This window comes from Mustela putorius, unplaced genomic scaffold, assembly GCF_011764305.1.
Source record: "Mustela putorius furo isolate JIRA1106 unplaced genomic scaffold, ASM1176430v1.1 tig00000487_pilon_pilon_pilon, whole genome shotgun sequence".
NCBI classification, from domain to species: domain Eukaryota; kingdom Metazoa; phylum Chordata; class Mammalia; order Carnivora; family Mustelidae; genus Mustela; species Mustela putorius.
This window is the reverse complement of record NW_025421399.1, coordinates 1992445-2134483: the sequence shown is the minus strand read 5'-3', so window position 1 is coordinate 2134483 and position 142039 is coordinate 1992445. Positions and strand designations below refer to the sequence as shown.

The window sequence follows — 142039 nt, the reverse complement described above, 5'->3', positions numbered from 1 at the left end:
TTACCCAGAGATATGGGGGGCGGGGGGTGTATGTGGATTTCAAGTGCTCGGTCTTCCCGGGGACTTGATGGGAGGCCCATTCTCTAGTCCTTGCTGTGCCCATGGCAGTCTGGGGCCCTGGGATCTCTCATCTCTGTGTCCATGGGCTTCCCAGTCTACCTACAACAGCCAGCCTTCTGCCTGGGGCTCAACCTTTTGCACCTGCCACACTGTCAAGAAGTTGTTGTTTTAAAAAACGGGCATTAGAGGGGCACCTAAGTGGCACAGTCGGGATCCAAGTCTTGATTTTGACTCAGGTCACGATCCCTGGGTCGTGGAATAGAGCCCTGTTTCGGGCTCCATGCTCAGTAGGGAGTCTGCCTCTCCTTCTACTCCTCCTCTCTGCTCGTGATCTCTCTTATGCTCTCTCTCAAATAAATAAATAAGTAAAATCTTTAAATAAAAATAAAAAGTGAGGGCGCCTGGGTGGCTCAGTGGGTTAAGCCGCTGCCTTCGGCTCAGGTCATGATCTCAGGGTCCTGGGATCGAGTCCCGCATCAGGCTCTCTGCTCAGCAGGGAGCCTGCTTCCCCCTCTCTCTCTCTGCCTGCTTCTCTATCTACTTGTGATTTCTCTCTGTCAAATAAATAAATAAAATCTTTTAAAAAAATTAAAAAAATAAGAAGTGGAATAAAAAATAAAAAAACACTTAATAATATAAAAACTATTCTTGGGGCACCTGGGTGGCTCAGTGGGTTAAAGCCTCTGCCTTCGGCTCAGGTCATGATCCCAGAGTCCTGGGATCGAGCCCCGCATCGGGCTCTCTGCTCAGTGCAGAGCCTGCTTCTCTCTCTCTCTCTGCCTGCCTCTCTGCCTACTTGTGATCTCTGTCTGTCAAATAAATAAATAAATAAAATATTAAAAAAATAAATAAATAAAAAATAAAAACTATTCTTAATAGACACAGAAAGTAGACTAGTAACGGTTTAAGACTGGGGGACTAGGGAAGTAGGGAGATGTCTGATAAAAGGTACAGAGTTTCTTTTTAGAGTGATGAAAATATCCTAAAATTGATTGTGGTGATGGTTGCACATATCTGTGTAAATATTAACAACCATTGAAATGTACACTTTAATTATATGGTGTGTGAATGGTATCTCAATAAAGCTGTTTAAAAATTTTTTTAAATTTTTTTAAAGATTTTATTTATTTACTTGACAGAGAGCACAAGTAAGCAGAGAGGCAGGCAGAAAGAGAGGAGGACGCGGCTCCCTGCGGAGCAGAGAGCCCTATGTGGGGCTCAATCCCAGGACCCTGAGATCATGACCTGAGCTGAAGGCAGAGACTTTACCCCACTGAGCCACCCAGGTGCCCCAATAAAACTGTTTTAGAAGAAAATATTCTGGGGTGCCTAGGTGGCTTAGTGGGTTAAGCACCTGCCTTTGGCTTAGGTCATGATTCCAGGGTCCTGGGATCACTCTGCATCAGGCTCCCTGCTCTGCGGAGAGACTGCTTCTCCCTCTGTCCCTCCCCACTCAGTCATTTTCTCTCTCTGTCTCAAATAAATAAATAAACTCTTTTAAAAAAAAAGAAACTATTCTTAGCCCATCGAACAGACGTAGCTTACTGACCCCCGGCCTAGAGAGGAAACATTTTGCCTAACCAGATTTAAATGCTTCCCATAATAAAGAAATGATGTGGGGTGGAGGAGGGGTAGATGGAGAAAAGATGCGAAGAAAGGCCAGAAGACGACAATTGGATGACAGCCCAGCTTGAGAGCTAGTGAGGGAGGCAGGGAATGGCTGATGAATGTCTCAGCCAGAGCTCGCAACCCATGGTCCACAGGCCAAACCCACCTGCCACCTGTTTTCGTAAGGCCTGTGTTAAAAATGGGTCTTACAGGGGCGCCTGGGTGGCTCAGTGGGTTAAGCTGCTGCCTTCGGCTCAGGTCATGATCTCGGGGTCCTGGGATCGAGTCCCGCATCGGGCTCTATGCTCAGCAGGGAACCTGCTTCCCTCTCTCTCTCTCTCTGCCTGCCTCTCCGACTACTTGTGATCTCAATTTAAAATTAAAAAAAAAAAAAAATGGGTTTTACAGGTGATCATTTGCAATTAGTTTGATAGGAAACACTGAATTTGAGCACTGATTAAACAAAATGTTTTACTACCCCCCCAAAGAAGATTCCATTCCTCTCATTAGTAGACCTGTATTACAAAGAAATCACTATGCTTTGCATTTCATTAATTAAAATTTTGTGGAAAATACGCTCTCTCTATTGGTATATAAGGGCACACCTAATATGCTTGCTTTTGCCTCTTGGTCCGCAAAGCCGGACATGTTCACTATTTGGGCCTTTATAGAAAAAGTGTGCTGACCCTGGTGTAGCAATGGGTGATTTTCAATCTTGAGTGGCTTTCTGTCTGAAAACCTCATATTAGCTCAAGCCTTGAGTGAAAGATTGTAAGAGCCTCCAGCTCTGTTAATGGAGCTCAGGAGAACCAGCAGCTGGGGGAGGAGGCCCCAGACTAAACTGGGCAGGTTCTGAGAGGGAGAGCCAGGGAGGAGGGAAGGCACACAGAGGGCTATGATCTGGGAACCCACAGAGGCAACATGCCTCTGAATATTCTAGAAGGTGGTTCTCGGGAGGGGAAGGGAAAAGGCTGGATCTTTCTGTTATCTGGATGGGTCCCTATGGGAGCACAGAATGACTTCCCCACCAGGAAGTCAGCCCCCTGAGGGTGGAAACAATGTCTTTTTCATCATTGTTTCCACAGCGTGCCCAACCTGGCATTTAATAAACTTGATGAAGGAAGGAAGGAAGGTAGGAAGGGGAAAAAGAAGGAATGAATTACTGGACATAGCTGACCTGAGTCTTGAGGTTTCTCAAATGGTGACTTGGACTAACCTCTGACAGGTGTCCCCACCCCTTCCCAGCCATGGGCTAATTTTTACAACATTGCCCGAGCTGTGTCCCTCAAGACATTAAAAGGTGGAAAACAAAATATTTCAAGGATCAGAATGTTTATAATATGCTACCTAGTGAATCACCTTTCAGGACAGTCTCAACATACACTGCATGGCAACTTATTAAAGGCCCTGAGAAGTCCTGCGCCACCAGTTGTTCAGAGTGTGGCAGGAATCTGACACTGTTTCTCAGATGGCCAACCAATCTCCTTTAGTTGAGCACACACTCATATTCCGCAGAGCTTCCGGGGGGTTCTCAGTGTCACGGTTCCCCGCGCTAAAATCCAGGCAGTGAAAATCAGATTGGTTCTCAGCTTTCCCTGTGGCTGATGTAAGACTGAGTTTTCTTCTGCTGTGGCTTGTTTCCTCTCCTCATCTCTTGGTCTCTTTGTTCTTGTGGGCTCATGCCTTTTAAAAAATTGTTGTTGTTGTTTTAGTGTGATTTTGGTTTGGGAGGGAGCAAAAGTTGATGGGTACACATTCATCTGCCTTCTTTTATTATTTTTTTTTTTTATGTAATCTCTATACCCAACATAAGGTTCGAACTTAAAACCACCCAATCAAGAGTTGCATGCTCCACCAACTGAACCAGCCAGGACCCCCTCATCTGCCCTCTTTCAAAGGGAGAAAAGAAGGGCTTTAGGGTGGTGTTGTGTCAGGCGGCAGGAGAGACTGGTTGGAGGTAAATGAGAGGCAGCGGACGGTTAGGGAGCTGGTCACTTGCCTGGTTTCCCTGAAACACGAGTGGGGGTGGCGGGGGGTGCAGGCTGATTGACCAAAAGCTCTGCTAAGGGCTGGGAAAGCCAAATATGTACAAACCTGGAGAAGATCCTCCCCTCAAGGTGCTTAGTGGGTGAGAGATAAGTGCATGAGTTTTTGTTAAGTGGTTAGTGTACATGATAGAGACAAGCACAGGGTTACAGGAGCCCCTGTAAATGGGTTGGTGCAGCCAGAGTGAGTGAGTGAGTTGTGTGTGTCTATGCATGCATGCATGCATGTGTGTGTGTGTGTGTGTGTGGGCATCCTGGAGGAGGAAAAGCAGCAGGAGCCACATTTCAGAGGGGAAGGACAGCACCATAAGGGTTGCAGGGTTGCTGACTAGCCCAGAGCCAAGAGGATGCTGGGATAGCTGCGGCTGGGGAGCAGGCGAGAGGAGAGGACAGGAGGACCGGGAGCGCCACACAGGGAGCTTGGACTTTATCCCACGGTTGAGCGGTGGCCTGGTGGCTCATTTGGGCAGCTGGGTAGAGGAGGGGCCCAAGGCAGACAACACTGGAGTCTGGGAGACCACTTAGGCAGCTGTTGCAAAATCCGGTGAGAAATGATGACGCCTGCACTCAGGCAGCAAGCGTATTCGTTTTTTTTTTTTTTTTTTTTTTTTAATTTTTTTTTTTTAAGGATTTTATTTATTTATTTGTCAGAGAGCAAGCGAGAGCGAGCAAGAGCGAGCACAGGCAGACAGAATGGCAGGCAGAGTCAGAGGGAGAAGCAGGCTCCCTGCGGAGCAAGGAGCCCGATGTGGGACTCGATCCCAGGACGCTGGGATCTTGACCTGAGCTGAAGGCAGCTGCTTAACCAACTGAGCCACCCAGGCGTCCCAGCGTATTCGTGATGGATCATTGGGGACAGAGTCAAGGAGGTGAAATCAGCGGTGTGTGAATTGGGGCAGAGGGACGGGGAGGGTGGCCCAAGGAAGCCTCCTAGGTTTCCAGCTCCCATTTGGCTGTTGGGGGCGAGGTAGATTATCCCTCCTGCTTCCCAACCCCCCACCCCGCAGGTCTGGGAGAACACCCCCAGACCATGAAAAGAGTGCTGGCTACCCTCCCTGCCCCACCTTCCCTCCCCTGACTGTTTGCCGGGACTCCCCTGGGAAGACAGAGAAGGAGATGAAATCATGGAACAGAGAGGATTAGAGCCGCATTTCTTCCCTTCTCTACAATGGAAAACTCTAAGTTGGGAGAGGGGGGCCTTGAGGGCGGCCGATCGGGGGGGAAATCTGATGAGGTTATGGTTTTGAAATAGTTGCTGTCAGGAACTGCCAATCTGAAGGACGACGAGGCTCCGTTTTTCTGTCTTCGAAGTAGGCGCTCTTCTTGGCTGACCCCAGGTTAGAGCCTCCCCTGCCGCGGGGGCGTCTGTCCTGTGAGATGGCCATGCAGCCTGCGGGTGCCCCCTTCCGCCCGGCTGACCACGGGGCCTGCGCACCCACAGAAGAGCGTGGCTCCGGTCCCCATGCGGGAAGGGGGTCCAGGGAGGAAGAAGAGCCAGATGTAGAGCTGGAGGGGCCGCTGCCCAGCCTTGGGGGTGCTCTCAAATGTCCCAGACCTCCGTGCTTCCAGAGTCTTCACTCGGAAGTGAAGATGATCAGACCCAGCTCACGGGTTTGCTGTGGTGACGAAACAGGTGGGAAGAGGCACGAGAGGGGCTCTGGAAACCAGGGCCACCCCAGCACTGCAGGGCCTGGAGCCAGAGTACAGAGGGAGGCTCACTTGCATGGGTCTGAATCCTGGGGAGCTCAACACTAATGGCCTCTTAGATGAAATACCTCATAGTCTCCAACTTTGATAAATATTCTGTCGTAAGGGACACCTGGGTGGCTCAGTGGGTTAAGCCTCTGCCTTCAGGTCATGGTCTCAGGGTCCCAGGATAGAGCCCCCGTATCTGGTTCTCTGCTCAGCAGGGAGCAGGCTTCCTCCCCTCTCTCTGCCTGCCTCTCTGCCTACTTGTGATCTCTCTCTTGGTCAAATAAATAAATAAAATTTTAAAAATATATATTCTGTCGTAAGAACCTGGAAGGCCCGGTCTGGCTTTGGGGCTCCTAGACTCTTTGGAGCTCCACAGGAAACACCATGGCATGGGAAAGGCGGCCTCCTGCCCCTCTTGGCCCACCGCCCAGAGCCCCCTCCTCTTCCACCGCCGTGTAAAGGGCTTCATGCAGACCCATGAACATAGCCCAGCTGTCAGATCTAACCCATGCACATGCAAGCATGCACACTCACGTGCACACGCACACACACCCAAATGACTGTAGAGCTAGATGTATACACACGAGGGCATATCTGCAACAATGGATTCTGGGAAGAACCTCATGCAGCTCCTGGAAGAGGCTCCCAGGCCCCAGGGACATCCAGTGTGGTGGAGGAAAGGGCTGTTGGCTCGAGGCGGACACCTTCGCTTGACCCTGCACACTGCTCACCCCATGGATCCAGGTGTGGTTGGAGGAATCTGTGTTCACGTCGAGGGCCCCTTTCCCCAATGAAGGCAGAAGGTACTGCTCCAAAGTGATAGTAAGGAGGATGGATCCCTCTTCTCTTCCCAAGATTTTGAGATTTCTCACCTCACTTTCTCGCTCTCATTCTCTGCTCCTTTCTCTTCTATTTTCCTCGGGACTAATTTGAGGATAATTCACACACGACCCAGTCAGAGAAGTGGGAGATCAGACGTCCTTGGGGATGTATGAACCAGAAGGCCAGGAAGTCTTGGGTGAGGTCTAAGGCCTCCTCAGTCCTCAGAGCTGCTAACATCTCCCTTCCCACATCTCTGAAAGGCTTTAAGGCTTCTAATGGATTGTCTGAAAACAGAGAATCTTTAGAGCCTTAGATAAGAGCAGAGCAAAACCTGGAGGGAGAGAGTTACTCCAAGCACTCTCAGAGCACAGTGGAAAATGCAGTGCTGGACAAGGACACTTGGGGACATGGTGACACATGTCCTCCCCCACCCCAGAGAGGAGATCCAGGCCCAAGGCTGGGCATGAAGCCTTCCTGTCCCACGCCCCTCCATTAGGTGAGATAAGAAGAGGTCACAGGGGCAATGCAGAGAGGACCACAGTCTGCATCAAGACTCAAGAACCATGTGCCTGGATCTGGCTGAAGGGCTGGTGAGCCTTCTGGGGAAGAGGAACACGGACTCTGGGTGCCTGGGTGGCTCCATCAGTTAGGCAGCAGGCCTTTGATTTCGGCTCAGGTCATGGTCTCAGGGTTGTGAAATTGAACCCCATGTTGGGCTCTGTGCTCAGGGGGAGTCTGCTCAAGGATTCTTTCTCTCTCCCTCTCTGCCCCTTCCCCTGCTTGCACGCCCTCTCTCTCTCTCTCTCAACTAAATTTAAAAAAAAAAAAATTTTTAAAGAAGAAGAGGAAGAACATGGACTCTGAGGCCCCAGACCTACACCCAGCTCTCCTAATCCCAGCTACCAGCTGTTCAAACTCAGGCAAAGTCCTATCCCTCTCTGAGCCTCAATTTCTTCATCTATAAAATGAGATAGTGATGAATTCCGCACAGAATGCTGGTGTGCCTGCAATGGAGCAAAGGATCAATAAAGGTTAACCACGTGCTTGTTACCATGATCACCAGGCCTGGGAAATGTCCGTCACATGGTGGTTGACCTTGTATGACTTTCAGCAGGTCATGTCCCGTTGATACGCCTTGGTTTCCTCACCTGAATTTATTTTATTCTCTAAAAGCAGGGATGGCTGGGTGGCTCAGTTGGCTGAGCGTCTACCTTTGGCTCAAGTCATGATCCCAAGGTCTTGGGATGGAGGCTCGCGATGGACTCCCTGCTCAGTGGGGAGCCTGCTTATCCCTTTCCCTCTGCCTGCCGTGCTGCCTACTTGTGACCTCAATCCATCTCTCTGTCAGATAAATAAATAATACCTTTTAAAAGGGGCGGGGCGCGCCTGGGTGGCTCAGTGGGTTGAAGCCTCTGCCTTCGGCTCCGGTCATGATCTCAGGGTCCTGGGTTGGAGCCCCGCATCGGGCTCTCTGCTCAGCGCTTCCTCCTGTCTTTCTCTCTGCCTGTCTCTCTGCCTACTTGTGATCTCTGTCCAGTAAATAAATAAAATCTTAAAAAATAAAAAAAAAGATACGTCTCACTATTAATGTCCAGAATTCCCCTGACACAAGTCATCGCTAATGTTTGCAGAGCACCTGCTGGAGGCCCAGCGCCCTCTGAAACACTTCAGCCACCACTCCACGTCCCATCCTCTCCTTCGGGGGCCTTTGAGGGCCCTTTGATTATTCTTCATTCGGCAGATGAGGAACCCGGGACCTAGGAGGGTTAGGGACTTTGCCCTGTGCCACCCAGCAAGACCCAGGCAGCCTGGCTCCGCAGTCCATCCTTCCAATGTCTCATCTACTGTCTTTCCCTGTCCAGATGTGGGCCAGGCCCCCGCCGGAGCCACGGGGCAGCACGATCTGACAGAACCTCTGGTCAATCCAGCCGGCTCATTGGTTTGGCTCTTCTTCCCCACGCCGAGCTAGTCACAGAGCCAAATTAGTCATTTTGGCCCCTGAGTCAAAGATCCTGCCTCGATGTGTTTAGACTTCCTGACAATGACACATCCCTCCACCTCTGGGTTTGAAAGAATCAGTGGTAGGAAATACTGCTTTTGAATTAAAATGGGAAAATGGAGGCACCTGGGTGGCTCAGTGGGTTAAGCCTCTGCCTTCGGCTCAGGTCATGATCCTGGGGTCCTGGGATCGAGCGCCACATCGGGATCTCTGCTCAGCAGGGAGCCTGCTTCCCTTCCTCCCTCTCTGCCTACTTGTGATCTCTCTCTCTCTCTGTCAAATAAATAAGTAAAAATCTTTATTTAAAAAAAAATAATAAAATGGGAAAATGGCCAGGATCATTTACCTCTTGACTCAGGACTTTGACCCACTTTTTCTCAGGAGGCACTCACCATTGCTAAGTGAGGTACACAGGTGGGGGACTGTTCTCCCATTTCACAGGGGGAAGTGGAGGGGGACAGTCCCCTGCCTGGGATCTCGCAGCCGGCTGGCGGTGGGGACAGAGATGACATTTGAACCCAGGTCTCCCGATGCACCTGCTCCTTACCGGCCGCTCGGCCCATCCTGCTGGTAACAGGCTTTCAGGGGCTCAGAGCCCCCCAGCCACTGGGGTATCCCTGCAAAGGATAGGAAGGGTTGTAGACCATTTGGCTGGGCCCCTCCCATTTGCTCTGCCTTTTGGCGGTGGTGCCCCAGGCTACATTAAGCAGTTCTTTTCTGAGTTGTTTGTGGGCAGAAGCAGCCTGGAAATTGCAAGGAATGGAGGCACCTGGATCCCTGGGGACAATTTCGAGTCCATCTCCTCACCTTGTTTATTAGTAAAATGTGAACGCAGACACAACTGGTCTATGTTTTACATTAAGCCGACTAGGAGCTTGTGGCGTTTCTGTCTGCACTTGAGACATGTTTATACTGCCGGGCCCATTATGAATCTGTTTAATATCCTCCAAATTCTGCGAGTCCTTCCATCCCTGAAGCCAGGAAGTGGATAATGTGCACATAGGGAAGAAATTTCCAGGCGTTCAGACCTTTAGGTAAATGAGGACTTTTTTTTTTTTTTTTAAGAGGAAAAAAAGCCTGTTGCAGAAAAATTAAATTCTTCCTGTTCAAAATGGTTTTTCCAATGATCCTTTCCTTGTAGGAAATTGCTTAGATCCTAAAGAGATGCCGAAGAAACCACCAGCTACTGGAGCCTGAGGCCCACGCTCGTGAGAGCCATGTCCCTTGGCCCTGGAGAACCTGGCCCAGGGTCACAGAGGTGAGTGATCCTCCAGGGCTAAGGAAGGTGGCAGGGATGTGTCACCAGGAGCTCAGGAGGCCCGAGGGCTGCCTCGCCTGCTGAGGGCCCCTGGGAAGCCAGCAGCGGCCGCAGGACTGGGAATGGGCTTCCCACAGGACTGCTGGCAGGAGCGGCTCCCAGCTTGCTGGCAGAACAGAGAAGTATTATTTTAGGGAGAAAAATGAGATTCCTGTTATTGCGTTATCCCTCCTTGCAGAAATGTTGGTGTGTCCGCGCCGGGGCCAGGAAGAGAGGCGGGTCGGTGCCAGCAGCAGGGTGAGCTCATCGCATGTGGAGAGGAGGAGTTTCCAGCAAGGCAAGCGTGGATAAAGCCTTCATGCTTTGAATCCTAAGTCCCTTGTCAAAGCAGAACCCTTTGACCCTCCCGTCACCTCGCTCCCCCATTTGTCTGTCACCTTCCTTCTCCGTCATCTCGGTCCTCCATTATCTGGCTCCCCAGGTCCCATTTGATCCCTCTAGCTTCTTGCATCTCTGGCCAAACACTCCCCCTCCGCACCCCTGAGGGTCTGGGCACATTCTTGTTTGGGGATTGCACAGAGGAAGAGCCCACACTCTGGAGTCTGAGAGACCTCAGTTCAAATCCCAGCCCTTCCAGTTACTGGTTGGGTGGTGTTGGCCAAGCGCCTTCAACTCTCTGGGCCTCTGCGGTCTCCATATTATCTGGCAGTTAGAGGAGAAAGCAAATCAGGAAATGCCTAGGGCAGAGTAGATGCTCATTCGGTATTTCCTTTCTCCCTTCCTTCTTGTGGAAGCAAAGGCTATTGTATGCTGAAGGAATTGTGAGATCCTGGGATTTCCAAATGTCAAATTTGCACAGGACTCTGGGTCACAGCTTACCCCCTGTCTTCGTCATCAAAGTCTTGACATGGCCCAGGGCTGACAAAAGTCACTGTGAACTGAAGCCAGAATTTAGAAGAGGGGTTCAGCGGGGCGTCTGGGTGGCTCAGTGGGTTAAGCCTCTGCCTTCAGCTCAGGTCATGATCTCAGGGTCCTGGGATGGAGTCCCGTATCAGGCTCTCTGCTCAGCAGGGAGCCTGCTTCCCCCCCTCTCTCTGCTTGCCTCTCTGCCTACTTGTGATCTCTACCTCTCTGTCAAATAAATAAATAAAATCTTTAAAAAATTAGAAGAAGAAGAAGAAGAAGGGTTCAGGGGGCTAGAAGGAACCTCCCCCGTCTTGGCCAAGAAAGAAAGAGCAGTGTGGCCAGGACCCCAGGCCTGAGAGGGCAGGAAGCAAGATGGTGCTGCTTGGCTAGAAGCAGGCTGACAACGGGGAGCAAGAAATTCCACAAAGTGGCCACTGAGCTGTACCAGTTGGAAAGTCTGAAAGGTGAGGGTGAAAAGATGCGGGGCGCATGGGGTGAGTCACCTATGGTAGGACAGAGCTCCAACTGGCTCTGCCACGGGCAAAGGCTTGGAATACTCGCCAGCTGATGTTGATTTTCCATCTGTGATTCACCAAGGCATGGGGGAGAAAAGAGGGGAGGACAGGCAGCCTCCTCACACCAGTGGCGACAGAAGGTGCCTGCAGCTTCTCCGCTCACCCATTGGCCACACCTTTACGTGGCCACATTTAGCTGCAAAGAAGGCTGGGAAGCATGGCCTCCAGTGGGCACCGTGTGCTCAACTACATAAAATCTGGGTGTTCTATCACTAAAAACATGAAAGGGGCGATGGATGATGAGGACAATTGTCACTTTCTGCCATTAATCTGAAGAGAAATGGGGCGGGTAGGGGGCGCATTACATGGAACTCAAGTGGAACTCTAGTATTAGCGGGCACGCTTCTAGATTCTCGTTGAAGGCATAAAGAAGGTTCTGGGTTTGGTTTGAAGGGAGGGTGCAGTAGACTGTTCTCAGCTCTGCTCTCACCCTCCTTGTGACCTGCAGGCAGAATATATTTCTCCGGGGCGCCTGGGTGGCTCAGTGGGTTAAGCCTCTGCCTTCGGCTCAGGTCATGATCCCAGGGTCCTGGGATGGAGCCCTGCGTCTGGCTCTCTGCTCAGTGGGGAGTCTGCTTCCTTTCCTCTCTCTCTGTCTGCTTCTCTGCCTACTTGTGATTTCTGTCTGTCAAATAAATAAATAAAGTCTTTAAAAATATATGTATATATATTTCTCCACCGTGGTAATGTTGGGTTTGGACGTACGACCAGTCTGGGCCAGTGGAATATGAGCAGAAGTGACAAGGGGCCAGTGCCAAGCAACTGCCTCCAGGCGCAACTTCTCCTCCTGCTGTTCGCTACAAAAAGGGCATGTCCCAAATAGCAGCTTGCCCAAGAAGATGACCCTCAGCCTGGATTGAGTACCGCTGTGAGCCGGGAAATATGCGAACGCTGGCTGTGTGGGGTTGGCTTATTCTGGGTGTTATTGCAGCAAAACCAACGAGCCCAGAGGCTCTGGTTCCCTCTCATCCATGATCCTGTCCCCATCCTTCCTCTTACCCACACTTCCTCCGATTAACTCATTTATTTAATCAATAGTCATTTACTAGCCACCTGTCATGTGCCAGGCGCTGCTCCAAGTGCTGGGCTCCAGAAACCTCAAGGCACTTCCAGTCTAAGGAGGGGGACAGATACATAAATAAATGACGACACTATGACATGGTATGATACTGTGATTTCTAAGAAGAAACATACAGGGTCTCTGTCCCCTTCCTGACTCAGAGCTCCTAAAACCTTGAGAATTCCTTAAGCTCCCAGGGTGATCAGCGTGTTTTTTGTGATGTTAATGAGCTGCTTTGAGGAAACACTTGGGCCACCTGAGGACTGGGGACAGTCACCATTCACCAGAGGAACCAACCACGGGATTAGAGGGGAAGTTTCGGTCCCTCCTCTCTTGACATCTGGGGAGGATTTGAGAGAAGGGCAGGAGATTTAATTTAGTCACCAAAAGTCAATGATTGAAGCATTCAGGGAAACTGGCTCACTCAGAAGGCAGGGAAGGTCTACAGTCCCTCCCCCATACTGAGCCCTATGCACCTCTCCCAGCTGGCTGTTCCTACATGATATATCCTTTTATAATAAACCAGTAATCTAGTAAGTACAATGTTTCCCTGAGTTCCGGGAGCCGCTCTAGCAGATTAATTGAACCCAAGGAGGGAGTGACTGGAACCTCTGATCTATTAAGTCAGAAGCGCAGGAGGACTTGCTGTTGGGGTCTGACATGGGGGTGGGCGTGGGAGCCACTGTCTCACGGGACTGGGCCCTTACCCTTTGGGATCTGATGCTATCTCCAGATGCACAGTGTCAGAACTGAGGCTTATCCGTGGGACGCCCGCTCTGTGCCCGTGGAGAACTGAGTTATTGAGAGGTGTGGCAATGTAACGGAATGGTAAGTGTTGGGTCCGTAATCAAAGGAGCGAGACTGATACAAAGCGAAGGTCAACCAAAGCTTTATTTCACACCAAGCATCAAGAATCAAACCAACCGGCCGGGGCTGCTCCTTACAAAAAGGGAACCTCTCCCTGCCTTACAGACTAACTTTTATAGAGCAAAGGCCACGTGGATGGGCCTGGCCACACACAGGTGGCCAATGAGGTTGTAACACACAGAGAAAGCTGCACAGTCATCTAGGTCACACATAAGTGACCAATTGAATTACAAACTAGCCTATCACCTTGGTCAGAGGTGGCACCCAAAAGGCGCCCAAAGGGCGGGGCCCATACTCCTTGGTAACTAGGGAGACAGTATGCACCCCCCTGATTGGATACCTCCACCTGGCCTGACCCGCCCTAGTATTTGGGTTACCTGGGACTGGTTTTCGGGACTTCTTTTTAAGTAAGTCCCCTGGGGGGGAGGGGCGTAGGGACAGTTTAAGTTTTACTGTATAAACACCAAAATCACTGCTTAACCAGATGGAATCGCTAATTTAGCCCTTACTGTAGGGCTAAATTGGCCCCTACAGTAAGCATTACATCGTAGTCAGTCTATGCCGGCGGCTGTAGCTGGGCGAGGGGCAGCTCAGCACAGGGCTCTGCAGACCAGGAGAACCAGATCAGCTCTCCCATTTCCTTGTGCTTTCAGCCTCTACCCACAGCCCTCCAAGACAACCAGAAACTTGAGGCCTGGCTCAGAGTGAGTGCTAGATTCCGGAAAGTGCCTCAGAGACAGCTGTGCTGCTGGGCAAATGACTTACCCACTCTGAGCCTGTTTCATCATCTTTAAAATAGCATCCACCCCACAAGGTCTGGAGAAGATGTGATGGGAGCACATAATGCAGTGTGTCTGGTACAGTGTCTAGCACCAAGTAAAACACGATCTATCGAAGGCATTCCTGGAATGCTTGGGTGGCTCAGTCGGTTAAGTGTCTGCCTTTGACTCAGGTCATGATCCCAGGGTCCTGGAATGGAGCCCTGCCTCAGACTCCTTGCTCAGCGGGGAGCCTGCTTCTCCCTCTTGTACAGCCTCTCTCTCTCTTTCTGAGAAATAAATAAATAAAATCTTTTAAAAATTTAAAAAAAAAAAACTTTTTAAAATCGAAGACATTCTTAGCTCACCTGAACTGTGCAAGGCAAGTGGTAAAACCAGACAGAGGGAATCTAATTGGAGCAGGTGATGTAGGAAAGATGGGGAGGTTCAGAGCCGACGACCAAGGAAGAATTCTTGAGAGGTCTTTGGTGGGAAAAGGTGGGTTTATGAAAGTTTGGGGACAGAACCTGTGGGCAGAAAGAGCTGGAAAGGCCCATTATTGGGAGGGGGTTAGGGAGAGCATAAGTCTCTAAGGAAATTTGGGATCAAGGTTTCCAGGACCTTGAGGGGGCTAACTATTGTTAGGAAAAGGTCATTTATTAGTGTCCAATAAAACCATAGTCATGAGACCCTTCTGATGTGTATCGGTGGGTCATATGCTTGGAGGATGATTGCCAACATGTATCTTATGGGAGGTAGAGATAAAGGGAGTTTCCAAAGGAATTTTTACATGTTAAAGTAGACTTACAGGATCCTGGGGGATGGGCTAAGATTGCCTTTTGCCCTGAGTTCCCAAGGGAAGACCAGTCTGTCTGTCTCAAGGACCTGTTGATGGGCTGTGAATAGTACAGAAATTTAATTTTTCTTTTGTCTTTGATTCCCACATCACAGGTAGCTGAAAGAGCTCAGGCTTAAAGTCTAGCTCTGCTTCTCACTCACTGTAGAAGCCTGGGCCGAGAGCCTAACTAGCACGTGATGTAACTGGGAGGGCAGGTGGAGAAACGTGACTGGCAGGGCAAAATTCTGCTCCCCTCGTTACTGGACCTTCAGCACGCCACTCGTCAATGTAACTACCATACCAGTGAACCCCTTCTTGCCTGTGTCTTTTGAATTATTTCCTTGTGACAAACGCAAAGTCTTGTCTCTAATCCTTTGGGACCAGTTGTCTGGTCCCAAAGAAAACAGGTAGCAGTAAACCCGGAGGTCCCAGACCACGTTGTGGCAGCTCTCCTGCCTGGTGCTGCCTGTCACAGGTCACCCATATCTGCTCATTCCAGCTGGCGCCTTGGGGGTCCCGAGAAGACATCATTGGGAAGGACAGGTTCACAGATGTGGGGGCGGGAGGAATGGGATAGCGGGATGTTTTTAATCTCCTGGGACTAGTACCTCATCCTGAGCCCCAGGAAATCTGGTACAAATGCAGCAGGTGGGCTTGCTGAGAACCGCCCAGAAAATTCTCGTGGGAGTATCGGTATCACAACTCAGTGCGGAGTTAGAGGCAACCAAGTGAGGTTGGGGCTATAGACTCGGATCTGTTGCCCGAGAAAAAGCGCATGGATGGGGCACCTGCGTAGCTCAGCGGGTCGAGCATCCAACTCCTGGTTTCCGCTCAGGTCATGCTCTGTCTGAGTCTGGCCCAGATGTCAGCGGGGGTGTCTGCTTGAAGCTTCTCTCCCCCTGCCCTTCCTTCCACTGGTGCTTGGAGGAACATGCTCCCTCTTATTGATCAAATAGATAAATAAATCTTTTTTTTTTTTTAAGTGAGTGAATGAGCATGAAGAAAAAAGATAACAGCCAGAAGGAAGCAGGGTCCAAGATGGGGGCTCACCACTGGATGGGTTTCAAGGCATCCCGAGTCCCCAGGACTGTAGGCAGTATTTAGTGTGTGTGATCCCGGTGTCTCCAGCTAAGACCCCCAGTCCCCTGAGTTTGACTAAAGTCAGGATCTGCTCCTCCCACATGCACTCCTCCCAGCCCCACCAGGAACACTGGGATGTTGCCTATGACTTTCCCAAGGATCTTCCCTCTTCCAAATTATTTCGGTTTCTGGATCATCTCATCACCCTGCTGGAACTGGACTCACCCAGAGGTTGAAATCAGCTTCCTTCCATGACTTCAGTACACATACAGAATCATTCATACACAGCGTGGTTGGGATTTTTAAGATTTTATTTATTAGGGAGAGAGAGAGCCCAAGCAGCAGGAAGTGGCAGGAGAGGGAGAGGCAGGCTCCCTGCTGAACAAGGAGCCCAATTCGGGACTCGATCCCAGGACCCTGGGATCATGACGTGAGCCGAAGGCAGATGGTTAACCAACTGAGCCACCCAGGTGCCCCCATACAAAGAATGTTATATGGGTAAAGTTTCAAGGACCAGAAAGGTAGATGAGACATTTGTTTTGTTTTGATGTTGTTGTATGTGTGTATGTGTATATTTGTGTGTGTGAGTGTGTGTGTGTGTGTGTGTGTCTGTTTTATCTGCCCAGTGTCCCTTCCACCACCCAGTAAAAACAAGAAACTCCTGGGACGCCTGGCTGGCCCAGCCAGTAGAGCATGCAACTCTTAATCTCAGAGTTGTGGGTTCAAGCCCCACGTGGGGTGCAGAGATTACATACAAAAATAGAATCCTGGGGCGCCTGGGTGGCTCAGTGGGTTAAAGCCTCTGCCTTCAGCTCAGGTCATGATCTCAGGCTCCTGGGATGGAGCCCCACATCGGGCTCTCTGCTCAGCAGGGAGCCTGCTTCCTCCTCTCTCTCTCTCTGCCTGCCTCTCTGCCTACTTGTGATCTCTATCTGTCAAATACATAAATAAAATCTAAAAAAAAATCCAAAACAAACAAACAAACAAACAAAAAACCCCCAGAGAACTACTTTTCCCTAATTCCATGTTTCTGTAAATGTCGCTTAGTATAGTGTCCCAGCCATCAGCCAGGGGTAAGCCCCTGACCCAGGCCCAGCCCAATCCAATTAAGGCATCCATCCCCAGATACTGAGGCGCCTTAGCTGGCGTGAGGTAGGCCTGGGAATACCGGGACCATCTTCCTGACTGTATGGAAGAGGCATTTTTCCAGAGAATGAAGCCAATGAAGCCAATGAAGCCAATTCCAAGAGAAGCCAAGCCAAGAGAGACCAGGAGATGAGAAGCTATGTGTCCTGGATCCCCTTGAGCCAACGTGAGAACAGCCACGGGGTTAATGGTGTTCCCTGGAGTTTTGTAACTCAGTGGGACATGGGTTCCACTGCCAACTTCCCAGTCAAGTGAGCCAATATATTTCATTTCTCCTGGGCTTGGGGGTTTTTTCCCTAAAGAAATTTGAGTTGATGTTTCATCACTTGCTACCAAAAGGCTGAGTACAGAAAGGGTTTCCGTCTACTCTACTTTGCTGGTCCTCAAACTTTTAGCCAAGTCTGCAACACATTTTTTGGTATTGAGGTCATGGGGAAGGGCTGATTCCATGTCTAGGCCAACCAGAGCAGAAAGAGGGAGGTACCTGCCGGATGGTGAGAGGTTCACAGACTGAGTCATTCTCTCATGCAAGATAGTTGATTCTTTACTCTGCTCCCACCTTTCATACCCTGACCTGGGGCCTACAACCCCATCAGCTAATCTTGAATGAAGGTGTTTTCTCTCTCTAAAGGAACCTGAAGATGCCTGCGTGGCTCAGTTCATCGGGCATCTGCTCCCAGCTCAGGTCTGAAATCCCAGGGTCCTGGGATCAAGACCCACATCGGGTTCCTTGCTCAGCAGGGAGCCTGCTTCTCCCTCTGCCTGACGCCCCCCTGCTTGTGCTCTTTCTCTCTCTCTGACAAAGAAATAAATAAAATCTTAAAGAAAAAAAGGAGCCTCAGGGCGCCTGGGTGGCTCAGTGGATTAAAGCCTCTGCCTTCAGCTCAGATCATGGTCCCAGGGTCCTAGGATCGAGCCCGCATCAGACTTTCTGCTCGGCAGGGAGCCTGCTTCCTCCTCTCTCCTCTCTCTCTGCCTGCCTCTCTGCCTACTTGTGGTCTCTGTCTGTCAAATAAATGAATAAAATCTTTAAAAAGAAAAAGAAAATTAAAAAAAGAAAAAAAAGGAGTCTGGATGTAAAATAGTTATATTTTCATAGCACATATATATTTTTTCTATGTGTATTTTTCTGGGGGGGAGCATTGGTAGTTTCCATTCAATTCTCAAAGAATCCCATAACTCAGAAAACAAGATGTTGGGAGAAAAAAGGAGATGGGAGTGGGAAGCGGGGGATCGGGGGCCCTCACGCACAGGCACAGGAGGGAGGAGCACACTGCCAGGCAAAGAAAGCTGGGCCCAGGCCCTAATGGGCACATCACAGGCAGTTCTAATCAGAAGAGCCCTAAGACAGACATGTTTCAACATTTTCAGGCTCAGCACTCTTTGTTCAAACTAAATCTGAACAAGAAAACCTAATCCATGGGGCACTGGGTGGCTCAGTCAGTTAAGCTTCCAAGTCTCAGTTTCAGCTCAGGTTATGATCTCAGAGTCGTGAGATCGAGCCCCGTGTGGGCTCTGCACTCTGCAGGGCGTCTGCTTGAGATTCTCTCTCTCCCTCTGCCCCCCTTCTCACACATGTGCCTTCTCTCCTTCTAAAATAAATAAATGGAAATCTTAGAAAGAGAGATGCCTAGGTGGCTCAGTAGGTTAAGTGTCTGTCTTCAGGTCAGGTCATGATCCCAGGGTCCTGGGATCAAGTCCCACATTGGGCTCCCTGCTCAGTGGGGAGCCTGCTTCCGCCTCTGCCAGCTGCTCTGCCTTCTTGTGCTCTCCATCTCTCTGTCATAAATAAATAAAACCTTTAAAAGATATTAATAAAAAAGAAAAGAAGGGAGGGAGGGAGAGAGAAAGAGAGAAATAAAAACCCAGTTTGTGAAACAGACAAAAGTGGGCAGGGAAGCCATCGAGGGAAATCCTCCAAGACCCCAGAGAGGTTTTGTGAAATCCTGAAGACTTCTCAGCCTGCACTTTGGAAAATCCCTGGTCTAGCCTAATCAATTCATTTTACAGATGGGGAAACTGAGGCCCACAAAGAAGTGAGTTGCTCAAGTGGTCCACCGAGTTAGGACATCACTGGGACTAGATTGTATGACACCTGGGCTCCAGGGGCTGGATCTGTGCTCTTCTGTCTGCCTGGGAAAATATGAAAAACATACATTCTGCCCCAAAAGGTCAGGGTGGTCAGTCCCTCCCACAGCCCACACACAGCGGACTGCTTCAGTCCCGAAAAATGGCCCCCACTGCAGCGCCCACCTCCCACCCACCCACCCCCCAGTCTCTCTGGCCAGTGAGATCTCCTTCACCTGGGAGACAGTGGGGGAGGAGGGACCAGAAGCTCCTCCAGTTCCTCTGGCTGTGGGAGGCCAGGCTGCTGGCCTCTTGGTCTCTCAGCCTCTCCTCCTCGCAGGGGTCGAGGAGGAGCCAGTGTGAACCTGGGGCCCGGGGAGCAAGATCTGCTGGGGCAGAGTCCCAAGACATCTCACTTTACAAGGATGGAATTTCACGACTTGTGTATTTTAATTAAATTTTTATTTTTATGCAATTTTCGCTAAAGTTCCCCTCCTCCTACAGCTCACCCATTGTTATTAAAAACCATAACAAGATGAGAAAAAAAAAAAAAAAAGAAAAAGAAAAATGCTGTCCGAGCAACAAAAATGAGTCCGCTTTTTAGAAGAGGTCTGACCGCGCACGTTGCACGCTTGAAACCCACTCCCAGCCTTCGGATGCTGATTCCGCCCCCGTGACTTCACAGATCAGATTTTAAGTCTGTGGCTTATTGCTTTCTGAGCCTCCTGGGGCTTATAGGATTATTTGGGATTTAATCCTTTAATAATTTTTCCTCCCTCCTGTCTGAGGGCTGGTTTTCCAGCTGAAATCAGCTGGGTGAAACTGCTTGCTCCCAGCCCTTCTCAGACTGCTGTCCTCTATTACCACATGAAAATGAAGGAAGGGGTCTGAGGAAAGCTGCCCCCTTCTGGGACGTACCAAGAGAAAGCTTAGGGACCCTATCCTCAAGAAGGGGAAAGGCACCCATGCCAAGGCCTATGCCTGAAACCTGGCGTACGTTATCCTCTTTATTCCTTGCCACAGCCTTGGAAGTGAGGGTCGTTGTCCCCATTTTACAGAAGGAGAAACTGAGGCTCAACGACAAGCAACATGTTCAAGTTGACAGAGGTGGTAAGAAGCAGAACCAAGCTTCCAACCCTCTCCCATTGGACTCGGCACGCCTGCTCTCTGAGCCACACCAGCTGCGGGACCCTAGCTCCCCCTCCATCCCAACCTGCTATCCCTTTCAGCTGAGCACGTGTCTAGACAGGGATGCTCGTGGAATGGAATGGAGACGCCTTGGTCGGCCAAGCGGCCCTGGCAGTGAAAGCGTGAGTGATGCCCCAAGCTGATCCCCTGCACCCCCACATCTTCTCCAAGATGAGCAGATGCGATCTGTGCCCTGAGCACCCGCTGGAACCCCAGGCAGGAGGACAGAGGCAGAGACACCGGCAAGACTCCCCACGTGGGGCTGGAACCAAACCCATCTGAACTAGCACAAGAGGCAGCAGGTTGCTGCCGTGTGCAAGCCCAGGGGAGACAGTGAGCTTCTGACCTGCACACAGGTGGCCACGTTTGGATTTAGCCTTGACTGCATTGGATGTCCCCTAGCAAAGAAGAAACAAAGGGAGCACTGAGCGGGGTGACAGCATGAGCAAAGGTGTAGGCATCGGAAAGAAAGGGTACATTCAAGGTACACCTGGGTGGCTGTCGGTTAAGTGTCTGACTTCGGCTCAGGTCCTGATCCAGGGGTCCTGGGATCGAGTCCCGTATTGGGCTCTCCGGGCTCTGCTCAGCCGGAAGTCTGCTTCTCCCTCCTCCCTCTGACCCTTCCTCCTGCCCATGCTCTCGCTGGCTCTCTCTCTCTCTCTCTCTCAAATGGATAAATAAATAAGTGGATAAATAAATAGTGCGTTAAAGAAATTGCACAAAACACAGTTCTAAGGGCAGAAGGCGAAGGGATAGCTACAGAAATGACTGAGACATAGGATGTGTCCTCAGAGTCTCGGGCAAAGGGTGAGATCTCGGCCCACTGTGTGGCTGGAACATAAAGTAACAGGAAAGACTGCTGGGATTCTGACCCAGCTCAAGGGAAGGGACATAGTCCCCGGCATCCTTCTGCATTCGGGCATGCCCAGAGGGAGAAAGTGAAATCGATCGTCCTGACTCCCCGTCCCTCCTTCTGGCATCTCTGGCTCGAAGCTAAATCAGTGGCTCGCCTGTTTCCCGCTCTCTGGGTGAAGGGGGTTGCACTTGTTCATCTTGACTGGTGATTCCCACTCATGAGCCCGAGAGCCCCAGTAACCGGCCCTCTTGCCCAGCAATGTCCCACTGGAAGACAGGAACCGAGTCCTTGAAAGGGAAGGCTCTGTCTGCTGCCTTCCTTCCATCCGCTGAGCTCTGCAGCCCAGCAAGTCGTTCTTACACACAAACATCTGCACGGTTCATTCAATCAACAAACCTCTGGTGGGCAACTTCACTGTGGCACAGGGGCTGTGCTGAGCATCGGGATGGAGAGGCGAAAAAGACAGCTCTAGCCCTCCTTGGGGAAGGAAAGGACAAACAGGTCATTGCAACCCAGCGGTTCTGGGTTCTATCGGTAGAGGTGGTCACGGTGGGGAGGGGGGCTGGACAGCAGCGTGGCTATCTCCAGGGATCTCTTTGGAAATGCCAATTTGCAGGTCCCGCTCCAAATCTATTGATTCAGAAACTGGGGGTGAGCCTAGCAATCTGTGGTTTAACAAGCCCTCTGGGTGATTCCGATGTGGGCTACAGTGTTCGAGAATCAAGGAGCTAAGGGAATACAGAAGAGAGAGTGGTACTTTGCCCTGAATGGGGTGATGGGGAGGCTTCCTGAAAGAAGAAATTCCTTCAGTGGAACCTTCCAGAACAGGGTGCCAGGTGAAGGGGTTAAAAAGCTATCCCAGGGGTGCCTGGGTAGCTCAATGGGTTAAGCCTCTGCCTTCGGTTCAAGTCATGATCTCAGGGTCCTGGGATCGAGCCCCACATCCTGCTCTCTGATCAGCAGGGAGCCTGCTTCCTCCTCTCTCTCTGCCTACTTGTGATCTCTGTCTGTCAAATAAATAAATTTAAAAAAAATAAAAATTTAAAATAAAAAAAAAAAGCTGTCCCAGGTAGAAGAAGCTGTGCATGCATAATTCACAGAAGGGTAGGGGCTCTGGGGGTCTTTGAAGAATTTACGGGAGTTTTGGGTGAACAGCCAAGCGACTGCTGATGAAACTGGAAGAACTGAGAATAAAGAAAGAGTAAAAGATTTCAGGACTTCTGATGGAAGGAAGGTGAGAAAGAGAACTGAGATGGGCAGGTGGACCCCCTTCAGTAAACACTCCAGCCTGAGCCATGCAGGACACATACCCTCTGGGACCATGGATGCTTCCCCCACCTGTCTCCCCAAAACTTAACGAATACGGCATGACCTCATGTGTTATGGCTGCAAAGGCGTAGGGGAAGCCAAGTCCGGTGTTTGTATTGAAATTAATTGGGGGCTCCACGGATGATGAAGGCTTTGAGGAATGCACAGCCCCCCTTGTGATCCCACGAACAATGGTGTCGCTTAAGACCACCGAGGCCCCCGGAGGTTCCCATCCGCACGTCCACAGCCCTTCTCGAGGAAACAGTAATCACAGGCAGACACGAACATTTCCAATCCAAAGCAGATACCTACAGGACCTTGGGATGAAGAGGGCTTTGGGCAAGCACCCCAGAGCTATTTTTAGCCTAGGTAAGGGAGCCCCCATTTTACCCCGGGGCAGCCGCTTGTCAATCAGGAAAATCCCTCTGCTCACCCCTAGCCCTGATTTATGGTGATTCAGAGGGGAGATGCTGCCAGGAACAGGGCTGGGGCCAGGAAAATTTCATCTGTCTGGAATCCGACAGGAAAAAAGAGGCCTGGAAATTTCAGAGGAAGCTGGGATCTGCGCCCGTTCCAGCGCCTCTGTTTGCGCTCGCTCAGCTGGCTCCTGTTAGCGAGTTAAGGGTCCGCTGAGGAAAAGCGTCAGGCCAGGTTTTTCCATCACTCCAGAACCTTGAGCTTGATCCCCAGGCAGCGGCTGCTCCTGCAACCTCCGACCCCAAACAACAGGAGCCTTCACCAGGTTCCCCTGGCCCCCAGCCCTGGGCCATATCTTAAATCAACATCTTTGTTGTTATTGGGTTTTGTTTTTTTTTTTTCCTTTTCTCTTACCAAAAAAAAAAAAAAGATAGCAAAGTTAGCAAAGTGATTCTATCTTTTTTGTTGTTTGTTTAATCAGATGTAGCACACTCAAGAAGTAGGGTTCAATACGAACACTAATTAATTCAATTTAGTTTTAATTTCCTCCCCTGAAATGGCCCAGCTGCCCAAAGCAGGATCTTCATTGGTCCTCCCTGGTGCTGGGGCCCCAAATCTGGTGCTATGAGCCCTAGAAGAAAGGCAGGGATTAGGGCTCTGCTCGAAGTCTTGCTGTGTGGCAAGTCTTAAAGGGCCGAACAAAATTACATCCTTTGCTCACGTGCATTCCTTCATTCCCTGAGAGTCTATCTTCTGCCAGGCCCTGGGCATGAGGTGTGGTATGGGGTAGGGGAGATGCAAAATGGGCATGACCTGCCCTGGAGGCGTTCACAGTTGAGGGGAGGGGCATAGCCCGATAGAAAAAGCCGATGGGAGCACGCAGGTAAACAGGAGAGTCACAAAGCACAGAGGAGAAGCCCCTCGGGTTGGCTCTGAAAGTAGATGCAAGGGGACAAGATGAAGGGGACAAGTAGATCGAAGGGGAAGGAACCACGTGTGCAAAGACAGAGACGCAGGAAAGAAAAGGGACAGACCCACGCCCACATCCCGAGGAGTCTGGTGTGCCTGGGACAGAGATAGGATCTGAGAGCCGGGCTGGCTCAGGAAGGGGGTTTGTTCAGGCTGCTGGGACTTACGCCAAAGGGGCTGGAGAGTTTAGCTGGGGAACACTGAGGTCAGATGGGCGCTTTGTCCAGGTGACCTTGGGGGCACTGTGGAAGCTGGGGCGTAAAGGGGCCAGGCTGGAGGTAGAGGGCCTGGGGGCTGATAAGACAGCAAAGATGGGGGAAGGGCTGGGTTTAGAGGACATTTGCAATCCCGTTTAGAATATTCACAGTGTCTGGCAGGGGAGACCTAACTTCCTAGAGGATCCAGAGCAAAACTTCAGGCCATAGCATCCAAAAGACAGAAAGCATCTAGGCCTGAGCCTGCTTCGTACAGGCAGCCAGGGACCCAGGGGAGGTGAATCTCAGTGACCTGACCCTGACCTGTCTTGGAACCCAGGGTTTCCAGTAAGACACTCGTCTGGGGCAGGACATTTGTAAGGCTCAAAACTCAGAAATCAAGACAGACAATATTTGAATGCAGTACTTTTAAAACCAAAATTAATGCAGAAATTTATGATTAAAAAATATGAAAATTTTGGGGGCGCCTGGGTGGCTCAGTGGGTTAAGCCTCTGCCTTCGGCTCGGGTCATGGTCTCAGGGTCCTGGGATCGAGCCCCTCATCAGGCTCTCTGCTCAGTGGGGAGCCTGCTTCCCCCTCTCTCTGCCTGCCTCTGTTCCTACTTGTGATCTCTATCTGTCAAATGAATAAGTAAAATCTTTAAAAAAAAAAAAAGAAAAATTTAAATAAAGATCCGACCTCTTATCCAGTCTTCTGCCTCTTCCACCTCACCCTAATTCCAACTCTGGTTCCCCAAAAACCTAAATTTTAAGAAACAGGCAGCCAGAGGTGCCTGGCTGGCTCAGTCAATAGAGCTTCCGATGCTCGATCTTGGGGTTTGAGCCCCGGGGTGTAGAGCTTACTTTAAAAAAATAAATCAGTAAATGTTTTTTAAAAGTAAAAAATAGGGGAGCCTGGGTGGCTCAGTGGGTTAAAGCCTCTGCCTTCGGCTCAGGTCATGATCTCAGGGTCCTGGGATCCAGCCCCACATCGGGCTCTCTGCTCAGCGGGGAGCCTGCTTCCTTCCTTTCTCTCTGCCTGCCTCTCTGCCTGCGATCTCTGTCTGTCAAATAAATAAATATGAGCCTTGCTCCCCTCACCCTAGCCCTGGGGTGGCCAAAGAGAGCCCCTACTGGGAATACAAGCCCCAGTGAGGGGACCCTCCAGCCCACAGAGAACGACTTTCCCACTTGAATTCTGCTTGAGAGCCGTCTGAGTTCATGTGCGCCAAGGGCTCTGAGCTGACCCGCAACTCCAAGAAGCAACTCCCACCAAAAGGTCTATCAGTTCCGGGCACGCTGTCTTTTGGGAAATCCCATGCTACGGTGCACCTGGGAAGAAGGCTTGTGCAAACTTTCTTTTCTTTTCTTTTAAGATTTTATTTTATTTATTTGGGAGAGAGCATGAGGTGGGGGGAAGGGCAGAGGGAGAGGAAGAAGCAGACCCCTCCCACTGAGCAGGAAGCCTGACTACAGGACTACACCAGGGCTTGATCCCAGGACCCTGAAATCATGACCTGAGCTGAAGGCAGACGCCTAACTAACTGAGCCACCCAGGCGCCCGCCACTGTAGTTTATATGCAGATTTGAAAGAGCTAGACCCAAACCGAGACCCAAATCATTCATGCATGTGTCCATTCATTCATTCATTCATTCAATAATAGGCAGGCACTGCAGAGTTGTTTATGCCAGCTGCTGTCAGGCATTGTTTGCTTCGGACAGGATCCCTGGCCTCCAGATCCTTACAACCTAATGGTCCAGCAGACAGAAAAAGAACGGCAATACAGAATGAGGCGTGCTCTTTAGAAACAAAGGAATACGGGAATTTCCACGGTTGGGGGTGGGGGGGGTGCGTTGCAGAGCAGGACCTTGAATTCTGTTCAAGTAGAATCGTGCCAGACGGACTAGCACTTTTCAGACAAGGATCTTGTCTTAGTCCATTCTGTCTGTTAGAACCAAAAGACCGGAGACAGAGGGACCAGAGATGCCCAGGGAGAAACAGAGCAAGCACAAGACAGGGGCCAAACAGTGCCACCTTCTCAAGGCTTTGCCATTTGCCTTCTGGTTCTAGAGCCCCCCTCCCCCACTATATGCTCATACTTGCCATAAGCTCCCCTTTCCTTGGTGTGACTGAAGCAGGCTATGTGCCTCACAAATTCATGATCTGGATCAGAGCAGATCCATCCTGCCCACTCCTAGAAGACCAGTTTCTTCCTTCCAACATCCTTAAAATGGAGAGATAGTCCAGATATGCCAGAGCTCTGAGCTGGAGCGAGGAACATCCTTCCGATGCATAACTGGTCCTGTGCTTCTGGGGGATTACAGGTGAAACAGCTCTGGGGGTCTGGTCGGGGAAACTCAGCGTTACACGGGGCAATGAGTGTTGACCAAAACAGCCCGTTTAATGAGGAGTTGGGGCCTGAGCTTAGTGCCCTGGGCAGCCCAGTTGAGGTCTCACTCCGCCCTCCACTGCCTCTCTCCTCTGGATCTGAAAGCCTTACTCTAGTCTCTCTCGTCTTGAGACACACTTTCTCACAGTCTCTGGGGGGGACCCTACCACTCCTGCATGCAGTCTGCTTCCCCAGAACTTCTCGAAGGAGCCAGCCACACTCACCTCCTCCTCTTCCGCACCTCCCATGGAATTCTCAACCCTTTTCCCGCCATTCCATGGAAACAGATGCGCTAGTCCATGGGTTTAATGGAAATGAGGCATTTGGCTGATTTTGACATTTCTCTAGCTACAGTCACCAGTGACCGCTTTGTCTTTAAACTATGGCTCCTGTCTTCATGCCTTTAGCACTCAGCTGTGTGGAACCCTTTCTCCTTTAGTGACTCTACCCTCCTGGTCCCCCAGATATCACTCTTTCCAACCACCCCCTGGTCTCCCTGGTTCGTGTCTCTCCCGGCCTCTCATTTTCAGCTCTCTTCTCCCTCTATACCCTCTCTTGGTCCACATCCTCTGAGCCCAAACGCCCCTGGCTCGCACAGCAACATCTCCAGCCCAAACTCTTCTCTAAGCCTTGAGCCCATCCTGTCTCATCTGGTCATTTCATCTGAATATCTTTCATATGCTCGGTTTCATATGCTCGGATTCAACAAGTCCCAAATGAGACTATCCTCTGTTCCCTAACCTGCCCCTCCTCCCCTATCTCCTTGTTATGCTTGTCTGTGACCATGATGCACAATAGCCCAGCTCAAAAACCTGGAAATCAATTCCAACTCCTCCTTCTTCTCCGTCTTCTGTTATCTACTACTGAGTTGCCCGGTCGTGTAGCCTCTTGTCAGAAATCTCTTTAACCCCAAGCCCCGATCTCCATCCCTCGACCTCTGTCTTGGTTCAGGCCTTTAACATTTTCCCCTTGGATTAGAGCAGAATATCCCCACTGACTTTTCTACTTCCAGTCATTCCTATCTTCCATCCCTCCTCTCCATGGCCACTAGCATTCTCCTTCTAAACACAGATCAAAAGGTGCCATTTTCTGCCTACAAGCTCCCCATGGCTCCCCAACGTCAATAGAATAAAATCCAGATTTTTATTTTAGCACACAGGGTCTTTCATGATCTCTGCTGAGCTGGCCTTACCCCCCACCCCCCCACACACACCACCATTCCTCCTGCCGGCTTTGATGATTGCGTGGTTCCCCCAGTCTCGAATCTCGATTCACACTGCTTCTTTCCCACTCTGCCATGGTACCTGCAGATCTGCTATCTTTCTGTCCCCCTCAGAATTCAGGTTAAAATCCTAATTTCCAGGGCTGCTTAGCTGGCTCAGTTGGTGGAGCCTGTGACTCTTGATTTCAGGGTTTTAAGTTCAAGCCCCAGATTGGGTGTAGAGATGACTTAAAAATCAAATCTTAGGGGAAAAAAAAAATAGGGGCACCTGGGTGGCTTAATCGGTCAAGAGATCCCAGGGTTCCAGAATCAAGCCTTGCATCAGGCTGGGCTTCCGGCTTAGCGAGGAGTCTGCTTCTCCCTCTCCCTCTGCCCCTTCCCCTGGCTCATGCTGTCTCTCTCTTTGTCTCTCTCTGTCAAATATTTAAACGTAGAGGTGGGGCCTTTGGGAGATGATTAGGTCATGAGGGCAGAGCTCTCATGAATGAGATCAGTGTCCTCATAAAATGAGACCCAGAGAGCTCCCTCCCCGCTCTGCCGTGTAAGGACCTGGTAAAAAAGACGGACGTTTATGAACCAGGAAGTCGCCTCTCACCAGACACCAACACTATTGGCTCCTTGATCTTGAACGTCCCACCACCCAGAACAGTGAAATTAATTCTTGTTATTTATAAGCCACCCAGCCCGTGGTATTTTTGTTCTAGTAGCCTGAATAGACTAAGACAAGGTCCTTGTCCCAAAAGGGCCCCTTGTTCCCCCACCACGCATTGTGGCTCCCTCCACCTAGAGAGGAGAGGAGTTGCCCCTTTAATGCACTCGTGTCTGTGGGCTCTGGGGATCCCTGTGCCCAGCCCTCTCCTGCCTGCTGCCTTGGCACTGCCCTTCTGGAGGCCGCTTCCTTCCAATAAGGGTAAGGCCCTGGGAGAGCTGGGGTGGAGGCCTGAGGGTGTGTCCTGGGCCGCTGGCCTTCAGCCCGCCCCGCAGGGTGCCCTGTCCCCGGCAGGGTGGCAAGGTCACTGAAGTTTCTCTCCATCCTCAGCCTCCTCCTCCCTCCCCATCTCCCACCCCATCCAGCCCCTGACCAAACACACAGCCTGCAGGGGTCTCTCCACGGAGTCACTGGCTAGCCCTTCGAAAGGAGGAACAATCCCCAAAGCCAACTGCAAAGGCTTTACCTCCCCATCCTCCCACAGCCCCACCAGCCTGTCCCTGTTGGAGCAAAGACAGAAACCAGCAAGCACAGAAAATGACATCAGCGGATGTTGGTTAGAGACCTGCACACCGGAAGGGGAGCTGGTCTGCGGAGGGGGCCGAAGAGCAGGGACCTTAACTGACCCAGGGCCCTGCGTGCATTCCGGCTTTTTTCTCCTCAGCCCTTTGGGCCTCCAGAGCCTTAGCTGGACAGGAAGATCCTGTCTTCGTTCAAGCAGGTGGAATGTTCGCCTCTGCTATTAACAGAACATCCGGTAACATTTTAATTGAAAACTTAACTCTAATTATTCCACCTGCTGACCAGGAATGCAAGCAAAGCCAAGGCCAACTGCAAGGCAGCAAATAGATCCACATGTGAAAAGACAGGAGCGAGAGAGAGGCAAAGGCTGCGGATAGAGGAACCAGGGGAACCCTGGATATTTCTCCTACTCGAAGCCCAGGCACTTTGTCTCTGCCTCCCAGAAGCCTCCACACTGAGACCCGGAGAGCCTACCTCCCTCCAGGCCTTCCCCAAACACACATACATCCTTTCCCTGCCACCCCATAGTTCTCCCCAGTCCGACAGGGGCCCGAGGGTCCCTGTTTCTTGCTCAATGCAGACTCGCAGTCAGCAGATTTGAACAGTGTGATCCCAGAAGATGACGGAGACTGTCCTCTCTGCATGGCGCTCTGCTCTCCACAGGCATGCGGCAGGGTGTGGAATAGCCTGGGAAGCCGCAAGACACAAATGTGGCGACAGTCATTTACAGGAATACGTGACAGGGAGAACCTTTGTTCTCACATACTATCAACCCAGACAGAGGATGAGGAAGCAAGCAAGATTTGCATGAAGGTTTAAGTAAAACACCGTCCTCGAATTCATGTGGGCTAAATGTGGGATCCACAACTCGATCCAGAAAAAGGACAGGAGTGGAAACACTAGAGAAATACAAATAAACACTGGGGTTTCACTGCTGGTAAGGCACCACGGTTAACTCCCCAGTTCTGACGAAAGCATCAAGGTCCTGTAGGGTGTTAACACGGGAACACTGTCCTATCATTGCAACTTTTCTATAAATCTAAAAGTATTCCAAAACAGAAAGTTTCTTTTTTTTTAAGATGTTATTTATTTATTTATTTATTTATTTATTTTCACAGAGAGAGACATAGCAAGAGAGGGAACACAAGCAAGGGGAGTGGGAGAGGGAGAAGAAGGCTTCCTGCTGAGCAGGGAGCCAGATGTGGGACTCCATCCCAGGAACCTGGGATCATGACCTGAGCCGAAGGCAGACGCTTAATGACTGAGCCACCCAGGCGCCCCAAAAAAGTTCAGTTTAAGAAAAAAAAAAAAGAGCTGTTTCTGGCTCACCTCACCCCCGTCGCCCCAGCAGCAGAGGTTCACTATTAGCTCAGAGAGCCTTGGGTAACAACCGCGAGGAGCCCCACAAGGATAAGCTGGGACCAGAGGCAGGATGTGTGGTCATGGGCAGGTCTGAGCCAGCTTGAGCACAGGGGAATCAATCTGCAAAATCACAGACAGACCCAAGCCCTGGAATTCCAGATCGTTCCAGATCTTCAGGTCATTTGTTCACTTAGTAAGTATTTATCCTAGCACGTGCCAAGGGCCGTACTCGGCTGCTCTGAGAAGGAGAACGTGGTGGGGAAGGGGCCCACGAGGACAAAGATGAGTAAGATCCAGAGAAATACAGTCTCCTCCCTTGAGGAAGCAGTGAGGGAAGCAGATGGTCTCCCCACACAGCGACAATACCCGGCAGGGACCGGAGTGTGGGGATGTGCCTGCTGGGGCAATCAAGGAAGGCTTCACAGAGGAGGCGGTATAAGCTCTAGCAACTATGCAGCCCGGTTGCTCCCCGTGTCCCAAAGATAACCACAGCCCTTCCTCTGGCTCAAGCCCACAGGAAGGAGCTGAGAAACAGGAGGGCCTCTCTCTTTGCAAACACCAAGTGCTGTGGGCACCATAAACTCATCATTGTTTTCACCATCAGAATCTGCTGGCCCAGTGGGAGGCCCAGGGCCGCAAAGGGAGCCCCTGGTGGGGGGACAACAGGCGCAGAGGAGACCACAGCCCTAGGTCCTGGCTGTTTCCCATACCTGCAGCTGGCGGGGGCCTGTTGACACAGCTGGGGAAGAGAGGCTCCCTCTGCCTCATTAATCACTGGCGCAGGAGCCCGAGGGAGGGGCACCCCAGGGGGCAGGGGCTAGCTCTAACCCTGGGGGCGGGGGAGCTGGCCTCTTGCCCAGAGCCCAGGGAAGGCCTGAAGAGGCCAGGATGGCACGTACGGAAGCTGCCAGGCCTCAAGGACGCCCCAGGCCAGGGGATTTCCCAGCCAGGATGTTTGTCCCAAGAACAGCAGCCTTCCTGCCCGGAGCTTAGAAACCGCTTCCAGTCTGCGGCTGGTAACCCCCTGAAACATGCAGGTCCCAGGAGAAGCATATATATTTTTTTTCTTTCTCATTTGGCCGAGCCCGTGTCAGCTGCCTGCCATGCAGTTCCTGACCCTCCCTAAACCCTGTCCAGTGTGTGTGTGTATGTGTGTGCGTGTGTGGGCATGCACGCGTGTATTATCTGAAACCATCAAGAGTCACCAGCCTTTGCTGAGGACGGAGCGGAGATCCATTCGAACCAGAAGATTCTTTGGAATTTGAGCCGGGAGAGGATGGGGGAGCAACAGCGCAGTTTCTGTTCATGGTTCATTCCACAAACCCTTAGCGAGCATCTAACACTCGGGAGTTGGGGAGACAGCAGAGGGAGAGCGGACAAGCCTCTGTTTTCCTGCAGCGCATCTTCTAGAGAGAGTGGCCGAGAATAGGAAAACAGGCTGTTCACCGGAATGGTCAGGAAGGCCAGCGTCCTGAGCCCAGAACCAGTTTCCAGAACGGCATCTCCTCCAGGCATCCTCTTCCTCTGTCCCTCAGAAAGCCCCCCCCACCCACCCAAATCTGAACCCGGAGACCTGAGACCGGCCTAGCAGCTGGAGGGCATGAAGGCTGGGTCAGCTGGACTCTGCTGTGGCCACGATCTGCTCAGAAGGGTGAAGGAAGGGCAGGCTTCTCCCTCCAGTTTAATCTAGGGTCTGGACTAGCAGGGGGCCATGGGTCCAGGGCCTCTGCCCTCTCGCCCCCATCTGGGAGCAAAGGGTTTGTGCCCTCTGCCTCTCCACACTCCTTTCTCTTTCCCTCCTGTTCTTCCCTTCTTTCTCCACCTTTCTTCCTTCTCCCCGATCCCGGGAGCTCTCTCTCCTCCCTCCTCCCCTTCTTCCTGTCTCACATTTTCCTGCCCAGGAATCAGACCCCAGACAGTACCTAGGAAGTCTGCGGCCTTGCCTAATAGAACAGTAATAGTCCTCGGGGAGGCGCGATAATGACATCCTCCTTAAATAAAAGGACTTAATGGAGATTTCCCAAATTTGAAAACCACATTTCCACTAGCAACCGATTCAGCAAGTGACTGCTCTGGAAAGGAGCTCCTGGGGAAGCAGCAGTGGGGAAGGGGCAAAGTGGGAGGAGGGAAGGAGTCTGCGCAAAGAACATTCTGCTCAGGGACTTGCCAGGGCAGGACCAAGCACCCAGCCCCAGGGACACAAATCATGAAGGTGGGCCATCTCGGTCCTCCCTTGCCCTCCTGAGCCAGCCCAGAAAGAGCCGGGGCTCAGAATCTGGAAATCCTGTGTTACCTGGGTGAGTCACTATCCCTTTCTGAGCCCCTGGGCCTCGGCTTCCCCAGCTGTGAGTTGCCTTGTCATCGTCATCTCTCAGGATCACCGGAGGAAGGCCAGACATTAGCACTGACCTAGCTCCTAACAGAGCAGAAGCCCAATGATCTGTAGGCCAAGCCTTAACACAGACAGCTAGACCGGCGTTCTTCTCATCCCATAAAAGAACAGGTAAACCAGGGCCGGGCCACCCATTCACTCTGGATTTCAGAAAATAGCAGACTATTGCACGGGGAGAAGGAGAAAAAATAGTTTTCTCACTGCTTCTCACTGAGATACTTATTATCAATAAGTGAGCTGCAGAATACGGAATTAAGATCTCGAGGACGCTGGGTACCTCTGAGCACAGGAAGCTAAGACTGAAACCAAGGGCTCTCAAGCCACATAAATCCCCCTGCCCCCCAGTCCTGTGATGGGAAAGTGCAGAGAGAAAAGGGCTTTTCACTGAATGAATCAAGTCAGAAACCCTAGATCAGTGGGGAACCCAGCTCTGCCACTGACTTGCTCTGTGGTCTTGGGGAAATGTCTTCGCCTCTGTGAGCATCTCTGAGCCTCCATTTCCCAAGACTCATGGGATTAGGTGCGCTCTAAGAGCATTCTCATTCTATTACCTTTTTTTTTTTTTTTTCCTAAAAATAATTTAAATTGGAGGTAAAATTTGGATTTGGGCCTCATCAGTGTGCATGGGATGTGGTGTGTTTGCCAACACTGCCACCTTGTGGCAGGAACACACAACTCTCTCTTGAAGCCTCCACTCCTCACCCAGGTCAATATTACCAAGGCGGGTGGGGTCCTCGCACCCCAGCACGCCTCCCCATCCCAGAGCAGATACTCATCTTTTTTTTTTTAAGATTTATTTTATTTTATTTGACAGAGAGAGAGAGACAGCGGGAGAGAACACAGGCAGGGGGAGTGGGAGAGGGAGAAGCAGGCTTTCTGCCGAGCATCTCTGGGATCATGACCTGAGCAGAACGAAGGCAGAAGCTTAAAAATTGAGCCACCCAGGTGCCCCGCAGATACTCATTCTTATCAAGTAGCTCTGTTTGCGGGCACCCGGCTGGCTCAGTCAGTAGATCATGAGACTTGACAATGGGCACAGAGTTCACTAAAAAAAAAATGAAACAAAACAGTAGGTGTTTTGAAAAATCTGTCTCTTGGAGTTTGTAACATAGGATACTCATTGTCGTAAGTTTGTTCCTGTCTTAGAAGAGGAAAAGTTCCTACTATGTGCCAGTTACAATGGTGAATACGTTATACACATATTCTCTTGTTCGATCCTGAAAACAAAGCTGGGAGGAAGATACTTTCGGCCTTCGTCGTACAGATGAGACTAGGGCTCAGAGAGGTAAAGTGACTTATCCAAAGTCACACAGCTAGAAAAAAGATGACCCTGAAACTCAGAGAGAAAGATCACCAGATTCCAAAGCTCAGGCCACCTCCCTAGGAATGCTCGCTGTTTTTTCCTCAGGTCCCTCAGAATCCACCTCCACAGACCTTTTAAGCTGGAGAGTTGAGGGGGACAAAGGAGCAAGGTCTCCAAGGAACACCCCTGCCCTGCTCTTGGAATGGAAATTCATGGAAACCCAAGGCTCTCAGCTCACCAGGCTGACTTGCAGCACATCGGAAGCTTTCAGAACATTTCCCGGCAATGCCAGAAAGAAACCTCCGCATCCTAAAGACATGAACCCATGACTCAGAGGCACCAGAAACTCAGCTTCTGTGTCCGTGGCTTGTTCATGAGTTTATTCTGTCACCACTCTTGGAAACCCCCCCCCCCCATATCCCAAAGGCCTCGACCAAACTGAGGTGGAGAATGAAGACAGAGTCATGGGGTCCTCATAGTCTCAGGAAAAGCGATTCTCTTCCTGACCCATTTTCTGCAAACAAGACCAGTCCAACTCCAACATTCATATTTTCACAGTTGCTGATCGGTTACCTCCTCAAACATCTCAGAACGGCTTGCACAATCGCCACCAACGTCCCCCCCAACCCCCACGCGCCTAACAGGTGACACCCCCCAAACAATGTGAATGCAGTGAGTGCTGCAGCGATGATGACCTTTACCCCCCGGGCTTTAGATGTTTGTCTGTACTATCTCATCCCCTAATCTCCTCTCATTCTTCTGGGCGTTAGCACCCTCCCACGGGTCCTGGAAATGTCCCGAATGGACCGAAACGCCGCCAGTCTCCACCACTAGGGCTCACCAACACCAGGATGCCATAAACGCTATGACTGCAGGACTCTACCCCTTCCAAAGGAGGCTCTAAGACTCAAAGATTAAACAATAGCAGTAAGAATAATGAGAACAGAAAGGATGCAGGTCGTCACTGGATGCAGAGCCAACCAGGAAAAGGCTCTGTCTGAAGACAGATGGGGAATGGAGTACAACCAAGGTGTCCCTCCCTGCGACCCTCTGGCCCTAAGCCGTCCCGGTCTAGTTCACCCCAGTTCCGCATAAACATTCCCCCCTCCTTTAAAGTTACTCTATCACTTTCACGTGTGTCCACAATACATCAGCATATCCGAATGTCCTTTATCTGAGATGTTGTCTTTGTCTGTTGAGCATGATACAACAATAACATTCCTTGACAGCAGCTATCACTCCACGAGACATGCCCAGCGGCTGCACATGACACGGTCTATGCAGCTTAGCGCTAGCGGTGTGGACACATCGGGGACATGGGTAGGCTGTACAGCCTCCCCGGAACCAGCACGTGCCGTTCTGAGAGCTTCCCCTCCTGCCTGTGTGCTCCCACCTCTTTCTGGGTTCAACACAGTTTAGCCCCAAAACCCAGCCATCCCAAGGCCGGCCGTGTCCCTCCTCTCCTGCCCTCCTTGATCACCGGCAGCTTGAAGAGCCACCGAGGACTGTGCACCAGCCAGGGGAAGGCTTGACCTGATCACCGATCGCTTTCTTGGGGACAGCTTTCTTTGCCTTGTAAACTCAAAGGAGCAAAGCCCCGCTGGTTGGTGGGGTGGCCTCAGCTGGCCCGAAGCTTTGATTAACAGGCAAGGGGGTGATGGTGTCGGGGTGAAGGGCTGCCCTCTGGCTTCCCATGCCCCGGTTGGAGCAGCTGTCATAATTCAGGACGCAGAGAACCCCAGCTCCTTCCCCTGTAGGCCAGCAAGGTGTCATCTCGAAAAGCAGCCTGCCAGGCAGAGCCTTGGACCGTCCCTCCCGTTGACCACCTAGCAGGGAACACAGGCCCCCAAAGGGCCAGCAGCACAAGGAACTCAGTGCCGTATGGGCTCCTCAACACCATTTGGGGAGACCCAGGGCCGGGCTGAGCCGCCCAAGCCCCAGGTTCTGCAGCTGCCTGAGCTGGGGCAGAGGCCACTCCAGCCTCCAGAGGGTTAAAAACTCACTCTCCTCCATGGCTCTGTTCCAAAGGGTCTCCGTTAACACCAGAGGTCTCCTGATATCTCACTCACTTTAATAGATTTTTCCCATTGACGGCTCACTTTATTGACTATCACTTCCTTTTCTGCAGGGGAGCTATCTTCTGGGTCACTGATCCAACCAACTTAAAAGGGGTTGCATTGATTAGGTTTTATTGGTGGTGACTTGCACAGAGATGAGCCCGCTTGCTCCTACCTGCTAACAGCTCCTTTGTTTCCCCCTCCCAGCCCCCACTTTTTCTGTTGACTTACGGGGAGGGACAAAGTTGGAGCACCTGGGTGCTGGGCTTTAGGCAGGGGCAGGGAAGTTCTGACAGCACTGTCTCAAGCTCTCAATGGCATGAGGGTAAAGCCCATTCGCGTGTGCAGGCGCGCGCGCGCACACACACACACACACACACACACACACAGGTCGCAAAACTTTTTTGGATTTATTATCTTACCTCCTATTCACAGATCTGAGCCATAAGTAGGATGATTACTATCCCTACTTCAGGCCAAAGAAACCTGCCCTAAATCACTCAATTTGCTCGTGGCCAAGTCAGAACTAAGCCTTTGTTGTCTGACTCCAGAGTCTCCCTTCTTCTGTGCTAAGAGCCCTGGGGGGTACCAAGGGGTATGAGGCAAAGTTAATATTTAATGTTTATTTATGTGTGTGCAGGCGTGCATCATTAATAGACAAAGTAGTGGCTGAGGCAGAAAGGAGGAGGACTGGAAAGGCTCCAGAAGGCATCCTGTTCAGCCTCTTCAACTTACGGGTGAAGAAAAATAAGTCCCAAGGATAGAAGATCATGCCCAATTCATACAATGAAGACTTCCATTTATTTGTTCTTTCATTCATTCATTCATTCATTCATTCATTTTCCGTGCCAGGTGCTGGGATGTGTTCTCGCGAGAGCTTCTACGGTGAGCAAGTACTTGAGAGCGGAGAAGAGCCACTCGCCTGTGGGCACGTTCATTCATGTCTTGAGATGGCATCTGCCCAGGCAGCCTTTGATCCATCTCCTTTCTGGGTCACTGGCCTAACCTCTTTCCCTCCGTAGGTTTTTCATCCCAGCCTGTGACCACTTTCAGAGCAGCCCATCTCCGGCCAGGACCCCAAAGCACTGAGTCCCCTGACTTGGTCTCGGTTCCCATTAAAATGCCCCTCTAGTGCCATCTTTCACTCTTACCTTGTTCTGTTCTAGAATCAAATAGACCTTGCCTGGAAAGACAGTCGCTGCTACCCAGAACCTTTCTGAAAACAAAGGGCCAAGATGTGCAGAGCAAGAATCAATGGGACTCAATTCCACAGCCATGAGTTAGGTGGGGGGAGGTGGCCTGAGCCCTTGAGGGGCACAAGGGTGAGGGACTGTGAACGTGTCTGTGTGTCTGCGTCTGAGGCTTCTGGAGTTACTCCTGTGCGTTCCCCTACTTGCATCCTCATTCAATCATTCAGGAAGCTTCTATTCACCCAGCATCTTTTCTGTGGCGAGCCTTGCACTGGGATCTGTGATTCAGAGATGAACAAGCATGGTCTCTACCCAGGAAAAACGCATGGCAGAATGTGGGAGAAAAACACATGTACAAAGAATTACAGCTGCACATGGGGAGCCCGACGGTCAAGATAGTTGCAAGGGAGAGGAGACAGGAAAGCATCTGGTCAAACACAATGATGTCGGAGCAGATCTCAGGACAAATCAGCATTTGCAGAGTGGGCAGAGGGAAGGAGCAGGTTCCAGGTGGTAGAGAGAAACATGCAGGGGCATGGTGTGCTCTTAGAACTAGAACAGTCAAGTTCAAGGGAGGGAGAGAAGTAGGCAGGGGTGGATGGCGGCGGGCGGGGACTGCAATTGAGGCTGGGGCCAGGGAAGCCGGTTAGCAGGGGGACCAGGGGCGGGACATTGGACAGAAGGACAGGAATGTTCTTCCTCAAATCTGGCCAACAAGATGAGCTCTTTTTCACAGAAAGACCCCGAAGACAGGCCCTTATCCTTTCGTCCATGTGTGAAACTCCTTCCAATGGAGAGAAGTTCTCCTCCAGCTTTAGCTGGAATTACCGTGTTCCATCTTCTTTGTCCCACTCTCTCCCTCTCTCTCTCCTTCAGTCCCCTGTGATGCAGAATCTGTGTTTTGCTCTCTGTGAATGAAAGGATTAAGTCAACTGAATTTCATAAATTAAATGAATTTCAGCTCCTGGGCAGGAAGCTTGGCACATCTCAGAAAGAATTCCAGCAAACCCTCCAGAAACAAATAGAGAGCCTGAGATCCGCCCAAATGAGCAGCAGCTGAAACCTGCTGCTGTTTTTGTCCTCACAGATCTGCAACAATCGAGGGACGTGCATCCCAAACCCATGTGAGGGCCGTTCACCAGAGCAGCAGCTGCGGGTGTCTCCGGGGCTCCCGCCAGAGAGATGCGTTCCGGCACCTCCACGAATGACGCCGGGGACATGCGTGTGTCCCCACGGGCCCCTGCTACGTCCCACACCCGCACTCCAGAGAGGAAAACTTCCGGACCCTGTTTCCCGGTGGTGTTCACACATTCCCATACAGACATCTCACACACGGACACTTGAAATCATACTCACTTGCACATGTACACGCTTCTTGCACATCTATCATCCACGCATACCCCCAATTACACCCGTGCACGGGTACACACACTCACACACATCCCTCACACAAATGACACATACTCACACATACATACTTGCTCATACACAATCACATTTGTACATACACACATCTCACACCGTATGTGCGCTCACACACACAAATGTCTCACACACTCACACCTCCCACTTGTGCACTCAAAAACACAATGCCTTGCACATACACACACATCTCATACCACACAGACCCTCATATACATGCTCACAAGCACCATCACACCCACTCACACGTACACACAGCCACACACACTCACACATATGCACTCGCACACATACACTCACACATTGTCTGTGCTCAGGGAAGCAAGACTAGCGTGTCACATGTCAGGAGGAAAGGTGTATGTATGAGCTGGTGAACTTGCAGTCTCCCCAGTCGTGTCCTTTGCTGTCCCGCAGAACAATAGGGCTTGGGTGACATCAGCATTGCTTCCCTGTTCCCACAGCTAGACTCACCAAAAGCTCCACTGTTTGTCCCAAGATGCCTTTGGAGCTATTTTACCTACAGTACATTGGAGTAGAACAGCTACACAGAAATGTGCCCAGACCGTTAAGTGTAGGTTCAGTGTCTTTCCCCAAAGACCATTCTTGGATTAAGAGGCAGAACAGGGGTGCCTGGTGGCTCAGTCTCTTAAGTGTCTGCCTTCAGCTCAGGTCATGATCCCGGGGTTCTGGGATCAAGCCCTGTGTCAGGCTCGGTGTCGAGCTCCCTGCTCCGCGGGAGTCTGCTTCTCCCTCTACCTCTACCCCTCCCCACTTTGTGTGCACCCTCTCTCTCTCTCTCTCTCAAATAAATAAATAAAACACTTTAAAAGAAAAAGAGAGACAGAACATTTCTTGATCCCAGAGGCCCCCATATGCCTCCTTCCCGACCCAACCCCTCTTCCAAATCCTAACAGCTTAGATTAACTTTGTCAGGTTTTAAACTTTTTCTTTCTGGTTTTGAACTTTATACAAATGCAATCAGTTCACTTTGATACCTCATAATGACATCCACATCAAGAGACTCAGGGGGCCCCAGGTCAGTGGGAAGCCTGCTTCTCCCTCTCCCTCTGCTGCTTCCCTGCTTGTGTCCCCTCTCTCGCTGTGTCTCCCTCTGTCAAATAGAACAATAAAATCTTAAAAAAAAAAAAAAAAAAGAAAGAAAATTTAAAAATTAAAAAAAAAAAATTCTTGGGGCGCCTGGGTGGCTCAGCGGGTTTAAGCTTCTGCTTTTGGCTCAGGTCATGATCCCAGGGTCCTGGGATTGAGCCCCGCATCCAGCTCTCTGCTCAGCAAGAAGCCTGCTTCCCCCTCTCTCTCTGCCTGCCTCTCTGCCTACTTGTGATCTCTCTCTGTCAAATGAATGAATAAATAAATAAATAAAATCTTAAAAAAAAAAAAAAAAGAAAGAAATTCATAACACCGACACCGTAGGACAAAAGAAGACCAGGAAACAGGTGTACAGAGCAGCATTTGTCAAGCCATTTAGACAAAGAATAAGGAAAGGCTTTGAAGAGTAAAAAGGCAGTCCACTGATGCAAGGTGTTCTCTGATCCATCAGGCGAAACTAGCTGCCCAGAGTAAAGTCAGACTTGCTGTAAGGCACAGGCCCTAGAACAAAGGAAGTGAGGTACAACCAGACCTATCCCTCCTTCAACATTTTTCAAAGTGGGTTGAAACCCCCACACTGAATTCGGACCCAGAAGATCTGAGTCAGAGTCCCAGCTCTGCCGCTGACTCTCTGCTGACCTGGGTTACTTCGTCTCTCTGCACCTCTGCTTTCTCACCTGTACAGTAGGGGGTGAGAATAATCATAATTACACTTCCATCCATGAGCACTTGCCGTGTGCCAAGCACGGCTCCAACTTACTTCATTTTCTAGATCAGCAAACTGTGGCCTGTGGGCCAAATCTGGTCCCCCACCTATCACACGCTAAGAACCATCCTCACACTTTTAAGTGCTTTGAAAAAAATCAGAAGGATATTTCGTGACACATGAAAACTATGATATTCAAATTTCAGTGTCCATAAATAAAGTTTTATTGAAACAGCCTTGCACATGTCTTTAACATCTGTGACTGTTTCCAAGCAGCAGCAACAAAGACTTTATGGCCCACAGAGTTGAAAATATTTACAATCTGACTCTCTACACTCCACGTTTGCTGACCCCTACTCCAAACCCCCTCACCTTGGGCACTCTTTTTAATCATCCCTATGGAACAGATTAAAAAGCTGAGATCCAGAGAGGTTAAGACAACCGGGGGGTGGTGGGCAGCTGATAGTGGGAGGTCTGAGCTAAGTGGGGACACCTGGCTCCAATCCACCCACTCCAGGGAGCTGCCCGCCATATGTGAGGTCCTCTAAGGCAGTGGGCATGACGGCAGTGCTTGGCAAACAGCAGAGAAGTATAGAAACACGGGATAGATGCCTCCCTGACCTCGTGGTAGTCATCAGTGACTGATTCTAAACACAGCTCTCAGAAGGAAATGTCCCAACACCCTACATACACCGCATCCAGCCCAAAGACCTTCTGATTTATGTTAACCATACTCTGTTCATGGCCCGTTATCATAACTAGTCTTTGCAGGGCCATGCTCTTGGCTCCATCCATTCTTTCATTCATTCTCTTTCATCCGCGTAGCCCAAGTCCCTATGATAGTGTCTATCATTCTGTTTGCTGAGTTCTTACAGAATGGGTAGTGTTATTTTATATGCATGTGTTTTTTTTTACTTATTTAAATGGAATTGTGTCATTTCTTCTTGTGTCCTCTTTTTCCCTTAGCAACATTTTTGCTCTCTACTCTCCTACCGAGGTGCAACAAATATACAGTAAAATGTGTTATATGCACTGGTCTTAAGTATAAAACTCGATTTTTAAAAAATCTGTGAATATACCTGTCTCATAACCATCTACATCAAAAGAAGACATATTTCCAGCACCCTAAAAGGTTCCCTGGGACCCCCTCCCGGTCCATAAACTATTCCCTTCCCCCATCTGCTGCCAGAGATAACCGCTCCTCCCAACTTCTGTCCCCACCCATTAGTTTAGCTTGTTTTTGAACTTCCTCCTTTTTAATAAATGATTTTTTAAATTTATTTATCAAAGAGAGAGAGAGAGAGACCACACAAGCAGGGGTAACAGCAGAGGCAGAGAGAGAAGCAGACTCCCCACTGAGCAAGGAGCCCACTGCTGGGCTTGATCCCAGGACCCTCGGACCATGACCTGAGCTGAAGGCAGGTGCTGAACAGACTGAGCCACCAAGGCGCCCCTTCTTGAACTTCACCTACACGAATCCTGCCATGGGTCCTCTTCCATGTCCTCACCTTGTCTGGGAGATTCCCCTGTGCGGTGTGGGTAGCCGTAGATCACTGTTGGTTTTGTTTTTGTTTTTGTTTTTTTAAGATTTTATTTATTTATATATTTGACAGACAGAGATCAGAAATCACAAGTAGTCAGAGAGGCAGGCAGAAGTGGGGAGGGAAGCAGGCTCCCCTCTGAGCAGAGAGCCCAGTGTGGGGCTCGATCCCAGGACCCTGAGATCACGACCTGAGCCGAAGGCAGAGGCTTTAACCCATTGAGCCTCCCAGGCGCTTCTAGATCTCTGGTTTGAATGGCCCTGTGACACTAAGGTTTTCAGATCTAGCCACGTCCAGTCTGTTGCTTCTCACCGCTGCTCCATGACACATCCGACCCATTTTACCTTCACACTCTGCCAGCGAGGGACACGGGGGATGCCTCAACAACCGTGCTCACCCACCTCCCCGGACCAGGCTGCATGTACATTTCACCGGGAAGAAATGCTCAGAGCTGAATTGCTGAGGCGCAGGGTCTGGGCAGGCAGAATCAGGTGGGTTCTACCAAAGCAGGAGCTGGGAGAAGGAAGAGCTGCTCTGCTGGTCTTCCCCTGACCCCATCGTCCCCTCCCCCTTCCTTTCTAGAAAACCTTTCAGCTCCTCCTCTGTGTCCTTTTGCAGGGCCCAGTTAAACACCCTGCTTCCTGACTGTCACTGCCTCTGTGGCAGCCCGCGCCATCCTCCTGCATTAGAACAAGACGATAATCAATGAACCTGCTAACTCTATTGCAATAAAGGAGCGAGCCCAACCTTATATAATTCTTTTTAATTGTTTTCTCACATTACAAGGGTTTCTTCTTCTTCTTCTTCTTCTTTTTTTTTTTTGCTAAACTTATTCCGCCATAAGTTATGTCGTTTAATTTCTCAAAGTGCTAATAATTTAATTGCTTCCTTCCTGCACACAAAGTGCCTCTGCTGTCCTCCCTCCCCAGCACTGAGATTATAAAACGGAGTTGGCAGGAATACCTAAGAGGGGAGTCTTTTTGGCGGCAGGATTTGATGGGAAGCAGCTTTCTCAGAAGTCAGTGTGTGGGACTGAGAACCTGGCTTGGTACTTCAAAGGGGCATGGGGCCCAGCCAAGCCTGCCTGCTAGCTAGCTCCAGGGGGTTTGTGATAATCACAGGGGAGGGAAGAGGGGAAGAGCTGAGATTAGAGGGGCGGGATGAGGTAAGGGAGCACTGCACACAGAACTTTCCAGGTTCTGAAGGGCTGTCAGGGAAGCTGAGATCCATCTCCAGCAGGAAGGATTTCCATCAGATTCGTCACATTCCTGACAGTCAGGACCCCAAGGAAAGACGCTGACTGGACCAGGGCAGGGTGGGGAGGGGACAGCTACTAAAAAGAACTAGCATTGGGGCGCCTGGGTGGCTCAGTGGATTAAGCCGCTGCCTTCAGCTTAGGTCATGATCCCAGGGTCCTGGGATCGAGCCCCGCATCGGCCTCTCTGCTCTGTAGGGAGCCTGCTTCCTCCTCTCTCTCTGCCTGCCTCTTGTGGACTTATGATCTCTGTCTGTCAAATAAATAAATAAAATAAATCTTAAAAAAAAAAAAAAAAAAAGAACTAGCATTTATCTAACCCTTCCTGACAGCCTGACAACTCTGTTCCCCTAGGTCATCACATTTTGTCTTCACACCCAACGCTCTGAGGTCAGTACTATTATTAACCACTCTTTGACAGATGAGGAAACCGAGGCAAAGAGACGTTTGTTTGCTCATGTCCTCATAGCTCCGGTGACAGAGTAAGAGTCAACCTCCAAAGTCTAGCTTTCGCTCGACACGTGATGCCTCCACCCTCGGACCTGAGTGATGACATCACCATTTAGGGAGCAAGATGAGGGAGGAAGAGGACTCAGAGGACAGCATCAGGGATGAGCTGCTCTTGAAGGTTCCGAGGCCAGTGCCGAGCCCCCACTCTCCCTCCCTCCCTCTTGCCCAAGGTCTGATCCTCAGAATCACTTTGACAACCCCCACACCGCCACACACACCCCAGCCCTGTGACTCCACATTGTCTGTAGGCTATGAGGTCCTTAACAAGGTCTCCAGAACATTGGAAACCCCCAGCCCCACCGTTAATGCCCTCAGCTCCACTACTCTGAGACCCATATTTCCTTGGGGACTGTTGAAACTTTGTAAATTATGTTTCTTTGACCCGGAACCATTTCCCCTCCCCAAGGATGAAATTTCACAAGGTCCGGCTCAAATGTTGCCTCCCCGCTTCCAGAAACCTGCCAGGACACTGCGAGCATACCTCTCCCGGAAGAAAACCTGGTCGGCTGCACTGTTGGCATGAGCTTACTCAGTTCCCTCCCCAGCTACTTACTAGCTCTGTGACTTCAGGGAACTCATTTCTCTGAGTCCCACGTGTCTGGTTGGGGGTGAGCATGGGTGAGCATGGGGGCGTTTCGGGTGAGCCCCGAAAGAAAGCTTTGCTGTCGGGATCCATGCATTCCCATCTCCTGGCACACTAGCTGACATGAAAGAGCTGCTTCGTAGATAAATAAAACAGGTAAAATATCTAATTAATTCATTACCCCTCTAGCCCCAGAAACGTTGCTGTGTGTCCCAGTTTGGGACCCCAAATGTAACATCTCTTCTGTTTCCATTAGCTTGGTATTTCCTCTGGAGGGCAGGACTTCCAGGGTTCCACACAAATGAATACCATGTCCCCCACTTCCCCTCCACTCCGTAAAGCAGGCAGCAGAGGGCATCCTGAACCAGGAGTCACAGATGGGAACCACTGTCCACGATGTCCTGCCTCCAGATTTGGAGACTCTAGGGCTTTTCCACCAGCCATCCCTCTCCTGTTCACTTTCCTTTCTCTGGCTCTGGTTATGATTTCTATTATCTGAAACCAACGGAGTCCTTAATAAGGACTCTGCCTCCTCGCCCTGCTCCTCAGGGACAGGCTGTGTATCTCCTATTCTCAGTCTGTTGAGTCCATTCACACAAGGGAAAGAGCACTAGACAGAATCAGAGAGCTTCAGGCTCCAACTATCATTCGGCTGTGTGACCTTGGGCAAGTCACTTACCCTCTCTGAATCCCCAGATTGCAGTGTTACGGTAGAGGGATGTATGACATTCAGCATCATAAAGCCACACAGAGCTTATTCTGATGGCCCCCCTTCCCTGTGACAACTGCCTGCCCTGGGTGACTGGCTAGGGTGGGGTCAGAACTAAATGCCTTGGGGTCTCCAGAGTTTGAGATCCAGAGGGGACCAGGGAAGAGGGGTGGGATAGAGAGCCACCACCATTACCCTGGCCGTGGGACGGTGGGTGACTTGGAAGGCAAGGACAGACAACCTCCTACCAAAGGCACCTAAGTGACCAGGCACCATAAGTGTGTTTGCAGGAACTGGGTTTGCACAAACACACAACTTGCTTCCCCAACACCGTCTGAGCAGAGAAAGCATGCTCTGCAACTCCCAGAGAAGGAACAGGGGAGACCCAAAGTCTCAAGGTTTCCTCCTTCCTCCCTAAAAGGACAGACACACAGATGGGTGTGGCTCTAAAGTTATTCCAATCTCAGCTAGAGCAGCAGAGACCAAATGAGGGCCTGACACCTCAACGTACGGGTGTGAGGGGCCCAGCGTAGAAGGACCTCCAGGAGAAACCACTGTTGAGCAGAGTAGGGGCTAAGCTTTGGGGAAGCCCCTCTGAGCGTAGCTCCTCTCCCCCTTCATGTTGACATCCACTTGGCTGGGTTGCCCTTGGTGCCTCGAACTTGAGTTATGAAAAATGTTATTATTATAACATTACGTTGTTACTCCCCGCCCACCTCCCCGGCTAGACAGGAAGCCTCTGGCAGGTAGAGGCCTGTTTTACATCTCTGTGGACAAGCCCCTTCCCCCTGCCCCCACTCACTTCTTCCTTCGTTCACAAATATTTATTGGCCTCTGAAATCAGACAAGGCTGGGTTAATAGGTTGGCTCTGCCCCTTTCCAGCTGGGCGACCTCAGGCCCATTCCCTCTCCTCCCTGAGCCTGTGTGTTCCCCTCCATAATATGGGGATAACGACAGACTCTCCTCCCCACCCCCTCCCCACCCACACATGAATTTTCGAGAGGATTATATTATTCTCTGCAGGCTTAGAATAATGTCTGGCACCTAGTAAGCTCCCGGGACATGTGAGCTATTTCTATTTTACTTCTAACAGTCCCCCCAAGAGCGGAGAATGTCAATCTTCCCGGCCAGAGGGTAAACTCAAGCCACAGAAGGAACTCGGTGAGTCCGTGTTGGGTGAGCAAATGAGGAAGGATGATTCTGGCACTACAAGGCGTGAACTTTCATAAGAGTCATTGCCAGTGCTGCTCAAGATGGGTCTCCTGGGGTTGACTCCCACACTGACCAGTTCCCGGCTTGGTCCGGAGGAAGAACCACTCGGGCACAGGGTCTTCTGCTCATCTGTCTGGCTCTTGGCTGTTCTTTCAGGCAAGTTTCTCAAGTGTCTCCAGCTGCCTGGCCTCCCCCATGGGGGTGCAGACAGGAGGAGGGGAGCACCAGCCCGAACCCCTTCTTTGTAGGTGGCGGAGGACAGGCCAGAACGGACTCTGGTGACACGGTGGCTGAGCCCTGCTCTGGGAGAAGCTGTCACTTCTCATCCTGTGGCCTCAGGATCCGGTTTGTGGTGACAGGCAGGGCTCTTCCCTGAGGATTCAAAAAAATTTGCGTCTCCATCTCATCCGTAAGTCAGGCTTCAGGAAGGTAAGAGCATGGTGTAACTTGGAGCCCTTTCTTCCCCTCCTTTGGGTTCCCCATTCCTCCATATTCCAGGGGGCTCTGGGAAGTCACCTCACCACACCTGCTCCGCTCAGCCCTCCTGACCTGGGGAAGATACACCTGCAAAGGTCTTTCTTGGCCCCCTGGGCAGAGTTCCTGCTGGAACCAGATAGATCATGGGATGCCTTTGCCCCTGACTTGCCCAGAGATATTTGGCCCTCTCCCTTGGACTGCCCAACTCCTACTCTCCAGTTTAGGTCCTCCATCTACACCTTAAAGGAAAGCTCGGTGATCTTTTCCTGTCAAGGGACAGAGAGTAAATAATGTGGCCTTTCAGAGTCACACATACTGTCTCTCCTCCAGCTGCTCCACTCTTCTGTTGTAGCACAAAAAAGCAACCGGACAATATGGAAACCCGTAAACATGACTGCGTCCTAATAAAGCTATTTATAGCCACTAGAAGTTGAATTTCTTATATTTCTCCTATGTCCTTAATGTTGTTTTTCTTTTGATATTCTCCAATCACTGAAAAAGGTAAGAACCCTTCGCAGCTTACAGGCCATACAAAAACGGGCACTGGGCCCGACTTGGGCCACAGGCCACAGTTTCCCAAGCCTTGCTTCAAAGACTCCAGTCCTTCCGCATCTGCCCCACAATCATTCCCTGGCCACAAACTCTCTTGCACAAACTCCTCTTCAATTCAGCTTCAGCAGGCCATTTGCAAAGCCCCGACTCTTCCAAGGAGCTGGACTGGGCACCACAAGGGGGTATAGAAAAGGAATGGGGCCCCCAGACTGCCCTCGAGGAGCTTTGACCCCAACAGGGGTGTCCAAGACAAGTCCACGGGGGAGACTAATACAAGGTGGAGGAAGGTCATTGTCATAAGAGAGACCTTACCTTGTCCAGTGAATAAGGTCTGACAATGTGCTTGGCAAAGTTTGAGGAGAGTAACCAGCTTGCTGGGGGAAGAAATGTACCAAGAAAGACTTCATGGAGGAAATGACATTGGAAATGAACTACGGGAACAGGAACTCTAGGAAAGAATTTTTCATCCTAATCTTCCTTCTTCCACACAAAGGGTGACCTCTGGCTTTTACACAAAAATATTGTGACCCATTAGCTATTCCCCTGGCTTCATACCCATAATGCTATCACCAGATGGTGGGCTCCTTGGGGCAGGGGTAGGGACCTAACTCATTTCTAAGCCTCCGGCCCCCAAGAACATGTTTCTGGCACAAAGTATATTTTGGTAAATGTTTGTTGAGGTTGAACTTAGGTTGGGGTTGAGAGAGAGGATGACAAAGTATTTTTTTAAGATTTTATTTATTTGATGGGTGCCTGGGTGGCTCAGTGGGTTAAAACTTCTGCCTTCGGCTCAGGTCATGATCCCAGGCCCCTAGGATCGAGTCCGGCATTGGGCTCTCGGCTCAGAAGGGAGCCTGCTTCCTCCTCTTTCTCTGTCTGCCTCTCTGCCAACTTGTGATCTGTCAAATAAATAAATAAAATCTTTAAAAAAAAAAAAGATTTTATTTATTTTAGGGGGCACCTAGGTGGCTCAGTTGGTTAAGCAACAGCCTTCAGCTTAGGTCATGATCTTGGAGACCCAGGATCAAGTCCCACATCAGGCTCCCTGCTCAGCAGGGAGTCTGCTTCTCCCTCTGAACTCTCCCCTCTCATACTCTCTCTCTCATTCTCTCGCTCTCTCAAATAAATAAATAAATAAATAAAATATTTTTAAGAGAAAGATTTTATTTATTTGAGAGAGAGAGAGAGTGTGTGTGTGTGTGTGTTGGAGAGGGGCAGAAGGAGAGGGGGAAGAAAATCCCAAGCAAACTTCAGAGGAACTGGACCTGGGGCTCGATCTCACAACCTAAAATCAAAAAAGTCGGATACTTAACCGACTCTGCCACCCAGATGCCCCAGATTTGTTTTTTCTAAGATTTATTTATTTGACAGAGAGAGAGAGAGCTCATCCTCACAAGTGGCGGGGGGCAGTCAGAGGGAGAAGGTGAGGAAGAGAATCCTCAAACAGACTCCCCGATGAACAGGGACCCCCAGGATCATGAGCCAAATCAAGAGTCAGACACAATCAACGGAGCCACCCAGGAGCCCCAAGGATGACAAAGCTTTAATGGAAATTGAAGCAACCAGGTTGTATTGTTCCCTCTAATTTCCTCCAGCTCCCCAGGCCCCAGAAAGGCACTTCGAGGGAACACACCAGCTGTCCTGGGCACAACCTAAGAGTCTCAGAGGAGACTCCTTATTCTGAAAGAATTACTGCAGCCTTCTGTCTTCCTAAAAATGAACCCACAATCCTCCCATCTCTGACAGCCACTTCCTGCCTCTTTTTTTTTTTTTTTAAGAGTTTATTTATTTATTTCACAGACAGAGATCACAAGGATGCAGAGAAGCAGGCAGAGAGAGAGGAAGAACAGGCTCCCTGCTGAGCAGAGAGCCTGATGCAGGACCATCCCAGGACCCTGGGATCATGACCTGAGCCAAAGGCAGAGGCTTTAAACCACTGAGCCACCCAGGCACCCCACTTCCTGCCTCTTAACTGGACCCCCCACTTCTCTGCCCCAAAAGGCGGTGTCCCTTAGACATCCCAATGGCCACAGCAGACTGGGCTCTGGGGGCCTCAAAGCCAACTCCCCTAGAATCCAAATGAACCTGACCACCAACACCCAGGGAATGAGATAGGTCCCTCCCTCGAAATTGGCAAACCAGAACCTTGGCTGAACAGCTACGGATGTGTGCCCAAACAGCATGAGGAGAAGCAGGAGGAATAATCTGGATGGACTGAAAAGAGCCCCCCCCACCCCGACACCTCTTACTTTTTCCTTCTCACCCTGGCCATCAGGGCTGACTGACCTCTCTGAGAAGAGTTCTCTGGTGACTGAGACTCAGCTTTTCCCACCATGGGTGCCCTTGACCCTGAAGCTACCCCACCACTGCCCACAGGCCCTGCTGCCTATCCAAACGTCAGCCCGCACACAGGGAGCCCGAGGTGGAGGAGTCAGTGAAGTGAAGTTGCACCAGGAAAAGGGAACAGCCGCAGGGACCTTGCACCTGCCTGTATGTGCCCAGACATACAGAGAGAGACCAGAAAATGGCTTGCTCTTCTGAACTTGGCATCGACTACACATTATCTCTAGCCCTCTCACTCCTATGAGGTCATTGAAATCCAGAGCCAAGGGGGATCTTATTATCCCCACGGTACAGAGGAAGAAACTGATCTTCAGAGAGATTGCATGACTCACCCAGATCAGGAAGCCAGTCGGAGGCACAACCAGGATTTGGATCCGGGCCTATCTCAAAACTCATGCCAGTAACACCAGAGTCAGTCTAAGACTGTGCCTACGGCTCCAGCAAAGCAGAAGCACCACATTTTTTTTTTCTTTTAAATACTTAAGAGTATCCACACACCTGGTGGCTCAATCGGTTGGGCGGCCGACTCTTGGTTTCAGCTGGGGTCAGGATCCCAGGGTCCCAGGATCCAGCCCGGGCACTCAGCTAGGAGTTGGCTTGAGGTTCTCTCTCACTCTCTCTCTCTCTTTCTGTCCCTTCCCCCACTGGCACTCACACACATGCACGCTCCCTCTCTCTCTCTCTTAAGTAAACCTTTAAAAAATAAATAAATAGGAGGCATCTGGTTGACTCAGTCGGTTAAGTGTCTGCCTTAGGCTCAGGTCATAATTTCAGGGTCCCGGGATCAAGCCCCACATTGGGCTCCCTGCTCAGCGGGGGAGTCTGCTTCTCCCTCTGCCTCTGACCTTCTGACCCTCCCCCCTCTCGTGCTCTGTCTCTCCTTCTCAAGTAAATAAAAAAATAACATCTTTACAAATAAATCAATACATACATACCTACCTACATACTGTGGCATTGGTAAGGTAAAAATCAAACCTTTCTGCACCTCCTCTAAGTTATTCTATGGTTTCTATTGTTTGTATTTTAATTGCACGGCAGGTGGGACAATAGGCACAGCTGTTGCAACAATACAGAGAACAGCCTCCAGAAGTTCTAGTCCAGCTGGAGGAATTGCTTCTTGAACTACCTGTTCTCTGGTTGAGCCAGCCTCTACTGGGATGAAATGTCTTTGGCTCGGGATACAGTCAGGCCTCGGTGCTCACCGTTGCACGGTGTGTGTGTAAGTAAACATAGGAGAGGAGATTCCTTTCAGTGTTGTGAGGTCTCTGTTTGTCGTATGGAGATACGCAGGGTCCGTGTCACCAAGAGCATACAAGAAACTGAAGGTCTGGGTTAGACAAATGGGTTGCCAGGGGAGAGATTACAACATCCCACTGGAGAATATTATAGGACTTCGGAATTTTGGACCATGTGAGTGCCTTACTTATTCGAATAAATCAGTAAGTGCTCTACAATGGTTACAACCTCAGTTTAAGCAAAAACAACCTAAAATGTGCATTTTGGGGGTGCCTGGGTGGCTCTGTTGGTTGGGCGACTGCCTTAGGCTCAGGTCGTGATCTCTGGGTCCTGGGATCCAATACTCCCTCTTCCACTCTCCCTGCTTGTGCTCTCTCTGTTTCTCTGCCAAATAAGTAAATAAAATCTTAAAAAAAAAAAAAAAAAGAAAAAGAAAAAGAAAAGAAAAGTGCATTCTGTGACTTGTTTTCAACGCAGCCAAAAAAACAAAGGTCTGGTTACTGCCTTGGAGCAAAGCAGAGAGACAACTACAGCGAACCAAATGAGATCTAAAATCTTACCAAATGGGATTCATGAGGAATAAGGAAGCAGCCCGGGAAGTCAGGAAAGCAAAAGGGAGGAAACTGGGCAGAGAAGGGATCTGGTACCAACTAGGAGGTGGGGAAAGAGGCCAAAGCTTTCCCAGCGTGAGTTTGCATTGAGGGTGGGGTGAGGGCAAGGAGGAGACCTTTATTTTATTATTATTATTTTTAAAGATTTTATTTATTTATTTGACAGAGAGAGATCACAAGTAGGCAGAGAGGCAGGCAGAGAGAGAAGAGGAAGCAGGCTCCCTGCCAAGCAGAGAGCCCGATGCAGGACTCCATCCCAGGACCCCAAGATCATGACCTGAGCTAAAGGCAGAGGCTTAACCCACTGAGCCACCCAGGCGCCCAGGAGGAGACCTTTAAAGAGAGAGGAGCCCAGCCAGTGATTCGAGCCCTTGAGATACCCGGGAAGTCAAAATAGCGGAAGCCACGGAGAACCAGCCCCTCACACACCACTAGAACTTCGGGGACCCGTCACCCATCTGAGACTCGGTTTCCTTGTCTATAAAATGAAGGATTTGGCCCAGAAAGATCTCCAGGTGCCTCCCAGCTCTAATATTCTCTGATTTGACAGCTGCAGCCTTCGGCAAACGTGCATAAAATAGATTAGTTTTAAGCAGTAGTAAAAACGAAGCTGAAAATCAGATTTATCATTTTAATTAAATATACTTTACACTCTCAATTTCTAGGGAGCCAAATGCTAGCCCCCCCCCATCAGTTTTCCCTTCGTGGGAGACATTCATGCCTGATGCGCAATTTCAGAAAATGCCGAACCGCCCCCTAAGAGGACCCACAATTAACAAGACCCTACCAGGTATTTCTTATCAGGAAAGTGGGAATTGTTGGGGAGAGGGGGAAGGACATAAATAGGAAATGTCAGGGAGGGGAGGGTCACGTGGGGTCAGGGTACTGAGAACAACTTGCTTTCGTCTCCTCTCTTCCCTCTAGAAGCCTAGGTAGCCCTGAAACTGGGTGAAGCTGGATGGGACCCAGGAGCTAGGAGCTGGGTCCCCACCCCCATGACATAAAGCAAATTGTTCCCTGAACTTTAGAGCAATCCACTATAAAATGGACCTAAAAACACCAGCTTCAAGGAGAGCTAGGCCAGTGTAAGAGAACGTATCTGAGAACATTTAGGAAGTGTAAAGCGTGTGTGCAAACGCTGTGTTTTGGAAACTCGAACTGGGATCCAGAATGCCTGGTCCCCTCTGATTAGGTACTATGTCATCTCAGCATGCTAGTCCTTCCCCTCTGCTAGTCCTTTCTCCCAGCCACACACTTTCTCCACTCAGGCACTCGGTCCCCACAGAGACAGAAGAAAGCAGATTCACCCCGAAGGGTGTGTCATTTCCTGGGCTCTGGGCTCCACGTCCCCAGCCCGTAAATTAACAAATGTGGTTGTAAATTACCAGATGACTCTGGGCTGGGGTCACCAGTGGGATGGACCAGAATCAACAGGAGAGATAAATCTACAGCTGCGGGGGGCTCCCTGAGTCACAGGGGAGCCCCAACATGGCTCAGGGTCAGTCAGGGGCTGGGAGTGGTAACAGAGGACTTTCTGTTGTGAAAAACAAAAACACTTGGAAACAAAACTGAGAATCCCCACGCCAACCACTCTTCCCCCCAAAACAGTCCAGAATGAGTCAAGTGCAAGGCTTCTGCCTGCTGTGGCGTTCTCTGCCACAGCCTTAGCGACGCGGGGTATCCCCTCAGTTGCCCACTTCTCATGATGAGAAGAGCAAATATAGATGCTTAGAAAACAAGGAGAGACTAAGTGACATCAACAGTGTTTCGTCTTTAAAGACAGAGAAATGGCCTTTGCTGAGTAGACACTCCCTCCCACCCCCGGCCCCAGCAGGAGCTGCGGCCCCTCATCATTCAAGTCTGCACTCAGTTAAAAAGGGGAGCGTTCTGGACTCTGCCCAACTGGCCCCAATTCCATTCTAATCCTTCAGGCCGCTGACAGTTTGTCTGTTGGTCTCTCTTTGACAAAAAGTGGGGGAGGGGCAAATCAAAAGAGAAAAAGGATCTTCCATCCTGCAGCTTTCAGACAGATCTTGCTGAGCTGGGGCACTTGGTCTCTAAGTAGACGGTTGAAAGCCAAATTAATAGGGGAAGAGACAGAACAGGACAAGGAAGGTTTTGCATTTTAGGGGGAGTCCCGAATGGCGGCAGGCGGCACGTATGAAAAGCTGAAGTCACCAACACCTTCTAAAAATAAAAATGACTCTCCTCGGGGGCCAGTTGGTCTCTTTGGCCTTCCAGACTCTTGCCAGCATTAGGCTCAACCATTCTCCCTGGGACAATATTCCAGATGAAAGGAGGGCGCGTGTATTCCGCCTGGTTTAAAAACACTGAAAGGCTAGGTAGGGGCTCCCAGCTGGCTCAGTCAGCAGAGCGTGTGACTCTTGTTCTCAGGGTCATGAGTTTGAGCCCCACATTGGGTGTAGAGTGCAGAGTTTACTTAAACATATATAAAAAACAAAACAGAATAAAATATATCTATTGGGGAGCCAGGCTGGTTCATTCAGTAGAGCACACAGTTCTTGATCTCAGGGTTTTGAGTTTGAGCCCCACACTGGGTGTAGCGATTACATTTAAAAAAAAATAAATCTTAAAAAAAATATTTAAAGGCTCTTGACGGGGTTTCTTTTTTTTTTTTTTTTTAAGATTTTATTTATTTATTTGATAGAGAGAGATCACAAGTAGATGGAGAGGCAGGCAGAGAGAGAGAGTGGGACTCGATCCCAGGACGCTGAGATCATGACCTGAGCCGAAGGCAGTGGCTTAACCCACTGAGCCACCCAGGTGCCCCTTGACGGGGTTTCTGACAAGTTCTTATACAGCTCCCCCAAAAGATGTCTCCTCAGGAGGAATCCTAAAATCAGCTTCTCCCGGGGATTGGCTTGGCCCCACGGAGGTCACTGTGTCCGTCCCTCTCCTCCTGAGACTATCACAGCTGCCACACCGAGACGAGGGTCTCTCCCAGGAACTGGAGTTTCTCCCCCCAGATTCCTGACTGCCAACTCCATCTGCTATGGGAGAGCCACCCTGTCCTCATACCCTGAGAGTCGGGGTGACACGATCACCTTCGATTTCTCCCAAGGTTCTTGAGTATAACCCACCACAATACCCAAGAGAAAGAGAAGCCCGGTCTCCAAGGATTCATCATTTTTAAAAATATTTTGCTTATTTATTTTTTTAAAGATTTTATTTATTTATTTGAGAGAGAGAGAGACAGAGTGAGAGAGGGAACACAAGCAGGGGGAGTAGGAGAGGGAGAAGCAGGCTCCCTGCTGAGCAAGAAGCCCGATGCTGGGCTCGATCCCAGGACCCTGGGACCATGACCGGAGCTGAAGGCAGACGCTGAAGGACTGAGCCAGCGAGGAGCCCCTATTTATTTACTTCAGAGACAGGTTAAGAGCAGGGAGAGGGGCAGAGGGAGCCAGAATCCTAAGCAGGCTCCACACTGAGCATGGAGTTGGATAGCTGGATGCCTGGATGTGGGGCTCGATCTTACCACCCAGAAATCATGACCTAAGCTAAAACCAAGAGCCAGACACTCAACCGATTCACCCAGAGGCCCCTTCTAAGACCTCATCTTTAGGACTTTTCTCCTGAGACAGCTCTCCTCTACAGGGTGCCCTCTGGAATTGAACAAGACATCAGTTTTATCTGTACTTTTCCTCTTAAGCCTGACACGCTCCCAGCCAAGCTGGCTAGAAGGGCTCTCTTTTCTGTGGGGTGTCAAGGCTTCCACTCAGGCTAAGTGGAAGGTGGACGTGGGCAAGGGAAGCTGTTACACACCACCCCCGCTCAAGCACATCCTCCAGAAATGGTGCCTTTCCAACCACATTTTAAGGTCATGTATATTGGCAAGATACATGTAAAGACATCTGTGATGAGCAGTGCATTGGGTGGCTCAGTCATTAGACGTCGGTCTTCGGCTCGGGTCATGGTCCTGGCGTCCTCAGATTGAGCCCCACATTGGGCTCCTTGCTCAGAGGGAAGCCTGCTTCTCCCTCTCCCACACCCCCTGCTTGTTTTCCCTCTCCAGCTGTCTCTCTCTTTCTCTGTCAAATAAATGAATACATTTTTTTAAAAAAGACATTTACAATGCCATTAGCCCAGTGGTTCTTTTTTTTTTTTTTTTTTAAGATTTTTTCTTTATTTATCTGACAGAGATCACAAGTAGGCAGAGAGGCAGGCAGAGAGAGAGGAGGAAGCAGGCTACCTGCAGAGCAGAAAGCCCGATGCCGGGCTCGATCCCAGGACCCTGGGATCATGACCTGAGCCGAAGGCAGAGGCTTAACCCACTGAGCCACCCAGGTGCCCCATAGCCTAGTGGTTCTTAACCAGGAGGTGGAGAAGGAGGCAGGGGTTGGTCTCAGATCTGCCGGGTGATGACCCTGATGAAAGTCACAGCCCTTCCAGACAGCAGAGTGCACCAGTATGGCCATATGGCCGGAAGCCAGAGCAGCAAGCTGGCCTCAGTGGGCGGCACATCCATGAATCCAGGCTTCGATACCCTACGCTTTGGAGGGAGCGATGTGAAAGTGGGACTGGGAGCCAAGAACCAAAGAAAGCCCACGAGTGGCACTTTGTTTTCGGTGGTCCTGACCCACCAGTCCACGGGGAAGAAGATCCCATCGTATCCCATCCCTACTGCCTGACCCTGTTCTCTCGTTCATTCCCCCTGGTGACAGATCTAGTCTGGGAGCCACTGAAGGGGCATAGGACACCACTTGACCCTGTTTATCTCATTCATCTGGCCTTATGGAGCTGTCTCCTTGGGTTACCTCCTGAATTCCACCCTTTATGCCACTGGGACTCTGAGCTCTTCCAGACACTGGGGAAGCCAGGCCTTTGAAGACATTTCTGTCCCCCCTCACAGGTAGACTGAAAGATCACTCACCCCCTGCCACTACACTCTCTGAAGGGGGCCTGGGAGAGCTGGCTTCTGACCTCCTTGGCTCTTGGTCTTCTGGTCTGACCCAGGTGCCTCTCCCTTCTCATAGTGTCATTGCTACTGCATTCTGCCCAGCCCTCTGAGCAAGCCCCAGGCTGCTTTTATACGAATATTTGCATATCTAAAACCCACATGGACACTTTGTAACTTAGGCTCCTGGGAAACAGGTCAGAGTCCAGCCCCAATATACTACAAAGAAGCTTTTACCCAGGCGACCTCTTTCCAAGGTGTTTTGGGGGGTGGGTATACCAGGGTTATGTTGGGCTTCATCCGTGAAGCCAGGTGTCCAAGAGGGGACTTCGAACATCCTTAATCTGGAGAAGTTCACATGTCCACGTCCTGGCTTGGGAGAGTCCCCCAGCCAACCTGTTGTGTGTTCCCTCAATGTATAGTCCCTGTGACAAAAAGTCAGCTTGGGGTGCTCTCAGCCTGTTGAGTGGACCCTTGGAATGGATGTGTGTTTGCAAGGCCTCAGTTTCCCCATTTGTAAAGTGGAAAAGACCCCTTACAGGATCACCAGAAATTGAACACTGGACATGAGCAGTAAATGTTGCTTGTCATGAAGTGATTTCCAACAGAAACCTCTATTCCTTCCTTTCCCCCAGCTATCCCAAGCCCTGGAAAAGGCTCGACTGTTCCCCCTGGAGATGTAGCTGTTTGGAGTCTGGGTGCCAGGTGACAGTAGGGGCAATAGCAGCGAATGGCATTTTGCCTCACTCAGCCAGCCTGCTGAGCCAGAGCCGGAGGAAGAGCCGGAGGAGGGGGTGGCTCTCAGCTGGGACCCCGGATGGGTAGTAGAAAGGAAACACTTACTCTCAGGAGAGCTGGGGACTTCCAGAGAAATGCAAAGGCTCAGAACCACCGAGGGCCCCCACCTCGAGCGCCCCCTCTGGGACCCACTGGAATCTTTTTCATTGTCATGGAGACTACTACTTTGGAGCTGCTTTCCTAGAAGAATCCTCTGTCCTCCTCCCCCACTTCTTTTGGCCCTGAGACACAAGCTCCTCCCTGAACTGGTTCCATCCAGCCCAAAGCTGGGATTTGCTGGGGCTTGTCTCTCCTGCTTTGGGCAAGCTTCCTGCTAAGCTCGATTAATTTGGTCTTTATTGCACATATTCACTGAACTAGTATTTCAAGGGACTCTCCTAAGCATGAAACAGCTAGGGGAAAATTTTAAGAGACAAAAGAGACCTCCTCAGGACCTGGAGAGCTCACCATACTTCGGGATGATCATGAGGCAGAATGGAAGACATTGACAACAGAGATACAGGCGAGAATGTTGTGTGGGGTCGTTAAGAAACTGACTCTGGTTACCTGGAAGGCTTCCTGGAGGAGAGAGCCAATAGACATGAACCTCAAAGAATAGTTCCTCAGAAAAGAGAGAGAAGTTTATTTTCATGTGTCCACGATGATCTCCTGGAATGAACACTAAGTAAAATAGATAGCCCTAGATACTAGAGGTTTGGTGTTCAAGTCCCAGTTCTAACACTGAGCAGCCTAAAGAGCTTACCAGTATCATTTCCTTCTCTGAAATGCCACTGCCTTGTTGTAAAGTGAAGGTGTTAGATTGGACAAATTTTGTGGTTTATTACATAAATTCTCCAGCCAACATGGGGTCCAAATTTACAACCCCGAGATCAAGAGTCTTGTGCTCTAAAGACCGAGCCAGCCTGGTGCCCCAGGTTAGATGAATTTTGAAAGCAGCCCCAACTGGCCTGCAGTTCAGCTACTCTCTAGTGTGTATCGCAAGTAGGCAGGGGGCAAAATCGGGCTCTCTTCAAGGGAGTGTATGGACTGTAGACGCAGAGGTTGTCTCAGAAAGAGGGCCTGGGGGACTTCATGTCCTGTGTGCCCCCCAAGGCTACAGCCTAAACAGCCCAGCTCTTATTGAAGGGGTCTGTCTTGGTCACAGCTTTCTGCCTGGCACCCAGCACTTTGTCTGGCACACACACAAAAAATGTTTATCCAACGAATTGCTGAATGATTGAGCGACTAGAGACTGACCAGCTTTTTGGCTACACTGAAACCAATCCTACCTCCCAGGTCATCAAATGCCTTAGGGCTTTTCTCCCTAAAACCCTGTGTTTGCTCTCAGGATTAAGAGGAAAGATGGCTGAGAGGGAACTGCACTTTCAGAGGTCCATGTGGGCGGGGGGGGGGGGGGGGGGGGGCGGCTCTGGTTTCTGCTGCAATCAACAGAAAGTGGGTCACAGAACAGCTCTGCTGAGCGGACCCTGTTAGAAAAGCCTGGATTCCGTGCTAACTTACATTTGTTGAGGGCCTACTGTGTACCAGTTGTTGTCACAAAGCCTTAATTCATTTAACTGTGGCCTCAAAGGGCTGCACAGAAGAAGGTGGGAGATCGGGAGCTGTAAACCCAGCTGCCTGAGTAAGGGCAGCCAAGTCACCACCCCTTACTAAGCTTTCATTCTCAATCTCTGTAAAATGGAAACAATAGAATCACTTCGCCAGGTTATGGGAATGAAATGAGCACGTGGAAGCGGAGCGCTTCATAAACGCTAGTTATTATTGTTCCTCTGGGCACAAGTCCGCTCGCCTCCCCGCAGGGCGCACACAGAGACATGTTCACACTCCCACGTACACGCAGATGCAGAGACGTGTGCAGGCGCCAGTCGGGTCAGCCCGAGGAGCTCGCCGAGCCTCACACCCAGGGACACCGCGGAGCCCAGCCATGAAGCCGTCGGGTTCTCAGCTTCGCTCCTTTTCTCTCAGCTCTTTATGAATGAACTCCGGCCGCTGAGTTTATTTTTTTATGAATGGGAGCCCGAGCCGTGAATGAAGCCGGGAGCCACCCCCTACGTTCTGATTGGCCCCCGCGTCTGGGAAACTCCGCCCCCCACGGCTCTGCCGGGCGAGTCTCCGGATTGGCGGGCGTGCCCGGCCCTGGGGTTTCATTCACAAAAGTCAATGAAACAAAGGGAAAGGGGTTGGGGCGGGGGGGGCGGGTAAGAGAGCCGAGGCTGAGGCGGAGGAAATGCACCAATCAACGGCTCCCCCGGGCTCACAACTGTCGGCGGCGCCCGGAAAACAAGCGGGTGCGCGGGGGACCCGGGGCCGGGGCCGCCTTGCTCCGGCCTAGCCCCGCGGCCCTCGGTGCGGCCCCGGGGCAAGCTCGCGACCCCCGGCGGCTCCAGCTCCGACGCCCCGGCCTCAGGTGAGGCGCGGGAGGGGGAGGGAGGGAGAGCCTCTGCGACTCCTCGCCTCGCCTCCAACACACTCTGCACTCTATAACCGCCGCCTCCGCAGATCCTAGGGCGGAGGGGGTGGTGGGAGGCGCTGGGAGTCCGGGTTGGAGGGGGCGCGGGAGTTGTGGGCGTGCGAACTGTGCGCGCCTCGCCCGCTCCTCCGCGCACGAGCGCGCACACACACACACACACACACAGGTCTTATGTAACCGAGCTTGGGCAGAGCAGGGCTGCAGAAAGCAGCCGAAACGGCGAGCCCGGCTCCCAGGAGCAGGTGGGACCTCCTTTGGCGGGAGGGGAGTGGTGGCGGCGCTCAGCTCAGCAGGCGGAAACCTTCCCATCGCCAGAGTGAGTCGGAGAAGTTTTGTTGTCGGACCCAGAGCCTCGTGACTGCCCCTCCCTGCTGCCCTTCTTACCCACCCCCACCCCGCTGCCTTCCCTGGACGGTGTGCGAACGCAGCCCGCCCCCCCCCCCACCAGGTCTCAGCCCCCGCGCGGGGCCCAGGCAGTGCGGCCAGAGGGAGCGGCCGGATGGAGCGGAGGATGAAAGGCGGATACTTGGACCAGCAAGTGCCCTACACCTTCTGCAGCGTGAGCGGCGCGCCGGCCTCCACGCTCGCCCCCGCCCTGCACCCCGCCCCACGGCCCCTTCCCCGCTGCCCCCACGGGGTCCAGCACAGCCCCGCCCCTGTGTCACCCCGGGACCCCAGACCCGGCGGCCTCAGGGTGACTCGGGGGCATTCCCTCCCTTCCTCTAAGAAATCGCCCGGAAATGGGAGCTTGCGCGAAGCGCTGATGGTCCCGCAGGGGAAGCTCATGGACCCGGGCTCCCTGCCGCCCCCCGACTCCGAAGGTAAAGAGCCGGAGAGTCAAACCGTGACCCTCCTCACCTCCCACACCCCGAGGGCCGATCCTGGAGCCACCTCCCTGTTCTCCAAAAGACTCCACTCCAAGGGACTCTGATCATTCTTGAGCCCCTAACACCAAGGCGGTGTGGGGGGGTCACCACCCGGATCGTTAGGGCTCCCTCGGTCTTACCGTCGCCCCCACCTCACCTCCAATTCCATTATTCACTCCGCAGATCTCTTCCAGGATCTCAGCCACTTCCAAGAGACGTGGCTCGCTGAAGGTGAGTAGTTTTGTGACCTTTTCTATTATGGGGTGGGGGATGCTCTCTACTCCTGGTATTCCAACCCCACTTCTCCTCTCTCCCAGCCTCAAGGAACTCTCCAAAGACACCCCCCGCCCCCAGTCCCCTTACTCCTAGCTCTCCCCAGCGCCCAGTGTGGACACTTATATTGATATTTATTTTCTCTGCCCTGAGCCAGGCTTGTGTAACTAGGCCTGGGGATGAATCAGACCATTGTGTGGGGTATTTGCTTATTTGAATGGAACTTGGCCCCAGGCCCGTTTTCCTGGTAGAAATTTTCATTTGCAAAGTTTGTTTGGCAGCAACCTCCCGACCGAGGTGTGTGTTGTGTTTGTGTGTTGAGGGGGGTGCAGAGTAAGGGACTGGAGGATGCGGGGAAAGAGCAATTAATTTGTAACCTGTCTTCAGGAGTTGCCAAAACATTGATTTTTTCACCCCTTTGGTTTCGCTTCTTCCCAACCCCCCAGTGCTAAACAATTTCCTTCTGAGCCAAAAACACAACAGAAGTTTAAATAATTATTTTTTCAGCACTTTGGCAGAGAGGGCCCAGGGCTTCTCCCCCAAATAGCCCTGATTGTAATTCTGATGGCAATCGACCCTCCCTCCTCCTTCTCTCCGGAATACTTCTGCCCCAGGCAAATTCCCCCTACTTTGGCTAGGGTGTTTGCTGGTGGGTTAACTTCCAGCCGGCTGGTGTGGGGTCAGGAGCTGGGCCTCCTCTGGGTTGGGAGCTGTGTTCTCAGGCTCTTCTGGTTGGATCTCTCAGTGCGTTTTGGTGGGGCCTCAGGGTGTCGCTGGGAGGTGGTAGGTAGAAGGCTTATGGTGTTTAGACAGTCTGAGAGGGAAGGGTTAATACCCCCATCTTAAGGTCCCTTTATTTGAACATTCTGAAAATCAAGAAACCACACACTAGGAACCCCTTACTAAGGGCTTTTCTTCAGAATTTCCCCATCCCTTCACCCGGGTATCTTAGGTGATTTTTTTTTTTTTAAAGCCCCTGTCCAGCTCCTCTGAACCATCTTTAAAAGCTTGAGGTAGAAGGGAAAAACCCCTGAGATCCTTGGAGTGAAACTGTCTGCCTTGACTACCGTGGTATCCCCCAAAATATGTGTATTAGCAAAACAGCTATTTAGCATATAGCAAACACTCGAGACACTTTGTGGAATCCTGGAATCCGTGACCGAAGGGCTGTATGGGTGCTGGAGGGATCTGGGGTTCCTGGGGAGGGAACGATCACATCTGCCCAGACTCTGTAAGCCCTGTGTGCCCAGCTCTGAGTTCTGGGCAGAACATATGCCCAGTCTGCCCATCCTCCTCTTGAGGTTCCGGAGCTGGGCTGGAGCTGAAGAACGCAGGGGTGTCAGTTTCCACGGTCTCTCCAAGACTTCCTTTCCCAACGCCCGATTTCTGTCTGGCTTGCCAGCCTTTTCGCCTGTCAGTGGAGGGTCCCTCTGCTCCCCTCAGCGGGCAGCTCCCAGGGCTGTGTTATAGGGGGTAGGCTCAGAGGTTGGCATTTTGGCAGCAGCTGGTCCATTTGTGCCTGGGTCTGGAACGGGAAGGGGAGGAAAAAATGCTCTCTCAACCTTGGAAGCCCCACCCCTAGGCGGTGGGGGTCTGGAGACAGTACGGGTGTCTATCCGCATGTGTCAGTGTGAGGATGAGTGTGTGCTGGGAGTCCCTGTACATTTAAATCCAGTGGGTGGGGAGGTGGGGGTGGGGATCTCCTTGGTTCCCTCTCCTTCCTTCTGAGGGAGCAGCTCAGGTTCCCAGTTGGCGATGGATGGCCAGGCCTGAGAGGGGGATGCTGAGCCCACTCGCTCCTTCTCATTCTCTCTGCGGAGACAGATGCAGCTGCCGGGGCCCTGTCCCCCTGCACCATCCCAGCAGCACCCCAGCCTCCTCTCCTGCCTCTTCCCACCAGGTCAGTGACCCCAACAGCCCAGAGGGAGCTTTGGGGTGGTAGGGAGGGGACTAGCTTCTTTGGAAACTTGCCAGTGGTGGGGTAGGTACATCAGGAGGAATGGGGGCTGGAACCCAACCTCCCCACCGCAAGTTTGATTTTTTTTTTTTTAAAGGCCCAATTTGGAGAGAAGCAGTGGCTCCTTGTAGTGTGGGTGGGGCTGTGAAGAATTTGGGGGATGCCAGGTTAGGTCTGCAAGGATGGGGTTGTGGGTCAGTCTGATGTCTGGGCTTATTTATGGGTATAAGTGGGGCTCTGTAGAGACAGCTTAGACATCTTTGAATTTTAGGTTTTTCTAGATAGTGTGTGTGTCGCGGTGGGGGGTTGTCTGTTTCGGGTGCCTGGGATCTGTTGAGTTGCTACAGAAAGAATCAGTCTGCTGTAGGGAGACCCGGGCTCAGGCAGGCTGGGCTCGGGATGTGTCTGGCTAGGGTCAAAAATGTGCTGCTTCTGATCGAAGGTTTCTTTCTGGGCTTGTTGGGAGCCCTCGGGAGCTCTCAGGGACAATGATTTGGGTGTAATTGGTAGCAAGGAACATTGAGTCTGGGCCACGTATGTCCTTTGTATGAGGCTGGGGTCTATAATGGAGAGTCTGGATTCACAGAGTCTCTCGGTACGTTGCAGGGGTCCTTACGCCCTCCGATATCCTGTGCAAAATTGTTAGGGGTGCACCATGCACAAAGGAATGTGGATTTTTCTAGAAAGAGAAGGTCCATAGGTTTTACGGGATTCTTAAAGGGGTGGGTCTGCGCTCCCCTTTTCAAAAGGTTTACTGCTCTCAAATATTCCTCTATGGTCTTCAGTCCCTTTGCCCTTTGGTTCCCCCACTAACCATCACATTTGCAAGTCCAGAAAGAAAGCCAGTGTGTGAAGGTTGTGCATGGAGGATACGTTTTACCCGTGTGCTGCCATGTAATAAAAAGGAAGTAGAATGTGTGAATCCGTGTGTATGCATGCTGGTGCCTCGGTGTGTCTGTGGGACGAGATGGGGTTAATCCCCTCCCCCAGTTTCTCCTAGCTACAATGCCTCCTTCTACATCTTTCTGTCTCCTCCCCTTCCAGAAGGCTCTTGGGGACAAATGTCCCTCCATAGATAGAGAACTGGTTCCTTCCAGTACAAGAGGCTGCCTGGGTGGGGCAGGGTTAGGGTGAGAGACAAGGCTAGTGGTGACACAATGGAGCAGAAACTCCAGAGAATGTCTCCCCTGCCTCCACTGGAACTCCTCAAGAGGCCCCTTTACCCTGGGATCGGACCCCAGGAAGGGGAAAAGGTGATGGGGCACAGAGGGTGTAGGTAGATGGCCAACCCGGGGGGCGGGAGTTAACTGCTTGGCTGCTTTAACCTCCCAATTCTCTCGGAGCCCAACTTGGGAGGCTCCCAAGCCCCTTCTCTTCTACTGACCACCCCCTGTTGGAGGGACTTTCCCTAAAATTCCTCTCTGGCACGATGCTGGCGTGGCACTTTTCTCATCTCCTCCTTCATCACATACCATGTCCCTAGGCAGATAAACTCCACCTTCATGCCCGGATGGAGTTGGGGGGCAGCCCCTGGCACACAAGCTTGGCAGCCAAAGTCCACAAATAAGTAGAGTGGCGTGTTCTTAAGATGAAACATGGTAATTAGAAATTCTCCTGCTCTCCAGGAACTCGGGGCTCAGTGTCACTGTTCCTGTTTCTGTTCTTGTTGGCAGTCTCTGAGCCAGGCCCTATCCTGTCCCTTTGGTTTGAGAAGCCAGTATTCTGGGGAGGGGCCAAGCAGAGACTGGGATTCACACCACAGCCCGGTTTTGTCTTAACTGCCTTCTCCTGGCCCTGGGAAGAAGATGGCGCCTCTTATGGGGTATGGTCTGTGTGCCGGGGGTAGCCTCCCCTGGGACCACTGGAGGTGTGGGGGTTCAGGTCAGACCTTCAGGTGTGAGGTAGGAGGAAAGGTAAGATGACCCCTAGGGCTCTGTAGCCGATGACTGGCCTGTGACGCCAGCAGGAGATGCCCCCAGCCCATTACCTCAGTGGAAACCGGCAGTTAATGAAGCCCCAAAGGGGGCCCGGAATGCGTCAGCCTCCCCCATGTTCTCCACCTCCCCTGCCCTCGGGACCCTCCTTGTCTAGGTCGCAGGGATAGAAATGTTGTTCATCCTGCCAGCTTTAGGGGTATTGCCTGTGGCTGGACCAGAGGGCACATCAGGGATGAGCTTGGCCCTTGTGCCCCAAGAGTGTCCCCCCTCCTTATCTAGTGTTTCCCAAACCTGCCTATTCTGAAGGGCCACTGGGGATACTTGTTAAGAATACCTCGGCCTGGAGCCCAACCCATGCTTATGGACTGAGGCTCTGTAGGGGTGGGGACTGCGAAAGCCTGCGTTCTTTTTAAGTAACTTTGATGCTCGAACTCATCACCCTGAGATCAAGAGTCACATATGCTGTACCTATGGTCTGAGAGCCAGCCAGGCACCCCAGGAATGTGTATTTTTAACGGTATCTTGGGGATTCTGGATTTGGGTCCGTTTGGGGATGGTTGCCTTTGTGCCTCAGCTGTGCTCCTGAACAGAAAACACACTGCCTGTTTTTGCCCGGGGACTTCGTGTCCTGCTCATTCATTCCATCACTTTAGAGTAGTTTTCTGCTGGTTTTTCTCGAGTTCTTCTTTAGCTGCTAGTGGCTTCTGATTCTTAAACCCCTCAGTCCCATCCCTCTGTCAAGAAGTCTACTCTCTCTAAATGTGTATTTTATTTTATTTTTTAAAAGATTTTATTTATTTATTTGACAGACAGAGATCACAAGTAGGTAGAGAGGCAGGCAGAGAGAGAGGAAGGGAAGCAGGCTCCCTGCTGAGCAGAGAGCCAGATGTGGGGCTTGATCCCAGGACCCTGGAATCATGACCTGAGCCAAAGGCAGAGGCTTAACCCACTGAACCACCCAGGCGCCCCTAAATGTGTATTTTAAAGCTCTTGGCCCTTCTGATAGTCAAAGCAAGTTGAGGAAGAGTTCCTGCCAAGCAACTGATCACAGCCCAATGTATCTCTTGTGAGATGTGATTTCTCTGGAGGGAGGACCTGCCCCTACAACCCTACAATTACCGTTGGGGGGGGGGGGGACAGGGAAGCCCCCAGGGAGAGGGAAGAGCTGGTTGGTTAGGATCCCTTCCACTCCTGCTCCCAGGTGTGCAGAGAGGACACCCACCTGCCTGAGGACCGGGTCATTGTGGTCATTGTAGGGGTCACTGTGGTCATTGTATGTTTGAAGAGCTGGTTGGTTAGGATCCCTTCCACTCATGCTCCCAGGTGTGCAGAGAGGACACCCACCTGCCTGAGGACCGGGTCATTGTGGTCATTGTAGGGGTCACTGTGGTCATTGTATGTTTATTCTCGTAGCCAACAAATAAAGCAGCTATTCTTAGCCAGACCTGTTTTCCCTGTGCTGGGAAGATAAAGCCCCTGCCCTCAGGGAGCTTAACTTTCATGCAGAGAAGGTAGACAAGAAACACATAAATGTAAGTAAATGAAGAAGAAGCAGTAGGTAGGTAGGTAGCAGTATATGCTCGAGCAAAAATAAACAAGAAGATGTGTAAATAGGGCGCCTGGGTGGCTTGGTCATTAAACCTCTGCCTTCAGCTCAGGTCATGATACCAGGGTCCTGGGACACCTGCTTCTCCCTCTCCTACTCCCCCTGCTTGTAGTCCTTCTCTTGCTGTCTCTCTGTCAAATAAATAAATAAAATCATTTTTAAAAGAAAGAAGATGCATAAATGAGTTAGGAAGAGGCATCCAGGTAGCGGTGCGGTACACGCTAGGGCAAAGATAGCAGCCGAGAGGGACTGCTTTGGTGTGGGTGGCTAGAGTTGTCTGAGGAAGTGACAAAGTGAGCTAAGACTTCAGTGGCCAGAAAACAAAACAAAACAAAAAAAAACCCAGGCAGACAAAGGTCTGGGGAGGAGGAATGATGAGCTCTGGAGAGGCAAGTAGGAGATGTGACCTGGTCAGACAATGTGGGGGCCTCAGTGGCTGACCAAGAGGAAGAGGTTGGGGTTCGAGCAAGGAGAGAAGGGAGTAGACCCCTTGCAGAAAGCTCTGTGGAGCACCACCTGCTGAAGGAGGTGAGCAGGGAAGGAAGGAGTTCCAACAGAGGCTCTGGCTGAAATCCCAGGAAGAAACTGGAGCCTCTGCTGATGGGGGAAGCCGTAGAGGCTGGGGTGTGTTTGGGTAGAGCTAGGCATGGCGTCCTTCATCCTTACCGGCCTTTCTCAACTCTGGTTGTTTTGGCCATCAGTTTCTCCATCGCTGTCCGCTCTAAGAGTGTTCCCCTTGTCTTCCACCCCTCACCTTCAAGCCACTCTCTTCCTGGACTCTCAGGAAGTCCTTCTTGGTGTCTACCCTTCCCCTTCCTACTTTGATCTATTCTGGAGAGAGGGGCCAAAGATTCTGAGGTCAGGAGTGTGTATGCCCACCTGAAGGAGTTGGAGAATCAGGGTAAGAACTAGAAATCAAAGTCCGAAGGTCCTATGGCTGCCTCAGCCCCAAACCCAGCTCTGCCCACACTGGCACCCTGGGAATGTTTCTCAGACCTTGCCCTTTCTCCTAGCTAAACGCTGAAGACATGAGGCACGGTGATCTGCCCATGTCCCCAGCCACTTTCCTCTCCCACTGTCCTATTCACCTCTCCTGAGCCACCCCCTTTTCTCCATCCCTTCTTTCCCAAGTTCTCCACTTCCAGAGTTCACCCAGGAGGTTGTGTAAAACGCCGGTTCCTGGGCCCAGCCCGATTCAGAATCTCCAGCAGGTTATTCTAGGTTTCGTAGGATGTCCGTGTAATGCCTAGACACCCCAGATGTGACTCTGCTGAGAGCTGAGAGCGGGAGCTTTGTGAACTCTGCGGGGCAGGGCTGCCTTCACTTCCAAAAAATGGAGGGAATAAAGACAAAGCCTCTAGGAAAAGACTCTGGAATCTGCTCAGACAGGTTCTGGGAACTTACAGCGTTGCCTCCAGGGTCTTAGTGGAGCCCAGACATGGAGGGCACTAGGACCTGGGGTGGGGCTGCTTTCAGTCCTAGGAAGGCTGTTTTCCCCCTTCGGGCCAGTACTAATCTGCAAGGCTGCCTTAATGGTGTCTCTGGGGGGCTGCCGTGGGGGAGGGGCCCACCCAGACTCATCTCTGACCTCTCTCTGCAGCCCAGGTACCCGACAGTGATGAGCAGTTTGTTCCTGATTTCCATTCAGAAAACTGTGAGTGGAGGGCCCTGGATTGAGGGACTAGGGAGTGGGGGAGGGCAGGAAATGAGTCACAGGGATAGAGAATCACAAAAGATCAACTTGTTCTCTCCTAAAGAAAAGGGGAAGAACAGGGCTCCCCATTCTTGGATTTGGATGCCAAGACCTAGGCAGTAATGGGAACTGGAGACCTTGGTTCAAATCAGGGTTTGCACCATCCTTGCTGTGTGCTCTCCGCGTGGACATTCCTCCCCTTGCTCCCCCATTTCCTGATTTCTGAAATGAGGGGTTTGGACCAGTTGAGCAGGGCCCAGTTCTACCCTTTTAAGTCACTTTTGTGCAACTTGGGGGTGCGGGAGCAATCTTGCCCCGCAGGAGACCGTGTGACAACGTCTGTAGACATTTTTGGTGGTTGCGACTGAGGGCGGGGTGCAACAGGCTTTTAGGGGGTAGAGATGAGAGATGCTGCAAACACCCTATAATGCTCAGGACAGCCCCCCCCCAAGAAAAATTATCTGTCCCAAAGGTTCTCAGTGCACTGTTGAGAAACCCTACTTTAATGTCACATACCCCGTTCTCAAGCGTCTTCGTCGTTGAAATGAACTAGGGCACAAATAATGGGAAACAGCCCATAACCGAACAGTCCATCACTGGCGTTGGACTCAGCACAGTAGGACAGGACCTCACGCTTGCTGAGAACCAGCTCCGCCGCTCAGTCCGGTGGCTGGAGTTTTCGGACCCAGCAAGGGGCCACAGGAAAGACCAATGTTCTTCACAGATAATTAGGAGCATGTGCTTAATGGTAGTCAGCTGACATGCAAGCGGGCGCATATCCAACCCGCGCCAGAGAAAGAAAGATCCTTTATAGCACCAAAGAAGAAAACATGTCTCTCCCTTGGAATTTTCCAGGGCATGCAGGAAAACCACAGGCCCTAGGTTGGAGGTGCTCACGCCTCCAAAGGTGTTTTTGGGGGTTTGGGGTTGCATTAAGTGTTGAATTTTAGACGGTCTCTTCAGTTAGGATTGGACATTAGCCCGACGTATAAAACCAGACATAGTGTAAATAGCCAAACTGCCCTTAAAAGTGTCTGACCGAGAGTCTCTGAAAATGGAGCCCCAGGGAATCACCCGGCTGGTCTGCAAAGACCAGAAGGTGTCAAAAAGCAGAAGGTGTCAGGAGCTCCCCTTGCCTCCTCTGTGACCCACTCTGGCCTCGCTCTGCCTGCTCCCCCTCCTGCAGTAGCTTTCCACAGCCCCACCACCAGGATCAAGAAGGAACCCCAGAGTCCCCGCACAGAGCCGGCCCTGTCCTGCGGCAGGAAGCTGCCACTCCCCTACCACCATGGCGAGCAGTGCCTTTATTCCAGGTGAGCCCCAGTGTGGCCCAGGGAAGGGGGGGAGGGGAGAGGAGGGAGCAGTTGGGCAACAGTGGGATGCAAGTTAGACAAAACAACAAAAGGATTTCTGAGCCCCTATAAGGGAGCCGCACAGGCTCAGGATTTCCTCTGAGTGGTTGGGAGGGGGACAGCAGGGCATCTTTCCACGGGAGGGCAAAGTCTTTCCACTGGAGGAAGCCATCTGCTCGCGCAGCCCACTTGCTCTGGCTACGGAGAGGCGTTCTCAAGATTATACCCATTTTCAGGATTTAGGAGAAGGGAGAAAAAGTTCACTCAGGCCATTCCTTTCCCAGCACCCTCTGCTCCTCGTCCTCTGGGGATAAAGCGTTCAAAGATGCTCGCCCAGCTTCTCTGCCCCCTCACCCCTGTCTCCCCCTCAACTCCAGTGCCTATGACCCCCCTAGACAAATCGCTATCAAGTCCCCCGCCCCCGGTGCGCCCGGACAGTCGCCCCTGCAGCCCTTCCCCCGGGGAGAACCACGGAATTTCCTGAGATCCTCTGGCGCCTCCCAGCCCCACCCTGGCCACGGGTACCTCGGGGAGCAGAGGTAAGGAGACCCGCAGATCTGTGGGCCGGTTCTTCCTCAGTCCCTGAGTGTTCTCCAGCGGCCCCTAAGAGACCTGGCGTGGGGCTGGGGGGAGTGGGGGGGACACAGGGACAGCTTAAATTAATCTTCTTTCTCCTTCCAACCACATCCAGCTCTGTTTTCCAGCAGCCCTTGGATATTTGCCACTCCTTCACCTCCTCCCAGGGAGGGGGCCGGGAACCCCTCCAGGCCCCCTACCCACACCAGCTGTCGGAGCCCTGCCCGCCCTATCCCCCCCAGAGCTTCAAGCAGGAATACCTCGACCCCCTGTATGAACAGGCGGGCCAGCCCTCGGTGGGCCAGGGTGGAGTCAATGGGCACAGGTACCCAGGGGCGGGGGTGGTGATCAAACAGGAGCAGACGGACTTCGCCTACGACTCAGGTAAGAGATGCTCCTGGGGAAGGGGGCTGGAGGAGTTTTGCTGGGATTGCTGGGGAAGGTGGCATAGATTCCATTAAACCCAGGAGGTCTCCCTACAAGTTTTTTACCTTCCCACCCGGATACCGCTTCCTACATCCAGCCCACCCAGACGCTCCCTTTTTGTCATAGATTCCAAAGAATTGTCATTTTTCAGTCAGCAAACTTCTACTCAGAGGAAAGATGAGGGTGTGCAGCTCCTTGCCCTCGGGTGGCTTGTGGTTTAATAGGAAAGTTGAGGCATTGCGTCTTTTTTCTCTCAGCAAGTGGTTATAGGGGTTACCTACTGAGACCCAAGTGCTGGGCGGGACCATGAGTTGTGTGGAGCTGCAGGACACAAAGATGAGTAGGATGAGTCACTGGGCCCAGTCCCCACAGAAACTCACACATATTAATGAATTTGGGGGCACCTGGGTGGCTCAGTTGGTTAAGCATCTGCCTTCAGTTCAGGTCATGAACCCAGAGTCCTGGCATCGAGCCCCGCATTGGGCTCCCCCTGCTTGTGTTCTCTCATTCTCTGACAAACAAATAAAATCTTAATATATGTGTAAACGGATTTGAATGAAGAGAAACGCGTTCCCAGCGGGAACGCAGGATTACTGAGTGGTTTCCACCCTCTGTCCCAGCCTCCAGTACGAAGTAGGGCTGCTTCAAACTCTAGTTCCACCTGACCGTTGACAAGAGTGAGGGGCACTCAGCCAGATTCTTGGCCAGCAAGAATGTAAAGCCTCTGTTGCCGAGGCTTTTAGGAGAGACCCGGAAAACCTTGGCTTCTGTTACATTGTCACCATCCCCAAATTTGAGTTTATCTGCAAGCTTGTGTGAGAAAAAGAAATACTGAGGTTAGAGTAGGCTCAGGACAGGCTAGAGCTTTCGGATTTCCCATTTCCTAATGTGCCATCTTGTAGGGGCAGGGGGATGAACCACAAACCCCCAGGCTGCCCAAGTGAGAACCACAAGGGTGTGCCTGTCCTCCAACGTGGGGCAGACGCTGAGCCGCGCCTGGCAGTGAGGTGGAGGAGGGAGGAGGGAAACGCTCTTGCTGCTGACCTTCAAAGGATGTAGACCGGAGGAGATCTTGTTACATGCCCTTGAACTCCTGCCCCTCCCCCTTCGGCTTCCTCTCAATGGAGTCAGGAATTCCATTCACAAAATGGAGGCATGAATGAGCCCACCCTCCCGCCTCCTCCCGGAGGTGTCGGGTTTCACCATCTCATTCATAGGTGGGAGTGGAGGGGGTAGGGCGAGAAGGGGCTGGAGCTTGAATGGGTGGCTTCACACAACCCGCCTCCTCCAGGTGGAGTAGGGCTATTTCAATCCTAAGGAATGGAAGGGAAAGGGAGCAAATGGGCTTTGCTGTCAGACCTGAAAAAACACGGCCCAGTGCCCACCGCCTCTTCCCCAGACACAGATACGTTCCAGTTCTAGTGTGCTCTCGCACTCCCTCCCACCTCTCTCCCTACGGGTCTTCCCGCAGCCCCCATCCTCCTCCGTTTCCTCCCTTTCTACACACACACACACACACACACACACACACACTCACTGTTACACGTTTTCTCTCTCCCCCTCTCCCTCTCGGGGCTAGGAACCTGACCTGCTGACCGGAGGTTAGCCCATTCCAAGGGAGTCTTAGGCATGGACACTGAACCCTTTCCCCGGAGGTTCATCCCTCCCCTCCCTCCTCCTCCTGAACTCACAGGAAACAGCTGTTGCCTGGAATCCTGGGCCTTGTGCAACAGCTTTGCCGGGCCCAGCTGCTGCCACCCATGCCCTCTGGCCCAGACTTCAAGCTGAGAGGTTCAAGCCTTGCGCTCCCTCTGGGTGAACTTGCCTTGGGATTTGGTGGTTGGCAGGCAGCCGGGGAAAGAACCGGAATGCAGGCTGGCAGGAAGACGTTCTTGGATGTGGGCAGGATTGCCACCCCTCTCCCCCTGCAGCCACCTGTAACATCCCCCTTCCTTTCTTCCCCTCCCAGATGTCCCGGGGTGTGCGTCCATGTACCTTCACACAGAGGGTTTTTCTGGGCACTCTCCAGGTGATGGGACCATGGGTAAGGCAGCCCCCTCCTCTCTGCCAAGCTCCCCACGTGGGGGGGGGGGAGTCCTGAGGTCGGGTAGGGTCCTCTGGCCAGGAGTCCCTCCGGGTGCTGGGGGCTTAGCGGTGAATCCCCTCTAGATCTGAATGACCCCCAATTCCCCCCCAAGGTTATGGCTATGAGAAACCTCTGCGACCATTCCCAGATGATGTCTGCGTTGTCCCTGAGAAATTTGAAGGTCAGAGAAGTGACTGTTCATGAGAGGGTCAGGGTCCTCGCTGTGCCCTCTGTGTCCCCACCTCTCTACCCACCCCACCCCAGGAATCCCATTACCCCTGGGGAGAGGAGAAGGGGTTGCTTGGGGGACCAGAAGGCACAAACCTAACGGGCCCTGCTTCCGGTGTCCCCAGGAGACATCAAGCAGGAAGGGGTGGGCGTGTTCCGAGAGGGACCACCCTACCAGCGCCGGGGGGCCTTGCAGCTGTGGCAGTTCCTGGTGGCCCTGCTGGATGACCCGACGAACGCCCACTTCATTGCCTGGACCGGCCGGGGGATGGAATTCAAACTCATAGAGCCTGAGGAGGTGGGCCTGTCAGAGTCTGTGCCTCTCCTCCCTGTGTCTTTGGGGCCTGGAGATACTGGGACGTGGGAACATAGCAGATGCCTCCCCCATCAGTTAGTTTACCTGAGCTGAATTCTCGTCAGACCTGGGTCTGCAGACTGCTGCATAGCCTGTAGGACCAGCTTATCATTTTGTACGGAGAATCTCGGGTGCTCTTTCTGACCTGCCCCCCACCATTTTTTGTGTGCTGAGCTAGCACCCCCATTCCAGAACTCTGTCCTTTGTTCAGGTTGCCAGGCTCTGGGGCATCCAGAAGAACCGGCCGGCCATGAATTACGACAAACTGAGCCGCTCGCTCCGCTACTACTACGAGAAAGGCATCATGCAGAAGGTGGGGGACCAAGGGCCCAGGAATGGGAGGGGAAGGGGCAGCAGCTGCGGGAAGATGGTGGGGGCAGGGGAGCACTTCTCAACAGGTGTATGAGAGCTGATAATGAACCAGAGGAAAGGAGAAATTGCAGACAATTTTCCCTCTCCCAGAAAAGTGCCATATAGAAACTGAAAAGCCTGAAGTTTGGAGAACAGGAAGTGTGTGGGGAGCTGGCCTGCGGAAGGGACCAGCACGGGAGAGAAACACGCTGGGCTGTGTCTCTAACCCTCCTGGAGGGAGCGCTAGGTCCACCCAGCCCCTCTCTTCCCCCAGGTGGCCGGCGAGCGCTACGTGTACAAGTTTGTGTGCGAGCCTGAGGCCCTCTTCTCTCTGGCTTTCCCGGACAATCAGCGTCCAGCCCTCAAGGCCGAGTTTGACCGGCCGGTCAGTGAGGAGGACACAGTCCCTTTGTCCCACTTGGACGAAAGCCCTGCCTACCTCCCAGAGCTAGCTGGCCCTACCCAGCCCTTTGGCCCCAAGGGTGGCTACTCTTACTAGCCCTGCCGCCGGTGGGGGCTTCCCTGTGTACATATAGAGGAATTTGGTGTTGGGGAAACCCTCACTCTGAAACCCACAGATGTCTTTGGAGCAGATCCCCACTGGTCCATCGGTCGCCCCTGCCCAGACTCTGAGCTGCTCACCAGAGTTGATGGGAAGGAAAAATGGAGAACACTGCAAGTGTCAAGGTGGGCTCTAGAAGCTCCTCCGGGCGTGTCCCCTTCAGCCTCTTTCCAGGTCCTGCTTAGAGGCCCAAGCCACACTACTCTCCCTCCACACAGGGAACAAAAGTTTGGTCTGTTCTGGGGACAGAGGAGGAGCGTTCTCACTTTGTCCTGGTGGAGAGGGGTGCATTGAGCTCCCCAGATTTCCCCCTGTGGGCAGAAGAGGCAGACAGAATCCTGGATCCTGCATCCCACTCCAAGCTGTGGCCCTGGAGGGTCCTGCTTGTCCATTCTTGGTGCTCTGTGTTCCCAGAGGCAGGGGGAGGCTGGAGTAAGGAACCTGGGGTGGGGGAGGGGCTGCAGAGTGGAGGCAGGGAGGGCTGGGTTCCTGCTCCTAGGGCCCTTTGCCTCTTCTCTGCCTTTTCCTAGGCCCAGGCCTGGGATTCCACCTCTACCTCCAACCTCCATCACATCTGCCAGACCCCAATAAAGGCCCCTGCTTCTCCTGTTAGTTGTCCCATGTCTACTTTGCTGCCGTGGGAGAAGGAAGGACCTGGGGTTGGAAAGAGCCTTGGCCTTGGGGTGATGACCAGAGTCTGGGGCCTGGCCTTGATGCTTAGATTCCCAGATGGATTTGGGAAAAGACAGTTGATCTCTGACTTTTCCTCTGAAAAATGGACTCAGTGATACCTGTTCTTTCCCCTGTTCTATCCCCACTCCAGGATTATTGTGTCAGGATCCGGAAATAATGTTTGATGGGTACTTTATAATCTGGCCTGGTGCCCCCAGGCCACTGGCTGTTCCAGCCAGGCAGGGGCCAGACAGGGCTGGCTTGGAGGCCCTCCTGGGGCTTCCTCAGGCAGAGTTTGGCCTGCGGTTTCCATGATGCTCTTCCCATGACCACACTGTCTGTGTCTATTCCCTAGCTGTGTGTCCACCCTCCTGCTGTGGCTCCAGGTTTGTTTTTGCTAAAGCTGGGGACAAGAGTTTATATGGAGAGGATCTGGAGAATGGGGAGAGAAAAAAGGCCCCCGGGGCAAGAGGGTGCAGGAAGAGCTCTGTGTTCTCATCAGTGAAGATGACACTGGCTCCTTCCCCAGATTTAGGGGAGACCAGAATGCTGGGGCTGTTTTCTATGGGTAGATGGGAAAGGCAAAGCTAAGAAAGTGGTAACACCTAGAGAGGGAAGAGACCTGACAAGGGGTAGCAGTGCAGGTGGGAGGGGCAGAATGGAAGGTTCTAGATTCAGGCTCTGGTGAACATGCACTCTCCAGTTAAACCAGAATTGCTGCCGTCGGAGCCTACACAGGCTCAGCCCTTATTAAGACTGGAGCAGCTTGGGTCCCCAGCCCAAGCCCTCAAAGGAACGGATGCTTGTCAACCACTACCCACAGATGAAAAGCAACGTTATTGTTTTCCTAGAAACTGAAAACATCAAGTTAACTTTTATAATTGAGAGCAAGGAACAGGACATTTTAAAATATAATTTTTAAAGAATACACGTTTTCTTAAAAATACATAATTTAACTCCACATTAAAGCCTGACCATCTGGGTGGGAAACTAGACGTCGGTGGAAACCCTGAAGTCCTGAGTGTGCGTAAAGGAGTGACCAAGATTTGGGTGAGGAATGATATCCACCTCCCCACCCCCAGACCTGTGACCTCTACCCTCCAGGATTGTTTATTAACACGCCACTCCTCGCAGCTCTTTGTTCAAATCCCTCAACTTGGAGGGCCACTACTCAGAGGAGGCAGGCAAGCTCTGGACTGGATGAAGGTGAACTCTGGACTGAGAAGTCGAGTTTACACGATCAGCACTGGTATTGTCCGCCACATAAACAAGCACACACATGGCACGTGCACCAGGACAGGGAACCCCTGAGTCAGGCTCCTGCAGGGGTGGGGTGAATGGCCTAGAAGATTCCAGCTCCCTGTAGGAGACCCACAACCTCTCCTGGCCTGTCACTCAATCTTGGGGAAATATTGTTTCAAAGAAGAGAAACAAGGGCCCCATTGTGTGGGAGCAGCCGTCAAGTCCTCCTCCCCAATCTGGCCCCTTTCTCCCTCTGAGCAGGCCCAACAATGCTGCTTCCATGTTGTTTTCTGACGGACAGTCTGAAGGTCAGACCCCTAGCCATACAGACAGAGCAGAGAAATAACTGTAGCTCTCGGAGTAGATGTTCAAACACCCACAGAGCTAGGGTCCTTTTTGCTCACCTAACCCACAGATGACTAGCCTGCTGTCTCTCACCTTGGCCTTTTAAACCTGTCCTTCTCAACCTCAGCTTAAATCCCAAACCTCTCCACATGCCCCCCAGGGTCTTAAGGATCTCCTAGGTGCCAATGCCTCCGGGGCTGGTCACTCAGTGGGGACTAGGGAGCTGGGTGCCCAGCCCCTGCTTCATATGTGGCTTCCTCTGCAGGCGCCTCCCTGTCTCTCCCCACAAGGCCTTAAAGGTAAACACATATTCCATCCCTGCCTCGCCCATGACTGGTCCTGGGCTTCCTGAGGAGCATTCAGGACGGGGCAGGGACCTCCACCGGCAGACGCCCTGGCCTGCTGGATTCTCTCTGAACTGTCTTCAGGGTGGTCAGTTTGTTGCCCAAAGCCTACATTCTTTCACATCCTAGAATGTCTTAGAGTCTCAGCACCTGGTATACAACTCAGCAGTTCTAGTATTCACAGCATTTCAGAACTTACTAGAAGAGGGATGAAAGGCAGTGCAGGCCCAGTCCCCCAGGGGCTTTTCTACCAGCTCCACACCTAGACCCGCTTTCCAGAAGCTCCACCACCAGCTCCACCACCCAGCCTGGCAGCATCTTTCTGATGTTCTTCCCAGCTGAGAGCTTCCTCAGGCACCATGAGGGGGGCACTGGGAAGTGGTTATTCCCCAACTAAATGCTATGAGAAACCCACTCAGCAACAGCGGCACAAACTGGCTCTGAGAGGGGTTCTGTGGGTTTTGTTTGTGGTGGGGGACGAGAGGTTTTGACCAGAAAAACCCTTTGTTAAAGCCCATGGAGGCCCCCAGGGAAAAAAAATTAAAACAAAATCAAATCAAATCTGTGACGTCGCCTGCATGTTTCCGAAGGAGAAAGGACACGTTCCATACCCAGTGCACTGCAGCTGTGACCACCCGGGCACCCAGACCAGGGCAAGGGGATGTGGTTAATCCTGGGCCAGGCGGCAGAGCCAGGCTCACTCGGGTGTCGACTGCAGGCCTGGGCGATGCGTCACCTCCTAGCCCAAAGCGGCCCAGAGCTCTGGTTACAGGGGACTCTCCACCATGGATACCAAAGTCGCCCATCTCCCCACCCTGACCCTGGGCCAGTATCCTAACCTTCCAGCCAGAAGAAACACCCACGGAAAACCGTTTGTTTTCTTAAGAAAATAAATATTTCTAGGAGATTAAGCCAAAGTACAAGGGCTGGACAGGGGCAGGAAGACGAGGCAACATGGACAGTGAGCTGCGTGGCTCCCTCCTCCAGAGTCCCAGCTAGGGCATCAGGCCCTCACCATGTCTGGGGGTCAGGTGCTCACGACTCCCTTTCCCATCCTGGAGTGAGAGGAGTTGCCCACTTCGTGGAGATGATGCCCTGTGCTCCCACGCCAGCAGTGAGCCCCCGCTGGCCACAGTGCCTCAACGTGGCAGGGGCTGGAAGCTCTGGTCAAAGCCGGCGGAAATCCCTGTTCATATTTTACCACCAGGGAAGAAGTTAAGAGTCCAGTTTAGAAAAGGCCCAGGGAAGACATTCGGTCACCAGACGGCTGTATCCTCAGGACCAGCCCATCCTCCGTAACGTGTGTCCAAGCCCTGGGCCACTGCTGCAGGCCAGACAGACGAACCAGTCTCGCCTCTCAGCGCCGGCGGAAGGCCCGGGATATTCTCCACGCGTTGGGCTCCTCATAGCGGTTGTACAAGGGCTCAAGACGCTGCTGCTTCTTCTGCTTGCTCAGCTTGGTCGGGTCGGAGACCTTGAAAAAGGCTGGAGCAAACTCCACAAGCCACCTGGGGTCGATAGTGGTGACCTCACGCATGTACTCCTTTGTGGTCAGCACCAGCTCGTGGTACACCACCCTGAGTGGGCACAGAGAGAAGGCTGCAGCCTCCCACGCAGGCCCCGCTCCACAGTCCCCGTGGTCCCCGGCGGGCCTCAGCTGAGCTTACCTTTCACCCCCTTACCTCCCCTGAGGGGCCCCTCGGGAGGATGACAGCCACGCTCCAATACCGAGGAGCTGCACGCCTCTCACTGTAAGAAAGCTGTGCTGTCGGGAGGTGTTCTAGTCCTGGCTCTAACTAGGTAAGTGACATGAAGCCAAGCACACCCCTTCTCTGGACCTGGGTTTCCTGCTCTATGGGATGGTAGGGTGGTTTTTCTGGCTGTCTCCACAGAATTTTGGGGCCTCGAGGCAGCATCCCGGGGACTGCTGCAGGGCCAGGGAAGGCCGAGCAGCAAGGCTCTGCATCTCTAACCCCTCCTAGCACGACAATCCATGGTTTTATCGTAGTTTGGTATTAGGGTGGGTAAGAGTCCAATTTTTAAGTGCTACTTTAAAAAACTTGCTTAAACTGCCCCACTAGACAATCTCTAAGGTCCTCTTTGGTTCTCACTCCGATGACTTTATTTCTCAAATGTGCCGGACACTGTGCCCACCTCTGGCTTCCGCTGCTTTAGAAATGGAAGCGATGCTAGAGGAGGTAGTGCTGGGCTGGGTAAAGAGCCAAATGCACAGTGCTAGGAGAACTGCAGGTCCTTTCTGCCCACGACTGTCCCCCAGACCCGGGTCCTGCCCACCTACCATTCGGGCTGTCTGTTGAAGAGAGCGCTGGAAGGGTGGATGTAGACCACCTGCTGGTCGATCAGTGTCCGGTAGCCCTCCTGTGGGTCTTTCTTGGCAGCGTTCCGGAAGAATCCACTGCAAATGGCCTTCTGCACTCGCACCGTGGACTTGCCACAGGAGACCACATCCAGCTTGTGTCTAGCAGGAGAAGAGATCAAGAGAGGATAAAGATGCGTAACTACTCTGCGGTCAGAGGTTCTATATTCTAGTGAAGGGGTCAAACACCCCCCCCACCCACCGTGGGTCCCCAGAGTCGGCGGCTCCCCTCTTTCAGCCCTAAGTGCACCAAAGGGGCAGCTCTACAGTGGGCAAGATGGATGCAGGAAGAGCCAGAGATTCTACTTGATTCAATCTACAATGTTCCACATGCTTATAAACAAAGCATTTTTCAATTACTGAGAAGTAAGCTTCTTAGGAACTTTCTGAAGTGATTCTCAGCTGCACCCGCCTGGGGAGGGGTACAACAAAGATGGAAAAGCTGGAGGAAAAGGCATATGTGAGAAGCCTGTAACCTCTCAGGTGCACGGAGACACGAACAGATAGGTTAGTCCACACAGACACGGGGCAAGTCCCCAGACGTCACCTGTCCATTATGCCTAACATCTGCTTGCGAATATCCTGGGCCCGGCGCAGAGAGCGAGCCTGGATGAAGTTCTCATAGCACCATGGGTTGGAGAACTTGTTGTTCTTCCAGGAGTTGTACACAGCCAGCAGGGTAAGGTGGTCCCCTTCGGTCTGGTGGAACTTGGCTTTCTTCTGGTCGGCAAGGGCTTGTTTATCCTGCCAAGAAGTGGGACAGAGGATCAGTTTCCATCCAACAGCTACTAAGTGAGCACTCAGCAATTGCAGAGCCCTACCCGGCCCCATCAAGTGTCCATATCAAGCACTATGGTGGCAACAGGCCGATGTAACCCAACATCACCACACCCTGTACCTGAACGTGAGTCTGAACTCCCTACCTTGGGCCTGTAGAAGACGTTCTGCACCGACAGCATGGACACGATGGTCAGCATCTCCTCACTGCAGCCCAGATGCACGGACATGATCAGCATTTTGCACAGCATTGGCTCCAGAGGGAATTCTGCCATCTAGAGGGAGAAGTGGAGACTACAGCTGCTGGTAAGCAGAAGACCCATCTATCTGTACTGGCCAGTGGCAGACCCTGAGAGAGCCCACTGGGCAACAGACCACAGGACCTTTACCTGGGCATGATGTTAGCTGGGCATGTTGTTTTCACATTTCCCAAATAAACCTCAACGAAATGCATGTGACCGAGAACATAACTCTTGTTGGGGTAGATGGAAACTTTGCAGACATCTTTCAAAATTAAGTCTAGACTTAATCATGTATCCCGAAGTAAAACTGACTATGAACGGAATTCCTTTTGCGGTAAAGAAATAATTTATTAGGGGCATTTGGGTGGCTCAGCAGGTTAAGCCTCTCCCTTCAGCTCAGGTCATGATCCCAGGATCCTGGGATCAGGCCCCGCATCGGGCTCTCTGCTCAGCAGGAAGCCTGCTTTCCTCTCTCTGCCTGCCTCTCTGCCTACCTGTGATCTCTCTGTCAAATAAATAAAATCTTAAAAAAAAAAAAAAAAAGAATTTTTTTTCTTTTTTCTTTTTTTAAAATTTTATTTATTTATCAGAGAGAGAGAGGGAGAGAGCGAGCACAGGCAGGCAGAGAGGCAGCAGAGGCAGAGGGAGAAGCAGGCTCCCCGCTGAGCAAGGAGCCCGATGTGGGACTCGATCCCAGAACCCTGGGATCATGACCCGAGCCGAAGGCAGCTGCTTAACCAACTGAGCCACCCAGGCGTCCCAAGAAAAAGAATTTTTAAGTGATAGGGGGAAATCCAGTTTAAAAACAGGCATCTAAAATTCTACTCAAAGTTGACCCAGGGCCTCAGAGTTTGATTTTGCACAGAACATAGCGTCTAGAAGGCTGGCTGCTCTCCCCAAAAGCACCGTTAAGTTCAGTCTGGCTCCTACCCTGCGGCCCAGGCGAGTGAGCAGGCCCTCGTCGTCCAAGGCCCCCAGCGTATACAGCTGCTCCATGGCTGTGATCAAGGTTTCCATTGGAGGCGCATCCATGAAATCAAAGGACAGCAGGTCATTGATGCCCATGGCCTAGAAGAGAAAGGAAGAAAGTGTGTGACAAAAGGGTCAGTACCACCAGCGTTAATGGGGAGGGACAGTCCTTGTCCACTTCTTTCCTATTTCTTCTGCTGCAGGTACAAAGTCTTCAGTAAACTTAGCAGTCATCTCCAAGGCTGGGCCACACAAAACACTCAGACTAGTAGGAAGCATCTACTTTCTCTGGAAACTTGAAAAACTGCTGTTTGTTGTAAATGTAAATACAACTCAACACCAAAAAGATGACAATTTAAATATGGGCAAAAGGAGGTGCCTGGCAGGCTCAGTCAGAAGAACTTGCAACTCTTGATCTCACGGTGGTGAGTTCAAGCCCCACGCTGGGTGTGGAGATTACTTAAATAAACAAATAAATATATTAAAAAAATAAATAAATACAAATAAAAATGGGCAGAGGACACGAAGAGACATTTCTCCAAAGAATATGTTATAAAGATGGCAAAAAAGCTCATGAAAATATGCTCAGCAGATCTGGTAATTAGGGAAATGCACATCAAAAGCACAAGAAGGGCAACTGGGTGGCTCAGTCGTTGAGCATCTGCCTTCAGCTCAGGTCAGGATCCCAGGGTACTGGGATCGAACCCTGCATCAGGCTCCCTGCTCAGCGGGTTTCCTGCTTCTCTCTCTCCCACTCCCCCTGCTTGTATTCCCCCTCTTGCTATGTCTCTGTCAAATAATATATAAAATCTTTAAAATAAAAAAGCACAAGAAGATGCCACTTCACACCTGCTACGACAGCCACACTAAGGAGGGTTGGCAAAGATGTGGAGAAACATGGACGCTTGTGTTGCCAGTACAATGTAAACAGGTGATTTCTCAGTGAGTTAAACATACAATCACACTATGATCCAGCAATTCCACTTCTAGATATGCCCAAAAGAACCAAGAGGAGAATACAAGCAGATACCTTTGCACTCATTTTCATAGCAGCATTATTCACACCAGCCAAAAGACAGAAACCACCCGATTATCCACCACCAGATGAAGGAACAAACAAAACACAGTGTATGTACGCCAGGAGTATTACTGACCCTTAAAAAGGAAATTCTAACACAGGCTATAACACAATGAACCATGAAAACATGATGCAGAGCAAAAGAAGCCAGACACAAAAGGACAAATGCTGCATGATTCCATTTACATGGAAATTAAGTTCACAGAGACCAGAAAGTGGACTAATGGTCCTTTTAGAAAATGCTCCTGATGGTCACCATGGGCTGGAGGAGAGGAAAAAAAGAGATGGTTCGTTGTAAAGGGGACAGAGTTGCTGTTTGGAATGATGACAAAGTTCCAAAAAAGGACGGTGGTGATGGCTGCATACTTGGGAAAGTTAATGCCACTTAATGCCACTGAACTGTACATCTTAAAAAGGTTGTAAGAGTAGTATATTGCATATTTTACCAAAATTTTTTAAAAAGGATAACACACCAGCTTATCCTGTCTCTTGCATACATAATTTCTGCTATGCATCAAGGAATCGCCTTGTGGCAGGTGGCAGGGCTGTGCAGATGACTAAGATATGGTCATGGCCCTCACAGAGTTCACAATGGTGAGACTCATGTATACAAAACCGCAGTAACACAGCACAATCCGCGTGCTGCGCAGAGCAGGCTTTGATGTGTCTGTTAGCTAATCTGATTAATCAAAGAAACAGAAGAGTGATGCACTATCCAAGTATGTATAAGGGAGATGTGGTGGGCCCTAAGCCTTCTGTTTCTTTCCCCTAAAGTGACTGTGACCATAAACACAGCAGGTGTCCAATAAATGCTTATTGTATGAATAACTACAAGAAATTATGTTAGCAATCAGCAAGCACTGTGGCAAGGGCCTTTACCTGTATTATCTCATTTATTTTCACAACAGATACTATTAATAGCCCACTTCTGGAAAGGAGAATATAGAACAGAGGGCTGAACAAATAAATTTGCCAAGGACAGAGAGCTCAGAGCTGAAGTTTGAGCCACAGATGCCTCTCTGTTCTCACTCCAGGGACTGGGGCAGGGTTTTTTTTTTTTTGGTCTGAAGCTCTGTTTTAGCCCCTCTTATAGCAGATGAATAATAAATTACAACAGAGCACTCCACACCAGCAGAATGCCAGCGCCCCAGGGCAGCATCCGTGTCAGGGGTGGGGATGCCATCAGCTGGGAAATTATTCATGCAGCTCTCCCTGCCAAAAGAGAATGAGGGTCCTCACTGGGGACTGACAAAGGAAGAGCAGTGATTCAGAATGAAAACCCAGCCCCCAGAGGGTCAGGGTGAAACCTGTACTGATAGTTCCCTTACAAAGTTTTTAGACTGGGAGTTTCACTTCCATTCTAAAAGAAGAGAATTGGATCAGGGTTGAAGGAAGTGTGTCTGTCCATGGTTTGGCACCAATTGGATTTTTCTAATATCCTTTTAGAAAATGCTCCTAAACTAAAATCTCTTATAACCAAATATCCTGCTGGTTATTATGGTAAGATAAAAACACACGCTCACAGCCATCATGCCAACTTAGCCTCAGAAGGCAGTGGAGCGGCTGTTATCACAGCCATTTGCATTCCATTCAAAGGGACTGGTTCCCCGAAATTACTGAAGTATTTAACAAGGTTGGTGAAACTGACATTCATTTACGATGGACACAGGACTGGACTGTTCCACCAGCCCATTCTAACAGGACAGTGATTTCTACCTTGAGTGAGAGCACTGTGCTTGCTAAGTTGGTCCTCTGGATTTCCGGCACATTGGTGGTCAGCATTTCATCCCTGTAGGCACGTTCGGTGTACAGCCTGTAACATTTCCCTGGGCCTGTTCTCCCAGCTCTGCCAGCTCGCTGCTTTGCCTGAGCCTAGAGGTGCGGGCATATAAAAGTAACATATCTGTTAAACGTTGCTCAACAGTTTTACCCAGGAAATCTGCTAAAAGGGGGGCACTGAGCAGCTGGCAAAACCTGAAATGGGGTTTATTTCACTTCCTTTAGGACCATTTCCAAGACTATCAACGTTCTTCTCATCCCCTCTCTAAAACTCGGCATGCCAGGAAAGTTTGTTCAAATGAGGCAAATATTAGCAACATGAATGGAAGAAATATCATAATTGTAGATTATGTTTGTAGAAATGTACGTTCCAAATAGTGTGCCACAACAGAAAAGAAAAGGCATAACACAATCTGAAAAATACCATCCCCACAGTCGTGACCAAAAATGTAAGTGAACTAAAGAAACCATACCAGTGATGACTCTGCAGCGCGCGTGTGTGTGTCTGTGTGTGTGTGCGCGTGCGCACGTGCACATGCTCAGGCATATGTGTAGGCTCCGCGTGCAAAAGAATTCTGAGCTCCACTTCATGGCCCAGCATGGAGCCTAACGCAGGGATTGAACTCATGACCCTGAGATCAAGACCTGATCAGAGACCAAGAGTTGGACGCTTAACCCACTAAGCCAGCCAGGAGTCCCTCCCAAATCAGGTTTGAGACTCTCAATAACAGAAGGAAATGTTCATGCACACACATGAAAAAGCAAGTTATAGAACAATACTAATTTTGTAAACAAAACAAAAATACTACCAGAAGGAAAAATTAGGACAAAATGCCCTAAAACTGTGGATAACTCTGATGGTAGGCTTGCAGACCAGTTCTACTGATTTTTATCAAAGATCTGATGTTGAACATTATTATACATTAATAATCAAGAAAATAAACATTTAAACAAAAAATACACAAAATCATACACTTAGTAGACGACTAGACTTGCAAACAAGAAACAAAAAATCATGGGCAGGAAAAGCATCAAAATGATGACAGCTCTGGTACGAGGATTATGAGCAATTTAAAATTTTGTCTCCTCTTTCTCCAAAATAATGTAATACTTCTCTGCACTACTTAAGGGAGAGGAGCATTAATTTTTAAAGTATTTTTTTGGGGGGTTACCTGGGTGGCTCAGTGGGTTAAGCCTCTGCCTTCAGCTCAGGTCATGATCTCAGGGTCCTGGGATCAAACCCCACATCGGGCTCTCTGCTCAGTGGGGAGCCTGCTTCCCCCTCTCTCCCCCTACTGCCTCTCTGTAGTCTGCCTCTCTGCCTACTTGTGATCTGTCAAATAAACAAATAAGATCTTTTTTTTTAAAAGTGGTTTTGGGGGGTGCCTGGGTAGCTCAGTTGTTAACGTCTGCCTTTGGCTTGGGTCATGATCCCAGCGTCCTGGGATTGAGCCCTATATCGGGCTCCCTGCTCTCCAGCTCTCCCATGCTTGTGTTCCCTCTCTCACTCTCTCTCTGTCATAAATAAAATCTTAAAAAAATTAAATAAAAACTTAAAAAATAATAACTAATCAATAATAAAGCATGTATGTGTTTTTCTAAGTAATCGCTACACTCAGTGTCGGGCTCGAGCTCATGGCCCTGAGAGCACGAGTCACATCCAACTGGGCCAGCCAGGTGCCCTGAGGGGCACTAATTTTTAAGTTAAAAAAATATACGTGGTTTAGCCATAGGTTGCTAGGCAACAGTGACTGGCAATCTGAAGAGGGCCATTTGGTGACAAAACCATCTGTCTTACAAATGGCACCAGGATTTTACAAATTCCTATTCTAGCCCCAAAGCAAAGGATAGAGTATGAAAAGTCACGAAGCACTGAAAGACAGGAAGAAATCGCGTATTGTACAGCATTCTACAGAGAGGACACATGTAGCCAACTTCTCAACCACTGCAGGCTGCACGCACCACCCCAAGACACGGCACAGAGCATACGTGCAGGGGGCAGAACACCCCCGTTCAAATCCTGGCTCCACCCGCTGTGTGACCTTAGGCAAGTCACTTAACCCTCTGTGCCTCCTTCTCATCTGTGCAATGACAGTACAAACAACATCTATCACTAAGGACGGATGCGACGATGCAGTGAGCTCGTGTACCTGCAAGTACCTCGTGCCTGGCACTTAGTAAGCACTCTGCAGACGGTAGCTAGCATTCCTTAAGGGTCAAAATGACAACAGCCTTTGGATTTCTATGCATGATGAAAGTCACACATCCCTCTTATAGAACATCAAGATAATATGTAAAAGCATAAGGAGGAAAAATGCACTTTAAACCCAACACAGGAACCAGCAGCTCCACCGACAAATAAGCCCAACACTACTACACCCCATACACAAGCGCACACCATTTATTTTTAAACAAAAGTTGGAGTCTACATGCTATGTTTCAGCTCACTTTTTTCAAATAATATATCATAATTATATGCTGATGTCATTAAACATAGATGCGCACCACCACATTAACACCACAAGACATTTTACAGCAGGGATGTGCCATATTTTATTAAATAGCTTCCCTTTTGGAGTTCATTTAGAATTTTCCCAGGTTTCCTTTCATATAAATAATGCTTCGGTGAACATCCTTTTTCCCTTACCTTCAGATGTGTGCTTACTATAAACTTTCAGATGTATTCCTGCAAGTGGAACCATTCCAGTCAAAAGATGACCTTTTATTTACTTTTTTTTTTTTTAAGATTTTTTTTTATTTATTTGACAGACAGAGATCACAAGTAGGCAGAGAGGCAGGCAGAGAGAGAGGAAGGGAAGCAGGCTCCCTGCTGAGCACAGAGCCCAATGTGGGGCTCAATCCCAGGACCCTAGGATCATGACCTGAGCCGAAGGCAGGGGCTTTAACCCACTGAGCAACCCAGGCACCCCAAAAAATGACCTTTTAAATGTTTGATGCCTTGTAGCCAAAAACAGCTGATCAGGTTTTTCATTTTTAAATATAATTTGGACAGGAAATTATTCCACAATTACCAAAGAAACACAATAACATCTCATAAATTATTACTATCTCAGATGTCTGTGGCTAAGTACAGTATTTTTAAAAATATGTCCTTATGGGTGCCTGAGTGGCACAGCAGGTTAAACGTCTGCCTTCAGCTCAGGTCACGATCCCAGAGTCTTGGGATCAGACCCCTGTCGGGCTCTCTGTTCAGCAGGGAGTCTGCTTCTGCTTCTCCCTCTCCCTCCGTCCCTTCCCCTTCCTCCTGCTTGTGTGTACACAGGTACGTGCACTCTCTCTAAAATAAATAAAATCTTAAAAAAAAAAGAGTATCTCTTTAAAAAAAAAAAAAAGGAAAGAAAAACAATAAAGTTCAAAATATAAAACCAAGCCCTAGTGAGGATTTTCAGGACTGTTGTGGGTAGAAGCTGCTATACCTGAGAAATCGGAGTGACCACGAGCTGGTCGATGCCGGTCTTGGAATTGTAAACTTTCTGCTTCACAAATCCAGGGTCCACCACGTAGTAGATGCCGTCAATAGTCAGTGAGGTCTCTGCAATGTTGGTGGCAATCACGACCTGCAGATAAGAGGGACACCGCTGGATTAGGCTGCCCAGGCACAGCCCTGAGGTGTGAATCAGGACATCGGACCTCAGACACTTTCCTGAAGGAATATGCCACTCTCTGCCTCTCTATGTGATTACACAGCACTTAATCTGTTTGGCCTCAAATGGGTGGAAGGGGAGGTGCCTTCATCTTAAAGGTCAAGTTGGGGACGGGGTGGTACCTGAAAGGAGAAGTGGAACACGAAAAAGCAAAGGCCAATCAAAGCCAATTTCATTTGATGCAAATGGCTACATATCTCATTTTCTAGATCCAATGTTGATTACTACAATTTTAATTTTCTCACACCCTGGGAAAGCAGAGATTTCCTGGCATCACATGTGCCAGTGCAAAATGAGATTTTTCTTCCCCCATGGGGACATCTGGACTACAAAATGGGCTGTTTGTGTATGTGGAACAAGAGAGAGATTTTTTTTTCTTCTGATCATAAAATGAACGAGGCGGCAGAGGAATTTCATGGTTTGTGTGTGTGCAGCCGTATGTGTGATCTGGAAGATTATTGGTCTCGGCTTGGCACTGCCACTGTTCTTCCACCCAGAGGTTCAGCTAATAAAACACAATTGCTTGGAAAAATCATTGCAAGGAAGCACCACAACATCCCACATTGTGCCAGGATCTCACTGGCCCTGAAAGGCTTCCACCTGCCACTGAGCTGCAGAGCCCTCCTAAAAAGAAGTCCATGGGGCGCCCAGGTGGCTCAGTTGGTTGAGTGTCTGCCTTCGGCTCAGGTCACGATCTCCGGTGGTCCTGGGATCAAGTCCCACAGCAGGCTCTCTGCTCAGCAAGGAGTCTGCTTCTCCCTCCCACTCTCCCTCCATGCACTCTTCTCTTTCTCTCAAACGTATCTTTAAAAATTATTTTAAAAAGGGGCACCTGAGTGGCTCAGTGGGTTAAGCCTCTGCCTTCCACTCAATTCATGATCTCAGGGTCCTGGGATCAAGCCCTGAGTCAGGCTCTCTGCTCAGCAGGGAGCATGCTTCCCTCTCTCCCTCTCTCTCTCTGCCTGCCTCTCTGCCTACTGTGGTCTCTGACTTGTGGTCAAATAAATAAATAAATAAAAATCTTTAAAAAAACTTTTTTTTTTTTATAAGAGTAAATCTAATCATCAGGAACAGAACAGAGGAGGAATCACTACCTTTCCCCTCCCCAGGCACCTTCTTCCATCTAGCTGTCCAAGCCAGAAAGCTGGGAGTCAGTCATTCCTGACTTCTCTCTGCCCTTCCTCCCCACACCTCCATGCACCCTAATGGTGCATCCATTCTAATGTTTCAGTGTGATTCGAATCCATCTGTCTTCCATTCCTAGATATGTACTCAAGAGAAATGAAAACATATGTCCGCACAGAAACTTGTAAACAAATGCTCACGGCAGCATTATTCATAATAGCTAAAATGGGGAGACAACCTGAATATCCAAAAACTGGTGAATGGAAAAATAAAAATGCGGTACATCCACATTCTGGATGTAGACTATCACTCTACGACAGGATATTGTGCAGCAATTAAAAAAAATGAGTACTGGACACATACTACAAATGTGGATGAAACTTGGAAACATACTAAGTGAAAGAAACCCAGTGACCAGAAACCTCTTATTATATGACCCCATTCTATGAACTGTACAGAATAATCAAATCCGGAAATACAGAAAGCAGATTAGTGGTTTCCAGGGGCTAAGCAGAGGGGTGAAGGGGGGGTGATTGTTAAGGGGTACCGGGTTTCATTTAGAGTCATGAAATTATTCTAAAATTAACTCTAGTGATCAACAGTTATGATTAATTACCATCAGTAATGGCAATTAACGATCAAACGATTCTATGAATATACTAAAAGCCACTAAATTGTATGTTTTAAAAGCTTGAATTGTATGGTATGTAAATTATATCTCAGGAAGGCTGTTATTTTAAAAAACCCATCTGTCTCCTCTCTCACTGTCTCCTATGCACACCCACACAGTGAGTTCTAGCTGCTAGAAGGACGCAGCCCCCTGAGATGGCCACACTTTCTTGTCCCAAGGCTATCACAGACTGTCCTCTCAGAATGCTTGTCCTCCTACCCTTCCCGGCTAGAGGAACAGCCATGCGCTCTTCAGGATGAGCCTAGGTCCTTACTTCCTCTAAGAATTCTGGGCGAGGGCCTCCCCCTCGGGGTATCCACAGCCCCAGCAGTTCTTTCACACCATACGTTCAAGGCCTGTCTACCGCTGGGTGCCCCACAGCAGAGAGGCCTGGCCTCACACCGCAGCCCTGGTGCACACCCTAAAGCCTGGCAGACGCTCAAAAAATATCTGTCGAATACAGCAGAAGATGAGGAGCTTAAAGCCACATACAAGATCCTTATTCCTTAACAAACTGGTCCGACTGTTTTCTAAGACATAAAAAAACCAAAGCTTGCGTGCACCTTAGGCAATCCCCATTAGGGCCAGGTGCATAGGCCACGTGGTTCCAGGGCACAAAGGAGCTTCACCTCTGCCCACTGTTACCTTTCTGCTGCCAGGTGGAGCCGGGTCAAAGATTCGGGTCTGCATCTCACTGGGAAGAGCAGAGTACACTGGCAGGATGATCAGCTCTGGAACATCCGGTCCCAGGGACTTCATTCTTTCATAGAGGATCTCGCATGCGGTGTCGATCTCCTCCTGACCAGTCAGGAAGACCAGGATATCACCTAAGAAGAAACCATTGACTTCCTGTGTGAGTGCTCCACAGAAAAGACAGACATGAAAAGAACACCAAATGATAGAAGATACACTCCTATTCTGACCTCTAACAAACAAGGTTTTCATCTGTCCATGTTGATTCTGGTTTTTCATTTTTTAGTGTGTTCTTGTTTTTAATATTTAATTTTTTAAAAATTTTGTGTCTACATTTATTTGTGTGTGTGTGTGTGTGTATGTCTATGTTTAAACAGATGCATTTAAACCCTGCGGGCCGGGCGCCTGGGTGGCTCAGAGGGTTAAGCCTCTGCCTTCAGCTCGGGTCATGATCTCAGGGTCCTGGGATCGAGTTCCTCATCGGGCTCTCTGCTCAGTGGAGAGCTTGCTTCCCCCTCTCTCTGCCTGCCTCTCTGCCTACTTGTGATTTCTCTCTCTGTGTGTCAAGTAAATAAATAAAATCTTTAAGAAAAAAATTAAAATTAAAAAAACAAATAAATAAATAAACCCTGAGGGCCATTATTTATACCTCTACCACCCCTTCAAACATATAAGTCATTGGCTTAGAGAGAGACTGATATTTAAAAGGCACTGTTTTATAAGATGAGAGAAAATCGACCCACGTCGGGACTTCTGGCCTAAGAGGGGAAAATTCTCTTTCCTCCCACCTGGTGGTTCTGTTAAGTGGATTTGCATGACGGTGATCAAGCTGGCGTCCAGATAATCTGTCTCCGGTTCCTTCGTGTACAGTATCTCCACTGGGTATGTTCGACCAGGGATGGTGAAGATGGGCGCTTCGTAGAAGTACTGAGAAAACTTCACTGCATCCAGCGTGGCTGAGGTGACAATCAGCTTCATGTCCTGCCGTTTCTGAACCGTCTAAAGGGAAACACGACGTGGCTAAGAAGGACTAAAGCAAAAAGGCACAGGGACTCAAACCCGATTCCCAGAACTGAGTTCCTGACAGGTGGAAGGGTCACCAAAGAGCACCTAGCTACCTTCTTCAACAACCCGAAGAGCACGTCCGTGTGAATGGTTCTCTCGTGCGCCTCGTCCAACATGATGATCGCGTACTGTGTGAGGTCAGGGTCAATCAGGCACTCTCGGAGCAACATCCCGTCTGTCATGTACTTGATCACTGTCTCTGGGCTGGTGCAGTCCTCAAATCGAATGGTGTAGCCCACCTAAAGCAGAAACAAAGCTGAAAACCTGAGACACAAACCTCTCCTTTCTGCAATCACCAGGCAAGACTTCAGCCCGGTGAGAATGTTCCCTGCAATCTTAATAGGTAAGAATTCAACCAAGACATGCAGTGACTTCCTCACAGTAAAATCTGCCTTGGATTTGACCCTGAACAGATCAATGATGACCATGAGAAGCCTCTTCCCCACAAGAGAAACATGAAGGAAGACAGTACCATTCCCATTTCAGAGAGAGAGATCTGGGCCTATACACTCTCTTCAGGCATTTCCAGAACAGCTTCACTACCCACTTACCTCTTGGCCCAAGCAACAACCAAACTCCTCTGACACTCTTTTGGCCACTGACATGGCCGCTACTCTTCTGGGCTGGGTACATCCAATCTTGCCCCGGGACGTGTAGCCTGCCTCCGCCAGGTACTGGGTGATCTGTGTTGTCTTCCCTGATCCTGTCTCTCCAATAACTATCAGGATTTGATTGTCATGGACAGCCTGAAAGCAACAGAATATAAATACAGTCATTAAAATTTCCCACACATTACTCTGGAGGAAAATAATCAATGTTTACATTCTAACACTAAAGAAGAAAAAAGGGATATGATAATAGACATACGATAGGATTATAACCAGAGTCTAAAGTTATGCATAGAAAAAAAAATCAATGGTGATTTTCTATGGGTAATGCTCTTTCTTACTTGAACTACATGTATAACTTAAAAACTTGAAACTTGGGCGCCTGGGTGGCTCAGTGGGTTAAGCCGCTGCCTTCGGCTCAGGTCGTGATCTCGGGGTCCTGGGATCGAGTCCTGCATCGGGCTCTCTGCTCAGCAGGGAGCCTGCTTCCCTATCTCTCTCTCTCTGGCTGCCTCTCCGTCTACTTGTGATTTCTCTCTGTCAAGTTAATAAATAAAATCTTTAAAAAAAAAAAAAAAAAAACTTGAAACTTTATGGGTATTCTTTTTGTAACTGACACAACTCTACTTTTTTTTTAAAGATTTTATTTATTTATTTGACAGAGAGAGATCGAAAGTAGGCAGAGAGGCAGGCAGAGAGAGAGAGAGGAGGAAGCAGGCTCCCCACTGAGCAGAGAGCCCGATGCGGGACTTGATCCCAGGACCCCGAGATCACGACCTGAGCCGAAGGCAGCGGCTTAACCCACTGAGCCACCCAGGTGCCCTCAACTCTACTTTTTAAAATTTTATTGGTTTTCTTAAATTCATAAGAACATAACAGTTGAGGCTAAAACCATAAACTACCACCCAGATAGCCCTGATTTTACATATTTATTTTTTAAGTATTACACACATACAGTTGAAGAATTCAACAGGAAATAAAAAAGGTATATAAAGCGTTCCTGGGGCACCTGGGTGGCTTAGTGGGTTAAGCATCTGCCTTCCACTCAGGTCATGATCCTGGGGTTCTGGGAACGAGCCCCAAAACGGGCTCCCCACTAACTGCCACTGCCAAAACTCCAATACCTTAGCCCAGAAGTCTTATTTCTACACCATTTATAACAGTAAAGGATGGCCATCAACCTATATGTCTATTATACAGGATGAGTTGGGGCGCCTGAGTGGCTCAGTGTCTGCCTTCAGCTCAGGTCATGATCCCAGCGTCCTGGGATGGAGCCCTGCATCAGGCTCCCTGATCAGCGGGAAGCCTGCTTCTCCCTCTCCCATTCCCCCTGCTTATGTTCCCTATCTCACTGTGTCTCTGTCAAATAAACAAATAAAATCTTAAAAAAAAAAAAAAATACAGGACAAGTTAAATAAGCCAGAGCACATCCACAAAAAAAAAAAGCACCAAAAAAAAAAAAAAGAAAGAAAGTTTTTCTGAGCTTATCATGATTATCATGAAGGGGAAAAAGCAAGATGCAGAACATATGCACCATATGCTGCCACCTAGAAACAGAGAGCAGACATAAAACATAGAGCATTCATGCATGTACTTATGTATTTGTACTTGCTTGTGTATGTGTGAGATAACACTGAAAGGATTCACTAGGAACCAGTAAACTCGGCTGCCTAGGGAGTTTGCTGGTCTTCAAATTCAATCTCCAAAAAAATGGAAAAAAGTTCCCCTAGCAAAGTCTTGCCTGAATGGGATCCCTGGCTATGCATCCCCATCTCTCTTACTGGCCGGAGACACTGCTCTGTGCCACACAACACTCAGAACCATTCCAGAGGCCCCTCGTTCAAACAGGTTTATTTCCTCATTGTGAAAAAGAAAAATGCAGGGGCGCCTGGCTGGCTCAGTCAGCAGAACATGCAACTCTTGATCTCAGGGTTGTGAGTTCAAGCCCATACCGGTGTAGAGATTACATAAATAAATCTAAAAAAATGTACAGACTAATAAATATATATATTACATATGTGTATATATATGTAATATATATAATATGTATGTGTGTATATGTATATAACATATATGTGTATATATACATGTGTATATAAGAATGTATATAATATATATAATAAATATTTTATATGTATGTGTGTGTGCATGTGTGTGTAGTTTTTTAGAGTACTTGGGTGTGTTCTGTTTTTTCCTATCCTCTTTAGAAAAGCCACCTCAAAGGTACACATATCTGTCCAACTAATTTCAATTCAAACACGTCATCCTTCTTTTAGAAAACCTTGCTACTCCCGCACATCATAAAGGGGCTTCTCACCTGGACCAGCTGCTCCTTCAGTTTGTAGATGGGCAAGCTCTCTCTCTGCTCAATGATTGACATCTGGGTTTTCTTCCCATAAGAAGCTTTGTTGCCCCCAAAGGCGTGCTTCTTCCACTCGGGAATGTCATTGGGCATCATCCCAATACCCCTCATATTGGCGGCAATCTGCCTGCCTTCCGCTGCAAGGGAAGGCACACGGTTTAGTATCATCCTCAAGCTACCTCGGTGCCCCCCTCCCAACATTCAACAAATCCCATTTCTCTAGTGGATCCCTCCTGTCTGCTACCTCTGTGTTCAAGCCACCATCCTCTCCCGTTAGAAAAGCCTACTAGATCACCTCAGGTGTCTACACTCACCCCATCTGATCCATTCTGCCGGGCAGACTCAACAATCCCTTGGTAATGCAACTCTGATTATACCCTTCCCCTGTTTAGACCCCAGCAGCACCTGCTAGTGGACTCTAGAATTGAGCCCCAATTCCTAAGTCCTGGCCGCCCCACCTCACAGGAGTAGCCCCAGCCCAGGCTACTCTTTTGCCTGGGACACACGCCCCAAGCCCACCTCATCCCCTCTGATGGACACAGTCCTATTTATACTCAGGTCTCAACTTTCTCAGGGAAGTGACTCACATCACCTGTACTTCAGACAGCACCGGTGATGATATGGTTAGTTACCTGGCAACTGTGATTAATCTTCATTTTCCCCACTAAACTGTAAGCCTTGTGAGAGAAGCGATCATGTCTACTTACTTCACAGTGTACCTCAAGCTCCCCAGTTGCCTCACATCAGTAAGACTCTATCTGGCAGTTATTTAACATTGACTACACAAACAATTATGTGAAAAAAGAAGCTTCAAAGCTGTATTATCTCTTTAGCACAGAAAATTCTTGGGGCACCTGGCTGGCTCAGTTGGTAAAGTGTGCGACTCTTGATTTTAAGTTTGTGAGTTCAAACCCCACATTGGGTGTGGAGACTGCTTAAAAATAAAATACTTGGGGCACCTGGGTGGCTCAGTCGTTAAGCATCTGTCTTCAGCCCAGGTCATGATCCCAGGATCCTGGGACCAAGCCCCTGCATTGGGCTCCCTGCTCAGCAGGAAGCCTGCTTCTCCCTCTCCCACTCCCCCTGCTTGTGTTCCCTCTCTTGCTGTGTCTGTCAAAAAAAATTAACAAAATCTTAAAAAAAAAAAATCATAAAATCACAAAATAAAATACTTAAAAAAAAAAGTTTTGTTTTGTTTTTTCAGTAAGCTCCACACCCAATGGGGGCCGAGATCAAGAGTTGGATGCTTAACCCACTGAAGGATCGGATTATTTTTGAACAGTCCACATGCCCCAGGGTCTTACCATCAGGCAGAGGATCAACCCAGTGCTTGTTGAGCCCCATGGGAATAGAATCCATCTCCGCTTCCCTCTGGGCCTGCTTGAGTTCCCGCCTTTCTTTGGCTAAGGCACTTTGCATCATTGCTGCTTGGGAGAGGGAACCATCCGGGTTCTAATGTACCAGAGAACAAACAGCGTCACAGTAAGATCTCAGCATGCAGTAAATATCCGGGAAATAAAATGTAGAGTTTAAGCCCCCTGAACCTAAGAAGGACATTCATCTCAATGTACCAGACTACAATGGGGCTGTTGGCTTGAAGATACGAACCCCAAGAGAGATGAGACACACAGGAGGGGGGTAACACTTCTTCTGTATTTACAGAATGTGGAACTAAAATGAGGACTAACATGGCTGTCTTGGTAAGAGACATTTCAGCTTCTAAAGAACAGCTAATGATCAGATCCCTCTAAAGAAGGGAGTGGGTCTCCTTAAGGGCTGGCAAACTCCCTGTCACCAAAATGTCAAGCAGACAGAAAACCACAGGGGAGAAATTGCTGCAAAGGCTATGTGAGTGAATTACTGGGCTGGGCTGAAAGACCTTTAAAATATCCTTTTCCAAACCTAAAAACATATCATAACTTTCCATGAGTTCTTCTCTTCACAGCCCTGCCACCCGCAGCACTCAGCACTATAGCTTTCTACTGAGGGCCAGCCCCAACTGGTCACGTGGGCCCTTCGAAACTGCCTTGGAATCTGTAAGGGCAAAGGCAGTAATAGTAGATCAACCACTCCTATTTCCTCCTCTGTTCCCAAAACAGAGCAGAATGAGAGCAAAAGAAGCAAAAAGGCAAAAGTAACAAAGCCAAATCAATCCCCCTTTAAAACAAAAACATTCTAGACCCTGACCAACAGTCAATATTACCTTCAGCCTAACTTCTGCTTTTGCATATGTAATAGACTGCTCTGAGAAACTAACTGAACAGTTATATCAAGAAAAGAAATTCGCTCGGCACACCCAGGTTAGAGGCCCAGCATTTCTTACCTTAACGATTTTAATAGGGCTCATGTCCATGCTTTGCTTGGTGTGCCCTCTCAAGAATGGAGGCTCTTCCTCAACCAGTTCGATCTCAAGATCTTCATCTAAAAATCCCCCCAAAAGAAAAATTAAGAAAAAAAAAAAAAGGAGGGAGAGAGAGAGAGAAATAATCAATCATTGTTACCAAAACAGATGATTTCCATGGGCACCAGTGATCTTTAACAAAGACAGCTAACAAGGTCAAAAAGACAGCAATTCAAGTGAAACTCTAACAGAAAGGGCTGTTTCCCCTGCCCCCAGGTACTTCTGGCATTTATACTCTGACAGAAGAACTGATCAGAGAAGCTACTGTCAAAAGAAGTTAAGGGGCCCTTGGGTGACTCAGTGGGTTAAAGCCTCTGCCTTCAGCTCAGGTCATGATATCAGGGTCCTGGGATCAAGCCCCGCATTGGGCTCTCTGCTCAGCAGGAAGCCTGCTTCCCCCTCTCTTTCTGCCTGTCTCTCTGCCTACTTGTGATCTCAGTCAAATAAAATCTTTAAAAAAAAAAGAAAAGTTAAGCCCATGGAAAAATGTGGTATAACATTCTAAATGGTCCTAAGGTATTTGCCACCCAACTTCATTATGGAGTAACTTAACCCACAAAAGATTAGCAAAAAAAAATAAGTTGAAATTACTCAGGGTCATGAAATTGAATCCCGTGTCAGGCTCCATGCTCAGCATGGCGTCTGCTTGAGATTCTCCCTCTCCCTCTGCCCATCTCCACACTCACATTCTCTCTCTCAAAATAAATAAATCTGTAAGTACATTTTTTTTTAAGATCCTATTTGAGACAGACAGCGTGAGCAGGAGTGGGCGGGGGAGGGCAGAGGGAGAAGCAGACCTGGAGCAGGGAGCCTAATATGGGACACGAACCCAGGATCCTGGGATCATGACCTGAGCCGAAGGTAGATGCTTAACCTATTTAGCTACCCAGGAGCCCTCAAAATAAATAAAATCATTAAAAATAAAAAGCAAAAACACCAAAACATGTCCATCAGAAACATATACCCATCGAAAGTGAAATGGATAAATTATGGTAAATTTACACACAGAAAACACTACAGAAATGAAAATGAAATACAACTATAAAAATCAGGGGCTCAGTGGGTTAAAGCCTCTGTCTTCAGCTCAGGTCATGATCCCAGGGTCCTGGGATTGAGTCCAACATCGGGCTCTCTGCCCCGCGTGGAGCCTGCCTCCTCCTCTCTCTCTCTGCCTGCCTCTCTGCCTACTTGTGATCTCTGTCAAATAAATAAATATATTTTTTTTAATCATCATAGATAAATATCAAAAGAATAATCAAAAGAAAGGAAGTTCAAACCGACTAAGTAAGGCAGTGGTTAGGGACAGATATATAGATAGAAAAATGCTTAAAAAAAAAAAAAAAAGGCAGGGAAATAATTAACACAAAATTTAGGATGGTGGTTATCCAGCAGAGCAAAGAAGAGCATCTAATCAGTGGGGGACATGTAAGGATTTCAAAGGTGCAGGTAAAATTCTATGTAACCTGGGTAGTTAAGTACATAGTGTTCACTTATTACCGTTACATAAATTTATGTCCCCCTGATGGATTTCACAATTTTTAAAAAAACTGTTAATAAGCTGAGTTGAAAGTTATTTCCATGGCAACTCAGAGGTAGTCTAATTGGACCCACAATTTTCAGAACAATTACTAAGACTATCAGATGAAATTTACTACCCAAAATACAACTTTTTATAGCCTGAACACGTGTCACAGGGGTGCTGGGTAGCTCAATTGGTTGTGTCTAACTCTTGGTTTTGGTCCAAGTCATGATTTCAGGTCATGAGATTGAGCCCCGAGTTGGGTCTCAATCTCTGTGCTCAGCAGGTCTGCCTTAGATCCTCTCTCTCCCTCTCCCTCTGCCCCTCCCCCAACTTGCTTGGTACGGATCCGCTCTTCACTCCCTCTCTAAAATAAATAAAATCTTTTTTTAAAAAAGTATCATCGGGGCACCTGGGTGGCTCAGTGGGTTAAAGCCTCTGCCTTCGGCTCGGGTCATGATCCCAGGGTCCTGGGATCGAGCCCCGCATCAGGCTCTCTGCTCAGTAGGGAGCCTGCTTCCTCCTCTCTCTCTGCCTGCTTCTCTCCCTACCTGTGATCTCTCTGTCAAATAAATAAATTAAATCTTTAAAAGAAAAAAAAAAGTATCATCACCAAAAAGTACAATATATAAATGTCTATCAGAAAAATGCATCTTCTGCTCCCATCCTGGGGGGGATGCAGGGATGAGAACCACCCTGGCTCTCAGAGATAAGGAGTGGTAAAACCTAAGGAAAATACGAGCTAAGTCACTCCTTAGACGTAGATGAAGGTTAAACAACATCTAAGCCCCCCATCCAACGGCTCAACTTGCCCACTGTCTTTCCAGATCCATGATCCTGCTCAATCCAAGCAGCCAGTTACCTTCTTCATCATCCACTTTAGGAAGAATGCCAGTCTCTTCATCGAAGTCCGGAAACTCTTCTTTGGAAAGCACATTGGCAGCAATCATCTAATGCAAGGACAGAAGGCAATGTCTGTAACCCACTAGGATCACAACTCTTCCTTCGTAGGAGTTAACACAGAAGTTCCCATAGGAAGCCTGGGTTTTTTTGTCCCTTCTGACCCAGGACTGTGGGGCCTCAAACACCATCTATCACACCCCTGGGCAGTGCCTAAGGAGGGCTCAAGAGTCTCAGCCCCAGGAAGTGTAACCTGCTCCCTCCCTGCTTTTCCCAGCACAGCCCTGTGCACATTCCCCATTACATAACATCCATCTGTGACAATGATGTTTCCATCTGGACTTTGAGTTCCTCAAGGGTAAGGAACCATGATACATCCATCTCTGTAGCCCTAGCATCTACTCAGGGCCTGGCATCCCATGGCGCTGACATACACTGACGAATGGTGAAAACAGGAACCTAAGCGCTCCACTTCTACAGACTCATTTAACCCCCACAACGCCACCACTACCCTGTTTCACAGATGAGGGCACTGAGGCACAAAGAAGTCAAGTAGCTTGGCTCAAAATCGCACAGTTAGTAAGTGCCCAGAAGTCACCCTGGGCCACTGGGCTCCAGGGTCCGTCCTCCTAACTACCGTAACATGCAGAATAACTCTGTGGCCATAAAGGCAAATGGCCCCAACCTGTTTGATTTCCCACTTCTCCGGGTCAGAGATGCGGGTAAGGCGTTTGCGCTCCAGTGAATCATCCTCTACTTCAGGGGCACTGACGAGGGAGAGGTGAGTTGGTCTGTCTGGATTCCTCATTGAAGTCTCCTCATTGGTCTCCCCAACAAGATTCCGTCGTCGATTGGGGTTTAGATCTTCTCCAGTCTCTTGATCCACATCCTAAAACACATACAAAAAAAGGGAACTCACTCATTCTCTGTCCTCTTATGTTTCCCTGGCCATGAGATGTAGAAACTGACTGGGTATCTCACCTACCTTCATGCTCAGACTGGTCTTGGTCCCAGTGAAGGACAGTACTTTGACCTTCACCCTCTGGCCTTTGCTCACCACATCTGCCACATTGGCCACACGGCCTTCTCGCCGGAGCTCAGAGATGTGCACCAGGCCTTCCCACCGCTTCCTAAGGGAGAGTCACACACATCTGGAGAATGCCTAAAATACCTTTACCCCAACAGATTTATTGTTGAAACTCAACAAAAGGAAATGGTCTTAAACTCCAAAACTTGAAAATACCAAGAAGGTGGTCAAAAAATAAAATAGTGGGGCACCTGGGTGGCTCAGTCAGTTTAAGTGTCTGACCTCTTCAATTCCACTAAGGGTTGTGATCTTATGGTTATGAGATCAAGCCCCACATCAGGCTCAACACTGAGCATGGAGTCTGTTTGTCCCTCTCCCTCTGCTAACCCCGCCAGCCCCATGCACTCTCTCTCAAATAAATAAAATCTTAAAAAAAAAAAAAAGTCAAATTCTAACAACCTAATATAGTTGACTTCATTAAAGCAACATTAATCATAACTTTTTAGAATGTGAAAATCCCCAGTGATAAGAGAAATTCTGCACATCACAGGTGTGAAAGAAGAGTACCGGCCATTACCTTAATCCCTCCAGCTGCACAAAGCATCCAAACTGCATGATGCTGGTAACTTTGCCATTGTAAATGTCTCCGATGGCAGGCTCTTCTGGGGGAGGACGGTCCACATGCTTATCCCGCCATCTGTCCAGATTCCTCTCCCCATACTTGTCCCGGTCCTTCCTATCTTTGGGGGGACTCTGACTTCTGCTCCTAGACCGATACCTAGACTTCCCTTTATTCCTTTCCCGGGTCCTGGAACGTGACCGGGAGCGGGACCGGTGTCTCCTTTTGTGGTCTCTATCACGGTCTCTGTCTCGCTCCCGATCTCGGTCCCGTTCTCGGTCCCGGTCGCGGCTCCGGCTCCGCTTCTTCTTCTTCGTCTTGTCCCTAACAAATCAACAAACACCTGTTTGAAAAAAGAAACCAGCCCAATTTCATGTCTCTGCATCCCAAAGCACCCAGCACAGTGCTGCATACATCAAGTGCCTACTGAGTGCTGAACTGAATTAGAGTTTCTCTGTGACACCCCTGCAGGCCAATAAAAGAGGAGGTCACAAACATATTCAGCCTCCTTCAACCCAGACTTCTACCTTATGAACGATTTAGCATTCGCTGTGTAAATACTCTTTGCAGGGAGCAATGAAGGAGATCTAACAATGTGGGACATGGCCGGTCTAGATTCTGTAACCTTGCCCAAAATTCTGCTTAGCAGATCCAAGAAATTCAACTATCACGATATCCTAAACCTCCAAAGGCTAAGACACTAAGAACGAACCGGTGCTCGGCATCTCGCTGCTTGTCCGGGCCCGCAGCACTGGGCATTAAGGCCTCTAGTTCCTTCAGCACATCCACAGCGACTTTCACGTCATCCTCATCCAGCATGGTCTGTAACAGCCGCGGCCGGTGAAGTTAGGAGGAGAGGGGGAGAAAATCGTGAACATCCGCACTCCAGATCCCTCTACATCACTCCAGCCCCTACATCACTGACCACTTTATGCAAAGGAAGCAGAGGAGAGGCAGGTGGTGATTTCCAGCAGAAGGAATGAGCAGAGGCTCTTGGAAATCACTGCTACGTTTGGCAAATTCCCTTTCTCTTTCATACAAGCCTAGCCTACAGAGGGCAATTAGCTACCACCCCTCCTGCAAAAGCATCCAAGGTATTACTATAAATAGAAAATAGATGTTAAGGGGGCTCCTGGGTGCCTCAGTCAGTTAACTCTCTGCTTCTCAGCTCAGGTCACAATCTCAGGGTCCTGGGATCAAGCCCCAAATCGAATCAGGCTCCCTGCTCAGTAGAGAGTCTGCTTCTCCTCTCCTTCTGCCCCTCCCCCTGCTTGTGCACTCTTGCACACTCTCTCTCAATCTCTTTCAAAGAAATAAACAAAATCTTCAAAAAAATAAATAAAAACAAAAACACTTCTAACATGTAATAGAGCAAAAAAAATCTAATTTCACATATCAGTATATGTTCTAGAACCTTAAGCTATTCCATACTTATTTCATATCCCTAATCACTGCCTCCCCACAACTGTCAATCCCATTTCCCTCAAACATCATTCTCTGAACTGGAACACTATTCTAGGCATAGTGCACATTCAGGGAGTTGACCAACACTTTCAATTTGAAAAATATATTACAAGGAACACAAACTTAAAACTAGGAACTACTGAGACAAAAAGCAAAGGGACAGGGATGGAGGAAACACCACAGTTTAGCAGACATTCTCAAAATAGTATCAGTACCCGGACAGAAGGGTTGTCTGGCTGGCAAAGGACTGGGAAGAGTTCCTTCAGCTTTTCTTTTCCGGTTTTGGGTTTAACAACTGGATCTTGTTTCATCAAAGAGCATCGAGGAGTTAAAAGTATAGAAAAAGAAAAAGAGAAAGACAGATTTAATATTTTTAACAAAGAACCTCAATATCAGATTTGCATCAAACTAAAAACCGAACATGGCATTTTTCTTTCTACATGTAACTCATGTACATTAATATAAACATAATCTGATTTCCTAATAATAACACTGATGACAAAACCCTCAACAAACTATCTGGGCATGTGGTAGGGTGTGAGGGTGGGGAAAGAGATACATAAGAATTCATTTGATTAGTTATGTCTAATGAGTTTAATTTTACGTCATCTGGGAAATGTTACTAGACTGTGAACATGGCTCAAGAGCTGCCACAAGGGAAAAGAACACAATTTACAGGATGCTCACGCTCTACAGCGTTCTGGAAGCTAAGCACAGTCAGACACTCTACTCACCTTTGCTAGTAGAAGGCTTTGTTGGAGGCCGCATGGTTTGTATGAGGCGCAGCAAGTTACTAATAAGAGAATCCTTTGAAAAGAAACAGAACAAAAATTATCAGCCCCTGAATTAGTGCTTAAAACCACTAGTTTTAGGGGCACTTAGGTGGCAACTGTCAGTTGAGTGTCTGACTCCTGGTTTCAGCGTAGGTCATGGTCTCAAGGTCATGAGATTGAGCTCCATGTCTGGCTCCATGCTCAGCTTGAGCTTAAGATTTTCTCTCCTTCTGCCACTCCGCCCCCCACACACATGCACTCTCTCTCACCCTCTCTAAAAAAAAACACATCTTGGGGCGCCTGGGTGGCTCAGTGGGTTAAGCCGCTGCCTTCAGCTCAGGTCGTGATCTTGGGGTCCTGGGATCGAGTCCCGCATTGGCCTCTCCACTCAGCGGGGAGCCTGCTTCCCTCTCTCTCTCTGCCTACTTGTGATCTTTCTCTGTCAAATTAATAAATAAAATCTTTAAAAAAAAATAAAAAAATTAAAAAATAAAAAAACACATCTTAAAAAAAAAAAAGAAAGAAAAACTGGTTGTACACCTGAACGGAGCTAGCTGGAACAAACAAAGCACAGAGTATCTATATGACGGGCATGAACCTAGCAAAGTGGCTTCAGAGAAAGCTGATATTTAGGACTCTTTGGGGGGAAAAGTAATTCAGTTCCATTCAACCATTTTTATTTTCCACTGTTCAGAATTACTTCCAAAACCTAGACTCTTTTGCTTTTGACTTCGGATTCATAGAACAAGACTATAAACACTCATAAAGACTTAATGATGGAAATCCTGCCCCACTTTCCTAGAAAGGCATCACAGGAAATCCGGTTATATCACCGCTGCCGTGCGGTATGAAAACATTACACATTTACGGCTTTCTTTGATTGGTATGTACAAATTATCTCCTTTCTCCACCGAAATCCTATGTGAAATCCTATCAAAATTTCAGTAGTGACATTAAAATAAAACAAGGGTCCCTAGATACACATACCGTGAATTCAGCGCCATTTTTGACCAGGGAAGCCTTAAAAGTATCAAAAGTGGTATTCTTCTCAGCGAGACTGATCACAAATTCAGCTGCAAAGGAGAAAAGGGATTAAAACTGGAATGGAGACCAGTAAAAAATCACTTTCAAGTACATTAAAAGCCAAACCAATTAGCCTATCCAAGAGTCATAAAAACCAGAGAGCGCCATCCAGTGAGAGTAAAGAGAATTTAGAGTACCAAGATTATCCAGGTATGTTCCAGTTCATTTTCAGAAATGCAAAGATATTACTACAGAATGGCTCGCCAGGCCCTTCACGCACCAAAGCGAGAAAATTTCTCCTCCCCCAGATCATCACACTCTTCTCACAAGACTAGTAGCTGACCACATTGCCATAGAGACTCCAGAGGTGACTGTACCCAAAAGCAAAAGCCCTCCTTCCCCCCTCCCATCTCCCCCCATGGAAGCACACAGTAGGAAGCTTTCTACAGTTTCAGGAAGGTCAGACCCAATCCATCTACGCCAGCCAGGCGGCTGCTGGGTGATACAATCTCCAAGTTGATCAAAGACTCACTTGCCCCCCAGATTTTTCTCTACAAACCTGCCCAGTGTTGGAAATTTCTAATATTAGAGATAGTTATTAAGTAAGAGGCTTTCGGGAGCAAAGTGCATTTTTTGAGGGACTGAGATAGTAACATTCACGCTGTAAACCCCACAGGAAAGCGGTAATGGTTTCATCTGGATTTTAAAGCTAAAACGTAACAATCATAGCATGGGAGATCTGGATAACTAGCATAAACTAGTGCTCTCATACCATTTCCGAGCTGGCATTTCTATGCCTTTACCTTTTTGATGCCATTAAGTAAAAGCCAAATGCCATCAGAGTACAGGGACAGAGCTTACACATAACAATGTCAATGGTCAAGGCTTTGTGACCGCCCTGTTGTGCCCAGAAAGCACTATGCTAAGTGCTTCACCAGAGTTATCCCCATGTCTCACAACAGCCCCCATTGGCAGATGCCATTATTGTCCCCCCGCCTTTTTTTTTCAGATGAGGAGGCTAAGGGTTTGAGATGCTGACCTACCCTACAATAACTGGTGGAGCCAGAGTGGAACCGAAGCAACCTGACTTCTGGGTCCACATTCCGCAGAGAAATGTGGAGAGAGAAGTCAGTCACGTGGTGCTGGGCACGCAGTGCTCGAGAGACTACTCCAAAGCAATCAGCAGCACATTCACACTGCGGCTGTCATTAATCAGGGGCTTTTTCTTAATTTTCAAAATTACATCATTAAATTAAGTCAACAATCAAAGATGAACTAGTGAGTCAGAATTTTTTAAGATATATTGATTTTTTTTTAATTTTTTATTTATTTGACAGAGAGAGAGAGAGAGAGATGATAGGTAGGCAGAGAGGCAGGAGGAAGCAGGCTCCCCGCTGAGCAGAGAGCCCAATGTGGGGCTCAATCCCAGGACCCTGAGATCATGACCTGAGCTGAAGGCAGAGGCTTAACCCACTGAGCCACCCAGGTGCCCCAAGATATATTGATTTTTGAAAGAGAGAGAGAGAGTGATCAGAAGCAGGGGGAGGGGGAGAGGGAGAAGCAGGCTTCCCTCGGGGCTGGATCCCAGGACTCTGGGATCACGACCTGAGCTGAAGGCTGACACTTAAGGACTGAACCACCCAGGCACCCAGAATTTTTTTTTTTTTTTAATGTGAGTTCTACACCCAATGTGGGGCTCAAATTCACGACCTGGAGATCGAGTCACATGCTCTACCAAATGACTTAGCCAGGCATCTCAAAGATGAATTAGTGATTAAAAACAAGTCGGTGCTGGAGCGCCTGGGGGGGGCTCAGTCATTAAGCATCTGCCTTCAGCTCAGGTCATGATCCCGGGGTCCTGGAATCAAGCTCCGCGTGGAGCTCCCTGCTCTGCAGGAAGCCTGTTTCTCCCTCTCCCACTCCCCCTACTTGTGCTCCTCTCTGGCTGTCTCTCTGTCCTGAAAACAGGAAAAATAATGAAACTGATTTAAGTAATAGTACATCAGGGTGCTTGGGTGGCTCATTCCGTTAACCATCTGACTCTTAGCTTTCAGCTCAGGTCATGCTATCAGGGTGGTAAGATCAAGCCCTGCATCAGGCTCCCAGTTGAACATGGAGGCCGCTTAAGATTCTCTCTCTCCTGGGGCACCTGGGTGGCTCAGTGGGTTAAAGCCTCTGCCTTCCACTCAGGTCATGATCCCAGGGTCCTGGGGATAGAGCCCACATCGGGCTCTCTGCTCGGCAGGGAGCCTGCTTGCTCCTCTCTCTCTCTTTCTGCCTGCCTCTCTGCCTACTTCTCTCCCTCTTCCACTGTCCCTCCCCCACCATCTCCCTTAAAAAAAAAAATACATTAAAACCAAAATCAAAAGAATCAAGTCAATAAATAAACATAAGAGTAGCAAATAGGGTGGCTCAGTGAGTTAAAGCCTCTGCTTTCCCCTTAGGTCATGATCCCAGGGTCCTGGGATCAAGCCCCCTCGGGCTCTCTGCTCAGTGGGGAGCCTGTTTCCCTTCCTCTCTCTCTGCCTGCCTCTCTGCCTATTTGTGATCTCTGTCAAATAAATAAAATCTTTAGAAAAAAAAATTTTTTTAAATGTAAGAGTAGCAAATATAGGGGCGCCTGGGTGGCTCAGTTGGTTAAACAACTGCCTTCAGCTCAGGTCATGATCCTGGAGTCCCGGGATCAAGTCCCACATCGGGCTCCCTGCTCAGCAGGGAATCTGCTTCTCCCACTGACCTCTCTCCTCTTACGCTCTCTCTCTAATACATAAATAAAAATCTTTAAAAAGAAAAAAAAACGAGCAGCAAATATACACCTTTTAGATATTAAACCCACTCTGGCAATTTAGTTTCAAATGAACAATACTATCTCATTTTTTCCAACTTTAGTAACTTTAATGTTACTGGTTTTATAATTCTGTGTACAACACTGCGATATTGAGATTTATAAGAAGAAATATATGTTTGGTCTCCATCACCTTTCCCAGCACAGCACTCCTAAAAGCCCTTGGAATTTCAGAGGTGTGGAGAGTGAAACAAGTCTTTTGTTACATTAAGGAGATGACTTTAGGAAAGCTCCTCAAAAAGGGTGAGGAGCTGCCTGGGAAACCAACCATGTGTTTACCGACTGGAACTTGCAGTCCCACCTCTGACCTCTGGAGAGGGGAGAGGCTGGAGATTGAGTTCGTTTACCAATGGCCAACAATTTAATCAATTATGTCTTTTTATTTTCAATTATGCCTATTATAATAAATCCTCCACAAACACCCAAAAGGACTGGGTTTGGAGAGCTTATGGCAACGTGAACACATGGAGATTTGAGGACAGTGGGCACTTAGAGAGCATGGACACTGGTCAACCTTTCCCATATACATGCTCTACACATCTCTTTTATCTGGTTATCCCTGAGTTATATCCTTTTATAATAAAGTAGTAAGTAAAATGCTTCTCTCTAGGAGTCGCCCTAGCAAATTAATCAAACCCAAGGAGGGGGGTCATTGGAACCTCTGATCTATATATAGTGACTTGGTGGGCACAAGTTGACAACCTGACCTTGCAAATGGTATTTGAAGTTTGGGGTGGGGCAGTCTTGTAGGTCTGAGTCCATAACCTGTGGGATCTGATGCTATCTCCAGGCAGACAGCATCAAAACTCAGTTCAATGTAGGATTACCACCCAGTGTCACAGAACTGCTTAGCAGTCCTGGAAAAAACACACATTACAAATGGCGTCAGGGGGCCCTCGCTGGCTCATTTGGAAGAGGGTGCGACCCCTGATCTCAGGTTCGTGAGTCCAAGCCCCATGCTGGCCACAGAGATTACTTAAATATTTTTAATAAATAAAAAAATGGTGTCAGAATTACAAACAGAAAAAAAAAATTGTAGTCTACCTGCAGATTAAATGGAGTCTTCAGTCATATATAGGCTAGAAAATTATGGCGTTTATACCTCATTCTATTTTTGTACATAATGAGGTTAACATCAAAACGATTTAACACTGGCTCATTAAATGTTTGCTGAAGGAACAGACAACCCAGAGAGCAAACTACAAGAGTGTCATTCATTACCATCTAAAAGAGAGGGAGAATGAAGACAAATGATACAGGACAAGCTTATCTTGACTGGGAAGCAAGAAAAAAGGTGAACTAAAACAAACTGGCAGCAACGCATCTTCCTAGGTGTCACATGATAACCCCGGAAAAAACACCTTACCGTCCCCATTTCACAGATGAGGAAAACAGCTTCAGAGACATTAGGTATCTTAATCAAGATCACACATCTAACCTCCCTGACCCCTTTTGTCACATGCCCTTTCCCCTCCATCTCTTCAGTTGATGGCTTCATCTTCATTTAGAAAAGAGAACAATTAAATGGAAGTCTCTCCCTCATCTTCCTACCACCAGTCCCTAAACCTATCTGCATCTACAACCACATTCTCTGTCCTCCTTCCTATTAAAATGGATCAAGCATCCCTGTACCTATCAAAGGTGAACACCTCCACTGACGCTTTTGATCCCTTCCTCCCTTTGCTTTCATAAGGACTCCACCTGCCTGTGGCCTGAGCTCTAGGCCCCCGGCCTTTTTCAGTTCCACCTTTTGGTACATTCTATCCCTAAACGCCTAATAAGTGGTTGAGAACAATTAAAGGGAGACTTCGAAAGACTTGGGATTCCAGATTAGGCTAACACTTGATATGTAACTTTGAGGGGGATCACTTAATTACTCGACCCTTAGGTTTTTGGGGTTTCTTTTACGTTTGTATTTATTTACTTGACAGAGAGAGCAAGAGAGCGCACAAGCAGGGGGAGCGGCAGATAGTGGGAGGGGGAGACGCAGGTGAGCACGGAGCACCACACAGGGGCTTGATCCCAGGTCCCTGGGAACATGACCTGCCTGAGCCGAAGGCAGACGCTTAACCGACTGAATCATCCGGGAGCCCAAGACCCTTGTTTTCTTAATGGAAAAACAAATACTATCTGACACGGTCGTGTGAAGACCAAGTAAGATAATGTAAGTAAAGCCCTGTGCATAATATCTGCCCTGTCAATAAAGGTCGGCCATCATTATCATCATTACGAAGCGGCTGCTGCTGCTGCTGTTGTTAACGCTGTTTAATTAACTAAGGCTGGGGCTGGGGAGGGAGCAGGGAGCAGGAGCGATAGCCGCTCGGGGTTTCACTGATAGCTCTGGGCAATGGTCTCCTGAACACCTCAGCCTGGAGGGTTCTCAAGCGGGGGATAAGGCCGCTGCTTCCCTGGGCCCAAGTATCTGCGACAGAGAGGGAAAGAGACTCACAGAAACACAGGTACTCAGCCCATCAACCCCATTTCTCCTTCCGCTTCCCTCGACCCAAGCCCAGAGGCCGCGGGGGCCTCCTCCGACTTACCCAGATCCTTGTCGTTAATCCCCAGGTGATTGTCCAGCTCGGTGCAAACTTTGGACACTAAAGACAGATACTCGAGTTTGGCGAGTTCTTCCGCGGGGCCTAGTTCTGTGGTGGTTACGGCTCCCGCCAGGGCCACAGCCACCGCCATGGCTAAGGCCGCCGCCGCCCAGCTTTACATCCGGCCTTCAGAGCTACTCCCGGCCTGCTCCGGTATTCACTTCCGGGTCGGCGCACGTCCCTTTTGTTTACAGTAAATTGAAAACGAATGGAATTTCCCGTGACGCAGCCTACGAATCATAGAGATCAGACAGGAAGTGCTTAAGGAAGGGACGGCCAAGTGGGTTACTCTGTACGCTGGCAGCGCCCTCTACAGGCCAGCGAGCTTCTCAGGCGGCTCTCAGGCCCAGAAACGCTCGCTCTCAGCGCTCTCCCACTTGACGTCGGCAGAGGGCGACCGTAACCTGCGCAAAGGGCGTCGGGAAGTTACGACCATAACGCCTCCTGCGCGCCTGCGCCTGCGCTTTGAAAAAGGAACCCGAATTCAAGCCTAGAAAAGGCAAAACTTGCTTTATAGCGGTTCCTTCTATCCCCGGAGCTTTACCTCTTCATGGCTCGTGACTACTATCTTGAGCGATTCTGTAACAAACCACTAGGCGATAGTCTAATTCTGTTATTAATTCATTTTACAGATAAGGAAACTGACACTTCCGCTAATCTAAGTGACACTGGGCAAATTAATCTTTGGGGATTGCGTTTTCTTATCTATAAAATGGGATAATGTTGCTGTAAATGGGCTCAGGTGATAACTAAGACAATTGTGCAAGGAGTCTGACACATAGTAAACACACTACGAATACCAGTTACTCTAAGCCTGAGGGTGAGATAATGGTCAGTGTCAAATTCATCTGTCAGGTACAGGTCCCCTCAGTCTGAGACCCCAGAGAGCCACCCGGCTGTCTTGTGAAAACCACTTCTCAACTCCGAATTTTCCCCTTCCAGTACCCTCAGAACTTGTGCCCCCCAGATAGCAGCCGTGCTGTGAACCTAAGGTCATAAGCTCGGGTCTCCCAACTTGTATTTCTGGTCTCCGTTTTCCTTTGCAACAATCCTAAGGTGAAGTAAGGATTCTCCCACACCGCACTGCTCTGTGTAACGCATAACGAAATGAAGGCACCCTGGCGTGAGTGACCCTCCAATCAAGCAAAAGGGAGGATGTCAGACCCTTTTGTTTTTAGCTTCAGGCTACATTACAGTGCTGCACCTTTGGACTCTGTCCCTCCAACATCTCACCACGGACTGAAAAAATGACACAGAAAACCAGGAGCAATAGCTCTCACTGACTCCAAAAGCTCCGTGTTTCCAGGTTAATCAGTACTGCTCGGATTCTTTTTCCTGGTGAATGGAAAGGAAGATCCTGCTCTCCAGTCAATGTGCTCAACTTAACCCATTTGACTTCCTTTCTCTGCCTTTAGAAATTTTAAATTTATATTCTGCTTTATTTACCTGGAAGGAGGGGGGAACATGGAGTTTGTTTTGTCTTCAAAGCGCTGTGGGGGAAAGGGATATAGAACCACAGTGGGTAGTAGTCGGTGGTAGTAGTAGTAGTAGTAGCAGTAAATACTGTAAGATCTCTTAGAGATGAGGAGCCTGGGTGGCTCAGTTGGTTAAGTGCCTGCCTTCACCTTGGGTCTTGATCCCAGTATCCTGGGATCAAGCCTCTAGTTGGGGGGGGGGGGGTTCCTGCTAGGTGGGAGGCCTACTGCTCCCCCTACCCCTGTTCGTGCTCTCTCCCTCTCTCTCTCAAATACATAAATAAATAATAAATACATAAATAAAATAAAATAATTTTTAAAAAGATTCTCTCTCTCTCCCTCTGCCTGCACCCCCACATGCTCTCTCTCTCAAAAAAATTTTAAAAATAAAGTTTAACTTTAAGCACTCTTAGGATTATTTGGAAATTATTGAACACGCATCTCAGTAGTAAATATTAACAGCAAAACTTACCAAATTTTATTTACATATACATGTTTTCAAGAGTGCAAGTTTGTTACACAATACACATATTTCCTGTAACACCAAGGAATTTTTTTAAGCCAAAGGAAAAGAAAGAAAAGCAAAGATAATGGATAACTTGACAGCCCAAATGCAGATGCCCATGAAATCCTCTTCTCCCCTAAGAGACACTGAATCAAATGCAGTCCAAAAATGAATATATTCCTATTGCCCTTTGGTTAATATATATATAATATTATGTTAGTAATATTATAATAATATTATAATACTTTATTAAATATATCAGATACTTCTAATTGCCCATTATAACTATATTGCTTTCCTTGGACAGCTTCCATGTGGCCCTTACAACACAGCCATTGACAGTTTGCAGTAAATAATTTACCTTCACCAAAAAATACATTAAAACAAATACCCTAGGGGCGCCTGGGTGGCTCAGTGGGTTAAGCCGCTGCCTTCGGCTCAGGTCATGATCTCAGGGTCCTGGGATCGAGTCCCACATCGGGCTCTCTGCTCAGCAGGGGGCTTGCTTCCCTTCCTCTCTCTCTGTGATCTCTTCCCGTCCTCTCTCCTACTGTGATCTCTCTCTGTCAAATAAATAAATAAATAAATAAATGAAAATCTTAAAAAAATAAAAAAATAAAACAAATACCCTAGGCCTCATCACCACCCACACTACCACCCATTATGGGTAAGAAATGATTTCCCACCGGGGCGCCTGGGTGGCTCAGTGGGTTAAGCCGCTGCCTTCGGCTCAGGTCATGATCTCATCGTCCTGGGATCGAGTCCCGCATCGGGCTCTCTGCTCAGCAGGGAGCCTGCTCCCTTCCTCTCTCTCTACCTGCCTCTCCGTCTACTTGTGATTTCTCTGACAAATAAATAAATAAAATCTTTAAAAAAAAAAAAAAAAAAGAAATGATTTCCCACCATCCTCTTTGTAGTAACAAGGACTTCGCTTTGATGCCTATTCCTAGACTGATATATGTGTTCGGCCCTAACCACAATCCCCCCATTATTTCTATTCTGTCTCAGAGACTAGTCACAGCTGCTGGCATTCTGGTAAGAAGTTGGGGAAGGTAGGAAGCAGAGAAGAAAGTACTGAAGCTCTTTGCAACCCTAGATTGGATGGGGGGTGGCAGAAATCACCCAAGTGTGTGTAGCCAAAAGGTGGCATCCTCAGAGAAGTTGGTGAGAAAAATCACAAGACTTCCCGCCACCAAAACAAGAAGGAATTGCTGCAGCCAAGACAGGCCTAGCTTTTTCTGTTGGGGGGAATCTCAGCTCTTGGGGGAAACACCTCTGCCCTGGAAGGCAAAAATCAGAAAGATTTGCTTCTAAGTATATAACTGCCACTCGGCTATGATTGTTTTTTTTTTTTTTTAAGATTTTATTTATTTATTTGAAGAGAGAGATCACAAGTAGGCAGAGAGCCAGGCAGAGAGAGAAGGGGAAGCAGGCTCCCCGCCGAGCAGAGAGCCAGATGCGGGGCTCGATCCACACTGAGATCATGACCTGAGCCGAAGGCAGCAGCGGCTTAATCCACTGAGCCACCCAGGCGCCCCTCGGCTATGATTGTTATTAATGACAGGGAACTTTAGAAAAAATGGGACCTCCTTCAGTGCTCCACTGGAGCCCTGACCCAACCTAGAGACGTTGACAAAGATGCCCTCAATCCTTTCATCTGAGGTCCTCCCTCATAGGGGCAGGGCCCCAGAGACAATGAAGCAGTTTAAAATACCTCTTTGACTTTTCCCCCACTTCTTCTCCAAATCTGAATGAATTCATCAAACTCCTATGGAACATCTACTTTGGACCCGGGCACTTTGGTAAGTTCTGAAAAGGACACTTAGGGATCTGAGAGGTGGTGGGAAGCTGTTAAGGAAGAATTAGAAAACTATAAATACTGCACTAGTGGCTGGAGGCAGAGCTGTGTTTATTAATTCTGCTCTCTCTGCTGCCTAAACATGAGGGCAGGTGATTGGAAGACAAAAAACAAAGCAGGGCTGCCCCCTGTCATCTGGGGGCAGCTGGAGGAGGGGAGGGGACAGACCAGGGCCAGGGCCATCTCATAGGACAGTTTCTCCAGTTGCAATCCATTATTTGTCAGCCTTATCTTTTTAAACCCAGGCACAGCCTCGATTTTGCCCTAAATGTCCCTGACGTAAAATTCCCTCTCCTGTTAGGCCAACAACCTACCATAAGTAATAATGGATGTTTGGGCTGCAAATTCTCCAAAGCTTTATAGTATTAGGCAAAAAACATTCCTCCCATGGGGCGCCTAGGTGGCTCGGTTGGTTGGGCGACTGCCTTTGGCTCAGGTCATGATCCTGGAGTCCCAGGATCGAGGCCTGCATTGGGTTCCCTGCTTGGCAGGGAATCTGCTTCTCCCTCTGACCTCTTCCCTCTCATGCTCTCTTTCTCTCTCATTCTCTCTCAAATAAATAAATAAAATAAAATATTTAAAAATAATTTAAAAAACACATTCCTCCTCAACAGGGCCTCTTTTTGGGGTCACAATCAAGTTTCCTCCTTCCTCACTTTCAGGGCCATCTTAAAAATACCAGGAAAAAAGGGGAAAAGAAATCAGACACCCAGACATGCTTTCTTTCTTTTTTTTTTTTTTAAAGATTTTATTTATTTATTTGACAGAGAGAAATCACAAGTAGATGGAGAGGCAGGCAGAGAGAGAGGGAAGCGGGCTCCCTGCCGAGCAGAGAGCCCGATGCGGGACTCGATCCCAGGACCCTGAGATCATGACCTGAGCCGAAGGCAGCGGCTTAACCCACTGAGCCACCCAGGCGCCCCCAGACATGCTTTCAAGATGAACTTTGTTAAAAAAAAAAAATAGGGGCGCCTAGGTGGCTCAGTGGGTTGAGCCTCTGCCTTCAGCTCTGGTCATGATCTCAGGGTCCTAGGATTAAACCCCATGTCAGGCTCTCTGCTCACCAGGGAGCCTGCTTCCCCCTTTCTGCCTACTTGTGATCTCTGTCTCTCTGTCAAACAAATAAATAAAATCTTCAAAAAAAAAAAATTATTCTCCCATCTCCACTTTCCACTTCCTCATCTTCTGTGAGAATAGTAAGGAATTTTCACATATTTATTCTGAGTTAATCATCCTTTAAATGACCCTGCTTCTTAAACTTGATTTAAGTTTATCTTTTTTAAGTGTATTTATTTATTTTTTAGTAATCTCTACGTCCAGCATGGGGTTTGAACTCATGACCTGGAGATTAAAAGTCACATGCTCTTCCGACTGAGCCAGCCAGGCGCCCCTAGGTTGGTTTTCTTTAAAAAACAAATTTTTTAGAAGTCAATATTGCAAGCATGGGCAACAAAGTGACAAGATACATTTGACTTCTTTTTCCTCTAGTGATTTGTGTAGCGTCTGGTTTCTATTCGAGGTAATTCTTTGGGAACTTTTAAGGCTTTCCTCAGGAGAGATGCAAAAAAATAAGCCCAACCAAGAAGTGTGTTGATGGGAAGAGACCAGAAATAAAAGAGGGACGATGTTCCATTTGCAAACCAAGCATGTCAACAGCCGTCCAGTTAGTCGCGGACCAAAGATCTGGGGTCATCTTCTTGCCACTAAATCAAAAGGGACTGGTCCTCTGGAAACTCCGCTTCTTCCCCCAACAGAAGGAAGATGAGTTTCCAGGATGGCCTCCATCCAAAATCTGGAGTGCCCCGCAGAGCCACACAAGACGTCTTCTCCGGCTCTCCAGGCCCTGAGCCGCAAGGAACAGAGCTTTGGTGGTAACAGGAGCTGCTGCTCCTGCCCGCCCCCGCCCCGCCCCCCATGCCCAAAAGAGCTGCCCCTCCATTTTGGGTTTACAACAATTATGGTGATTTATGCCTCCAGAGTGAAAATTAGCAATCTGGTGAGGTAACTAAAAATGAATGTGTCCCTTCCTGGAGTTCACTCCACCCAGCTGAGCCACCCAATAAAACCAGCATATGTGGCAATTAGAGAGCCCAGCTCCTGCTTTCAGGGCTCAGCAGAAGGAGGCAAAGTTCAGGGGCCCCTGCCTGGTCCAATAATGATCACAGGTTCTAACAAGCGTCCCCTCTGTGCCTCTTTAGTGCCCCTGGTCCTCTTGTAAACACAAGCCTGGGGGTCCACCTTTCCAAGTTCTTTGTTCCCGGATGGCTATTTTACCCTCTTTTGTTGCAAACTGGGCTGAGAGAGGGAAGGGGGGGTATGTGTGGGGCAAAGACATTTTTTTCTCCCTAGTTATATACTTGCCTTTACATGACCCGGGAAGACTGATCTTCCCTAATTTCCACAGCCCACACTCAAAGATTGGTGTGAGTGGGGCACCTGGGTGGCTCAGTCAGTTGGGCATCTGACTGTTGTTGTTGTTTTTTTAATTTTATTTATTAATTTGACAGAGAAAGAGATCACAAGTAGGCAGATCAGCAGAGAGAGAGCAGGGTGGGGAGGGAGCAGGCTCCCCACTGACAGAGAGCCCGATGCAGGTCTCGATCCCAAGACCCTGAGACCATGACCTGAGCCGAAGGCAGAGGCTGAAACCGCTGAGCCACCCAGGCACGCCTGGGTGTCTGACTCTTGATCACAGTTCAGGTGTTGGTCTCAGGGTCATGAGTTCAAGCACTGTGTTGGGCTTCATGCTGGGTCTGGAGCATACTTAAGGAAAAAAAAAAAAAAGTCCAGGGGTGCCTGGGTGGCTCAGATGGTTAAGCATCTGCCTTCAGCTCAGGTCATGAGTCCAGCATCGTGAGATCAAGCCCTGGGTCGGGCTCCCTGCTCAGTGCAGAGCCAGCTTCTCCCTCTCCCTCTGCCATTCCCTCCACTTGTGCTCTCTGGCTCTGTCTAGCTCTCTGTCAAATAAATAAATAAAATCATAAATGCAGTATTCAGGGGCACCTGGGTGGCTCAGTCAGCTAATCTGCCTTCGGTTCAGCTCAGGGCACAATCCCAGAGTCCAGGGACTGAGCCCCACATCGGTCTCCCTGCTCGTCAGAGACTCTGCTTCTCCTTCTGCCTCTCACTTCACTCGTGCTCTCTCTCTCTCCCTCTCTCAAAAAAGATAAAATCATTTTTTAAGAATTTTTAAAAATTTTACTTATTTATTTGAGAAAGAGAGGGCAAGTGAGAGAGCAGGCGCAGGAAAACAGAGAGAGAGAGAAGCAGACTCAACATAGGGCTGGATCCCAGAACCCTGGGGTCACGACCTGAGTTGAAGCCACATGCTTAACCGACTGAGCCACCCACCCCAATAAATAATTTAAAAAAAAAAAAAAGGCAGTATTCAATCATTTGTATTACTCGTGAAATGTTCGAGTTGGAAGGGATTTAAGAAATAATGTAATCAAACTCACTCTGAGATACTGAGTTAATTGGTCTGAGTGTGACAGGAGCATCAGGACTTGGAAAAGGTCCCAGACGAGTCTACTTTGCAGCAAAGTTTGGGAACCACTCCCCTAATCCCCAAATGCAAGGTTTCTCAATCTCAGCACTACTGACATGTAGGGTCAGATCACCTGTTTTTAGGGGTTTTCCTCTGCATTGTAGGGTGGTTGGCAGCACCCCTGGCCTCTGCCTAGTAGATGCCAATAGCATCCCCCGCCCCCAGCAGTCACAAATGTCAAAAATGTCTCCAAAGGAGCATGAGGGCAACTCAGCGGTTAAGATTCTGCCTTCAGATGAGATCACGGTCCTGGGGTCCTGAGTTTGAACCCTGCATTGGGCACCCTGCTCAGTGGAGAGCCTGCTTCTCCCTCTCCCCCTGCTTGTACTCTCTCTTTCTCTTTTTTGCTGTCAAATAAATAAATACAGGGGCTCAGTGGGTTAAAGCCTCTGCCTTTGGCTCAGGTCGTGATCCCAGAGTCCTGGGATCGAGCCCCACATCGGGATCTCTGCTCTGTGGGGAGCCTGCTTCCTCCTCTCTCTCTGCATGCCTCTCCGCCTACCTGTGATCTGTCAAATAAATAAATAAAATCTTAAAAAATAAATACATACATACATACATACATACATACAATCTTTAAAAAAAAAAAAAGTCTCCAAAAATTGCCAAATATCCCCTGGGGAGCAAAATCAGTCTGGTTAAGAGCCACTGCCCTAATGTCCTCAGTTCCCATCCTCCTTGACCTGTGGGTAGCATTGTAAAAACCTTCCTTAAGGAGACCCTCCTTAACGTGGCCTTCTCAGCACTGCCCTCTGACTCAGTAGGGAAGGACATATTCATATTCAAAACATGTTTACAGAGTAGACCTAGAAGTTGCTCACAAGTCTTTTGCTCACCTCCCCTTAACCAATTACCTTCAAGGAAGACAAGAAATGTGACCTTCCTTGTGGCAGCCATGTCTCGCTAAAGACTGGGGCTCTGGTCCTACAGTACTTTCGGCTCCTGTCTGTTTCCCACTTTCCCCCCTTCCCACTGACTGGATGTGCAGATGTGGTGGTATTGAGTGAGTCATCTTGGACCATATGAACAAGGTCATGACTCTGGGGTCGTTGAAGCAAAATGACCGAAGGACCTTAAGTCTTTGACCTCCCAGAACCACTATACAAGCCCAAGACGGCTTACTCCTGAACTGTTATGTAACGGAGAAAGAAATATACTTCCAGGGAGACCGGCTGGCCACTCTTGAGTATACAACTCTTGATCTCAGTGTTGTGAGTTGGAACACTATGGTGGGCATAGAGATTACTTGAAAATAAAATCTTGCAAAAAAACAAAAATTGAAATACACTTCTGTCTGGTTTAAGGTACCATTATGTGGGTGTCACTATTAAATCAGCTGAACCTACAACCTCATTAATAAAGAGTCAGTCTTGGGGCACCTGGGTGGCTCAGTGGGTTAAGCCGCTGCCTTTGGCTCAGGTCATGATCTCAGGGTCCTGGGATTGAGTCCCGCATCGGGCTCTCTGCTCGGCAGGGAGCCTGCTTCCCTTCTCTCTCTCTCTCTCTCTCTGCCTGCCTATCCATCTACTTGTGATTTCTCTCTGTCAAATAAATAAATAAAATCTTTAAAAAAAAAAAAATAAAGAGTCAGTCAAGTTCAACTATCACTTCCAGAAATTCTCAGCTCTGTCTCCAGCCGCTGCAACTTTCCCAAGTTCTGAGCCCACATTTTAGTTACCTATTGGGAGCGGCAGCTGGGGACCCAACTAAGATCTTTAACTTTGTATGTCTAAGCTCCCCACTAACCATCCTGCTATTTTCCCTGGTGCGGCTTAAAAGGCATCCCTATTCTCCAAGTTACTCAGGCTCCAAATCTTAAGGGCACATCTGAGTCATCCCACAGAAATCCATCCCGAAGCCTTCCCTGTGGTAGGCACAAAAATGTTCCTCAAGTTGAAGGGCTCAAGCAGCTTTGCCCAAAGCCACACGTCTAGTTAGAAGTGTTTTGCTAGATGATGGAGACTGCACATTCAGATGACAGACAACTTCCTGTTGTTGTTTTTTTTTTAATGGGGCTGACAACGTCATGAGGACACGGGCTTCTTAGGAAAGGGTAGTGGTTTGAGAAATTCTAAACTACAATTTAAATAAGTGTTCTGCCATTTTGAGCCTTTGGCATACTGTGTACTGTAATTATACCCATGTCTCTATCTAATACAAGATACAATATGAGCATTTTATGTATTTTCATGGAGTAGATGTGACTCTTCCCCCCAACATGCTTAAGCCTGCCTTTTCACCTAAGCTGAGTCAAGTGATCTTTATGCAACTGGTAACTGGAGAAAAAAGGCCCAGACTGGAGGGCCAGGAAGTATTTAGAATACTGAGATATTTTTGAAATTAAGAATCATCATGGGGTCCTCTGGGCCACTTTTAAGCAAATCAGAAGATACCATAGTCACTATTTGAGCTATATGGCCTAGTTTTACAATTGAATGTCTGTAGCCCATCTTGTTTATGTGCCCATGATTTTTTTTTTTTTTTTAGATTTTTGAGCTATAGAAAAAGAATCAATATCCATTGAGTATCTATGTAAGCATGTGGCTAAATGCTCTAGTGGTTATCATCACAGCCCGAGGAGGTAAGTAGGGACTGCAAGATATGGGAAACAGGACCATTTGGCCAGGCCTCAGATGATGGGGCTTCCAATTTTCTCTGCTTTTCAGAAGCAGATCTGAGCATGGCTGGTTTAAGCCTTGAACTATATCCTCCAACTCTTTCTAAAAGCCATTTGCCCCCGTTGCCTTGGGCTGGACTAGTCATTCACAGCTATGTGTAAATTCCATCTGAGTTTGTGATCAAGAAACTCTTCCCCTGGCCACTTAGGAGACAGGGCTCATGTTACTATCACTCCGGCAATTTCTTCCTCCAGAGCACAAGGGAAGATCCTCTTTGGGTCTCACCTAGCTATTTCTGTGAATATAATAGAAAGATTGATTAATGACACATACTCTTGTAAATTATAAAATTTGAATATAATAATCCATATTAGCAATATACTTGTTTATTATAATTTAAAATTGCTGATTCATAAAAAAGCTATTCCTTATCATTTTCTATGTTTTGCCCTTCCCTTTATTAATTTTAAACCTGGTTTACATAAAACAGAAAGACTTCACATTCAGTTATGTTCTTTGAAGTCTACTACACCATGCTTTTTGTCTTTTCGCCCATTCTGTAATAATACGTTTCAGATCAGTTTGCATTTTTTTTTCAAAGATTTTATTTATTTATTTGTCAGAGAGATAGAGTACAGGCAGGCAGAATGGCAGGCAAGGCAGAGGAAGAAGCAGGCTTCCCATGGAGCAAGGAGCCCAATTTGGGACTTGATCCCAGGATCATGGGATCATGGGATCATGACCTAAGCCGAATGCAGCGGCTTAACCAACTGAGCCACCCAAGCATCCCAGTTTGCATTTTTTAATACACAATTTCATTCACCATTTTAAAAGGTATTATTTAATTAAATACTGAATTCCAGAATTTAGGTCTTGCCTGGGAAATAATTTTTTTTTTAAAGTAACTGCTTTGCATACTTTTGGTATGTGAAAGTAAATACTGCGTATCACCAAATTTCTTTGTATTAATACATTAAAGATTTCCTGGTTTGTCTCATTATTTTCCAGCCCCCAATACTAGCTAGATCAAGGGGCAGGATGGAAGTGTCAAAATGTCACCATGGCACTAGGTGGTGTGATCAGTTTCATTTTACATACAGTCAAAGTGAGTCTCAGAGATGAAGTAACTGTATCATTGGGTTATCAGCCAAGCTCATCGTGAATCTCCCCGATCTCTGGGAATAGTTTTGTCTCTGCTGCCTGATACCCTCCCTCCCTAACTCTGCCACATTTTATTGGTCTAGAGCCACACCAGACCGATGCCAGGCCAATCAGACTTCTTTTCTAGGATATTTGGTATTGGAATAGAGGAAAGAGATCAGGCCTTCTCTAATAGTAAAGTTATGATCCATGAGACCCAAGAGCTACCAGAAGGCATGATCCCCTCTCTGGAGAGAAAACCAAACTAAAAGAATAAAGCCAAACACAACAGAGAGGGGGGAAAATAAATCCACTGCAAGAGAGTGTCCTGGAGGCATTTAAGTCCCTGACTCCAGTTATCTCTGATTCTAGATGCTCTGGGATCCTTCCACTAAATTCCCCTTTTCACCTAAGCTGAGTCAAGTGATCTTTATGCAACTGGTAACGGGAGAAAAAAGGCCCAGACTGGAGGAGGTGATTCCTGAGCCTGAGTTCCTTTGGCCCCAGTAGATCAAGATCACAGGATGGCTCAGATCTTGTTCCTGACAACGTGAGAAGAACAGCACAAAGGCACCAAACCCAGCCCTTCAGCCTCGTGTGATTCGCACACATATTCAGCTTCAGTTTCCCACGGTGTGTGGGAAGCCGATGTTCCCACTGATGTATATTTAAAAGTGACACGCGCACCTTAGGGCATGGGCTCGGAAGGAAATGTTACACTCCTAGCTATGTGTCTGCACTGGACTTGGGTTGGCTGGTGCATAGTCAGCCCTCTGAAACCACACCCAGATAAACTCATGCAGGCTTGGAAGGATGGGAAGGGGAAATACAACAAGTAGAAAATGTGAGCTAAAGGCAAAGATAACAGGCCTCTCCATGGTTATATGATTTGCTGCTCCCAAAGTCCCTTCCCACGCATCATCTTATTTTGGGTCCCATGGCAACCCAAGAGGGATAGAGAGCAGGTGCTGTATTAACCTATATTTTACAGAGAAGACTGAGAAAAGATATACCCCAGTGCCAGAGTTTAATGAACATAGTAGGTGCTCATTAAATTCATCCCTTCACTTCCTGCATTACCGATATTCAGATGTTTGGTGACCATTGGATGAATGAAAAATGTGGGGCAAAGGCATGAAGTGACTTATCCCATGTGACATGACTGATTAAGGGCAGAGGAGGCACTGAAACTTGGGTTGCCTTGCTCTGCACCCAACTACGAGCTGCTGTGAGCATTTTCTAACCCCTCCATGAATTCATGGAGGACAAGTTCAGAGACCTTAATTCTCCACCACATGAGAGAGGAAGTACCCTTTGCCACTTCCCAGGCTTGCCAGACACAAGTCCTTCAAATAAATGCTTGCCGGCTGTAGACAATATTAAACCATTTAGCCCTGAAAAGTCTTGCTTCCCAAGCAAGCTGTTTCAGAAACCGAGGACTCCGGCACAAAAACGCTCAAGAAAAAAAAAAAAAAAAAAGAAGAAGAATTATTCCTATAAGGAGCTAGTGAGTGATTTATGGATCGGACGTGCAGTCCCAATTCCCTTTTTACCACTCTCCGTGGCATGTGGAGCTAATTCGAAGAGGCAGGACATTCCACTGCCCAAGTTGTGTAAAAGGAAAGTGGAAAACCTGCCCTTCTATATCAGGCAATCCCAGTGGCAGAAAACGTGATTTCTCCCACTGAGGGTGTGAAGATGATTGAGACCTGTCATTGTTTTATTCCCTCGTCACCAGAAGAGTATCAGTTCAGAAATTACATGCAGAAATTAGATCAAAATTTAAATGGGGATGAAGGCGTTACTGTCACTTGGGGAATCTCCCCCAGCTGAAGTTGCAGAAGCTCTTCCTGTACCCCCTGGGAGCCATCTGTCACTGACTCCCCCAGCACCCAACAGATGCTTCTGTTCCCTGGGCAGGCAGACTCAGCTGGGTGTGAATCTCCAACTCAGATCTCTCTTGGACAATCCGAGCTCCTGGCTAGATTCCAGCCAGACCTGATCCCAAGGAAATGAATAGAGTAAGTCCCAAGGGAAGATGGTTTGTTTCTTAGGGCAGCCTCTTTGGGGTTAGTCAGCCATAGTCAACTCAGCATCCTGTTGGGCTCCAGAGAAAATGAGCGCTCGGACTTATCCCAGGTCCCAGGATGGCTCCAGGAACTTGGTAATTCAAGCCAGCAATGCAGCAGAGCGCCTGAGCGGGGCAGGATCCGTGCTTAGTGTTTCAGCTAAGTTAATGAGCAGTATTCAGAGAATTTATTAATACCAAAGTAGGGCGGGACACCTGGGGAACTCAGTGGGTTAAGCGTCTACCTTCAGCTCAGGTCATGATCCCGGGGTCCTGGGGTGGAGCTCCATATCAGGCTCCCTGCTCAGAGAGGAGTCTGCCTCTCCCTCTGTCCCTCCCCACCCCACTCCACCCTACCCCACAGCTCCTGTTCTATCTCTCTCTCTCTCAAATAAATAAATAAAATCTTTTTAAAAGATTGGGTGGCTCAGTCCTTAAGCAACTGCCTTTGGCTCAGGTCATGATCTCAGGGTCCTGGGATGGAGCCCTGCATGGGGCTCCCTGCAGGGAAGCCTGCTTCTCCCTCTCCCACTCCCCCTGCCTGTGTTCCCTTTCTCACTGTGTCTCTCTCTATCAAATAAATAAATAAAATCTTTTAAAAAAAATATGTCAAAGTCACCAAGAGACTGACTTCATCAGGCCACATTGACCTTTGACAATGAGCACACGCCTTCCCAGTGCTAAGATTCTCTCTGAAATCATGCAGGTGCCTGGACCACACAGCCCTTCTGTCAGTTGGACGGTCCTAACGAACTTACTGGAGGAGGATCTCTCAGGTTTAGAGAGTCATGAAGCCCTGAGTAAGGCTTCTCAAGAGATCAGCCGCTGTCCTAAAAATTGTATGTTTCAGTATTTGGCAGGATCATGACCTGAGCGGAAGGCAGACGCTTAACCGACTGAGCCACCCAGGCACCCCAACATCCATCTGATTTTTAAATCTTGTTTCGAGGAATGTATGCTACAGACATGTGCACAGAAACGCACAAGACTATGTGTCCAGGAGCACAAAGATGTTCATTGTTCCCCTGCGTATAATAGCAAAGATCACCCTAACCCGTCACCAGGGAAATGGTTAAATGAATTTCAGGACAGCCATAGGGTGAGTGGCCATGAACGGCCACAGTGCCTTGATACTGTTATTTTCTTCTTTCTTAAAGCATAGATGATACAGATGGATATAAACACACTTAGAAACATGTTTTTATACATATCTAATCTGGAAAGAAGCACAAGAGACAGAAGAGAGAACTAAGAAAGGACGATTCATTTTCTCTACATCCTTATATTCAGTTTAAATATTTACAGTGGAGTGTTATCTTTAAATTTTTTATTTTTTTTTTAAAGATTTTATTTATTTATTTGTCAGAGAGAAAGCGAGCGAGATCGAGCACAGGCAGACAGAGTGGAAGGCAGAGTCAGAGGGAGAAGCAGGCTCCCTGCGGAGCAAAGAGCCCGATGTGGGACTCGATCCCAGGACGCTGGGATCATGACCTGAGCCGAAGGCAGCTGCTTAACCAACTGAGCCACCCAGGCGTCCCAAATTTTTTAAATTTCATTTCAATTAGCCAACATACCATACATCATTAGTTTCAGATGGGGAGTTCCATTATTCCCCAGCTGCTCAGCACATCACACACTCTCAATGCCCCTGTCATCTAGTTACCCCATCCCATTATCTTTAATCTTTTTAAACTCTCTCTGTGTCTTTAATTCTATTCCTCAATCTTTTTTCAGAATGATGTCAGCCCAGCACCTGTCCCACCTGACCATTGTCTGGACCATTAATTACCCAGTGAGCTTGCCATTGAACTTGATAGGGCTTCTGTGAATAGTGACTGCAAGGTCCCTCCCCTGCCTACATGAGTAAGGGGAAAAGAGTCAATCATCTGACCTCATGAGAGGTGGGTGATTCGTGTGGTTGTACAAGCATTTCGTCCCAGAAACAGTGACAAATAGAGACCTGAATCAGTTAAGAGGGACCAATCTGTATTGTGAAGCCTCTTTCTGACCATCTTAAAACATACTATCAAAAGAAAGAGTGAGGGTGGGTGCCTGGGTGGCTCCGTCAGTGAAGCATCTGACCATTGATTTCTGCTCAGGTCATGATGTTGAGGTCATGATCTCAGGTTGTGAGATCAAGCCCCAGGTCAGTCTCCAGCCTAGCGGGGAGTTTGCTTCTCTCCCTCTACCCCGCCTCCCCCTGCTCTCTCTCTGAAACAAATAAATCTTAAAAAAGGAAAAAGAAAAAGAAAGGTTGGGGGCAGGATGGGGAGTAACTGTTTAAAAGGTAGAGAGTTTCAGTTCTGCAAGATGAAGAGAGTTTTGTGGCTGGTGATGCTGGTTACACAATGAGGAACGAACGTACTTACTGCCTCTGAACCGTATACTTCAGAATGGTTAAGTTGGTCGATTTCATGTGTGTTGTACCACAGGTTACTAAATTACACCTCACACAACCATTAGATCACGGTTTATTTTTTACAGGGGCATTTGAATGCATTCTATCTGAAAACAGAGTCAATGCCAGACATTGGAATTTTGGCAAATCAGACCCACTCTCTCCTCAAAACAGAACAAAAATGTCATCATCTATCACTCAGCTCCAAAGAGATCCATTCTCTCTATGACAGAGCACTATTTTAAAAAGGAAAGATTTTTGCGGGACACCAGGAAGGGAGCCATTCGTAACCCTCTTGTAGAGCACCAGGCCAGATGAAAATTAATTGGGAGCCCTTGAAGGTGACAGGCGAATAATGAATGGACCAAGGGGCCTGAAATGAAACCATGGCCCTAACAGAGGGGCTGAAGCAGAGACATGCCCGCAGCTCCTGCTGCAGGTAATTGTTTCCCCGTGTGCCCAACTGTCACTGTTAACATCCAATGGCCTGGCCGCAGCACATAGGAGATGCCTGACTCCAGCCAACTTGGGAAAACCGGGGACATATGGCAAGTTCTGCATTTGAAAGAAGCTTACTAAGGGCAGGCTAGTAATCTGTTGGGTGAATGAAAGGGGAAGGCTGGCTCTCAGTCCTGATCCTGACTTCCAATTTGAATCTGAACAGACTAAAGGTCTAGAAAAAATGCTTTGTCCTCAGAGATTCCAGAAGAATTATAAATAGGAAATATTTTGAAAAATCTTTTGAGCCAAGAAAAGGCATAGGTCTACATCCCCATTCCCACCCAGAGGCCAGCTGCTTCCTTTGCTATTGCAACTGTTCTCCTCCTAACTTCTTTGAGCCTCAACTTTGTCATCTGTGAAGTGGGATCATGTTGAGGTCATGATCTCAAGGTTGTGAGATCAAGCCCCAGGTCAGTCTCAACAAACAAGCAAACAGATAAATAAGTAAACAGGATGATATTTGGTAGAAATAAGGACTAGGGAAAATATAAAACAAGGATAAATTCCTTCAGTGTTCAATTCGAACAAGATGTAGGAGCATCTGGGATGGGATGGGCATTCCCAGGTGCTGGAGATATGTCCATGAGCAAAACCGGACAGAGATCCCTGCCCACTGGACCTTCTGTTCCAGCTCATAGAGGATAGAGTGGGAGATAAAAGGAGGGATCCTATGTTAGAAGCACTGGTCAGGAGAAGCCTCTTTAAGAAGGAGACTTTTGATTTGAAGAGGAAGTCTCTCCAAGAACCTTGCAGAAGAACAGCAGGTGCAAAGGCCCTGAGGCAGGAAGGCAGCTTCCAGGAACAGAAAAGAGGTAAGGGGAGCTGAAGCAAAGCAGGAGGGAACTGACACTGGATGGAAAAGTCCACAAGTTTCCAAACTCAGAACTATAGGTGGGCAGGGGAGTCCTGAGAATGGGTTTGGAGGATGGGAAGGTTTCACTTTGTTCTTCCACTTGCGCATCTTCCTGTACCTGGAACAGAATCCTGAAAGCGACTCATCCAGCTTTCTAATCTGAACTCCCAAGGAACTAAGAGTTCCGGTGAGGAAACACTGCTGGGCCAACACCCACTGGGCAGGAGCCAGTCACCCTCTCCATGAGGCTCCTCCCTCTGCCAGATGCATACCTCCCTTGCTGGAGGGAGTGGAGGCACCCCAACAAGTGCTGTAATGATTATACTAGATTTGTCCAGCATGCAAGCACCAACCACCTCTCACCTCTCTGCTTTGTTAGACTTCAGAATCTATTTCTGCCCCCAGGTGCTGCATGTGAGATAAGGGGCACTTTGGTCTGCTCTGGTTAGGTCTGTTTTCTCCAGGGAAAAGCCCCCCACCCCCACCCCCAAGCGGCCTGGAGGAACCCACTTTCATTCTTGTGGATTTTGCACCTGGGTGCGAGGCTGTCAGGCCCAACAACTGGCAAAGAAAGGCATTTCTATAAGGGCAGCCTCGAAGGTGTGACATGGTGCTTTGGGGGATAATTTACACCGGGAGGAGACATTGGAAATCGGTCTGAATTTGCAGGTCACTGGTACTTCACACTATGACAAAAGTCACTGGTCCTCATGGTAAGGGGCCAGATCAATAATGCCTTTTGCATCTCTCTCTCTCTCTCTCTCACACACACACACATGCACACACAGTGTGATTTGCCACCTTTTCCTTCGGAGGGAAAAAAGGGAGTCCAAGACACAAACCCAGAGCTGGTAGGCAGAGAAGGGTGGGTCAGGATGTCACTCCTTGTGGGTTAGAATGAAGCACCGTCCCTTGCCCCAGGGCTCAGTACTTCCTCAGCCACTTCTCGGAAGGCTCTCGAATCCCCAGAGTGCTGACAAATTGGCTTCTTTTTTGCAGGGCAAGAGCTCCCGCCAGGAAATGCAAGGTGCCAAGGTGAGAACCTGGAAGAAGCTCCATCTTAAATTAGGTTGGACAGTTGCCTCTTTGGAAATGGCGCGTTTCTAGAGTATGGCAGAGTCAGTGTTGTCTGTCCTGATGAGCAAATGTGAGAGCGTCTTCTACATAGAGAAACAGAAACCCCAAAGGGCAGACACCCCAGTTCCCAGTCCCGGGAGGTGACAGTGCGGTCACCAAAGGGTAGCTGAGAGAGGCTTTACCCATTCCCTGTTAGGGGCCTGCCCTGCTCCCAAGCCTTGATGGGGACCTTGATATTGACTGTTTCCCCATCATTTCTAAAGGGCAAGACTCCACTCCCACGTTCCATGTGGGGGCTCTTTAAGCCCTCTTGGAGAGAAATTTTGAAGCCCACTCTGACCCTATGCCATCCACAGTGCCAAACACAAAATATTTCATATTTATAGAATGCATCATAATTTTCACTCCCCGTTCCCCCTAAATTATTGATTTGAATTTCATGACGAGCCCTTCAGGTAACAGGCAGGGGTTATTGGCACCTTTTTTACTGAAGAGGAAACTAATGCTCAGAGGGGTTAGTCCCTCAGCCAAGGTCACCCAGCTAATACAGGAAGCAGTAAAATAGGGCCCCAGATCCAAGCACCAGGATTCCTAGCTCCAAAATCTTAGCATCATGTGCCCTCTGCTCCTCTGCTCCATGTAACCTTGGATTCACCCAGATCTCTGTGGATGGCAAAGAGAGACCACATGTGCTGAGGTTGGCCACGGCAGGAAGATATGGAACCGGCTTCCACACCAGAGGTGCTCAGTGACAGCCTCGTTACAATGATTAAATCGTCCTGGGTTGGTGACAGATTGGAAGACTGGAAGGCAGGTGGACTATGAACCCAAGAGCACCTCTGGGACAGCCCAACCAGTGAGAGCCATCCATCACTGGGAGCTGGCAGGGCCTGATGGTCTCCTCCAAAGTCTCTGGGGACAAGACAACAGGGGACCCTGATGAGCCAGATGTTATCTACCGCCATTTGCATCTAAAATTCCTCATTTCTTGGCATGAATTGATGAAGGGAGCATAAAGGGGTGGTGTAATGAGGCTGGTACTTTCAGCTCCTTCCTGACCTCCATTTAGGGCAACCTCCAGGGGGAAGTCCTTCTAAGGTTAAATGGCTTTTGGTGATGAGCAGGAAGGCGATTAGACAAATCAGTCAAGAACGGTCAGAGGCCTGGGGAGGGCAATTTGGCAGAATCTACCACACTTTAAACGAACTGAATTTTTCCTACAAATATATTCTCTCATGGGTCGAAGGAAATGTTCACAAAGACATTCAGCGCAGCGTATGTATTGCTACAAGTATCAGTGGGGCGCCTGGGTGGCTCCGTCGGGTTAAGCATCTGCCTTCGGCTCGTCATGGTCCCAGGGTCCTGGGATCAGGCCCCGAAGTGGGCACCCTGCTCAACAGGGAGTCTGCTTCTCCCTCTCCCTCTGCTCCTTCCCCCTGCTTGTGCTCTCTCTCTTTCTCAAATGAATAAATTAAAAAATCTAAAAAATAAAAATAAAAAATGGCATACAACTAGGACCAGATACAGTCTTAGGGCCCAGTATGAAATGTTGACTCCTTATTATTATTGAAATATATATATAAATTATTAAGAATTTCAAAAGAGTAGCAGGAGAACATGACATCAGGCATGGGGTCCCTACAACTGAAGGGCCCTGGTCCACTGCCCAGGTCACCTGTCCTGGGGAGCTGGCCCTGCAGGCACCCAGTGGCCAGTTATGCAGAAGAGGGCGTTTTTCCCACAAGACAAACTGCCCTGCAAAGCAGAAAAACCCCATGGCAGCTGGTAGGTCTCCTCGAACAAGGACACCTGGGAATCTAATTCCTCACGGGGTCACTCTCCACGCTCATGGCTGCTCTGGTCCTGGGCTCAGAAGAGAAAGCAAAGCAATAAAATCAGCATAAATCAAAAGCAACCACGTTCGTAAAATGGATCCGCAGGCCCAGTGTGGAGGGAAGGCCAGGAGGGTTCAGACAGCTTTAGTATCTTTCTGGAAAAATTACACAAATTGCTGTCAGAGGTATCTCAAAGTTCACACAAAATAGGTCTCCTGGCTCATTTAACTCCCATTTCCCCAGCAGTAAATTATTAACGGAACAAGCTTGAGTGGGCACAGCTGTCGTTCCGACGGAGGCCAAAATCCACACGGAAAGCCCCCCAGGAGGGGGAAGAGGGGAGGCGATCGACTGAGGATGAGAAATACAAGCTTTGGGACAAAATACATGGTCCGAAAGCGCAGCTTCCTCCTTTCACCATCCCCATCTCCGTTTCTGGAAGTCCTTCCCGTCTTTGAGGCTCCGTTTAGGGGAGACTTCCTCCAGGAAGCTTTCCCTGCTTGCCACGGAATGATGTTGCTGCAGAAAGAAGTAATAGCAGGACACCCAGGTGGCTCGGGCGGTTAAAGGTCTGACTCTCGATTTTGGATCAGGTTACGATTCTAGGGTTGTGAGATCAAGCCCCATGTCGGGCTCTGCGCTGGGTTTGTAGCCTGCTTCAGATTCTCTCTCCCTCTCCCTCTGCTCCTTCCTTCCTTCTCTCTCTCTCTCTCTCTCCATCTCTAAGAAAAAAAAAAAAAAGAAGAAGAAGAAAAAGAGGAAGAGGAAGAAATACTAGTTAGCATTGGTGGACAGTTTCCCACATGCCACCTGCATCATCTCGTTCGGTCCCCTCAGCCCTTCCAGGTGGGTGTGATCACTGCCTGGTTTTGCAAATGAAGAAACTGAGGCACAGGAAGTTGAGTAACCTGCCCAAGGTCACACGGGGGGCAAGTGTGCCTGAACCATTGGGCACTCCCATGTCCTTCTTCTGCCTCACTGTGAGCCCTCAAGCAGCTCAGACATTTCTGCTTGTGGTATGAACGGTGGTGTCCCCACGTTACCTCTCCACCCCCATGCCCAAGAAAGTTCCCTTGAACCCGGGACTCTGCTTTATTCACACCCCCATTCTTCCAGCAACCCAATACAAGGTCTAGTACATTGTAGGTGCTCAATAAATGTCAGTCCCATTCCTTTCTCTCCTCAGACACAGGTACAAAGAGGATTGTGTCTAGCTACAGACTAAGGGAAAATATTTACAGATCACATACCCAAGACAGGATTTGTATCTAGAATATATAATGAACTCTCATAACTGAACAAAGAGGAAAATGGACAACTCAATTAAAATATTAGCGGAAGATAGGGGCATGTGGGTGGCTCAGTTGGTTAAGCAGCCAGCTCCTGATTTCAGCTCAGGTCATGATCTCAGGGTGGGGGTTAGAGCCCCTTGTCAGGCTCCACGCTCAGCGGGGAACCTGCTGGAGGATTCTTTCTCTCCCTCACTCCCCCTCTGTCCCTCCTCCTACTCACACACATTCCCTCTCTAAAAGAAGTAAATAAATCTTTTTTTTTAAATGAGCAAAAGACATGAATTCTTTATCAAAGAGGATATTTCAGGGATGGCAAATAAGCACATGAAAATATGTTCAAAATCATTAGTCATTAGGGAAATGCAAATTAAAACCATGATGAGATATCACTATACAACTATTAGAATGACTAAAATAAAAACTACAGGTAATATCAAGTTCGGGCAATAATACAGAGCTCTCCTCCATTGCTAGTGAGAATGCAAAATGGAAAATTGTTTGGCAGTTCCTTATAAAGTTAAACATACATATATTTACCCTGCAACCCAATGTTCCCACTCCTGGGCATTTATCCTAAAGAAATGAATATTTATGTCCACATAAAAACCTATAAACATATATTTATAGCATTTATATGTATAATCGGCAAAAACTGGTATTAGCTCAAATGTCTCTTCATGGTTGAATGGATTTAAAAAATACCGAAAAACGTCTGTATGATGGAGTCCTACTCAGTAATAAAAAGGAACAAACTTTCAGCCCACACAACTTGGATGAATCTCAAAGGCATTTATGCTGAGGGAAAGAATCAAGCCTCAAAAGGTTACATGCTGTATGATGCCATTCACACACCATTCTCAAAGACAGAATTAGAGGGATCCAGAAAAGATCCGTGGCTGCCAAGGGATGGGGTGGGGGAGGGGCAGCAATAAAGGGATACCAGCTTGTCTGGGTAATAGAACAACCCTGTATCCTGATTATGGTGGTGGTTATATAAACCCATATATGTGTCAAAACTTACAGACCTACCCACTGGGGGTGGGGGGTGCACCTGCCTGCCTCAGTCAGAAGAGCATTCAACTCTTGATCTCAGGGTTGTGAGTTTGAGCCCCACGTTGGATATAGAGCTTACGTAAATAAATAAAACTTTAGGGGCGCCTGGGTGGCTCAGTTGGTTAAGCCACTGCCTTCGGCTCAGGACATGATCCTAGAGTCTGGGGATCGAGTCCTACATCGGGCTCCCTGCTTGGCAGGGAGTCTGCATCTCCCACTGACCTCTCTCTCCTCTCATGCTCTTTCTCTCTCTCAAATAAATAAATAAATAAATAAATAAAATATTTTTAAAAATAAAACTTAAAAAAAAGAGAGAGAGAGAACTACCCATTAGAATGACTATAACCAGGGACACTGGGTGGTCAGTGGGTTAAGCGTCTGCCTTCTGCTCAGGTCATGATCGCCGGGTCCTGGGATTGAGTCCTGCATCACACAAATGTTCACAGCGGTATTATTTACAATAGCCAAAAAGTGGAAACCACCCAAGCATCCATCAACCAATGAATGGATACACAAAATGTGGTACACCATACAACAAAACATTATTGCCAATAAGAAGGGATGAAATACTGATATATGCTACAGCATGGGCGAATCCTGAACAAACACATGCCTGGTGAGATAAACCCAATAAAAAAGGCCACAGATTGCGCAATTCCATTCATATGAAATGTCGAGAACAGGCAAATCCACAGAGAGGGAGAGTAGACTCGTATCTGCCAGGGATAAATGGGAAGTAACTACTACAGGATACAAAGTTTCTTTGGGGAATGATGAAAATGTTCTGGAATTAGTGGCAATGGTTGCACAACTTTGGGAATATACTAAAAGTTACTGAATTTTGTACCTTTTTTTTAAAAGATTTTATTTATTTATTTGACAGAGAGAGAGATCACAAGCAGGCAGAGAAGCGGGCAGAGGGGGAAGGGAAACAGGCTCCCTACTGAGCAGAGAGCCCCATGAGGGGCCAATCCCAGGACCTTGAGCTCATGACCTGAGCCAAAGGCAGAGGCTTAACCCACGGAGCCACCCAGGTGCCCCTTAATTATGTACTTTAAAAAAGGTAAATTGAGGCTTCTGGCTGGCTCAGTCAGTGGAGCACAGGACTCTTGATCATAAAGTTGTGAGTTCAAGCCCCACTTTGAATGGAGAGATTACTTAAAAATAATCTTTTTTTGTTTTTTTAAGGGTGAGGGGCACCTGGAGGGGAGCTCAGTTGGTTAAGTGTCTGACTGTTGATTTCAGCTCAGGTCATGATCTCAGCATTATGAGATCGAGCCCCAAATCAGGCTCCTGCATTGGGTGTGGATCCTGCTTGAGATTCTCTCTCTCTCTCTCTCTCTCTCTCTCCCTGTGCCCCTCCAAAAAAAGAGTGAGTTTTACAGTATGGGAACTATATGGACAAAAATATTCATAGAACTGTATGCCAGGGGCGCCTGGGCAGCTCAGTGGGTTAAAGCCTCTGCCTTTGGCCCAGGTCGTGATCTCAGGGTCCTGGGATCAAGCCCTGCATCGGGCTCTCTGCTCAGAGGGGAGCCTGCTTCCCAACCCCCTGCCTGCCTCCCTGCCTACTTGTGATCTCTCCCTATCAAATGAATAAATAAAATCTGTAAAAAAAAAAAAAAAAAAAAAAAAACTGTATGCCAACAGAAAAAATGTTTCATTAAACATTGTATCTGGAGGGCAGGAATCAAGTTCTCACCTGTTTTGTGTCTCACACACTAAATGCTTAGGACAAGTGGTTCCCAAACTGGCTACACGCTGGAACCCCTGGAGATCTTCATAGACTTCTGATGTCTGGCAACTACCCCCAGACATTGTGATTAAATTGATCTAGGGTGCAAGCTGGGAACTGAGAGTTTTGAATGCTTCCAGGGTGATTCTAACATGCAGCGCAATTTGAGAACCACCAGCTTAGCAAATGGTCGAGGAACACCCATTCCCAGGAACCAAAAGGCGTCCCCTCCCCCGCTTCACTTCAGCGAAATCAGATCGGATTTGTCCTTGGCCAAAAGAACAAATGCAGTCATTCCTGCTGTTCACCAAGCTGGACAGAAACAAATTAGAACATTCCTTCCAGGTCCTTAAGGGCCACTGCTCTCTCCACAAACATGTGGTTGATCAGACCGTCAGCAGCTCAAGGAGCCTATATTCTGCAGGTCCTGGCCCACTCCGTCCTTCTCAGGCTCTCTGGCTGCCCCCACTGGTAGCTGGGGATGGGAACATGGAGGAGGAGGGAAGGAGCCACTTAAACACATTTTCTGTAGGATGTTGCAAGCTTACTTGATGACCCTTCTGAGGGATACTCACGTTTTCAAAGACCAAAGGCATCAGTGGCTAAGGATAAAATTTCAGATTCTAGCAGGACTGGTTTTGGAAGAGAGGGTCTCTTCAACCTGAGTCGAAGGCAGAGGCTTAACCGACTAAGCCCCCCAGATGTCCCCGGATCCTGTTTTCTTAGAACAGAGAATGAGATCGTAGCTAGCAGCCTTCCAATCGCACAATGACTGTGGTTTGAATTGAAATTTCATGCAGTTATGATTAGATATTGTCTGTGGCACTTAATGGACTTTATTGGGAAAGCAATCTCACACTTAATTGAAGGTGCTTTTGTATTTTCCACTGCTGTTTGATGCAGGTCAGTCTTCTCTCCCTGTCTTAATTACTAAAACTTTTGGTTGCAGATTAGATTTAAGCAACAAGGGAGTTTGCAATAGATTATAGCTGAGATGTGGAAAAGGTGAACCTTGAAGAGAGCAGGAATCCAGGAATATAAGGTCAAGATCAAGGAGTAGAAATTGGGGCTCCACCCTAGTGGATAGGGAAGTTAGAGCTCAGAGAATAATAATCACCTAACATTAATTGGATATTTACCATGTGCCAGGCACTGTTCTAAATCCTTCATGTTAATCCAATGAGGTTATTCTTACATCATCATCATCTTTATTATGAGGTACATTACTATTACTATTGCCATTTCATAAATGAGGAAACTAAGATACACTGAAGATAAAGCAACATGCCCAAGGTCTTCCAACCTTTGAGACTTCCTGCATTTGAACTCCAGCAGTTCGGTTTCAGAATCCACATATTTAACTACCATGTGAATGATGCATTTAAGAATTGTGCAGTAGGGGCGCCTGGGTGGTTCAGTGGGTTAAAGCCTCTGCCTTCAGCTCAGGTCATGATCCCAGGATCCTGGGATCAAGCCCCACATTGGGCTCTCTGCTCAGCAGGGAGCCAGCTTCCTCCTCCTCTCTCTCTCTCTCTGCCTGCTTCTCTGACTACTTGTGATTTCTGTCAAATAAATAAATAAAGTCTTTAAAAAAAAAAATTGTGCAGTAGGCAACCTGTATACCCATACTGAGCAGCCCTGATTATGGAATAAGGACTAGCTCAATGTTTCTCAACAGGAGCACAATGGGGGTTGAGGGCCAGATAACTTGCTGTGCAGGGCTATCTCAGTCCTATTTACTAAATGCCAGTACTAGGGCGCCTGGGTGCCTCAGTGGGTTAAAGCCTCTGCCTTCGGCTCAGGTAATGATCCTAGGTTCCTGGGATGGAGCCTCACATCGGGCTCTCTGCTCAGCGGGGAGCCTGCATCCTCCCCTCTCTCTCTCTCTCTCTCTCTCTCTGCCTGCCTCTCTGCCTACTTGTGATCTCTGCCTGTCAAATAAATAAATAAAATATTTCAAAATAAATAAATAAATAAATAAATGCCAGTACTAATCATTCCAATCATTGTGACAATCAAAATGCTCCCAGGGGAGAGTACCAGCCTCAGGAGAGAACAACTGGGATAAACAGACACCCCCAAAAGGTGTCTACCTGTCTATTTTGTGAGCCCCTTGAGACCTAAAATCCAGGTGTCTTCTTTTCCTCCTCCCCTAGCAACCAGCACAGGGATCTGCGCACGCACTCACTCCACAGCACAGAACATGCATTCTGCCTAGAGCCTGAAGCTGCCTAGTCCTCACCCCCAAGATATGGCTGAGTGCTGAATGAATGGATGTGTCCAATCTTCCCAATCTAAATTAATAGGGATGAAAATGAGTCACACATGGTAGGTTCACCTCCGACGGGCCTTCACAAACACACCACAGTTTTCACAGTTTAGAAATGAGTCATTTCTATTATGAAAAAAGAATGCAGATTTTTTTTTTTTTTTAAATTTTGGGAAAGAGAAAAGCACCTATACTCCTACTCCCTGCATAACTACTCTGTTTCGCATGTTACCTCCATTCCCTATCTACACTCGCTTTCAGTGTATGGGGTACAGTCAAAGAGCAACCATCTGCGCTTCTGCGTGTTTTGGTTAACATTTATAAATGGTTTCCACGTTGCTACATGGTCTATTGCACAGTGTTCCATTACACTGTTCTACTTTTATTATTATTATTGGTCCTTAGAAACATCTTTATTACAAGCGTTTTTAAAGGATCTACTTTAATTTTAAGCAAACTTCCAAGCACTAAATGTTTTAGCTAATTTCCAGGTTTATTGGTTTTCAGTTTTTCACTTTATCAGTAATGCTGCAATATACATTTTTATGTACGTAACTCTGCTTGTTTTAATTATTCAGGTAGTTCCCAGAAATGGGATTATTGAGGCAATGGGTGTGGACGTCTTTACGGCTCTTGGAACAAAGTTCCCTATCACTTTCCAAGAAATAAGTACCAATTTACATTGTTTCCCAGCAGTCTATGAGCATACCAATTTCACTACAATTTCACCAGCATTAAAGGCTCTTCTTATTTTTTTTTTCCCCCCACGATTTATTTGTTTATTAGAGAGAGATACCATGAGCAGGAGGGGCAGAGGGAGAGAGAATCTCAGGCAGGCTCCATAGAGCCCAACATGAGGTTCAGTCTTACAACCCTGAGATCTTGACCTAAGCCAAGAGTTGGACACTTAACCAACTGAGTCCCCCGGACGCCCCAAGGACTCTTCATTTAAAAAAAGAATTGTCGGGGGATGCCTGGGTGGCTCAGTTAGTTAGGCCATTGCCTTCGGCTCAGGTCATGATCCCAGGGTCCTAAGATTGAGTCCTGCATCGGGCTCCTTGCTAGGCAGGGAGCCTGCTTCTCTCGCTGCCTCTGCCTGCCACTCTGTCTGCTTGTGTGTACTCTCACTCTCTGACAAATAAATAAAATCTTTAAAAAAAAAAAAAAAAAAAATTGTCGGGGCGCCTGGGTGGTTCAGTGGGTCAAAGCCTCTGCCTTCGGCCCTGCATCGGGTTCTCTGCTCAGCAGGGACCCTGCTTCTTCCTCTCTCTGCCTGCCTCTCTGCCTACTTGCAATCTTGTCTGTCAAAGAAACAAATGAAATCTTTTTAAAAAAAAAAAATTGTCCACATAAATGAAAAGGCGGTATTTCAAGTTGACTTAAATTTGCATATCTGTGATTTCATGCATTTTCCTGCTGCCATTTATTACTGCATTCCTCTTTATATTAATAAATTGTACACAGTGTCTAGAATGGTAATTATTCTCTTCACTTCACACACCAAAATCCCACCAGAGAGGTAAGGTCAAGTTGCCCGGTTCATGAATTTGGTCAAACTCAGAAGAAAAGTTTCCTACCTGCTTAGTCCAGTGCTCTTCCCAGCCCACCTCACAGCCTCCCCCTGCTCCGAGGCGCTCAAGGTTGAAATCAGCTTGTAAGATGCTGTTCCCACCCAGGACTCCATGGGGGGCTGGTGCAGAGAGCCTGTGGCTCTGGAGTTGGTGACCGTCGTTAGCGACCATCTTGTTCCCAATAATCGGCTTAAGTCTACAGTCGTACGCAAGGAGGCCAAAAAGCAGATCCCTGCACTTGAGCCTATTTCCCTGCCTTTCCGCTCCAGGTACTAGAGTATGACTGAGAAGCTCCCCGTATTTCACCTCTGATACATTTCTTTCTTTTTTTTTTTTTTAACATTTGTTTATTTATTTTAAAACTTTATTCATTTATTTGACAGAGAGAGAGAGAGAAAGAGCCAGAGAGAGAACACAAGCAGGGGGAGTGGGAGAGAGAGAAGCAGGCTTCCCAGCAGAGCAGGGAGACCGACATGGGACTCGTTCCTAGAATCATGGCCTGAGCTGAAGGCAGACACTTAACGACTGAGCCACCCAGGCCCCATCACCTCTGATGTATTTCTTAGGATTGTGATTTCCACCAGACTTGGCTGCTTCCCAAAAATCTCTACGGAGAAACCTCCCCACTTTCCACACACGGACTCCTGGTCTATGGAGTCAGAATCATCAGAGGTTAGGGCCTGAGGAGCTATGGTTTTTAACCCCTTCCAGGGACTTACGAGGCTCACCTAAGTTTAGAAGCCATGGCCTTAGGATTCATAAGATCATCCAGGGGTGCTTGCTAAAAATGCAGATTCCAAAAAAAAAAAAAAAAAAATGCAGATTCCAGCCCCTCTAGAGTCGGGTGCTGGGCCCTGGAATGCGCATTCCTACAAGCATGCAGTCCACAGACCACACAAAGTTGACCTTTGGGGACTGGGAGAAAGCTTCGCAACCACCACTTTTGCAACTGAATCCAAACCTCCACTGGAAAACCGCTCTTCCTTCTCTGCAGAGGAACCGGCTAGACTTCCTGTAAATCCAGTTTTCTCGGAAAGCTCCAAATCATTAGCATATAAGCATTGGAAAGCGGAGGAAAAGTAGAAGTGCTTTTCTGCCCAGGAGAAAACTCTCCCTCCCGGAGCGGAAGGGGGGCCACGGGGCCAGTATGGCAGGTGGTGTTTATCTGCAATCATGGGCTATTCACCAAAACTCCCAAACCGCCTCTTAGATGCAAATTGTTCATCAGCTCCATCATGTAGCCATTCATCCTGGGGATAGATGGCAGCAATTTAAGTCATCTTTTGTTCCTCCTTCCCCCCCAACCCAATCAAACTCCCAAAGAGCCAGCAGAGCCTGGAAGCCACACAAAGGCACCACTTCCTGTGTGAAAGGGACAGGACATCTACGCCAGGGGCTGGATCCCCAGCACCTGGAGTCAGGTTTGTTTGCTTAGGCAAAATCACAAAGATGTTTTGGCGTAGGTTCCAAAATATTGCCTCTCTTTATTGGAGGAAGGGTAAGAGAATATTTAACTTCACACTTCTCACGATCTTCCTACCATACCCTCCACCAAATATTTATCTGGGAGCAGGAATCTGGAGAATCTCAGCCCAGATCGGGTCATTTGTTTATCTAACTGCCTTCACTGCAGGTTTACAGCATCTCAGAAGCAACAACCTTGGAGACCAAGGACTGGGAAAGCCACTATGTATCTCTATATCATTACGTGCAAACATTGGTTTTGAGGTAGGGAAAAACCATGATGGAATTACAGTTGCACTAATAAAAATCTTTTTTAAAAAATTTCTCAAATTGACCAAGATTAAAAGGAATTCTAATACCCAGTGTTGGCAAGGATGCAGGAAGTGGGCAGCCCACTCTTCTGCTGTACTTCCCGGAGGGCACCTGGGCAGTTGGTGTCACAAGCCCTAAAAACTGGGCAAATCCCATGTCACCTCAATCACGCTTCTAAGCATTTATCCCCCCTGCGGGAGAGCGGGATCAAAGGTGCACAGACACTACTTGTGGTGATATTGGTAATATTTTAAAATGTTCAAGGACAGGTGCGCTTGGGTGGCTTAGTAGGTTAAGCCTCTGCCTTCAGCTCAGGTCATGATCTCAGAGTCCTGGGATCAAGCCCCACATCGCATTGGGCTCTCTGCTTAGCGGGAAGCTTGCTTCTCCCTCTCCCATTCCCCCTGCTTGTGTTCCGGCTCTCACTGTGTCTCTCTCTGTCAAATCAATAAATAAGATCTTAAAAAATAAAATAATAATAACACCCTCTTAATAAGAAACTCTTCTTGCACAAAAAAGAAAAGAAAAGAAAAAAGCCTCTTAAACCCACACAGCACGTTACAGTGGTCAAGTCTCCTTTACACATTTATGTCTTTCTGTTTCTCCCTAGTCGATGTAGAAACCCTTTGCCATTATCAAGCATGTCCTCTGTACATGGCCCCATGAGAAGTATAAAAAACATGTATAAGCATGGCAGCCCAGTGGTCCACTATCAAGTTGCATATCAGGATCACCTGGAGAGCTTTAAAAAAACAACAGACAGATATCAGAACCTGTGTGGGGTGCAGGCCAGGAATTTGATTTGGAAAGCTCCCCCAGAGAGCTCTCCCTTATGCAAGGTAATAGTCCATGGGATATCAAGGGGGCGGTTCTGGAACTTGACTCCACATTAGAAGCACCTACAGAGTCTAAAGATCCCAGCGCCCAATCTGGTACCCAGAACAATTAAATCAGAAGGTCTGTCCGTGGACCCAAGCTCCCAGCATGTTCTCTAGCTCCCTGGGTGACCCCAACATGACGCCAACGTGCAGTGGTTCTCAACTCACTGAACTGAAGGAATTCAGAGGTGATAAGAGGACAGGCCAGAGTGACCTAAGAATGTTTCTGCAGGAGATGGGATCTGAGCCAGGGCTTCAAGAAGGAGAAGAAAAGAAGAAAGGAATTTGAGGGTGGAGATGTCTGTAAGGACACATTTGGCTCAGGGAAGATTGGTCCTGAGAAATAAGGCTGGGAGTGTTGGGCAGGGCCTGATTTCATGGGGCCCAGAATGTCAGACGAGGGGGTTAGCTTAATCCTAAGAGACGGTCATAGAAGATCTTGAGCAAGGCGGTGACTGCTTTAAGATTTGGGGGAAGATAAATCTGAGAGTAGAGAGCAAGTTTAGAGAGGAGCCAGCAGGATCAAATAAGAGATTATTAAAGATTTTCTAAAGTGATAAGATCTAGTAATGGAGAGGGTGCAGAGAGACAGGCATTCTCACATGCCCGCTGATGGGTTTATAAATTAGCATAGCTTTTCCAGAAGGCAGCCCTAGCCTTTAGTATGCTTTTGTGAGAATTGGAGCAAGATGTCCCTACCTCCACGAAGACACAATCCCATGCCACAGAGCACGACTCAGCGAGAAGAGCTGAAGCTGGATTTTCAACCCTGTCCTCCTATTGTCCTTGACCCTGACACCCATGAACGACAACCTCTCTGCAGTAGCCCTCTTACTGGGGGAGTTGTGGGACTGCCTATCACTGGCCCCTGCTATGGTCACCAAACACGGAACCTATAGGGTCTGCTCCTACCCTAGAGCAGGTTCATCGCAGAGCTACACGTATCTTGAAGTGCCCAAGAAAGCAGCGAGGGTTCCGGAGGAACTCAGATCAGGACAGAACACATCAACGGCAAGCGTCATTGATCACCTGTCCAGCAGATATTCCCTCTTTAGCCTTGACTCAGAACCCTGCTTTTTCCATATAGCAGTGTGCCCAGCACCAAGGACAACTTAGGATGGGTCTAAGACATTCCTGTCCCCTTTGCCAGCGATTGGTCCAACAGAGCATATAACCATTGTTGGAGCTATCAACAATAAGAGGATTTGCCTTGCCCGGAAGAGAGAGGTATGTGAAGCAAAAGCCCTATTCCTGCAACCAATACCTGACCATCCACATTGTTATGTCCTCTTCGGAGGCTACAGCAAGAGGACGTGTTGGAGTGGTGACGGCTACCTTAAAACCGTGACGAATCTCAGACTCTCAGAGATCCTGAGCCAAGAGAATCCCTAAGATTCCGACTCAGTGCTCTGACCTTGCTGAATGGCTTAACTAATCCTGGAACCACTTACCCCAGAACTCATGTTTTGTGTAATAATGAAATCCCTTCACAGTTTGAGGTACTGTTCTTCAGGTAACAGTGTCACTCACAGCTGAATGCATTTTAACATTCTAAACATGCGCAAATTGATTTGTTCAACAGGAACCTAATGAGCTCCTGCTTGATGCCAGGAATTTAAAGATGGATTAGTTTCCAGCCCTCTGGGAGCTTAAATTCTAGAGGGAAAGACAGACAGTTAAAACAAATAAACCCAGGGGACAAGTGCTCAAGCAGAAGTAAGAATAAAGGACAGCGGGATGACAGAAGGCAAAATAAAATGCCTTGGTCTGAGAATAAGAGAATATATAGATAGTGTTTTGTTTTTTTTTTTTTTTAAGGTTTTATTTATTTATCAGAGAGAGGGGGGGGAGAGAGCAAGCACAAGCAGGCAGAATGGTAGGCAGAGGCAGAGGGAGAAGCAGGCTCCCCGCTGAGCAAGGAACCTGATGTGGGACTCGATCCCAGGACGCTGGGATCATGACCTGAGCCGAAGGCAGCTGCTTAACCAACTGAGCCACCCAGGCGTCCCGATAGTGTTTTGTTTTAGACATCAGCTTCAAGTGCTATCCAGGTGAAGATGTGTGGGATGCTGTGCCAGGCAGGAGGTCTGAAATAAACATAGAAACCTGGGAGGTATCAGTGAAAAGCCAGCAGTTGAAGTCATGGGAGATGTTCGCATCTCTCAGTATATCCGTCAAGGATGCTTTTGGCAGCTGCAGAATGTGACTAGCAGGACCAGCCCAGGATGCCTACGTTCATTGCCTTGACCCCGGGCAGCATGGCTGTGACTGAGCCCGTGGGTCCCTCTCCCCAGGTTCACAAGACAGATGCTGCAGCTTTTAGCACTGTATCCTCATAGCTTTTGTTTTTTCTTTAGTTTTTTTTTTTTTTCTAAGTAATCTGTACGCCCAGTGTGGGGCTCAAACTCACAATCCTGAGATCAAGAGCTGTGTGTTCCACCAAGTAAGCAGACCAGCGCCCCTTTCTCCATCTCTCCATTAAAGGCAGGAAGGGCTGCTTCTCCTCACACATCGGTCTCCTGAAATCCCTCCCACGCTCACTTCTATCCACAAGCCCTTGGCCAGGGCTATGTCATGTGTTCACCCTTCAACAAACCATGTGCAAAGGCACATTTTTTTACTGTGATTTTTTTTTTTTTTTGGACCAATCATGATTCATCCCCGAGCAAAGAGGAGGGGACTTTCTCCCTGAACAAGAAGAAAAGATAATGTGGAACAAGCCTCCAACAGTATCCTCACTCCCTGAAGGAGCCAAGGGAATGGGCAAGGCCAAAGATAGAGAACTGAGAACTTGTTGACATTTTCGGGATGCGGTAGGGAGGGTGAGGGA

The 142039-nt window shown here is 48.9% G+C and overlaps 2 protein-coding genes and 1 non-coding gene across 10 annotated transcripts; 1 reads left to right on the top strand and 2 right to left on the bottom strand.

Annotated features, from left to right (window-relative positions):
• Positions 1-59063: 59063 nt before the first annotated feature.
• ETV4 (ETS variant transcription factor 4) lies at positions 59064-74191 on the top strand. 7 transcript variants are annotated; one of them, XM_045080750.1, is made up of 15 exons: positions 59064-59248; positions 59760-59870; positions 60039-60132; positions 60361-60408; positions 67551-67604; positions 68830-68956; positions 69373-69534; positions 69687-69955; positions 71967-72026; positions 72196-72264; positions 72437-72609; positions 72878-72979; positions 73292-73402; positions 73596-73704; positions 73798-74191. In XM_045080750.1, exons 2-15 carry the CDS (start codon positions 59811-59813, stop codon positions 74013-74015), a joined length of 1656 nt encoding a protein of 551 aa, XP_044936685.1. In that variant the 5' UTR covers positions 59064-59248; positions 59760-59810; the 3' UTR covers positions 74016-74191. The 7 variants fall into 7 exon arrangements, with proteins under 7 accessions (XP_044936685.1, XP_044936686.1, XP_012901426.1 ...); XM_045080751.1 differs by having other exon boundaries at positions 59065-59248; positions 69391-69534; positions 71967-72041; XM_013045972.2 differs by having other exon boundaries at positions 59065-59248; positions 71967-72041.
• A 941-nt stretch (positions 74192-75132) lies between these two features.
• DHX8 (DEAH-box helicase 8) lies at positions 75133-108919 on the bottom strand. Of its 2 annotated transcripts, XM_004772601.3 has the most exons (23): positions 108704-108918; positions 103283-103368; positions 102257-102329; positions 101738-101823; positions 100771-100880; positions 100017-100382; positions 99398-99542; positions 99098-99301; positions 98375-98462; positions 95916-96013; positions 94897-95044; positions 93548-93729; positions 91174-91368; positions 90676-90861; positions 90346-90556; positions 89510-89691; positions 86842-86982; positions 83342-83497; positions 80509-80646; positions 79483-79611; positions 79107-79303; positions 78482-78661; positions 75133-77759 (listed from the first exon to the last, which is right to left on the bottom strand). In XM_004772601.3, the coding sequence occupies exons 1-23, from the start codon at positions 108849-108851 to the stop codon at positions 77540-77542; spliced, it is 3669 nt and encodes a 1222-aa protein (XP_004772658.1). In that variant the 5' UTR covers positions 108852-108918; the 3' UTR covers positions 75133-77539. The 2 variants fall into 2 exon arrangements, with proteins under 2 accessions (XP_004772658.1, XP_044936684.1); XM_045080749.1 differs by lacking the exon at positions 83342-83497 and having other exon boundaries at positions 108704-108919.
• Positions 108920-113911: 4992 nt separating this feature from the next.
• On the bottom strand, positions 113912-113984 carry TRNAK-UUU. Its single transcript has one exon. It is a non-coding gene; the product is annotated as a tRNA-Lys (tRNA).
• Positions 113985-142039: the final 28055 nt, after the last annotated feature.

Bases quoted from the DNA above. Each gene is read 5' to 3' on its own strand.
- ETV4 (XM_013045972.2), top strand. From the start codon at position 59,811: ATGGAGCGGAGGATGAAAGGCGGATACTTGGACCAGCAAGTGCCCTAC. The intron at 67,605-68,829 runs GTGAGTGGAGGG...CCCCTCCTGCAG, and splicing joins TGATTTCCATTCAGAAAACT to TAGCTTTCCACAGCCCCACC. The intron at 69,956-71,966 runs GTAAGAGATGCT...TTCCCCTCCCAG, and splicing joins GGACTTCGCCTACGACTCAG to ATGTCCCGGGGTGTGCGTCC.
- DHX8 (XM_004772601.3), bottom strand. From the start codon at position 108,851: ATGGCGGTGGCTGTGGCCCTGGCGGGAGCCGTAACCACCACAGAACTA. The intron at 100,881-101,737 runs GTACTGATACTA...CGGCTGTTACAG, and splicing joins CAGACAACCCTTCTGTCCGG to ACCATGCTGGATGAGGATGA. The intron at 83,498-86,841 runs GTATAGCAGCTT...CCGCACCTCTAG, and splicing joins TGGTCACTCCGATTTCTCAG to GCTCAGGCAAAGCAGCGAGC.